The sequence below is a fragment of the Oncorhynchus keta genome, chromosome 5 (assembly GCF_023373465.1).
Source record: "Oncorhynchus keta strain PuntledgeMale-10-30-2019 chromosome 5, Oket_V2, whole genome shotgun sequence".
Taxonomy (NCBI): domain Eukaryota; kingdom Metazoa; phylum Chordata; class Actinopteri; order Salmoniformes; family Salmonidae; genus Oncorhynchus; species Oncorhynchus keta.
Genome location: NC_068425.1, coordinates 29,053,229 through 29,197,407, shown reverse-complemented (window position 1 = coordinate 29,197,407; position 144,179 = coordinate 29,053,229). Strand labels below are relative to the sequence as shown.

The following is a 144,179-nucleotide window of genomic DNA, read 5'->3' as shown; positions in this document are numbered from 1 at the left end:
CGTTTCCTTCCTGGGTTGTGACCGCGTTAACGCTGTGCGTAATTGGCCGACAGATGGAGCCAGTTGAAGGCGCTGTTTACTGAAGCTCCTGTGTTGGCACATCCGGACTCTTCGTTAGCATTCATAGTGGAGGTGGATGCGTCCGAGGCTGGTGTTGGAGCCGTGCTGTCACAGTGCCCGGGCACGCCACCGAAGCTCCGTCCCTGGCTTTCTTTTCTATGAAGCTGGGTCCGGCGGAGCGGAACTATGATGTGGGGGACCGGGAGTTACTAGCTATGGTAAAAGCCCTGAAGGTGTGGAGACACTGGCTTGAGGGGGCTAAACACCCTTTCCTCATCTGGACTGACCACCGCAATCTGGAGTATATCCGAGCGGCGAGGAGACTGAATCCGCGTCAGGCGAGGTGGGCCATGTTCTTTACACACTTTAGATTTACTATCTCTTATAGACCAGGTTCCCTTAACACGAAGGCTGACGCGCTGTCCTGTCTCTATGACACAGAGGACCGGTCCATCGATCCTACTCCCATCCTTCCAGCCTCTTGGCTGGTGGCCCCGGTGGTATGGGAGATGGACGCGGACATCGAGCAGGCGCCTTCACAGTGTCCGACCGGTCTTAGGTATGTGCCGCTTGGTGTCCGTGATCAATTGATTCGGTGGGCTCACACACTACCTTCTTCGGGTCATCCGGGGATTGCAGGACGGTGCGGGGTCTTAGGTATTCTTAACTAAGGACGTGAGGCTCTATGTCTCCTCCTGTTCGGTATGCGCTCAGAGTAAAGCTCCTAGGCACCTGCCTAGAGGGAGGTTACAACCCCTCCCGGTTCCACAACAGCCCTGGTCTCATCTATCGGTAGATTTTCTTACTGATCTTCCCCCATCTCAGGGGAACACTACCATTCTGGTCGTTGTGGATCGGTTCTCTAAGTCCTGCCGTCTCCTCCCATTGCCTGGTCTCCCTACGGCCCTACAGACTGAGGAGGCTCTATTCACCCACATCTTCATGCACTACAGGGTTCCGGAGGACATCGTATCTGATCGAGGTCCCCAGTTCACGTCCCGGGTTTGGAGGGCGTTTATGGAGCATCTGGGGGTTTCGGTAAGCCTTACCTCTGGTTATCACCCCGAGAGTAATGGGCAGGTGGAGAGAGTGAACCAGGAAGTGGGTAGGTTTCTAAGGTTGTATTGCCAGGACTGGCCAGGAGAATGGGCGAGGTACGTCCCGTGGGCAGAGTTGGCCCAGAACTCACTCCGTCACTCATCCACGAACATGTCGCCATTTGAATGCGTACTGGGCTACCAGCCGGTCCTGGCTCCATGGCATCAGAGTCAGAACGAAGCTCCTGCGGTGGAGGAGTGGGTACAGCGCTCTAGAGAGACCTGGTGGGCAGTCCAGGACTCTCTCAAGCAGGCCAGTGAACAGCAGAAGAAGAGCGCTGACCGCCAACGCAGTGAGGCCCCTGTGTTCACACCAGGTGACAGGGTCTGGCTCTCGACCCGAAACCTACCCCTCCGCCTGCCCTGCCGGAAGCTGGGGCCGCAGTGTGTGGGGCCATTTAAAGTCCTGAGGAGGATAAACGAGGTGTGTTATAGATTGCAACTTCCCTCTTACTATCGCATTAACCCCTCGTTTCATGTATCTCTCCTCAGGCCGGTGGTAGCTGGTCACCCACAAGAAGGTGGGGTACCGGAGGTCCCTCCGCCCCCTCTGGACATCGAGGGATCCCCGGTGTACACAGTACGAGCTATTCTGGACTCGAGATGCCAGGTGAGGAGCCTGCAGTACCTCGTGGACTGGGAGGGATACGGTCCGGAGGAGAGGTGCTGGGTACCGGGGGGGACATTTTAGATCCTTCCTTCCCTCCATCACCTCTACAATGTGATTTTATAGATTTTTTTCTCATTTTGTCTGTCATAGTTGAGGTGTACCTATGATGGAAATTACAGGCCTCTCTCATCTTTTGAAGTGGGAGAACTTGAACAATTGGTGGCTGACTAAATACTTTTTTGCCCCACTGTATATCTTAAATGTCCAATTCAGCCGTTTTGATCTAAATATATGATCATTCCTGTGTAACAATACTGCACCTTACTGTGATTGTTTTCAATTAAAATGCTTGAAAAGAAACAAAAAATGCTTCTTAGCAAAAAGCAATTTCTCAAGTAAGAATTTTGCTAGGACTGTCTGGGAGTGGTCTGAGTGGGGAGGGGGAGACAGAAAACTAGGTTTGGAACTATTTCTTATTGGAACTCAATTACCACCTGGTGATGTCACCAGACAGGCCAAAACTCCATCCCACCAAAACAGGCTGAAATTTCAGATGATATTTCACTTAAAAGGCATTATCATAATTTCATAGTATTATTCCAACCTCCTAGTGTGGAAATATACAAAACACAGAAAAATCCTGTTTTTGACTGCACTGGGCCTTTAAGTAACCACGTTTTCATGATTTGAATGATACATTAAAGACCTTAACCCAACACCTAGCAACCTTGTCAAGAGGTTCGGACTTCTTAGCGTAACGGTTAAGTTTTTTTCTTGACAGTCTTAGAACCCAGATTCGAGTTCTGGTCGGGTTAACCATGGTATTCACTACATTGGTGTCAGAAGTGGGATGGCACCCATGAGGCCATTGGACAGGCATTTACACATAAGGGACTTGGTATAAAGAAGTGTGGTGGGACACTCTCCCTAAAGAAGCGGGTAATGTAGCTACCTTAACCCAACACCCAGCGACCTTGTAAAGAGGTTTGGCTCTCTTGGTGTAACATTTTAAGGTGTTGGCTTAACAGTCGCTGTACCTGAGTTCGAGTCCTGGCGGGGTTACCCCCCAGACACCAACGTCACTTTCCCAGCGTATTATGTCACTTGTTTTATATTTTTTTTGTCTTTTAAGCTCTTGGTTTGTGTTAGAGCACATTGCAAATTAAATTGATGTATTAGAGCAGGATCTTGTTAAAGTATTCTGTAGGCAAAGAACATGAAATAAATATGCTTTTACTGTTGTATTAAGAAAATGTAATAAATATGCCTTTATTGTTGTATTGCTGTTATTACTATGATGTCTTTGACTAAATGACTAGCTCTAGGCTACAGTATTCACATAACATTAAGATATGACATTTAAGATATGATATCATCACTTGATTGTCTGGTCAACAACTAAGCTGTTGTGGGAAAATGAAACATGAGAATTAAGGGCTAAATAAAGTGAAACAGAAATATTTGAAAGTATTGGACAGTATGTATTTGACCCCAGGTCTGAGTCTAAGATACAGTCAGGGTTAGTTATTAGAGAGCCACACCTGTTTAGAGGATTTTTTAAACCTTTACTTAACTAGGCAAGTCAGTTAAGAACAAATTCTTATTTTCAATGACGGCCTAGGAACAGTAGGTTAACTGCCTGTTCAGGGGCAGAACGACAGATTTGTACCTTGTCAGCTCTGGAGGAAGGGTACCACATGCTAATCCACCGCTCTACCCACTAGGCTACCCTGCCGCCCCTATTAACACATCCCTGACATAAGTGAAAGATTACTTTAATTTCTCTATGAAGAAATGTAAAATCAAATTAAGAGACTAATCGGTTGGTAGTCTTCTTTTGTATATTTACATTATGCTGTCTATGTTACTGTCTCTGTTGAACTCAGTTTGATGTTTGATGTCGGGCACATCATAATAAACTCAGCAAAAAAAGAAACGTCCCTTTTTCAGGACCCTGTCTTTCAAAGATAATTTGTAAAAATCCAAATAACTTCACAGATCTTCATTGTAAAGGGTTTAAACACTGTTTCCAATGTTTCCGTTTCCCATGTTCAATGAACCATAAACAATAAATGAACATGCACCTGTGGAATGGTCGTTAACACATTAACAGCTTACAGATGGTAGGCAATTAAGGTCACAGTTATGAAAACTTAGGACACTGAAGAGGCCTTTCTATTGACTCTGAAAAACACAAGAAGAAAGATGCCCAGGGTCCCTGCTCATATGCGTGAATGTGCCTTTGGCATGCTGCAAGGAGGCATGAGGACTGCAGATGTGGCCAGGGCAATAAATTGCAATGTCCGTACTGTGAGACGCCTAAGACAGCTCTACAGGGAGACAGGACGGACAGCTGATCGTCCTCGCAGTGGCAGACCACTTGTAACAACATCTGCACAGGATCAGTGCATCCGAACATAACACCTGTGGGACAGGTACAGGATGGCAACAACAACTGCCCAAGTTACACCAGGAACGCACAATCCTTCCATCAGTGCTCAGACTGTCCGCAATAGGCTGAGAGTGGCTGGACAGAAGGTCTGTTGTATGGCTATTGTAAGGCAGATCCTCACCAAACATCACTGGCAGCAACGTCGCCTATGGGCACAAACCCACCGTTGCTGGACCAGACAGGACTGGCAAAAAGTGCTCTTCACTGACAAGTCACGGTTTTGTCTCACCAGGGGTGATGGTCGGATTTGCGTTTATCGTCGAAGGAATGAGCGTTACACCGAGGCCTGTACTCTGGAGCGGGATCGATTTGGAGGTGGAGAGTCCGTCATGGTCTGGGGTGGTTTGTCACAGTGTTATTGGACTGAGCTTGTTGTCATTGCAGGCAATCTCAACGCTGTGCGTTACGGGGAAGACATACTCCTCCCTCATGTGGTACCCTTCCTGCAGGCTCATTCTGACATGACCCTCCAGCTTGACAATTCCACCAGCCATACTGCTTGTTCTGAGCATGACGTCCTGCAAGACAGGAATGTATGTGTTGTGCCATGGCCAGCGAAGAGCCCGGATCTCAATCCCATTGAGCACGTCTGGAACCTGTTGGATCGGAGGGTGAGGGATGGGGCCATTCCCCCCCAGAAATGTCCGGGAACTTGCAGGTGCCTTGGTGGAAGAGTGGGGTAACATCTCACAGCAAGAACTGGAAATTCTGGTGCAGTCCACAAGGAGGAGATGCACTGCAGTACTTAATGCAGCTGGGAGCCACACCAGATACTGACTGTTACTTTTGATTTTGACCCCCCCTTTGTTCAGGGACACATTATTCAATTTCTGTTAGTCACATGTCTGTGGAACTTGTTCAATTTATGTCTCAGTTGTTGAATCTTATGTTCATACAAATATTTACACATGTTAAGTTTGCTGAAAATAAACGCAGTTGACAGTGAGAGGACATTTCTTTTTTTGCTGAGTTTACATATGTCTGTCCTCTGTAGCTTCGTTTATCTCTTTATAAAATGTTAATCATGTACAACCATCGACTGATTCCTCTGATCACGTAACATCTCAATATGCAATTGTGGGAAAAACACAACTTTGGAAGCTTTGCCCCCTTATTCAATAGCAACTATTTTACAACCAAGATATCTGATATGGCTTTGAGATATGAGGTGGCGCTCGTAGTGATGTGGACTGGTGTGGATCAAATGTTAGGGCCTAATTCTTGTCCCAGTCCGCCCCTAGTCACAGTAAAATGAAAGTGAAATCTAGAATTATGTCGAGCATATGCAGTTGAACAAAGACTGCAGGTATACATTTGCTCATTTGAGAATCCGGTTGACAAGGTACGTGGCAGTTTTTGGCAAGGTACATTTCAAAGCAATTTACAATTGATAAAGGTTGAAATTATATAATACTTATACAACTTAATTATATAATAGTAATAGACCAATGGTAATAAAACTGTGCTCTACATTTTCTTTGGAATATGCTGGTGGACAAGATGCTGTAAATGTACAGAGAACAGATCACAGAGACAATAGAAATATAGGTGTATATATAAGCTATGTATATCCTGATACAGCCATTTTTGGTGCTAGTGAAAATGAAAAATAAATGACGCCATGATAAATGCAGAATCATATATAAATATTTATATATATATATATATGGCTCTGTAAAAATGTAATTATGAAACTGGTTGTTTGTATCCTGGATGCTGATTGGACGCGTTCCAAGCTGTGCTGTTTTGGCCATCATAGGCGCCCAATGCCTGCAAACACTTCAATCTGAATTATCACTGCGCCTCCATAAGAAAATCATCATGTTCATGTTGCAGTCTGTGATCATCTCTTGTATTTATCTCAAATCGCACATCATTTCCCCTTGCTTTTAGCGTTTGGTTTGGTACAGCGGGGGTTAACATGCCTAGCTGTCTGCCTGTCCAACCTTGGAAGATTGGTTTCACTTTTGAAGGGCTGAACTCCGCTTTAGCCTACAAAAGAGAGTGAACGGGTGTCCAGACCAGACTACATTTTTTTCTGAGCCAGGCGAAATGACGCATGAACCTCATTATTATGGATTAAACAAAACAAACTAAAATGCAGAAACTGCAGTAGAGAAATAAATGGGGATGCCAAGCCAGAAGAAAATACACATTACAAACAGTGTTGTGATAACTGTGTTGTTTTCTCTACCACATAGCTCATAGTGATATAAGGCCTAGACAACAAGAACACAACAGCCGGTAACCATGTTTCCATCCACAGTTTTGTCCTACGATAATCACGACAGCTGTGATGGAAACAGATCATTCATCCGACATATCATTTGTTCATTCAACATGGTGGGATTTTGTTTGCACGATGTCATCATGCAAGGATTTTGATTCACACAAAACTGTGTGTTCTCTACTCCTACAAATAATCCCCAGATAAAAGGAGAAACCTTTAACTCATTTATATGTTTGTGTGCAAGTAGAAAAAACACATTAACACATTCTACTTGTAGAGGAACAGTCCTTGCTTTCCTGAATCCTTGGGATGACCCTTCCCCAATTGAAGTTAAACATTTCAAATGGTTAAGCTAAGAGTTAAGGTTAGGGTTAGCTAAGGGTTATGGTAAGGGTTGGGGTTAAGGTTAAGGGCAGGAGTTCTCAAACCTTTTTTGTACACAACCTCATTTGATATCTGAAAATTCTCTTGACCCCAACCATGTGAAAAAAAGTATGTAATTAACCAACCGCCTAGAGTCGATTGATGCACCGGTGTGTCATCTAAGTAACATTTAAAAAAAATCCCCATCAAAATCAATCAGTTTAAACTAGAGATATTAGGTTTTTTTGCTTTTCTTTTCAATCCCCTGCATCCCCCGATGTCGCACTTCCACATCTGTGTTGAAAGTTGGCAGAGCTACAACGCTGTGTACTACTCCCTTCACAGAACAGCGTAAACTGGCTCTAACCAGAATAGAAGGAGTGGGAGGCCCCGAAGCACAACTGAGCAAGAGGGCAAGTACATTAGTGTCTCGTTTGAGAAACAGATGCCTCACAAGTCCTCAACTGGCAGCTTCATTAAATAGTACCCGCAAAACACAAGTCTCAATGTCAACAGCTTCTAGCCCCGTCTGGATTGTCTGTTGAAACCTAGCACTATACAGCACACTTGTTAGCACCCACATGAGGGTGAAGCTAGAGTGGCTATCCGAATGAATGTGGATATTGGAATTCCCCTGTAAGGGCTCTTTCCCCTACTCTTCCCTTCCCGTCAGGCCTAAGAACAGCCCTTAGTTGCGAGTTATTCACACTGTATACACAACAATCTAGAATGGTCCAAACACACCAATACAGTCATGAAGAGGGCACAACAAAGCCTATTCCCCTCAGGAAACTAAATAGATTTGGCATGGGTCCTGAGATCCTCAAAAGGTTCTACAGCTGCAACATCAAGAGCATCCTGACCCGTTGCATCACTGCCTGGTATGGCAATTGCTTGGCCTCCGACCGCAAAGCACATCAGAGGGTAGTGCATATGGCCCAGTACATCACTGGGGCAAAGCTGCCTGCCATCCAGGACCTCTACACCAGGCGGTGTCAGAGGAAGGCCCTGAAAATTGTCAACGACCCCAGCCACCCCAGTCATAGACTGATCTCTCTACTACCACATGGCAAGTGGTACCAGAGTGCCAAGTCTAGGACAAAAAGGCTTCGCAACAGTTTTTACCCCCAAACCATAAGACTCCTGAACAGATAACCAAATGGTTGCCCGGACTATTTGCATTGTGTGCCCCCTAACCTCTCTTTACGCTGCTGCTACGCTCTGTTTATCATATATACATAGTCACTGCATAGTCACTTTAACTATATATGTACATACTACCTCATTAAGCCTGACTAACCGGTGTCTGTATATAGCCTTGCTACTCTTATTTTCAAATGTCTTTTTACTGTTGTTTTATTTATTTACTTACCTACACACACACATACCTTTTTTTCCCGCACTATTGGTTAGAGCCTGTAAGTAAGCAATTGACTGTAAGGTCTTCACCTGTTGTATTTGGAGCACTTGACAAATACACTTTGATTTGATTTGAATGAGTAATTCCTGGATTCTCATGCGGTATTGCTTAAATATAACTGAGTTGCTAAAATAGTGTAATGACAATACTCTGTTTTGAAGTTGTAAGTCACTCTGGATAAGAACGTCTGGTAAATTACCAAAATGTCAATTATATTTAATTAAGTACACTATTTACATTATATTTAGTAGTTGAACAGACCTGAAACACTGGACAAAGATATGGCGGGAAACGGCACTTCAAAACCAGCATCCCCAGCCCCAGCCCCAGCTCCACCTAAAGGTAAGATGTGCATGTGTTCAAATGCATGGGGTTAAATTGTGATTAAAAAAATGTATGTAAGGGATAATCAACAAGGAAAATAATGAATGACGTATAAGGTGTGAATGACGTGTAGAGCCCCGAGTTAATTATCCCTTTTATACCATGGCTATAATTTAACACATTTGCAACTAGAAATGTGTTCATTTGCTGATATAAACTTTCAAGTCTGTTTGGTTACCTTGGCAAATGCTTTAGCTATCTAGAAAACTTGCTAACTAATTCAGTGGATGTAGAACACATTTCTATCTAGCAAATGTTCTATATAGCTACAGTAGTTGTGGTAAACCAAACAAACAGATTTACTAGTTTAGCTAACCAAACCATCAGTACTAGCTTGCTGAAAACATTATTCAACAATACCAATACGCAGCTCAAACAAAATGTAAAAATTAACTATAGCCATTGAATTCTACCGTGCAAATTCTACTGTTTTTTTATAGTGAAATAATGCATGCTCTAGAATGCCCTTCAGGACAATCAGAAAAGAGCATTCAATCATGCCATGGTGTAATATTGTAACGACCCTGGGTTTATAAGCGCGGAAATCGACTCGTGCTGGAAGGTCGAGACTTGCTCACTGTTGTTTCATTACATTGGTGCCAAAAGTGGTATGATATTTCAAGTTGATGAAATTGAATCAATAACAACAATACAGAGAATATACAGGTATTTGAACGTGATACGCCGTGTGTAACGTCAATCTTTATAGTATATTCCACTTCTTGAGTCGTCCCTCTCCACACAGACCTAGCCCCACCCCGCCACTCAAGGAGCATATTTGTTGTTTGACCAGGAGACACTTTTGTTTTTTTAAGAACTTATTTTCAATGACAGCCAAGAAACAAAAACCCCAGAACTGCCTTGTTCAGGGGCAGAACGACAGATTTTTGACCTTGTCAGCTCGGGGATTCGATCTTGCAACCTTTCAGGTACTAGTCCAATGCTCTAACCACTAGGCTACCTGCCGCCGCTCATTCAGTCTGCATGGTCACTGCAGCACATGCAACAATGTTGATGACAACGATGTTGTTTCCAATCTGATCATGCATAAATCAGCATGTTGTTTGTGCAACAGTATCTTCTAAATCAAAGAGGAATAGGCGAAGCATGAATACGTTGGCTACATGAATAAGGATTTAATGTAGCCAAAGACTATAGGGTCCCCGAGGAAACACTGAACATCACATTTGGTTCCTACCCTGTCACAATAACTCATCCATGGCATTTTCATTTGTTGTCATGTCAAACACTGTTTTCAAAATGCCCACTATTATTTATATTCTAACTATAGAGTTATATTTCCATGATTCCAGAAGTTCACCTAAGTGTTTTGATCTAAATCGCAATTGCAACATTTGGTTATTAAAAATAGGGCCTCGTTTTTTTGCCCATATCGTGGCAGTGTGGAAATGATCTCAAATGAGTGCAGGAAATACAGAAATGGATGGAAATGCAGGAAATTATTTTAGGTGGAAGTTGAATTGAACAGTATAAAACAATCAGAATGGAGAAAGACCACATATATAATGGGTGCCACCCTAGGGTCACACACTACTCATAAAACACATTTTGAACTTTTATTAATCAAAAACATAAAATACTGTCATACTGTCAAAAATGTGGAAAGAAAACATGATATGATATTTTTCCCATGTCGCCCAGCCCTATATCAAAGTATGCACTCAATGTATTTTGCAGTTTTTGACAAACCATGGAGGAACACACCGTGGGGGTAAGTTTTGAATAATCAACTCCCTTTGTGATTTGGCGTTTCTGAGCTTTTAAGAACTTATATAAAGAGGAAGTTAGTGATTTAAGTTCTTAAAGGGGAATTCCACCACTTTTCAACCTCATGTTCTTATCTTTTTAACTACAGAACATAGAAATGAGCCATTTTCACAGACATTGGTATGGTGCTGGAGATAACGAATATGAGATTGAAAAGTAGTGGAATTGCCCTTTAAGTCACCAGCAGCATACCACCCTTTGTCCAGAGTGGCTCGCCATTTGAGTGCTAGCAAGCCAACAGCATTTTCGGTCACAGGAGGTAGGTGGCACCTTAATTGAGGAGAATAGGCTTGTGGTAATGGCTGGAAAGGAGTTAGTGGAATGGTATCAAATACATCAAACATTTTTATTTATTTAATTTAATTTTACCTTTATTTAACTAGGCAAGTCAGTTAAGGACAAATTCTTATTTTCAATGACGGCCTAGGAACAGTGGGTTCAGGGGCAGAACGACAGATTTGTACCTTGTCAGCTCGGGGATTTAAACTTGCAACCTTTCGGTTACTAGTCCAACACTCTAACCACTAGGCTACCCTGCCGCCCCATAGTTTCCATGTGTTTGATGCTATTCCATTTGCTTCATTCCAGCCATTATTATGAGCCGTACTCCCTCAGCAGCCTCTATTGAGCTATGTAGTGCTAGATATCAACAGCCAATCATCACCTGGCGTCGCCTCTAGTGGACATAGGTTACTTACTGCATAATGGACAAGGTTGTTGAGGTATTTTGACTTGAGATCCACACGTGCAACTTACTCAGACTTGTTACTCATGTTAATCAGTCATTGATGTCAATGGGAGACTTATGTGAAAAATGTTTCTCACAACAGAATACCGCCCATCATCATTATTGTAACCCAGTATATACATTTGAAAAAGTGAATAAGGGCATTTGTCAGAAAGGTATTTCCCATATACTGTAACATTACATTGCAATCAGGACACTGAACATGTTTTTCTCTGACAGTGGAAGAGATCAGTTGTTGGAGGACCTGAAGGCATATGTTCCACGTAACCCTGGCATAGAACATGTTAGGATTCTGCTAAGTGGACCAATCGGAGCGGGCAAATCAAGCTTCATCAACTCCATCAACAATGTCTTTCAGAATAAAATGACAATGAAAGCCCAGGTTGATTCTGCTATGGCTGATAAAAGCTTCACCACAACAGTAAGTCTGTGTCCAGCTTATTTGTAGCCTAGACCTACTGCTTACTAAAAGAATATACTATGTATTAACCATTATACATACTACTTTGTTCATTTCAGTACAGCCTGTCGTCCTTATCTTTTTATCAGCTGTTGTCAAAAACAATTGACTGAAAAGACAATTTGCTTCCTTATTAGTGCGCATCAAACTCATTCTAGAAGACGAAAAGCAGAAGTTAGTATGACATCCTGGCATTTAAAGTATACTCAATTTTGTAATTTCACATGCTAAAAACATTTCAATTATTACTGCATACCCCAAAAGCCTAAATTGAGTGAGCTAGGACAAGTATTTGGTCACGGCCTAAGTCATTTTGCACATATGGTAAAAGTTCAGGGTAGCAAACATGGACAAATACTTGCAACCAGGGTATTAAAGGGTAAATGAATTTATGTAAATACAAAAAATACATGGGACATTTGTCTCGCCTCTACTAAAACTACATCCTGTATACTAATTGTACTATATATTTAGAACATACCTTTTAGTAACAATGCATGCAGTAAGCAATAACATCTAGGCTCACCCATACTGAGAATGTATTTTAATTAGCAATTGCGTTGTTTTCCGCCATCCATTCCCTGATCTGATTAGCAGCTGTTGTCAAACACATGCAACTATTGCCTTCCTCAATAGCATGTAACGAATTCTACTAGATGGATAGCTGAAATGAGAATGACTTCCTGTTATTTAAAGCAAACCACACTTTCTAAATGTCACATATTATAAAACTTTCTATTGTCATATGCCCTGTTTATCAAAAGTGTTGGAAAAACTTGTCAATTATCAACTGACTGGCTTTCTTGATGTCTATAGTATTCTCTCTGGTATTCAATCTGGTTTCCGCTCATGTTATGGATGTGTCACTGCAACCTTCAAGGTCCTAAATGATGTCACCATTGCCCTTGATTCGAAGCAATGTTGTGCTACTATTTTTATTGACTTGGCCAAAGCTTTTGATACGGTAGAATATTTTATTCTTGTGGGTCGGCTAAGGAGTATTGGTGTCTCGGAGGGGTCTTTGGCCTGGTTTACTAACTACCTGTCTCAAAGAGTGCAGTGTGTAAAGTCAACTGGACAGTTTCATGTCCATCTCTACATTCAAAGACTCAATCATGGACATCTTACAGTCAATTTCGGCTTGATCCGAAAATGTGATCGGAGGCGCCATATGTGTGACGCATTTGCGGAGCCTCCGGAGTCATGCAGAGGCCAAATTAAGCTCTGTACCACATCGCCGTGCGCCTCTCAAATTTTGTAACAATGCAGAGGGCGCCACATAGACATGATTGGTTGACGGTAGGTGAGGGCGGGAGGTCCTGTATAAACACAAACTAATTTCCATGACAACTTCCTTCACAACAGCTCTGCGCTGCTCCGTGAATCGCAAGAAGTATGAATGTCCTGACTTCTGCAGAGGCCATATATTCACTTCTTAGGGATAGGTGTCCAGTTAACAGGGCAGTTGTAAATCATACAGCGTCTTGTGTCACCATCGCAGATTTTAGAGAAACAACAAATGTTGGTACATATACATTTACATTTACATTTAAGTCATTTAGCAGAAGTGTCTTATATCGGCTGAAAGCATAATTCTTGTTAATATAACTGCACTTTCGTTTTTTACAGTAGCTATTACTGTGAAAAAATGCCATGCTATTGTTTGAGGAGAGCTCCTAACAGAATACTTTTTTCACCGCGATAGGTTTGATATATTCACCTCTGAAGGTGAAATGTGTACTTACATTCTGCAATCTTGCTTTGATTTATCATCCAAAGGGTCCCAGAGATAACATGAAGTGTTTTTTTGTTAGATAAAATCCTTTTTCATATCCTAAAAATGTCCATATAGCATGCACGATCGATTTTGCATTTCCACTTGTTCAATTTGCAAAGAAAGAAATCTGAAAATCTAACCCTAAACGTTGTTTCAAGCAGTCAAATCACATTTGTATGTATTCCTCAGAGATCCTAGAACGTAAGCAGACTTCACTATATCATTAGAGGTGTAGTATATCCTATAGGACACCAAATTTGGTCAGAGAGCTACGCCTTCATGGCACACCGATGACACGGCTAGTCTTAATTTGATCAACTGTATCTTTGTCAAATGAGCACCAATCGGGTTCAAACAAAGCTAGCTAGATTGCCAATGAGATGGGCTTTATGGGAGTATCCGGAAACCCTGTATCTCTTGTAAAATGTAGCTTCTAACCTTTTGCGACAGCATGCCTTTTCCTTTTCGACAAAAATTATAAGAATATTCAGAGTAATGAAAACTGGTTGTTTTGCAAATGTTGAACTTACAATATGGCTCCTAATACCGGAAAAGCTAAATCAAAGACCAAGTATACATATTTGATGATATTCTTGCAGAAACATGAAATATGAATGCAAATGTCTCCTTCACGATTTGCCCAAATGTACCTGGGTGATTTCACACTAAATGTCATGTAGTTCTTTCATACTTCAAGTTATCCGTCTGACTGACTCAAAATGGCGCCGGAAGAAATGGCAGCAGTTTTACAGACGCCCAACCAATTGTGCTGCTGTGTTTTTTGTTTGGTGTTATTTGCAACTTATTTTGCACATAATGTTTCTGCAACCGTATCTTACGGCAAAAAAAGAGCTTCTGGATATGAGAACAGCGACCACTCACCTCGGATTAGACAAAGATTTGTGAGAATGCTATTCATTGACTACAGCTCAGCGTTCAACACCATAGTACCCTCAAAGCTCATCACTAAGCTAAGGATCCTGGGACTAAACACCTCCCTCTGCGGGATCCTGGAATTCCTGACGGGCCACCTTCAGGTGGTGAGGTTAGGTAGCAACACATCTGCCACGCTGATCCTCAACAATGGAGCCCCCCAGGGGTGCGTGCTCAGTCCCCTCCTGTACTCCCTATTCACCCACGACTGCATGGCTAGGCACGACTCCAACATGATCATTAAGATTGCAGATGACACAACAGTGGTAGGCCTGATCACCGACAATGACGAGACAGCCTATAGGGAGGAGGTCAGAGACCTGGCCGGGTGGTGCCAGAATAACAACCTATAACTCAACGCAACCAAGACTAAGAAGTTGATTGTGGACTACAGAAAAAGGAGGACCGAGCACGCCCCAATTCTCATCAACGGGGCGTACTGGAGCAGGTTGAGAGCTTCAAGTTCCTTGGCATCCACATCACCAACAAACTAGAATGGTCCAAACACACCAAGACAGTCGTGAAGAGGGCACGACAAAGCCCAAACCCCTCAGGAAACTAAAAAGATTTGGCATGGGTCCTCAGATCCTCAAAAGGTTCTACAGCTGCAACATCAAGAGCATCCTGACCCGTTGCATCACTGCCTGGTACGGCAATTGCTTGGCCTCCGACCGCAAGGCACTACAGAGGGTAGTGCGTACGCCCCAGTATATCAGTGGGGCTAAGCTGCCTGCCATCCATGACCTCTACACCAGGAGGTGTCAGAGGAAGGCCCTGAAAATTGTCAAAGATCCCAGCCACCCCAGTCATACACTGTTCTCTCTACTACCGCATGGCAAGCAGTACCGGAGTGCCAAGTCTAGGACAAAAAGGCTTCTCAACAGTTTTTACCCCCAAGCCATAAGACCCCTGAACAGATAATCAAATGGCTACACCATACTTTTTGCATTGTGTGCCCCCCCAACCCCTCTTTTAAGCTGCTGCTACTCTGTTTATCTTATATGCATAGTCACTTTAACTATACCTTCATGTACATACTGCCTCAATTGGCCCGACAAACCAGTGCCTCTGCACATTGGCTAACTGGGCTATCTGCATTGTGTCCCGCCACCCACCACCCGCCAATCACTCTTTTAAGCTACTGCTACTCTCTGTTCATCATATATGCATAGTCACTTTAACCATATCTACATGTACATACTACCTCAATCAGCCCGACTAACCGGTGTCTGTATGTAGCCTCGCTACTGTATATAGCCTCGCTACTGTTATAGCCTCGCTACTGTATATAGCCTCGCTACTGTTATAGCCTCACTACTGTATATAGCCTCGCTACTGCTATTTTTCACTGTCTTTTTACTGTTGTTTTTATTTCTTTACTTACCTATTGTTCACATAATACCTTTTTGCACTGTTGGTTAGAGCCTGTAAGTAAGCATTTCACTGTTTAAAAATGTTTTATTTCACCTTTATTTAGCCAGGTAGGCTAGTTGAGTACAAGTTCTCATTTGCAACTGCGTCCTGGCCAAGATAAAGCATAGCAATTCGACACATACAACAGAGTTACACATGGAATAAACAAAACATACAGTCAATGATACAGTAGAAAAAATAAAAAAGGCTACCGTAATTTCCGGACTATATGCCGCTACTTTATTCCCACGCTTTGAACCTCGCGGTTTATGCAATGACTAAATCGAGCTCGCTCAAACTTCCCATCATTCTGATTTACGGTAGTCATTTTGTCACCCTCATCATGGCAAAGACAGAGAAATGTATATGATGCAGCTTTCAAGTTGAAGGCGATCGATCTGGCTGTTGGAAAAGGAAATAGAGCTGCTGCACAGGAGCTTGGCCTTAATGAGTCGATGATAAGACGTTGGAAACAGCAGCGTGAGGAACTGACTCAGTGCAAAAAGACAACAAAAGCTTTCAGAGGGAAGAAAAGCAGATGGCCAAAAGTATTTGCAGCCACTCGACATCAGTGTAAATCGTGCATTTAAGGTGGCGCTCCGTGTTCAGTGGGAGGCTTGGATGACAAGTGGGGAGAAATCCTTCACTAAAACGGGCCGCATGCGAAGAGCAACTTATGGTAAAGTCTGCCAGTGGGTCCTGACAGCGTGGAGCATTGTCAAAAAATCCACTATCATCAACGGGTTTTGAAAGGCTGGACTGCTGCGTGTTGAAGAGGGCAGCATGAGCTCAGCGGGGAATTTGCCTCCGGATAAAGTGAGGAGAGCGACAATGATCGGATGAAGCAATTTTGAGGCTATTCAACTCCGACACCGAAGGAGATGACTTCAGTGGTTTCAGTGCACAGGAGGAGGAAGATAGTGACCAATGACTTTCTTGGTAGGCTACTGTTTACTGCTATTTATTTTTTATTTTTGTTACAAGCCGTGTTTCGTTAAAGCCTATTTATTTTTGTTACAAGCCGTGTTTCGTTAAAGCCTATTTATTTTTGTTACAAGCTGTATTTCGTTTAAAAGCCTATTTATTTTTGTTACAAGCCGTGTTTCGTTTAAAGGCTGTGTAAAGTTCATTTGTTTCAATGTACCGGTAGGCACCTGCGGCTTATAGACATGTGCGGCTTATTTATGTACAAAATACATATTTTAATAATTCAGTGGGTGTGGCTTATATTCAGGTGCGCTTAATAGTCCAGAAATTACGGTATATGTAGTGAGTGCAAATGAGGTAAGATAAGGGAGTTAAGACAATATATAGGCCATGGTGGCGGAGTAATTACAATATGGCAATTAAACACTGGAATGGTAGATGTGCAGAAGATGAATGTGTAAACACCTGTTGTATTCGGTGCACATGAAAAATAAACTTTGATTTGATTACAAGGTTTCAACTTGTTTCTTTTTCCACATCTCATAGCTTCCCTCAAAAACAGTTACAGTTAGGACTGAGTGTCTGTGTAACTGTCTGAGATTATTTGATTTGAAACTTTGCACATACACTGCTGCCATCTTGTGGACACCATCGGAATTACAGTCAGTGTGATGGCTCGAACTGGGACCTTTCTGTTGCATTTCAAACATGGTGGTAGAGAAAAAATGTTTTTTTTCTTCGTATTTTCTTCTAACAGATCTATTGTGTTATATTCTCCTACAGTCAATTCACATTTCCACAAACTTCAAAGTATTTCCTTTCAAATGGTATCAATAATATGCATATCCTTGCTTCAGGGCCTGACCTACAGGCAGTTAGATTTGGGTATGTCATTTTAGGCGAGAATTTAAAAAAGGGGGGGCTATCCCTTAAATTCTGCACTGCCAATGCAGACGTTGGATTGACCATGCAGCGCCTTTTGCTGACAGTTGTGGCTGCTTCGCGTGATGCACTGTCATCTTTACCTTTTTGCCCTTTGTGCTGTTGTCTGTGCCTAACAATGTTTGTATCATTTTTGTGTTGTTTCCTTGTTGTCGTGTGTTGCTACTGGGTTGTTGTCATGTGTTGCTGACATGCTGTAGCCTTATGTTATTACACAATTATTAATGGTTGTTGTTAGAATGCATAAGATTGACAGTAACAGTCAGTCAGATTAGGCTACAGGTAAAATCTTTAAAAACTATGGCTGTTGTTGACAAGCATATTCAGTTCATAGTTAATAATATTTGATTCAGTGATTGGAATTGCATGGGGTCGTAATTTCAACAGGCTATTGAGAAACACAATAACTTTTTACCTTGATATTGCCGAAATGAGATGCAAGCCTATCAGGGGTTATATGCTACCTTCACCTAGCTCAGCAAACAGATTCCAAGAACACAGGATGAGATGTTACTATCCTTTGTGCAAGCACTTCCAAGAGTTAATGAACAGGGAGCGTGGTGAAATTTGAGGAGCGCATCGTCAGTAGTGTACCTTTGGTTCCTAGGGTGTTTCGGCCTTTCACACTATACACCCTCCCCAAAGGCGGCCAGCGACAGGGTGATCAATCCTACGCTTGCGTCCCATTCCCAATTAGTCATAGGAGTTGCCTTGTTGTTGATAGCCAACATCCCATGGGACTATGCATGGCAGGGGCGTCCTCCTCCCTGAGTCAAGCATTGTTGACCGCATACCTCCTGGCCCTCTCACTTCGGGGCCCAGCTGGGGTCTTTCCTCTTCATCCAGAGCCACTGACTGCTGCCTTCTGCCGCCTCTGATACAGCTTTGATTGCCGAACGCTGGCTCTGGCCCTTAATTCCCAGGTCTCTAAGCAGTCTGGTTGTAGATGTTGCCACAAAACCTCTGCAGCCCACCTCCACTGGTCGGACTTCTGTGTTCCAGCCATGATGCCGTGCTTCGGCAGCTAGATCAGCATAGCGCAGATGTTTTCGCTCATAAGCCTCATCTACTGAGTTTTCCCAGGGTACTGTGAGCTCAATGAGGAAGACCTTATTGAGTGAATGGGACCAGAGAACCATGTCAGGTCTTAGGGTGGTGGTTGCGATCTCCGGAGGAAACACAAGTTGCCGGCCAATGTCAGCTAGCATTTTCCAGTCGCGGGCCAAGCGCAGCTGGTCTCGCTCTAATGGTGTAGAGCCGCTCTTCGGTGGTTTAGCCCCTTCGCCGACAAAGTTTGTCCGTAAGGAGTGTGATGCTGCTGTGGGTGGTAGGGAGTTGGTGGCAGCTCGCTTGTCCTCCAGGGCGGACGCAAGGTTTTTAAGGACTTGGTTGTGACCAACCATGGCGAAGTTGAATTACAATCATAAACATGGATTTTAATCAGTAGCCTATGCCTATTGAAATGACAATCTTACGAATAGGCCATTTATAATAGTTTGTTGTCTTGACATCTGGCACATAATAATGGCACAATTGCCAGAAAATAGCCTAACATTTGTTCATCCAAAAGATTTCAAGATTTTTCCTATCCAAGATAGTGTAAATTTGGTCCAATTGCACTTCCTAAGGCTTCCACTAGGTGTCAACAGTCTTTAGAACCTTGTCTCATGCTTCTATGATGAAGGGGGAGCTAATAAGAGCTGTTTGACTAAGAGGTCTGGCAGAATGCCATGAGCTAAATCATGCGCTCGGCCGTGAGAGCGAGCTGCGTTCATTTTCATTTCTAAAGACAAAGGAATTGTCTGGTTGAAACATTAATGAAGATTTATGTTAAAAACATCCTAAAGATTGATTCTATACATCGTTTGACATGTTTCTACGAACTGTAATATAACTTTTTTGACTTTTTGTCTGGACTAAGTGCCTGCGCCTCGTGAATTTGGATTAAATGCGTGAACAAAAAGGAGGTATTTGGACATAAATGATGGACTTTATCGAACAAAACAAACATTTATTGTGGAACTGGGATTACTGGGAGTGCATTCCGATGAAGATCATCAAAGGTAAGTGAATATTTATAATGCTATTTCTGACTTCTGTTGACTCCACAACATGGCGGGTATCTGTATGGCTTGTATTGGTGCCTGAGCGCTGTACTCATAATGTGCTTTTTCCGTAAAGATTTTTTGAAATCTGACACAGCGGTTGCATTAAGGAGAAGTATATATTTAATTCTATCTATAACACTTGTATTTTTAATCAACATTTATGATGAGTATTTCTGTAAATTGATGTGGCTCTCTGCAAAATCACCGGATGTTTTGGAAGCAAAACATTACTGAACGTAACACGCCAATGTAAACTGAGATTTTTTTATATCAATTTGAACTTTATTGAACAAAACATACATGTATTTTGTAACATGAAGTCCTATGAGTGTCATCTGATGACATTTTATCTCTATTTCTGCTTTTTGTGACTTCTCTTTGGCTGGAAAAATGGCTGTGTTTTTCTGTGACTAGGTGCTGACCTAACATCGCATGGTATGCTTTCGTCATAAAGCCCTTTTGAAATCGGACACCATGGTGGGATTAACAACAAGTTTTTCTTTAAAATGGTGTATAATACTTGTATGTTTGAGGAATTGTATTTATGAGATTTCTGTTGTTTGAATTTGGCGCCCTGCACTTTCACTGGCTGTTGTCAAATCGATCCCGTTAACTGGATTTCAGCCATAAGAAGTTAACACGCAGTAATTATTTTGATAGAAAACCTCAGTTGTTTCTTACGTTGATGTTCCTTCTTAATAATTTGCTCAAACGTTATGGAAAAAGGGTTTAGACCATTTCTATTGGATATAAGGTACGTGGCAGCTCCTCTCTTGCTTAACCCAAAAAATGTGGGCTAGTTTTTAGGCCTTGTGGGTAGGTTATGAGTGGTCACTGTGCTAGAAAGTTTGGCTACACCTGGCAACCCTGCATGTCATTGGAGGAGTGGGTGAGTGGCCGACTCCCCCCCATATCGTTTTTCTGTGGCTACAGCTAGAGATACAGGTGTCATTTGGTTAGCTATGTGAATCACTTTGCTGGCTGTTGAACTTTAATGACTGTTATCCACTGTTAGCATATCTCTTAGTTGTCAATCAAATGTATTTGGCATCAACCAAATGTGAAGGCAGGCAGGAAAGTTTCCATTCAGTTGTCAACATTTGGGTCGGGACAAGCATGCATTGGCAGGCAAACTGCAGAAGGGCGAGCAGGCTACTATTCCCCATTGTTTATCAGTGCAATTATGATGGCCAACTACAAGCCGAAAAAGTTTGAGAGGGTTTATCTACTCCCAAATGTAAGAGGACTCCAGTGGTATTTACAAATTTGCAGAAATCCATTCAGGTGTATTTTGTGGCATTTGGTGAATGTTGTCGAATGATCTAAAGTCACGCGAACACATGATAGCAAATGGCTTATGTGCATATAGGCCTACTGTTGCTCGGACTGGCTATGGTTCACCGGCCTGTGTAGAGGTCGGTCCTGGACAAGACAGATGTTTTATTTACTTCAGTGACTATTAATTGTCCAAACACACGGCCACTTTCCCACTCTATATTGCTATAGAATTTTCACAAATGCCTTACTCTACGTAATTCCCAAACATTCTATGAAAGTAGGTGAAAATAACCACATTTAAGTGCTCGCACGGAATTGACCACAACCCTGATTGGTTGATGACGAGTGGCAAAAATTAATGCACGTTTCTCTCTCATTTCAGTACATAACACACAAAATTGAGAATCGAAAAACTGGATCTTATTACCCATTTATCTTCAATGATGTCATGGGTTTTGAGAACCAGAATGGCAAAGGAGTGCATGAAGATGACCTTAAGAAAGCACTGACAGGACATGTGAAAGAGGGTCACAAGGTAAAATCTCTCTAGCACAACAGCACTGCATGCTCATTACTATGTGAAAGAGATTTTGTGATTTAATAATTCAATTCCTGCCATTGTTAATATGCTGGAACTCAATATGAAGTCTTGTTTTTGTACTTTGTCTCATTCTGTCTAGTTCAATCCGAGTCATTCATTGACCGAGGGCGATTTGGGCTACAATAAGTCCCCCAGTCCAAGTGACAGAGCCCACTGCCTGGTCAATCTGATTCCAGCAGATAAGATTGCTCTCATGGATGATGAGGTCATCAAGAAGATGAGGGCCATTAGATTAGTGGCCAGTGAATTGGGTAAGTGGAGAAAGTGGAGAAAGACATTATTGAGCACTATTACTGTAGTCACTGATATATAAGATAAAATATATACTGTAGCGACGCTGGTTTATAAGCTTGGTTATCAACTATGCCACCTGAGCATGTTTTTGTGGCACAGTCAATGGCACTCTGGCCTTCACGCCAGAAGGTTTAGGGTTCGAGTCGCACTCCTTGCTTGTTTCATTACAATACTTTATTGTCCTTTGTGCTCACAACCCAACCCACTGAGTCACACACACTCCCCAATGGTCTGGAAGCAATGGGTCAGTCACAGGCAAATACTTATTACACATAGGCAAATACTTATCAGAGTCTCTTTTTCAGGAATTCCCCAAGTGGTCATCCTCACCAGGGTTGATATAGCTTGTCCATTGGTGAAAGAAAACTTAAGAAATATGTATCTAAGCAAGTATATCAAGGAGATGGTGAGACATTTTCATTAACTTAATAGGGTCATAATATTCCAGTTCAGTATTTTACAACTTTTTCTAACAGGCAGCTGCATGCCCTTACCACTCCAATTAGCTAGTGGTGGTATGAGTTAACTGAAGCTTGTAGTGGCTATTTAAAGAAAACTAATGGATTACAGTTTATCCTTGCCCATAAATTACTAAAGTTGAGGAACCGTCTACCATTAAGTTGTAAAATACTGAACTTCCCATTTAAATCACAGTGTATAGTGAGCTCAAATGTATATGACTTCATTATTTAATCTCAAATTCAAATGACAATAGATTCCAGCAACAAAAACAATTACAACAAACACAGTCCAAATACTTTTGTAAGGCACGTGTGTATATATTAAACTCATTTGATGTTTTTGTTGAAGATGGAGAAATGCAGTATAAAGCTGGGCGTCCCAGTGAACTGCATCTTTCCTGTGAGGAACTACCATGAGGAAATCGAATTGGACGAAGACATGGATGTGCTGTTATTTAGAGCACTGAAGCAGATGGTCGACTTTGGAGACGATTTCCTAAAGGAGATGGAACAATCTTAAATAAGACTTGTGCCTAAGCTATCGACACCATCTGTGTGAAGCATGCCCGACATAGAATAACAGGGATTGTGGTCTCAGCCATATTTAAAAATGGCAAATACAGCTCCCCATTGATATAGTGAGATAGTTATTATTACGGCGCATTTCATTCTAATAATAATACAGCATCATCATCTAAATGTTGATAATACGATCTGAGTTCTCCATTGATGTCTGTTTATCTGAGTTTGATTGGTTATATACCTAGGAATTAATGTTGATATTAAAAGGCTAGGCGTCCCGCTAGCGGGACACCTGTCGACAACTTCCGGTGAAATTGGAGGGTGCGCAATTCAAATAAATAATCATAACAATTATGGATATTAAAAATATTGTAGGTACATACAAGTATCTTATATCGGTTAAAATATTAAATTATTTTTAATCTAATTGCATTGTCCGATTTACAATAGGCCTTACAGTGAAAGCATGCCATGCAATTATTTAAGGACGGCGCCCCACATCAAAATATTTTTCAACCAGCACATGCTTCATAAACTCACAAATAGCGATGAAATATTCACTTACTTTTTGAAAATCTTCCTCTGATTTGCAATCCAAAGGGTCCCAGCCTCCCAAAAGTCAGTTTAGTTGGTGCCATTGATTTGAGTAATCCACTCGTTCAACATGCAGAGAAAGGAATCCAAAAAGCTACCGCTGAACTTTAAAACAAGTCAAAATAAGTTTCTATTTAATCCTCAGGTACCCTAAAATGTAATTAAACTATAATATTTAATCCAGAAAGAAGTATGTTCAATAGAAAAATTAAAAAATTAACAGACTGATTTCCAACTCTGGGTTCCTGTATCAAAACTCAATTATTCCTCGTTTGGGAAGAAACAAGCCTGAAACCTTGAAAAAAAGACTGTTGACATCTAGGGGAAGCCATATAAATTGCAATCTGGGAGCTGGAATTGCATACCCCATAGCTTTCCATTGTAAGAGTATGGAATCTCAAAACGTATATATTTCTGGGTGGCTTTTCTTTGGATTTTCTCCTACCATATCAATTGTGTTATAGTCTCAAACATTATTTTAACATTTCTACAAACGTCAAAGTGTTTCCTATCCAATGGTACCAATTATATGCAAATATTGGCCTCTGGCCCTGAGTAACAGGCAGTTTACAGAAATTCATAAAAAATACCCTAGCCTGAGTAAGATATGTGTTGATGTCTGTTTTGAGCTGAGTTTGATTATACCTAGAAATTCCTAGAGGTGCATGCCATGTTTGTTTTGTGAAAAGACTTATTACAAGTGACTTGCAGCCAAAATCTACATCTCTGTGTGAGTTTTTTCTATATTTCCCCCTTTCGAGGAATAACATTTTGGAAGTTCTATTGAGATTAATGCGCCTAGGATCGTCGCCACAAGATACGAAGACCCCTCAACTGGCAACAGTGGAGGCTGCTGAGGGGAGGATGGCTCATGATAATGGTTGAAACAGAGCGAAAGGAATGCCATCAAACACATAGAACACGTGTGTTTGACACCATTCCACTCAAGTCATTACTCCGTCCTCCCCAATTAAGGTGCCACCAACCTCTTGTGACTGATATTAATCTTTAAAAAAGAACTCAGGCAGACGACAGACTGGACGATGGAGGTTAGACAGACACTGGAAAAGGAGTGCGTGCAAATGAAGGTCAGAGTGAACATCAGGGAGCAGCAAGGTCCATTCAGTAAGAGAGACCCTTAATTAACCATTGTGTGGTGTTCAGGTCTGTGGGACCCATTTTCAATGTTAACAAAAAGAAAAATGATCCAATGAATTATTTTTTCAACCTGAGACTCATTGGCCTTGGCTCATTTTATGTGAAGAACATGTCAAATAACACATTTTCATTGCGTGCACCCCCTTCACATTGATATTACATATGTGGTGTTCAGGCCCACTGGACCCGAGGGTAATACAAGTGTGGAAAAGAGTGTGTATAGGTGAAAACAAGTATAAAATGAAACAAACAGGTTTTCCTCCTCCCTTGGCCTGATGTTTCAACATAGTACCAAGATCCTGCCTGTCTGCCACTTTTCTCACAGTCTTTACTCTTTGTAGTATGTAAAACTACACAATGTCTTGCGGGAACCTGTACCACGTTATTCCAATACAATATTTCGATACATTGTTTTAAAAAAATACAGTATTTTCCCATACTCTACCCCAGCCTGGTGCAAATTGGGGGAAGAACACAACAAATAAACAGCTTTGCATGTGTGGCTCTTTACAACAAACAATCAGTATGGCAAAAATTATCACTGCTCAGAGGGCCATAGAAAACATTTTTTGTAGAGAGAGAAGCTGGTGTGGGAGGATCGTCTTCCACTTTGGAAGATTAAGAATTTTCTTAATATTATTATGAGGATCATGTCTCTGTCAATTCGGAGTCTGACAGTGAGTTGGAAGTTGAGGATGAGATCGACCCTAAGCCAGCCCATCAGCAGCCAGCCCCAGGACCAGCCGGTCAACAACCAGCTCATCAGCAGCCTGCAGGAGGAGAAATATGGATGTCAAAACATTTAGAAAATGAATGGCCTTCTTGCCCAAGGAATGAGCCACCCCTCATGGCTGCCAATGTGATAAGAATGGAATCAGGGTCAACGTGGATGGTGGTGACTCATGTTCAGGACATAAAGTCTTCTTTTGAACTGTTCATCCCAGACACCATCCAGAAAATCATTCTGGACTGCACTAATTTGGAGGGAAGGTGTGTTTTTGGAGAGAGATGGAAGGAGATGGACCAAGCTCATTTACATGCATACTTTGAGGTTCTTATCCTTTCTGGTGTTTTCAGATCCAATAGGGAATCCACAGAATCCCTGTGGGATGCAGAAACTGGCAGAGAACTTTCCTGTGCAAAAATGTCTCTGGAAAACTTCCACATGATTTCCAGGATTATCCTCTTCGATAACTGAGACACCAAACCAGCTTTGCGGCAGAGAGACAAGCTAGCTGCAATCAGGTCAGTGTAGAACAGGTGGGTGACCCACCTTCCCCTGTTTTACAACCCTGGGCCCAAAGTTACTGTTGATGAGAAGCTTATGCCATTTAGGGGCCGCAACCCCTTCAGGCAGTACATACCGTCTGAACCCACAACATATGGAATCAAGATCTGGGCTGCCTGTGATGCTGCTTCATCATATGTGTGGAACTTGCAAGTGTATACGGGGAAGTCAGATGGAGGAGCCCCTGAGAAGAACTAAGGGATTCGGGTTGTCCTGGACATGACACAGGAACGTGGTCACAACATCACATGCAATAACTTTTTTACTTCGCACAAGTTGGGACAGGAGCTCCTCAAGAGTGAGCTGACGATGGGAGGAACAGTATGAAAAAACAAGCCAGAGCTCCCACCTCAGCTGTTGAATACATGGAACAGGCCTATCAATTCCTCTAAGTTTGTGTTCAGGGCCGACACATCCCTAGAGTCCTACGTGCCAAAGAAAGATTGCTGTCTATATTGCTTTTAATTGATAACAGTCAACATCTAAGTATTAAGTAGTTTCACGTAAATTGTATTGGTTGTATTGTTTTAAAACCCCAATAATGTTGTGGGTTCATCAGACCCGCAAACATTGAGTGAATAATAAAAACATAAACACCACACAAGGGTTAACATCACTGTTGTCAACTTTTCTGCTATTAAAGAGAATCAGCATTAAAGGATATGTAAATGGGAATGGATGGAACATTGTATGGACTGACTCAAGATAATCCTATTGAAATAAGTGACTTTTTGAAAATATCAGGAACAAACCAAGAAAGAAAATGTAACTGGTAAAACACGCATGGCCCTTGTGTCACGTTATTAAATATCTTGAAAGGGATTAAGTAAAAGGGCTAGAGGATGATGGTATGTCTGAACCTTAAAGGCATGATAAATGAGATGCAGGAGGTTAGTGACGTTAGCTCCACAGCAAATTGAAATGAAGAGCAAGAAAACCTGCAATCAGAGCTAGAGCAATTAAGGCTTTCACTAAAACTAAAGGAAAGTGAGATGTTGGAGCTCGTTAACCAAAATGGAAATGACACAGACGCAAACCAGACCACGCAACACTCCTCAAAACACAGTGCCAATACAGGGACACGCCACAGAATGGCACAAAGAGTTCAAGACATCCAGTCAAATAGGTGAACCAGGCCAGAAAGACAGACGTTCTCCAGTCTAGCTCACCAAATTGAAAACGGACTGACAGGGTATCCAGAGATAGAAATTAGTGGTAAGAGCTAGTGGTAAGTGGTAAGATGCAGTGGTAAGAGCTATTGCACCAGGGCTGCAAATGTGGAGCTATCTGGAAGGAAAGTCAGAAATTACTCTCCACACACTGAGGAGAATAGAGTGCCACAGTATGAGTCATAATACCCATAAAACCTAGAAGTCAAACAGGGAAATGGTTCCAATCCTTTTTCCACCATTCATTTTAGAAACACATCAAATAAGGACTGTGTTTTGTGGAGGCTTAGCCTAGCGTGAAGTTTTGATAACCGTGTAAATCTCTCTGGAACAAGGTGACTTTTAACAATATATTTGCTTGTATTTACAAATATGAAATGCTAATTAGCTGCTAATGTGACTATCGTAAAAAAACTACAAATGCCATGATAATCTGGACGAGACTGCTAAATTGAGGGAAAGGATACAATCTCTGGATTAATGACCTAATGTTAGCTAAAGGCAGTATTGAAATGAATTGACAAAATGGCTAATTTTGTGAACTGCCTTGTGCAAGTTTTAAATTGACACAATACTTGTTAGCGAAGGTGTCAGCTAGAGATGACGTGCAGGAGCTTCCAGGGATTTGTCGTTTTGTATTATGTCTACTTTGATGCTAATCAACAATTTCAAATCTGAGTAGATAGAGCGGAATATATAGATAAGTCACCTTGCCCTAGACTTACAGAGATTTAAATTATTATTAAACCCTCATGGCAGGGTACGCCTACACGAAACACAGACCTTATTGTAACTGTGTATTGGAAAAATTTATGGTGGAAAAATTATTGGAACCATTTCCCTGTTTGACCACTAGGTTTTATGGGTATTATTACACCTCCACTGTGGGGCTCTAAACTGCAATCTCACTCTAAACTGCAACAGAACTGTATAGCCAACTCACATCAGAAGTCCAGAGCAGCAAAGAGGCCCCACAAAATGTTCTAATCCATTCCTTAGATATGAGACAGAAAATCCTATTTGCCTTACAGAAAGCAGTCTGTCCTCACGTATGTCCCAGCAGTGGTCCAGAGCATGTTCATGCATACTGTCCTGACTGGTCAACAAAATGACAACATAAGAACATACATGCAGCCATATCTCCTAGACACAAAAACTACAGATGCTGCTTCTAGAGAAACGGAACACTGCATGTGCTAATGAGACAGAGAAACAGAACAAAAGGAAAATGACTATGCCACAGCGGCTCGTCACCAGCAGAACACACCAAAACTCCCCACTGAGCTGGTATCAGAGCTAAAATGACTGAGGTCTGATATGATGGTGTTAAAGAACCTGGAAGTTGGATTCTCACAAATCTGAGAATCCATTTAACAACCTGTGTTCATACCGCAGCAATAAAAATAAAATAGTGCTTTTCTTGTAAGAAAACACTCTCTGTTAAAGAGAATATCAAAATGAACACTGCTGAACACAGAAAATACTGCACACAGAGACAGTACTCCGGCATGAAGAGGAATGTAACGAAGAAGAACTCTAAGTCAGTGCTCTCCAACCTTGTTACTGGAGAGCTACCCTCCTGTCGATTTTCAATCAAACCCCAGTTGTAACTAACCTGATTCAGCTTATCAACCAACCAATTATTAGAATCAGGTATGCTACATTACGGTTGGAGAAAAAACCTACCAGATAGTAGCTCTCCAGGAACAGGGTTGGAGACCACTGCACTAAGGTAAACCAGCCTTCTACTGTAACTGCCTTAATAGGAAAATAATATCTTGTTGCTATTTGCAGGATCAGAGAACTCAGGCCTTGTGGGACACTGGCTATCAGGTGTGTATCATTGATGAACTGTGGAAAACTTACCTGGTGTTAGGCTGAGAAAAGTTTCAGATATAATTGACTCACCTGACTCACTAAAGATAGTATCTGCCAATGGAATGAACATGCCTTATGTAGGTTGGATAGAAGTGACTTTCAAACTGGCCTCAAGAGGCAACTGACATTGATGAACTAGTCATCCCAGTGCTCGTGATGAAGGGCAGACATCTATCTCATTCCATTTTTGACTTTAATGTGATTGAGAAAATTGTCAACAACAGTGAACAGTCAGGATGCACATGCATAGAAGGTCAAAGGTGATGTTATCGGGATAATAACACGTTTTTAGGGGAGTGTGTGATAGAATGAAATGTGCCTTAATAATGCCGAAGTAGTACAGCATCATAATGTGTACGGGTAAGCGATATGCTGTTCATTTATTTGAATGTTGAAAATATGATCTGGGTGCTATGCTATATTGATGTCCATTTGATCTGAATATGATTGGTTATACCTGCGAATGAAATGTTGATATTACCGTCTATGTGCTCTATTCAGATTCAGAGATTTAGAGGGTTTAATAGTCACATGTACAGGGTTCAAATCTTATTTTATTTGTCACATGCGCCGAATACATCAGCTGAAGACCTTACCGTGAAATGCTTACTGCAAGCCCTTTACTAACAATGCAGTTTTAAGAAAAGTAACAATAACAAGGCTATATACAGGGCATACCAGTACCGAGTCAATGTGCGGTGGTACAGGTTAGTCGAGGTCATTTGTACATGTAGGTAGGGGTAAAGGTACTTTGCAGAAATAATAAACAGCGAGTAGCAGCAGCGTAAAAGAAAGGGGGGAGGGTCAAGGCAAATTGTCCGGGTTGCCGTTTGATTAGCTGTTCAGCAGTCTTATGGCTTGGGGGTAGAAGCTGTTTAAAAGTATTTTGGACCTTCACTTGGCACTCTGGTACCGCTTGCCGTGCGGTAGCAGAGAAAACAGTCTATAACTTGGGTGACTGGAGTCTCTGACAATTTTTAGGGCTTTTCTCTGAAAAGCCTATTATATAGGTCCTAGATGGCATACGTGTTGTTGCCTACTCTTACCACCTGGGGTCGGCAGTCAGGAAATCCAGGATCTAGTTGCAGAGTGAGGTGTTTAGTCCCAGAGTCCTTAACTTAGTGATGAGCTTCGTAGGCACTATGGTGTTGAACGCTGAGCTGTAGTCAATAAGCAGCATTCTCACATAGGTGTTCCTTTTGTCCAGGTGAGAAAGGGCAGTGTGGAGTGTGATTGAGATTGCGTCATCTGTGGATCTGTTGGGACGGTATGAGAATTGGAGTGGGTCTAGGGTGTCATGGATGATGTTGATATGAGCCATGACCAACCTTTCAAAACACTTCATGTCTACCGACGTGAGTGCCACGGGGCGGTAATCATTTAGGCAGGTTACCTTTGCTTCCTTGGGCATGGCGACTATAGTGGTCTGCTTGAAACATGTAGGTATTACAGACTCGGTCAGGGAGAGGTTGGAAATGTCAGTGAAGACAATTGACAGTTGGTCCGCGCCTGCTTTGAGTACACGTCCCGGTAATCCGTCTGGCCCAGCAGCTTTGTGAATGTTGACCTGTTTAAAGGTCTTGTTCACATCGGCTACCGAGAGCATTATCACACAGTCATTCAGAACAGCTGGTGCTCTCGTGCATGCTTCAGTGTTGCTTGCCTCGAAATTGCATGAATCCCGGAACATATCCCAGTCTGTGCTAGCAAAACAGTCCTGTAGTGTAGCATCCGCTTCATCTGACCACTTCCGAATTGAGCGAATCACTGTTTTTTCCTGCTTTAGTTTTTGCTTGTAATCCATTTGGTCAGATTTGCCAAATGGAGGGCGGAGGAGGGCTTTGTATGCATCTCTGTTTGTGGAGTAAAGGTGGTCTAGGATTATTTTATCCCATGGTTGCACATGTGACATGCTGGTAAAAATTTGGTAAAACTGATTTAAGTTTGCCTGCATTAAAGTCCCCAGCCACTAAGAGCACCGGTTCTGGGTGAGCAATTTCTTCTTTGCTTATGGCCTTAGAGCTGGTTGAAAGCGGTCTTAATTCCAGCTTCTTTCTGTGGTGGTAAACAGAAGGCTATGAATAATATAGATGAGAATTCTCTTGGTAGATAGTGTGGTCTACAGCTTATCATGAGGTGCTGTAGCAGGCTCAAGGGTGTGGGATTTCAACGTCACTAAATTCAATACCAAAACATGCACCAGTAGCACAAATATAATGCAAGTGGGGAGTTGTAGGGATTTCGGTACACAGGGAATGAAGAGGGAATTCACCAATCACCTAACAGTTCACAAGCCGTTCTCATTGTCCGGTCCATTTTCCTGGGGAAATCCTCACACTCGGGTCCTCAGGCAATCCAGGCTGGTACACAAGGGGGGTTGTCTGACAGTCCAGGTCACAACGTGTTATCACACAGATATTGTTCTCGCTTCTACCCCTCTTCATAATAATCTTGGTTCTCTCCTACTCTGCCCCTTTGTGCAGGCTGCTTCTTCCTTTATCCCCAAGCACTCCCTTGATTAACGAACAACAGCCTTGCCTCGTTGGGGCAGGAAGTTCAAATATGGCTATGGGGTGGAGCCAGCGGCCTGACAGATATCGCCCCTCAATCACCATTCCCCTCACCTCCCCCTGCCGTCTGCCACAGTACTCTACCTCAGGAGAGCAATACCTCAAGGCTTCTTTAATATTAGACATCACGCACCAGCTGTTATTGACAAATAGACACACACCCCACCCCTCGTTTTACCAAAGGTAACGTCTCTCTTCTGCCGGTGCATGGAAAATCCCGCTGGCTCTATATTATCTGTATCGTTGTTCAGCCACGTCTTGGTGAAACATAAGATGTTATAGTTTAGAATGTTCCGTTGGTATGATAATCATAATCGTAGGTCATCAACTTTTATCTTCCGATGATTGCATGTTAGCAAGAAGAATGGATGGCAGTGGGAGTTTACTCGCTTGCCTACGAATGCTCAGAAGGCTGCCCGTTTTTCCTGCGTTTTTTCTTCACGCAAAAGGCAGGGGTCTGTGCCTGTTCCCGTGAAAGCAGGATATCCTTCTCGTCAGACTCGTTAAAGGAAAACGTTTCTTCCAGTCCATGCTGAGTTATCGCTGTTCTGATGTCCATAAGATATTTTCTGTCACAAGAGATGGTAGCAGCAACATTATGTACACAATAAGTTTAAAAAAAAGAAGTTACACAAAACGCAAAAAACGAACAAAATAGCACAATTGGTTGGTAGAATGAAAAATGTCAGCCATGTTCTTCGGCGCCATCTTGTGTGTGTGTATGGATAGAGTTCCAAGAAAAGACAGGAGAAGATGGCAAAGGAGATAGTGATGAGAGTGAGAGCATACAGTATGAAATTAAATACCCCTTGGGATCTAAAATGAGTTTGGGGTGCCCTCTTGTGTCTCTCTTTTGTTCGTTTGAGGATACTACAGTCACCTCTAGTGGAGGTTCTTAGAACACTGCTATTCTTAGCAGAGGTTGACGAAAACATTCAAAGGTGGTGGTGTTATGTTGCGTGTTATCTTGAATACCAGGCAGATGTTTGAGTACAGAATTAAATGGTGTAAATTTAACAGGCTTAACTTGTTGAGTTCACTCTTTGAGGGGTTCCAACAGGGTTATTTTGCTGTCACCAAAAGAGAACCCTTTTTGGTTCCAGGTAGAACCCTCTGTGGAATGGAGCCCAAAAGGGTTCTACCTAGGCAAAGAAGGGTTTCTACCTGGAACCAAAAAGGGTTCTCCTATGGCGACAGTTGAAGAATCCTTCTAGGTTGTAGATAACACCTTTTTCCTGAGTGCAGGCCTATATTGCAGTGGTGGTCCCGTGGTTTTCTGTCAAAAGAAATGCAACAGGCCCTGTGCGTCTCTGGAGGATCTAGCAAGATAGCGAATCATTGCATCACCGACTCAGTATGACTATAATGTACATGTCTAACTTGCACCGTTGTGCAAATTATTAAGAGACGAGATAAAATAGCTAATCCTGGCGACCAATGTTCTAGCATTAATTAATTGAGGCAAGCAGATCAGAGATGTCAAGGTGGTACCCAAGCATATGCTACAGTATGTGTATAGTGTAAATAACGACTACCAATAGACCTTCTAAATGATAAACATTTAGTCAATCAAATAATTACTCTGTAAAATGAGGATTGCAGTTACACTATTTAATTAATCGGATGAAAGAAGAGATACAAATAATTAGTGTACATGAAATACATTATACATTTCAGAATAACACAGAGTACATATCACCTGTCTTCAGTTCAGAATAGTCTCTAAGAGAAAACACGATGTGTGTCTGATACACACAGGAGCTTGGTATAGCAAGTTCTCAAAGTATGAACAAATTCACTGTCCTTTTAAACAAATTCAAGCAGAAACTCAAGCCCAAGCTGAATTAACATTTCGTTGCACTTTGCTAGTTAAAACAAAAGACAGGAAAACACAGCCAGATTCTAATCTAATCAACTCAATGTTGTTTGATAGGAGCACATCGTGATTGAGTCATCATGGTGGGCCTCACATGCCTTTAAATCCATAGCACCTGCAGTGCAATAAAATATATCAAAATTCATAGCTCTTTACGAACTATTCTACAATTCATACATGACAATTTAAATCACACAGTAACATTAATTTAGTTGATTCACGTTTTCATCTGTCTTCACACCTCTCCTGGAGTCAGTGACCCCAGGAATTCCATGTGAACGCCAACCAGTCAGGAGTATTATCACCGTCTCATCCTTCCACTACAGTAGTCAAAGAAGGAGACCCCCTATGCCTATGTAGTCTGACATAAAGAAGAAGAAGACGAAGAAGGGTGTTTTTTTTATCTTTACCAAATATTTGTCTTTATATAACAAAATATTGTTAAATAGGAATAAATAATTGAAGCTGTTTTTGGATTGAAATGGCTAGCTACTGTCACGTTACTTATTTACTTACATCAGCCTGCCTCGTCAGCTAGTTAGCTAGCCAGACAGTTTTGTTTAGCTAACTGTTTTTCTAGCTTTCTGTTTGTATGTAGCTTACACTTAACCGCACTGCTAACCATAATGCCTAACCCTAACCTTAACCACACTGTTATCCATAATGCCTAACCTTAACCTTAACCACACGGCTAACCATAATGCCTAACCTTAACCTTAACCACACTACTAATCATAATGCCTAACCTTAACCTTAACCACACTGCTAACCATAATGCCTAACCCTAACCTTAACCACACTGCTAACTATAACGCCTAACCCTAACCTTAAATTACGACCAATATAGACAATTTTAACTTTGCAGATGGCCTATCTAAGGGGAAATCACTCAGTTCTGCCTCGAGGACAAGACTCATGACAATAAATGTCAACCTGCACAAAACACTTTAGATTACAGTGCCATGGTATGGACTTTAGACACAGTACTACCATTATAGAGACCAATCCAAGGATTTTCTAGCAGGGTTGAAAAGCTAATAGCAATTGGGTAGTAACAATTTTGTTTTGGTATATAGAAATAAGACGATATATTTGTCAGTGGATATATTCAATCAAATATGGATAAAAAAATATATGCAATACATTTTTTTGTTCTCATGAAAGTGACTGCGGTGTCATGAGAAAAGGTGTCTATACAAGTGTGTATGCTCAAGTAAATGGAACTCTTTTTTTAGAGTGAAAGCTTGTCAAACACTTCACATAGTGATCAAAAAAGTGATCAAATTCAACATCTACTCACAGACTCCAACCTTGACTTCCTCTGCCTCTCAGAGACGTGGTTCCATAAATACTCTTCACATGCTGCTTTGATTGTGCCTGGCTACAATGTCTTCAGGAGAGACAGGATTGAAGGAAGAGGAGGGGTTGTGATTATTTACATTAAAGAACATATCCAATGTAAACAAATTGAGTGGTCATGTGAATGAACTAGAATGTATTGGCCTGAACGTTACACAGTCTTTTACCCTTATTGTAATGTACAGGCCACCTTCCACCAAAAGTGTGTTTTTTGATCAGTTTAATAACATGCTTAGGGAATGTGACTTTGGGAAAGAGGTCATCTTAATGGGGGATTTTAACATTAGTTATGAAGACAAGTTTTATAGGAAAACCCTCAAACGGATCACTAATACCTTTGACATTACACAGCTAGTTAAAGGGCCAACCAGGGTGACTTGTTGCTCTAAAACACAGATAGATTTGGTGTTCAGTAATAAACCAGAGAGAGTGACTAACTCATTCAATATGGTTACTGGGCTATCTGATCATAATCTGACACTTATAGCCAGAAAGCTGTCATGAGATTCTCATCACAAAATTGTCTAAGTTCAACTTTCCCCTGATGCCTTGAGATGGATGAAATCATACCTTGAAGGCAGATCTCAGTGTTGCTGAGTGAGCAACTCTTAGCTATTATGTGGGCGTGCCCCAAGGGTCAATACTGGGGCCCCTCCTGTTCAGCCTGTACATTAATGATCTGCCTTCTGTCTGTACTGGGTCTCAAGTTCAAATGTATGCAGATGATAGAGTGATATATGTGCATGCAAAGAGCAAACAACAAGCTGCACAAGAACTCACTACTGTAATGGTCCAGGTTACAAAGTGGCTCAGTGACTCGTGTTTGCACCTCAATGTGAGAAAAACTGTTTGCATGTTCTTCACAAAGAGGGCAACAGATGCTACTGAGCCAGATGTCTATGTGTCAGGGGAGAAGCTCCAGGGGGTATCTGATTTTAAGTACCTTGGCATCATACTTGATTCCAACCTCTCTTTTAAAAAGCATGTGAAAAAGGTTATTCAAATAACCAAATTCAACCTAGCTAATTTCCGATTTATACGAAATTGTTTGACTACAGTGGTAGCAAAACTGTACTTCAAATCTATGATACTCCCCCACTTAACATACTGCTTGACTAGTTGGGCCCAAGCTTGCTGTACAACATTAAGAACTATTCAGTCTACAAACAGGCTCTCAAAGTGCTTGATAGGAAGCCCTATAGCCATCATCACTGTTACATCCTCAGAAAGCATGAGCTCCTGAGTTGGGAAAATCTTGTGCAATACACCGACACATCTTGTATTCAAGATCCTAAATGGCCTGGCTCCCCCTCCACTCAGTATTTTTGTTAAGGGCTTGTAAGTAGGCATTGCACTGTAATTTCTACACCTGTTGTATTCGGCGCATGTGACAAATCAACTGATTTGACTGGCCGTCCCAGTCAAATTCACATTTTCTCCAGAACAGGTTGTCCCTGCAAGGAATGGAGGAAGTCATGGTTGAGTATTGTGTCACCCTTACAGTGTTCTTAAGATTTTTCTACCCCGGGTGAAGGCTTCTTTGCCAAATCTAGCAGGTGGAGTTGAACACTGTTTGAACCCAGGTGATTTTGTTGTGGTGAAAGACTTCAGGAGAAAGAGTTGGAAGGACCCCCGTTGGAGAGACCCGTACCAAGTTCTTCTGACCACCCCCACTGGGGTCCACGTGTTGCACTGCAGACGAGTTCCTGATCCAGAAGATGATGGTCCCTTGCCAGTTCCAGTGGTGCCGTGTGGCCCTCCTCTGCAATAGCACAGGAGTGCTAATGAGAACAGTAGGTTGTCCCCTTTGGGAAACCTGACAGAGGGTAGAAGGAGCCCTGAGCGAAAGGGGCCATTGTAGGCCCGGATAAGAGACCCTGAGAAGTAGATGGTCAACTTCAAAAGAGAGCCCTGCTGGGCCCTCATGACAATGAAGACAATTTGTTCTTATCTACATCTTACATATGGACAAAACAAGTGTTGAGTGTGTGGTTTGGGGCCAGTTATGGTAGGAACAGGTTTACCACTTGTTGGAGTTCCCATAGGGGTAAATCTGACTATGCAAAGGGTCCTACCATTCTTAGTGGAGATGCCACGTAACCCTGACCCCTTGACATTCTCTGCATTACACAACCACACAGGCCCACTGTCACTTGCTAGACCAGATAGTACTTTACTCCCACCCATTTCAGTAGCAGGAGTGATGACAGCCCCTTGGTGTATTAGAGGAGAACGAGGTAATCATTTGGGTGAACTAGAATGTAATTGTACAATGTATTTACAATGGATCAAATACCTGTAAGTTAACTGTTAACAATGCACCCTTTTGGAGCTCACTTCAAACAGGTACTTACACATCTATGTTTGACTGTGACCTCTCCAACTGGCTGACAATAAAGAGTGATTAATTTAATATTGACTTTGAGTGTCCTGTGTAAGAATTTCCACCACAATAGCTTGTAGTGTGATTTCCTTTACGGCTGGTAAAAAGTTTGGCCACATCTACTCATTCAAGGGTTTGTCTTTATTTTTACTATTTTCTACATTGTAGAATAATAGTGAAGACATCAAAACTATGAAATAACACATGGAATCATGTAGTAACCAAAAAAAGTGTTCAACAAATCAAAATATATTTTATATTTGAGATTCTTCAAAGTAGCCACACTTTGCCTTGATGACAGCTTTGCACACTCTTAGCATTCTCTCAATCAGCTTTTCACACTTTTCCAACACAAAAACACACCCCAACTTCTATCACGATACATTCGCACATTCCCACATACTGTGCTTCTATGTCCTCTGTTTGCTGTGTTTCACCTCTCCCATGTTGATTGAGTACTTTTGTGTTCCAGTTCCTTATTTTAATATTTATTATTTTGCTAATTATCCTTTCTTCTAATGCTGTTCAATCAATTTATGAGATACTATAAATGGAAAGTCTAATACTGATTATTTTCCAACATTCCCTATCTAAAATGATGTAGTATAATTGTAGTTTATTTGTCATGTTGGGAGACAGGCGCAGGAATGCATAATTTGGGTTTTTAGTTCCCAAATTACAGCGTGCCGTGTAAAGGCACAGGGGCGAAGGCCAAACAAACACGTATACAAAACACAGGGTAGGAACCACCAAAAAAGTGCGAAGAGTACCTCGAATAAATACACAATCGCACAATGATTACCACAGGATGAGACCCGTAATCATCTGCTCAATATACGTGGCACGAAAGCCAAAACACACAGCACAGTACTCACACGAACCAACTGACATTGTAACAATAATCGACAGGTGAACAAAGGGCACACTTATACAATTACTAATCAATAGGAATAGGGGCCAGGTGTGCGTAGTGAAAGTTCCGGAGGGAACTGTGACATTATTCATTTAACAATTGTTGTATTTTATTGCTTTTCTATATACTTTTTCACTACAATCCCTACCACGGATAGTATTGGGTGTTCCATTATTCGACTCCTCTATGGGAACGTTGTAATATTTCAAATCAAATCCAATTTTATTTGTCACATACACATGGTTAGCAGAAGTTAATGCGAGTGTAGCGAAATGCTTCTAGTTCTGACAATGCAGTAATAACCAACGAGTAATCTAAACTAACAATTCCACAACTACTACCTTATACACACAAGTGTAAAGGGATAAAGAATATGTACATAAAAATATATGAATGAGTGATGGTACAGAACGGCATAGGCAAGATGCAGTAGATGGTATTGAGTGCAGTATATACATATGAGATGAGTAATGTAGGGTATGTAAACATAAAAGTGGCATTGTTTAAAGTTGCTAGTGATACATGTATTACATAAAGACGGCAAGATGCAGTAGATGATATAGAGTACAGTATATACATATACATATGAGATGAGTAATGTAGGGTATCTAAACATTTTATTAAGTGGCATTGTTTAAAGTGGCTAGTGATACATTTTTGACATACATTTACATTATTAAAGTGGCTGGAGTTGAGTCAGTATGTTGGCAGCAGCCACTCAATGTTAGTGGTGGCTGTTTAACAGTCTGATGGCCTTGAGATAGAAGCTGCTTTTCAGTCTCTCGGTCCCTGCTTTGATGCACCTGTACTGACCTCGCCTTCTGGATGATAGCGGGGTGAACAGGCAGTGGCTCGGGTGGTTGTTGTCCTTGATGATCTTTATGGCCTTCCTGTGACATCGGTTGATGTAGTTGTCCTGGAGGGCAGGTAGTTTGCCCCCGGTGATGCGTTGTGCAGACCTCACTACCCTCTGGAGAGCCTTACGGTTGTGGGCGGAGCAGTTGCCGTACCAGGCGGTGATACAGCCCGACAGAATTTTCTCGATTGTGCATCTGTAGAAGTTTGTGAGTGCTTTTGGTGACAAGCCAAATTTCTTCAGCCTCCTGAGGTTGAAGAGGCGCTGCTGCGCCTTCTTCACAACGCTGTCTGTGTGGGTGGACCAATTCAGTTTGTCCGTGATGTGTATGCCGAGGAACTTAATTACTTACTACCCTCTCCACTACTGTTCCATTGATGTGGATAGGGGGGTGCTCCCTCTGCTGTTTCCTGAAGTCCACGATCATCTCCTTTGTTTTGTTGACGTTGAGTGTTATTTTCCTGACACCACACTCCGAGGGCCCTCACCTCCTCCCTGTAGGCCGTCTCGTCGTTGTTGGTAATCAAGCCTACCACTGTAGTGTCATCCGCAAACTTGATGATTGAGTTGGAGGCGTGCATGGCCATGCAGTCGTGGGTGAACACGGAGTACAGGAGAGGGCTCAGAACGCACCCTTGTGGAGCCCCAGTGTTGAGGATCAGCGGGGTGTAGATGTTGTTACCTACAGAGTAGTCTTTGTGTCTCGGGAACATTTGGTTATCAATATACAGTTTATCGACTACAAGAGCTACACGTTTCCCTTTTAATCTATTCTCCTTGAAGATTGGGTACAGAACTTTGCGCCGTTCTGCAATTTCCTTTGGGAACTGACCATTCATGCCTATTTTCGTGCCAGCGCGTCTTTTACCCAGGCTTTGAACCATTATTTTATCAACGACTGGGCGCTCATGTCTCTGTCTGAAAGGGTGTACAGGTTCGAGTTGGATTTTGTCGACAGCTTTGCGTGGAATCTGAAGCGCTGTAAGAAGGAATTCCTTCACCCCACTTTCAGGAACTTCAGGAACAGATTTTCTCCCATAGATCTAGTCTGTATGTCAAGTAACGCTTCTCTCAGAAAGATGTTATTATTATTATTATATTATATGTTCTCCTTTTAAGTTCATTAATATCCATTTCAGTCCCTTTTAGCTTTTAGTTAGTTTCTTTCTCCATTGTCACATCTTTTTCGTCACTCACCTTGAGGTTCACCTTCAACTCCTCTATATCTTTACTGACTAATTCAAGTATGCCCAGTTTGTCATTTATCGATTTTAACAAGCATAAATCGTCTCTGTCTGTCGAGGAGTCGCGTTTTCTTTTGTAGATTGGATCTCCTTGTTTACTCTCCGTCATTGTCACGCCCTGGTCGAAGTATTTTGTGTTTTTCTTCATGTATTTGGTCAGGCCAGGGTGTGACATGGGTTTTTGTATGTGGTGTGTAGCTTAGTGGGGTTGTAGCTTAGTGGGGTGTTCTAGGAAAGTCTATGGCTGTCTGAAGTGGTTCTCAATCAGAGGCAGGTGGTTATCGTTGTCTCTGATTGGGAACCATATTTAGGCAGCCATATTCTTTGGTGGTATTGTGGGTGATTGTCCTGATGTCCTTGTTAGATGTTAGTTGACACATGTATAGGCTGTTTTGGTTTTAGTGTGTTTTACGTTTGTTTAAATAAACATGGATCGAAATCTACACCCTGCAGTTTGGTCCAACTCTCCTTCACCACATGAAAACCGTGACAGTCATGTTTGGGTGTTGCTTGTTTACGTAATATTTGCCGCTACATTTTTATAGTCTATATTTTGTTTTGTGTTATCCAGATTGAAGGTTATTACCCACCAGTATGTGAAGTGGTAATATGTATTCGAACTTACAGATATTGAATATTATGTTTTTATCTTGAGGCGATCTGAACCGCTGTGTTCAGCCCGCCATCTTACCCTCTCCCATCTCACAGTTGTGTTGGACCAGCGTTTCCTGACTTAAAGGGAACCAGCAGCACTTTGTTCTCCACCCCCTCCATAGCCCCCAATGCAATACTGTCCATGGGATACATTTAGGGTTGTGGAGGATAACTATTTTACCTGTCTTAGCTAAAGTGGGGTGGGAAATGCTCAGTAGGGTCTCTACTAACCATTGGGAGCTGTGTCGTACATATCGAGCAGCAGTTCGTTTTCCTAGCCCTCCATAGCCCTCCATAGCCCCCAATGCAATACAGTAAAAAGGTGGACGGAAAACTTGTTACTGACTACCCCTAATTGCACTGTGCTCTTATAGTAAATCACATGACTTCTTCAGAACTCACACTCCTTAGAAGGACATCTCTAACCTCAGACAGAAACGTCTAACCTGTTCTTCCTGGTCCCATGAACATGTGATCAAGCTAGTAACATATATTTTTTTAAAGATACATCCAGATTAAGGTCAATAGACTGAAATGTGGAATAAACAGATTAATAAAACCATAAATTATGCTATCAGAGCATACCTGATACAGTGTATTCTCTGAAATATATGTCTACGATGGCACTAGATTAACCAGTAAATGCTTGCCTAACAGTGACCTTGATACTGCTAGACTTCACTTATGTAAGAGGGGCCTCTAACTTTTACTTTCACTTATGTCATGCCTGAAGCTGGTAGAGAAAACTGATTAGTAAGAACAGGTTATGTCCTTTTTGAAAGTAGACTTGAACAAACAATACCAAACAATCAATCCCATTTTGGTGTTCCACATGAGCATGTTGTCTTAGTTTATTCACTTAGTGTTTTATTATTATTTGACAACACAATTTCTAGAGACACTATTTCAAACTGGTCTGTTTCTGTGTCCTCAGAGGTGTGTTGACGTTGCACAGTACCATATTTCCGATATAGTTAGTTGACACTTAATTTATGAAATACATATATAGGACACATACCACTTGAATGCTAATTTTCAATGATGTCAGGTTAGTGGCGAGCCAACAACCAGAAGGTTGCCAGTTCGAATCCCGGGTCCGATGGGGAAATTCTGTGGGGAAGTGAGCTGGCAACCGGAGAGTTGCTGGTATAAAATCCCAGATGCCATTGCCTGCTGTTGTGCCCTTGAGCAAGTCACTTAACCCCAACACAACAACAGGTCACAGGGCACCCAGTGTGGCAGCCCCCCGCACCTCTCCAAAACCTGTATGTGTATGTATGTATGTGTGTCTTTCGGAGGGGTTGGGTTAAAAGCTGAAGTAACATTTCTGGTGCAATTGACCAATAAACGGATCTTAATCTATAGTCTGTAAATGTACAGTAAATTATCCAGGACTGCAACAGCAACTTCAACAATTATGACACTCACTTTATAAAATATGAGCATAGACATAGCTACTCAGCCCTTTCATACAGTAACAAGTTCACTTTGAACCTTATGACAGGTAAAGGAGGACTGAAACTATGGTTTAATGAATGTCCTACCAGCACTAACAGACTTTGACAGACCATTCCCAGAGTAGAGGGACATAGATAAACAGATTGGGAAGCAGTTGATTATACAGTACAGGCAATTATAATTCAATCTCAAGATTTGAATGAAATTCAAAATGTATTTTCAGTTAGAAATCAGAAATGATGCCAACCCTTTTGTGGACGCACTGGACCATAGTTGGAGAGTAATCTGATCATGGTGATTGGATCACAGAAGTCAGGTGTAAATACCAGGTGTGAACAGGGCTTCTTTAGATGGAGGTATTATACAGTGACACGCTGTAGATCGAGAACTGTGCATCCATCAGTCAGCTTGTGATAGCTTGAAGCCCTCTGCAAAGTCCACCATCTGCCTCAGTGCTCTCAATAGCAGCACATCCATGTCATCATCCAAGTCGATTTCCTCGTGGTAGTTCTTCACAGGCAGGATGCAGTTCACTGGTACTCCCAGTTCATCACTACACTGCTCCATCTGCAAGAAAGAATATGGTTGCAATTCAATCAGATGAGTAGAATAACACTTGGACATGTATCTCACAGGAAGACGAAAAGGCATAAATTAAAGTGCTCCCTCAAACCATATTGTAGGCCAGGGCCTATGGTCCAGGAGTGCCTATCTTGGCAACCCGGAACCAGTCCGAGATACGAAACTCATGAAAACTGCGAAATCGTATAATTAATCCAAATAGCAAGTAACACAAAACCAGCGCACCAAAATAATCTCCCGACAGACATAACATGTAAATGTTTTCCTCATCAAGATAGATTATGGAGCTCCAAATCTGCAAATACTTGCATTTCTAGCAAAACTTTCAAAATATCATTCACTTACCTTCTTCTTTATATACTTGCTCCAATAGACCTTTTTCAGATCTTCCCTCACCAATGGACAGGCTAAATCCACTTTGGTGAGAATAAGCATTTGGGGAATCCCTGCCAAATACATGGAAACCAATTTAATCTTGTGTCTCTTCCATTTTATTACTACTAAAGGTCTAAAGTATCAGGTCAATTTGTGAATGTATTAAATCATTTGTTTATTTTACATGAAAATATACTGTATTATTAGTGAAAAATGCATATTTAAAACTGGGTTCAAGACCAGGGCAACATTCATATTCCAAACGTTGTTGAATGTTGCAGATAGAAATGTCATGACCAGAGAGGACATGAATCCTTGGTCTATAGGTTGGAGAGGCATGTTTGTTCTACACTAAATATTTCTATCTGAACGATCCAAAACGTTGCATACTGCTGAACGCGCCCCAGGGTTCAAACTCCGCTCTGATATGGGCTGATAAGCACCGACTAGTCAAATGTATGATGAGGCCCCGCCACAACATTATATATTATAAACAATGTTCCATAAAACCTTGTTACCCATGTAACTTGCAGCTAGTCTGATGGCTCTCATCTTCTTGAAGATATAATTTGTCTTGTCATTGTTGTTGGCATTCATCATAGGTAGTTTATCAGCTGGTATTGCACTAACTAGGCAGTGAACTGTGTCAGAATGAGTGGGGGCCTTGACATAGTACTCATTCTCCTCCTTTAAAGGTGATACAGGATTAAACTGGTGAAAAAAAGAGGGAAAAACAATGTTTATTATATACAGCAAACATATTTACAGACTGAGAAGTTTCTGTGTTCAGTTCTTACCGTGTAACCCTCTTTTACATGCCCTTTCAGGGCCTTGATAATGTCCGCCTCATCAACTCCTTTGTCAATACCATTCTCCAGCCCCATGACATCATAGAAGAGGAAGGGGTAGTAGGTTCCAGGTTTTTCTTTCACAATGTTGTGGGTTTCATACTGTAGAAATACATTGCAGAATTACTACTACGTACTGTGTAAAAACCATACGGCATTAATTCAATACTCATGTCAGTTGTCTACCTTCTAGACCAGGGGTCGACAACAGGCGGCCCGCGGTTCAAAACCGGCCTGCAAGTGATTTTTCTTTTAACAAATATTTTAAAATATTTGTTCCCAAGTACTCCCACAAATAAAAATAAAAGACGTGATCGTGTCTCAATGTAATCAATGTATGAAATTATAGTATTTGAAATCTCTTATTAACAATCTCTTTTGGGGCTTAGTTGCAGTCAATTTGCAATGTACACATTATTATAATTATGTTCTGGCCCCCCGATCATACACTCTGACAAAAATCATCCTGTGGCTGAATTTAGATGCCTATCCCTGTTCTAGGCCATACAGTTACAGTATGTTAGATATAGGTTAATATATATATATATATATATATATATATATATATATATATATATATATATATATATATATATATATATATATATTGTTGTGCTACTTTGAATGTGTCACATAATACCTAAGAATGTACCTTTTTTGTGAAGCTTACACCTGCAAAGGAATTATCAGCTAAGGCAATGTTCATACATTTGTCCTGAAAGATATTGTTGATGGAGTTGATGAAGCTGGACTTGCCAGCTCCAGCTGGTCCATGGAGGAGGATTCTGATAGTCTTCACCTGAGGGTTTCCAGGCACATAGTCTTTCAGTTTCTGCAGCATTTCCTCTTTCTAACTGTCAGATGGCAGTAGAAACCAGAAAGGGTTAAAGAAAGGGTTAGGCTAAATCCTGATTAAGTTCTGAAGCACTTAATTCAACAACACACCACCCCTACTTAAAAATATGTCTCTCTCTGGTTCATCATAAAATATAAGTAGGTGTAGTAGGGTAGATTACAACATAAACATCCACATTGGAGTTATAGTGACCTGAGAACAAACAAATTAGACTTGTGATCAATCTTACACTTCTCAGATTTGCATGTATTTTTGTGCATCTGAAAAGGTTTGTGTATGCTGAACTTACCCCCAAGGTGTGCGTCTCCATTCGTTGCTAAAAGCTGTTAAACAAGAGAGTCAGTACATATTCTGATAAAGAACTTCTCACTAAATATTTTTCATGAAAATATTGAAATCATCAATTTCAAATTACATGACCCTCCCTTGGACTAAATATTTAAATGAAAAACTCTCCTCAGAACTGAAATTCAAAAGGCATGATACTCCCCAAAATTACTCCATGTACCCGTTCCATAGATTCTGAAAGTTCCCTTAGCTATGTTACAAAACCATTTAGCCTCCTTGAGGCTCTGTAACGCATTACAATGTCCTCAAACTCAAAGTAAAACCTTTTTTACCTTAAGAAGTTTTTTGCCTATATACAGTATGAAACAATATCGTAGCTGATGTTTTTGGGGGCTCTTTCTGGGTCAGTTGAAAGCATCCCAGGTAAGGTAAGAAGTGTCAACCCTTTAATCACTGATTTGATTTTTAAAATGTATTTCAATGGAAGTTTTAATACATTTCTGGAAAAAAAAATTATGAGAAAGTAAACATTTTTGGGAACATCACCATCAAGTACAAAATGGTGATTAAACCCCTGCATACATATAAACATACTAATTACCTGGTGATGGAGGTGGAGTTGGAGCGCTAGGTTTGGATTTAAACAACCCCATGCCTTTCTCCTCAAATTATTCTTCAGTTTGTTTCAACTGAAATATAAAATAAATCCTCTACACACACACACACACACACACACACACACACACACACACACACACACACACACACACACACACACACACACACACACACACACACACACACACACACACACACACACACACACACACAATATAAAAATAATACATTTGATTTTCTTATTCACTAGGCTCGTTTATACCCAGTGCTTACATTCATCCTTTGTCTTCATCTTGTCCACATTATAATTGTTCCCACATTTTTTTACAGGGTAGACAATTAAAGACGCATTGTGATATGATTGTTATCTGATCTTCCAGACCACTTCCGGAGGTAATCAGGGACCAATTGCATCTGTATATCAACCAAGTGTAAACAGATCTGGATGGTCAAACAATTCAAATCATAATTATACCGGCTTCTAAAATAATTGACAGGTAGCACCACTGACTTATGGCATCAATAGTTGGTGTAAAATAAAAATATTATTTTGAAATAAATAATATCGTTCAACAAATTTGCATACAGGCTGGCACCAGGAAATCTGGTCCCAATGCAACATCGGGGATCGATAAGAGACATATTTTAAAACCATGTATAAAGACGACAAACCGTGATCATATGATCAAATCAATCAGATCACAAAACAAACATGTGAGCTCAAGGTGTAAACAAGGCAACTGTTGAACAAACAATAGCAAATAATAGCCCAAAATCCATAAATGTTTTGGTGTTCCACATGAGCATATTGTCTTAGTGTAAACATGTCTTATTTACAGTCTGTAAATGTACAGAAAATTATCCAGGACTACAAATAACAGCAATTTCAACAATTGTGTCACTTAAAATATCTATATAAACTGTATTTATATATATATTATATATATATTATTTATGCCTAATTTCTGAACATAACATCAACGGTAAAACAATAAACAAATGGACCAAAATTGTCTACAGCCTACCTCAAGTCTTCCAGTGATAAGATGTTAAGTCTTACACTTCTTATTATACCCCTCGAAGGATAGTTATCTTTGTTTGGTTTTTAGTTTCTGTTTTGGTTCATCTGCATAAAGAATGTCCCACTCAGTTCTATTCTGCCAGCAGCACAATTGATGACATCATCTTCATATGGTAACGAGGAAACCTTCAAAATACAATCCCACATTTCAACACATTGTAATATCATTAGCTGATAAGACATAATACATTTTAACCAAGGGCCACTTTTATTGTGCCAACAAGAAAAGGAAAAAAGTCATTATATGAAAACAAATACAAAATATGGTTTTAAAAACATATTTTAAGACCAACAATGACAAAAATAGATTGGCTTAGAGAAATAACTATTCTGTGTGTAAGGAAGGAATACTCAGTAGGGTTTGTAGAATAGATATATGGTGTCATTTCATGGTGCTCAGAATAATATGTATTGTTGCTGGCAGATATAGCAGCTCTGCTTCTAGCTCCGAAGCAACTTTGCAGTATTTTTTGGGATGTGTTATTTCTTACATTATTATCCCAGAATTGTTTTTGTGTGTAATGAATTTCCTCCTCTTCTTCCGAAGAGGAGAGGCGAAACGGATCAGAGGACCAATACGCGGCGAGGTAAGTGTCCATGGTTCTTTTTAATACGTTAAGGTACACATGAACAACTGACTACAAAAAAAAACAAGAAATGTGAAAACTCAAAACAGTCCTATCTGGTACAAAGACAGAGACAGGAACAATCACCCACAAACACACAGTGAAACCCAGGCTACCTAAGTATGATTCTCAATCAGAGACAACTAATGACACCTGCCTCTGATTGAGAACCATACTAGGCCGAAACATAGAAATACCCAAATCATAGAAAAACAAACATAGACTGCCCACCCAACTCACGCCCTGACCATACTAACTAAATACAAAACACAGGAAATAAAGGTCAGAACGTGACATTGTGCTATTACTTACAGCTGGAAATAACTTTTGCATATCAGAGCGGAAGTGAATCCCCAGCATTACGACCAGCAATACGAATTTCCCGAATTGTTCATACCCCCTATGGCAATTGAACTTTTCCCAGAGGCTGCTCCAAGACACCGCCGGTGGAGAAGAGGTATACAGAGTGGACTTCGAGTCCGACTAAGGAGACGTGCACACCATCCGCAGCTTCTGAGTATATTACTCACTAATGGTCAGTCTCTGGGCAATAAAGTAGACGAGCTCAGGTGAGGATCTCCTTCCAGAGAGACATCAGGGACTGTAACATACTCTGTTTCATGGAATCATGGCTCTCTCGAGATATACTGTCCCCGTCCATACAGCCAGTTGGGTTCTCAGTACATTGCACAGACATGAATAAAGAACTCTCTGGGAAGAAGAAGGGCGGTGGTGTATGTTTCATGATTAACTACTCATGGTGTGATTGCGATAACATACAGAAACTCAAGTCCTTTTGTTCACCCGACCTAGAATACCTCACAATTAAATGCCGACCGTATTACCTCCCAAGATAATTCTCTTCGGTTATAGTCACAGCCGTGTATATTCCTCCTCAAGCTGATACCACAACGGCCCTCAACGAACTACATTGGACGTTATGCAAACTGGAAACCACATATCCCGAGGCAACATTTATTAGCTGGGGATTTTAACAAAGCAAATTTTATGAAAATGCTACTGAAGTTCTATCAACCCACTGACTGTAGTACTCGCTCTTGTAAAACAATCGATCACTGCTACTCCCCCTTCTGGGATGTTTTAAAGGCCCTCCCCGCCCTGCCTTTGGCAAATTATATCACAACTTAATTTTGCACCTCCCTTCCTATAGGCAGAAACTCAAATAGGAAGTAACCGTGCTAAGGTCTATTCAACGCTGGTCCGACTAATCGGAATCCATGCTTCATGATTGTTTTGATCACACGGACTGGGATATGTTCTGGGTAGCCTCAGATAATAACATTGACGTATACACGGACATGGTGACTGAGTTCATCAGAAAGTGTATAGGGGATGTTGTTCCCACTGTGACTATTAAAACCTACCCAAACCAGTAACCATGGATAGATGACAGAATTCACGCAAGGTGACTGGGAATATGGTTGAATACAAACAGTGTTGTTATTCCCTCCGTAAGGCAATCAAACAGGCAAAACGTCAGTACAGAGACAAAGTGGAGTCGCAATTCAACTGCTCAGACACACGATGTACTGTATGTGGCAGGGTTTAAAGACAATCACGGATTACCGCCCCAATAGATCCACAGACAATGCAATCGCCATCGCACTGCACACTGCACTATCCCATCTGGACAAGAGGAATTCCTACAGTATGTAAGAATGCTGTTCATTGACTATAGCTCAGCATTCAACACCAAAGTACCCTCCAAGCTCATCATTAAGCTCAGGCCCTGGGTCTGAACCCCACCCTGTACAACTGGATTCTGGACTTTCTGACTTGCCGCCCCCAGGTGGTGAAGGTAGGAAACAGCACCTCCAATTCGCTGATCCTCAACACAGGGGCCCCACAAGCTTGCAGACAACACAACAGTCGTAGGCCTGATTACCAACAATGATGAGACAGCCTACAGGGAGGAGGTGAGGGCTCTGGCGAAGCGGTGCCAGGAAAATAACCTCTCCCTCAATGTCAACAAAAGAAAGGAGATGTTGACTTCAGGAAACTTCAGAGGGGTCCCACATCAACGGGACCGCAGTTGAGAAGGTGAAAAGCTTCAAGTTCCTCTCCATACACATCACTGACAATCTGAAATGGTGACAAGAGCGCCTCTTCAACCTCAGGAGGCTGAAGAAATTTGGTTTGGCCCCTAAGACCTTCACAAACTTTTACATATGCACAATTGAGAGCATCCTGTTGGGCTGTATCACCGCCTGGTACAGAAACTGCAGGGCTCTCCAGAGGGTAGTGCGGTCTGCCCAACGCATCACCGGGGGCACAAAGTGAACCCTCCTGGACAACTAAAGCACCCAATGTCACAGGAAGGCCAAAAGGATCCAGGACAACAACCACCCGAGCCACTGCCTGTTCATCCCTTTATCATCCAGAAGGCGAGGTCAGTACAGGTGCATCAAAGCTGGGGCCGAGAGACTGAAAAGCAGCTTCTATCTCAAGGCCATCAGACTGTTAAACAGTCAGTCATCACTAGCACATTAGAGGCTAATGTTTACATACTTTAGAGTCTAATGTTTACATGCTTTACTCATCTCATATGTATATACTGTATTCTATTGTATTATATTTTAGTCAACATTGCTCGTCCTAATATTTATATATTTCTTAATTCCATTCTTTTACTTTTAGATTAGTGTGTGTTGTTGTGAATTGTTAGATGCTACTGCACTGTTCGAGCTAGGAATACAAACATTTCGCTACACCCGCAAAAACATCTGCTAAATATGTGTATGTGACCAAAAACATCTGTTAATATGTGTATGTGACCAAAAACATCTGTTAATATGTGTACGTGACCAAAAACATCTGTTAATATGTGTACGTGACCAAAAACATCTGTTAATATGTGTACGTGACCAAAAACATCTGTTAATATGTGTACGTGACCAAAAACATCTGTTAATATGTGTATGTGACCAAAAACATCTGTTAATATGTGTATGTGACCAAAAACATCTGTTAATATGTGTATGTGACCAAAAACATCTGTTAATATGTGTACGTGACCAAAAACATCTGTTAATATGTGTACGTGACCAAAAACATCTGTTAATATGTGTACGTGACCAAAAACATCTGTTAATATGTGTACGTGACCAAAAACATCTGTTAATATGTGTACGTGACCAAAAACATCTGTTAATATGTGTACGTGACCAAAAACATCTGTTAATATGTGTACGTGACCAAAAACATCTGTTAATATGTGTACGTGACCAAAAACATCTGTTAATATGTGTATGTGACCAAAAACATCTGTTAATATGTGTACGTGACCAAAAACATCTGTTAATATGTGTATGTGACCAAAAACATCTGTTAATATGTGTACGTGACCAAAAACATCTGTTAATATGTGTATGTGACCAAAAACATCTGTTAATATGTGTACGTGACCAAAAACATCTGTTAATATGTGTATGTGACCAAAAACATCTGTTAATATGTGTATGTGACCAAAAACATCTGTTAATATGTGTACGTGACCAATAAAATGTGATTTGATTTGTCCTTTTACTCCACTCCTCCCATTCCATAGGCGGCCGAATCACATCAAGTGAGCTTACATCACTACAAAAAACCTGCTAACCAACCCACAGTGCAGGGCATGCGCACTGAATTACACTCAAAAATCGTTTCTTTGATTTTTTTCCACAGATCTCAAAAGCCCTACCAATGTGTTTTGCTGTGCATGACTGCACTTTAGAGCGTGTGTCATCCTGCAGCACAGCATTTTGTGGAAGTTGAAGTCAGGTCCAACACTGACTACGCACCCAAGAGGGAAAGAGGTTGATATATTGTTTTAGTGATTATATATTATATATCAAATTTAGCAGCCGCTTTTATCAAAAGTGACTTACAGCCATACGTGAATCAATTTAATATGATTTATAAGACCTTTTATTACGGTATCATATTTGACCTAGTGGGTAAATGACTTAAATGTAAATGTAAATGTCACATTTGACATTGGTGATTATGTCACACAGTTATTCCACATTTATGAACCCTTTATAAAGCATGATACACAATTATAGATGATTTGTAAAACATTTCTGTAGTGTTTATGAAGGTTTTATCAAGCATTTATAAGATGAACGTAATATAAAGTGGAACCAATCAGGGTCAATCCCGCTTTGTAACACAATACAACGTGAAGAAATCCAAGGGGTATGATTACTTTTGCAAGGCACGGTATATAAATCACTGTCTCAGATTATTGTTTTTTGTTTGGTTTTGGTTGGTTGTACTATGCTCTTCTAGTAAATTACATGACAAAATCATCCTTCTCAGTTAGAGACCACTAACCTCAGACACCTCTAATATGTGCTTCCTGTTCCCATAAACATGGAATCAAGTAACAGAAAGAAATGTTAGAAGATATACATCCTGATAAATGTCATTAGACTGGAAGGTGGATTAAATAGATAGGACTAATTGATTTAATTGTAAAAAAAAAGGCATCAATCTACTCAAAACACTAATGTCAAAGTGGAAGAAACCTTTTAAAAATAAATTCATTCAGGATTAACATTTGCCTTTACAAATCACATACAGTGCCCGCGGAAAGTTTACAGACCCCTTGACTTTTTCCACATTTTGTTATGTTACAGCATTATTCTAAAATTGATGAAATGGTTTTCCCCCCCTCATCAATCTACACACAATACCCCATAATGACAAAGCAAAAACAGGTCTATTGACATTTTTGATAATATATATATTCAAAAAACTGGAATATTAAATTTACATAAGTATTCAGACCTTTTACTCAGTAATTTGTTGAAGCACATTTGGCAGTGATTAAAGCCTCCCTTCTGTATTTGGGGAGTTTCTTCCATTTTTCTCTGCAGATCCTCTCAAGCTGTCAGGTTGGATGGGGAGCGTTGCTGCACAGCTATTTTCAGGTCTCTCCAGCGATGTTGGATCAGGTTTAAGTCCTGCCTCTGGCTAGGCCACACAAGAACATTCAGAGACTTGTCCCTAAGCCACTCCTGTGTTGTCTTGGCTGTGTGCTTAGGGTCGTTGTCCTGTTGGAAGGTGAACCTTTGCCCCAGTCTGAGGTCCTGGGAGCTCTGGAGCAGGTTTTTATCAAGGATCTCTCTGTACTTTGGTCTGTTCATCTTTGCCTTGATCCTGACTAGTCTCCCAGTCCCTGCCACTAAAAAACATCCCCTCAGCATGATTCTGCCACCACCATTCTTCTCTGTAGGGATAGTGCCAGGTTTCCTCCAGACGTGACGCTTGGAATTCAGGCCAAAGAGTTCAACCTTGGTTTCATCAGACCAGATAATCTTGTTTATGATGGTGCTTTTCGGAAAAATCCAAACTGGCTGTCATGTCCTTTTTACTGAGGAGTGGCTTCCATCTGCCACTCTACCATAAAGGCCTGATTGGTGGAGTGCTGCATAGATGGTTTATCTTCTGGAAGGTTCTCCCATCTCCACAGAGGAACTCTAGTGCTCTGCCAGAGTGACCATCACGTTCTTGGTCACCTCCCTAACCAAGGCCTTTCTCCCCTTTCTTAGTTTGGCTGGGCGGCCAGCTTTAGGAAGAGTCTTGGTGGTTCCAAACCTCTTCCATTTAATAATGATGGAGACCACTGTGTTCTTGGTGACCTTCAATGCTGCAGAAATGATTTGGTACTGTGGTGGAAATTCACACCAGGGACACCTGAAGCCAATATTAAAATGAATCACTCTTTATTATCAGCAAGCTGGAGAGGTTATAACAAACACTGCACACTGTACAGGTTTATTAGAAGTTTTGTTGGGGCAGTCCCAGCAGTTGTCTCGTATACGGCATAATTAATTCATCACTACTGGTGGCTCGCACATGTGACTGACCAATACCTCACAAGGCTCTCTCTCCAAGTTGAGACCTTGAAACTGACATACCTCGGTTGTTCCCATAGCAATATTCAGGATAAGTGATAGTGAGGATTCCTCCATACACGATCAGTGACCTGCATGAACCCATCTAATTAGTTATTAGAAAGTAGCATTGATTTGATACATAAACATAACATTTCCCTCACAGTCCCCTCAACTCAATCCTGTCTCAGAACTCTACAGACAATTCAATTGAATTTACCACAGGTGGACTCCAATCAAGTTGTAGATGATCAATGGAAACAGGATGCACCTGAGCTCAATTTCGAGTCTCATAGACATGGGTCTGAATTTCTGTTTTTTTTTAAATGATACATTTGCAAACATTCTAAAAACCTGTTTTCGCTCCGTCATTATGGGGTATTCTGTGTAGATTGCTGAGGATTTTTATTTATTTAATCCATTTTAGAAAAAGACTAACGCAACAAAATGTGGAAAAGTCAAGGGGTCTGAATACTGTCCCCTATACACACAAAATCTATAAGGTTCCTTAGTCAAATATTGAATTTCAAGCACAGATTCAACTAAATAAACCAGGGAGCTTTTCGAAATCCTCATAAAGAAGGGCAGTGATTGGTAGATGGGTAACAATAACAAATCAGACATTGAATATAAGCATGGCAAAGTTAATACTTATGCTGTGGATTATGTATTAAACCACCCAGACACCTCACCCAGACCTTTTGAACTGAGCTACAGGACAGGAATGAAACTGCTCAGGGATGTTCCCATGAGGCCATTGGTGATTTTAAAACGGTTATAGAGTTCAATGACTGTAATGTGGAAAAATGGATGGAGGATGGATCAACAACATTGTAGTGACTCCACATTGTAGTGACTCCACAATAATGACTTAAATGACAAAGTGAAGAGAAAAAAAATCTAAATATACAGAATAAATATATTCAAAACATGAATCTTGTATGCAAAAAGATTTTAAGAATGCACTTTTTAGCCTAATGCAAATTCTTATGTTTCAGACAAATCCAACACCACACCTCACTGAGTAATTGCCTCCTTATTTTCAAGCATATTGGTGGCTGCATCATGCTATGGCTATGCTTGACATCAGCAAATACTGGGGAGTTTTTAAGGATAAAAAGAAACGGGATGGGGCAACATCCTAGAGGAAAAAAATCTGGTTCAGTCTGCTTTACACCAGACACTGGGAGAGGAATCTACCTTTCAGCAGGACAATATATATATATATATATTTTTTAAATTTAACTAAGCAAGTCAATTAAGAGCAAATTCGTATTTACAATGACAGCCTACCAAGAGGCAAAAGGCTGGGACAGGGGCTGGGATTAAAAATAAAAATGGAGGATAAAACACACACCACGACAAGAGAAACATCACAACACTAAATAAAGAGAGACCTAAGAGAACACAGCATGGCAGCAACACATAACAACACAGCATGGTAGCAACACAGCATGACAACAACAAGGTAGCAACACAACATGGCAGAAGCAGAACATGGTAGCAGCACAAACATGGTGCAAACAATGTTAGGCACATGCAACAGCACAAAGGGCAACAGGTAGAGACAACAATACATCACGTATCAGCATCAGTAAGAGTCCATGATTGAGTTTTGAATGTAGAGATGGAGAGCCCTTTCCTGCAGTCAAATGACCTAGTGGACTAATGGCTGGGATGTTATTTAATATTTTTCATAATTTCTTTATTAAAAAAACATGTTTTTTTTTAAACTTCAGAAAATCTGGTGTTTCTATGTCAAACAGTTTTGTTATTTCAATCTTCTGTGATGTATATAAAGTGTAATACTAATGTGCAAACTCAAAAAATTTATCTAACCTCGTATAGGTCTTCCTTTATAAACCCATAACTAAACTCAGCAAAAAAAGAAACGTCCCTTTTTCAGGACCCTGTCTATCAAAGATAATTCGTAAAAATCCAAATAACTTCACAGATCTTCATTATAAAGGGTTTAAACACTGTTTCCCATGCTTGTTCAATGAACCATAAACAATTAATGAACATGCACCTGTGGAATGGTCATAAAGACAAACAGCTTACAGATGGTAGGCAATTAAGGTCACAGTTATGAAAACTTAGGACACTAAAGAGGCATTTCTACTGACTCTGAAAGACACCAAAAGAAAGATGCTCAGGGTCCCTGCTCATATGTGTGAACGTGCCTTGGCATGCTGCAAGGAGGAATGAGGACTGCAGATGTGGCCGGGGCAATACATTGCAATGTCCGTACTGTGAGACGCCTAAAACAGCGCTACAGGGAGACAGGACGGACAGCTGATTGTCCTCGCAGTGGCAGACCACGTGTAACAACACCTGCACAGGATCAGTACATCCGAACATCCCACCTGCGGGACAGGTACAGGATGGCAACAACAACTGCCAGAGTTACACCAGGAACACACAATCCTTCCATCAGTGCTCAAACTGTCCACAATAGGCTGAGAGGGGCTGGACTGAGGGCTTGTAGGCCTGTTGTAAGGCAGGTCCTCACCAGACAACACCGGCAACAACGTTGCCTAAGGGCACAAACTCACCATCGCAGGACCAGACAGGACTGGCAGGACTGGCTCTTCACTGACGAGTCGTGGTTTTGTCTCACCAGGGGTGATGGTCGGATTGGCGTTTATCTTCGAAGGAATGAGCGTTACACAGAGGCCTGTGCTCTGGAGCGGGATCGATTTTGAGGTGGAGGGTCCGTCATGGTCTGGGGCTGTGTGTCATACAAATATTTACACATGTTAAGTTTGCTGAAAATAAACGCAGTTGACAGTGAGAGGACGTTCCTTTTTTTGTTGAGTTTATGTGTGTGAGGTGTATACTTTTATTTCAAAATAGATTTGTTTAAGACTACCAAGAAACACTGTGTGACCCTGATTTTGTCACGTCTTGGTCATTGTATCTTGTGTTTTTGTTATATGTTTGGGTAGGCCAGGGTGTGACATGGGTTTATATGTTGTATTTCGTATTGGGGTTTGTATTAATTGGGAGTGTGTATTATTAGGGGTGTGTCTAGTTAGGCTTGGCTGCCTGAGGCGATTCCTAATTGGAGTCAGCTGATTCTCGTTGTCTCGGATTGGGAACCGTATTTAGGCAGCCTGAGTGCGCGTTGTATTTCGTGGGTGATTGTACCTGTCTTAGTGTTAGTCACCAGATAGGCTGTATGAGTTTCATTCGTTTGTTGTTTTCTTCTTCCGTTATTTCATGTACCGTATTAGCTTCATTAAAAGTCATGAGTAACCTACACGCTGCATTTCGGTCTGACTTACTTCAAACAACAGACGAATATCATTACAGAATCACCCACCACGATTCACAGACCGAGCAGCGTGTGAACTGGCAGGAGCTAAAGGAGGACGATATGGATGGCAGAAGCAGAGATTATACAACGTGGGAAGAAATCGACAGGTGGGCGTCCGACCCAGTGCGAGTGCAGGAGCCCGCCTGGGATTCCCTACAGCAATGCGAAGAGGGCTATACACGGATGGAATCGAAAAGGAGAGCACGGCTGTACAGAGCGAAAACCGTAGGTAACGGGGGAAAGCGCAGAGAGAGAGTGGCAGAGTCAGGAGTCAGACCTGAGCCTACTCTCCCTGTTAATTGTGAGGAGCAGCAATATGAGGACTGCTGGTCTTGGGAGATGATATTAGACGGAAAAGGACCCTGGGCGCAGCCGGGAGAATATCGCCATCCCAAGGAGGAAATAGAAGTAGCTAAAGCGGAGAGGCGTGAGTATGAGGAGGCAGCACAGCGACGCGGTTGGAAACCGGAAAGTCACCCCCCAAAAAATATTGGGGGCTAAAAGGGAGAATAGTTATGCCAGGTAGTAAACCTGCGCATACTCCCTGTGCTCACCGTTGGGCTAGAGAGACCGGGCAGGCACCGTGTTATGCTATGGAGCGCACGGTGTTTCCAGTGCGGGTGCAGAGCCAGCTGCGACACATACCAGCCCTTCCTATTGGCCGGGCTAGAGTGGGCATCGAGCCAGGTAAGCTTGGGCAGGCTCGGTGCTCAAGAGCTCCATTGCGCCTGCACGGTCCGGTCTATCCAGAGTCACCTCTACACACCAGTCCTCCGGTAGCAGCTCCCCGCACCAGGCTTCCTGTGCGTGTCCTCGCGCCAGTACCACCAGTTCCAGCACCACGCACCAGGCCTCCAGTGCGCCTCGCCTGTTCAGCGCAGCCAGTGCTTTTCTCCCCTCCTGCGCTGCCGGAGTCTCCCGCTTGTTTAGCGCAACCAGAGCTGTTCTCTTCTCCTGCGCTATCGGAGTCTCCCGCCTGCCCAGTGCCGCCAGTCAGCCCAGCGCCGCCAGTCTGCCCAGCACCGCCAGAGCTCCCAGTCTGCCCAGCACCGCCGGAGTCTCCTGTCTGCCCAGCGCCGCCAGTCGGCCCAGAGTCACCAGTCTGCCAGGATCCGCCAGAAGTGCCAGTCTGCCCAGCGCCGCCAGAGCTCCCAGTCTGCCCAGCGCCGCCAGAGCTCCCAGTCTGCCCAGCGCCGCCAGAGCTCCCAGTCTGCCCAGCGCCGCCAGAGCTCCCAGTCTGCCCAGCGCCGCCAGTGCTCCCAGTCTGCCCAGCGCCGCCAGTGCTCCCAGTCTGCCCAGCGCCGCCAGTGCTCCCAGTCTGCCCAGCGCCGCCAGTGCTCCCAGTCTGCCCAGCGCCGCCAGTGCTCCCAGTCTGCCCAGCGCGCCAGTGCTCCCAGTCTGCCCAGCGCCGCCAGTGCTCCCAGTCTGCCCAGCGCCGCCAGTACCGCCAGTCTGCCCAGCGCCGCCAGTGCCGCCAGTCCTCCCAGCGCCGCCAGACAACCAGTCTCTTCCAGATCTGCCAGACAACCAGTCTCTTCCAGATCTGCCAGACAACCAGTCTCTTCCAGATCTGCCAGACAACCAGTCTCTTCCAGATCTGCCAGACAACCAGTCTCTTCCAGATCTGCCAGACAACCAGTCTCTTCCAGATCTGCCCGACAACCAGTCTCTTCCAGATCTGCCCGACAACCAGTCTCTTCCAGATCTGCCCGACAACCAGTCTCTTCCAGATCTGCCCGACAACCAGTCTCTTCCAGATCTGCCCGACAACCAGTCTCTTCCAGATCTGCCCGACAACCAGTCTCTTCCAGATCTGCCCGACAACCAGTCTCTTCCAGATCTGCCCGACAACCAGTCTCTTCCAGATCTGCCCGACAACCAGTCTCTTCCAGATCTGCCCGACAACCAGTCTCTTCCAGATCTGCCCGACAACCAGTCTCTTCCAGATCTGCCCGACAACCAGTCTCTTCCAGATCTGCCCGACAACCAGTCTCTTCCACATCTGCCCGTCAACCTAGATCTTCTAGATCGGCCAGACAACCAGGATTTACCGGAGCCTACTACCTGCCTGAGCTTCCTCTCTGTACTGGGCTCCCTCTCTGTACCGGGCTTCCCCTCAGTACTGGGCTGCTTCGGTCCCGGGCTGCTCCTCTGTCCCGAGCTGCCCTCTGTCCCGAGCTGCCCCTCTGTCCCGAGCTGCCCCTCTGTCCCGAGCTGCCCCTCTGAGGCCCCTCTGTCCCGAGCTGCCCCTCTGTCCCGAGCTGCCCCTCTGTCCCGAGCTGCCCCTCGGTCCCGAGCTGCCCCTCGGTCCCGAGCTGCCCTCAGTTATGTGGGGATCAGGGTGAGGACTATTAGGCCATGGTCGGCGGAGAAGGTGGATTATCCTAGGACGCGAAGGGGAGGAACTAGGACATTTATGGAGTGGGGTCCACGCCCCGAGCCAGAACCGCCACCATGGACAGACGCCACCCGGACCCTCCCTATCTCTTGAGGTGCGGCCCCGGAGTCCGCACCTTAGGGGGGTTCTGTCACGTCTTGGTCATTGTATCTTGTGTTTTTGTTATATGTTTGGGTAGGCCAGGGTGTGACATGGGTTTATATGTTGTAAATTGGGGTTTGTATTAATTGGGAGTGTGTATTATTAGGGGTGTGTCTAGTTAGGCTTGGCTGCCTGAGGCGATTCCTAATTGGAGTCAGCTGATTCTCGTTGTCTCGGATTGGGAACCGTATTTAGGCAGCCTGAGTGCGCGTTGTATTTCGTGGGTGATTGTACCTGTCTTAGTGTTAGTCACCAGATAGGCTGTATGAGTTTCATTCAGTTTGTTGTTTTCTTCTTCCGTTATTTCATGTACCGTATTAGCTTCATTAAAAGTCATGAGTAACCTACACGCTGCATTTCGGTCTGACTTACTTCAAACAACAGACGAATATCATTACAGATTTAGCCCACTGCAGTAAAAGGTTAAGATAATGTGACTGGCAGAACAGGTGTTGTATGTGGAGGATGGGGGTTGCAGTAGGTATCTCAGATAGGGGGGAGTGAGGCCTAAGAGGGTTTTATAAACAAGCATAAACCAGTAGGTCTACCAGTAGGTATACAGTGATGGCCAGTTTCCAGAGTGCAGTGATAAATCGGTGGCAAATCCGATGGCTAAATGGTAAAGAACATCTAGCCGCTCGAGAGCACCCTTAACTGCCGATCTATAGATGGGTAGATGGTCATCTGAATCAGGGTTAGTTTGGCAGACGGGGTGAAAGAGGAAACCAAGTCTAAGTGTAACCTTACCCTGCAGCTTGGATATGTGCTGAGAGAAGGACAGGGTACAGTCTAACCATACTCCCAAGTACAGTACTTGTACGCTCTCACATTTTGCACACAAATTTGTTTACATCCCTGTTAGTCAGCATTTTTCCTTTGCCAAGATAATCCATCCGCCTGACAGGTATGGCATATCAAGAAGCTTGCACTGGGTACAATAAAAGACCACTCTAAAATGTGCAGTTTTGTCACACAACACAGTGCAACAGATGTTTCAACTTTTCAGGGAGCGTGCTATTGGCATGCTGACTGCATGAATTTCCAACAGAGCTGTTACCACATCATTTTATGTTCATTTCTCAACCAGTGGGCAAAGTTGCTTCCAACGTCGTTTTAGAGAATTAGGCACAACTGCAGACCATGTGCAACCACACCAGCACAGGACCTCCACATCCGTCTTGGACTGAGGAGAACGGGAGCTACGGGTAGTACCAGGGTGTTAGTAGGTGACACAAGCACCCAGATTAAATAAAATACATTTAATGAAACAAAACCCCTACTGTAGCTGCCTACCTAACATCAACAGGCAACACCAGTAGCGCAACAATTAAAAATAGACACTAAAAGTAAAGTTCCTGGCGATCATAGCGATCTGACTCCCCGATTCCGTCTGAACTTGGAATATTCCTGTTCACGAGCTTTGGCCACGGACCCTCATCCTGGTTGTTCTGTTCTGCGTTGTGTACTATTCTAATCATTTGAAGTTTGATGGAATAACCATTTTAACTACACTCGCTGTCTGCCATCTGCCCGGTACAGTTTAAACCGGGATTCATCAGTGAAGAGCACACTTCTCCAGCATGCCAGGGGCCAACGAAGGTGTGCATTTTCACACTGAAGTTGGTTACAATGCCGAACTTCAGTCAGGTCAAGACCCTGAAGACGGTTTCTGTCAGTTTGTGCATAAATTCCTTGGTTGTGCAAACCCACAGTTTCCTCAGCTTTTCGGGTGGCTGGTCTCAGAGGATCCTGCTGGTGAATAAGCCAGAGAAAACACAGAGAGAAAGGTATGTGTTGCAGATTACTCCTTTGTAGAAGTCCATAACGTGAAATAAATAAAACATCCCAAGGTTAATTCTGTAGATATTGTTATAAGGGAGTGTGAGACTATTGAAACATGTAACTTTCAGAGTTTTATTGTTGTTATTAATATAGTTTACAGAGTGCTAAAAGTGCTGCTGTTGCTAGCTAGCATGCCTTTCTGTGATGCAGACGGTTAGCTGAGCTGCCAACTGGTGCTGGCGATGCATTATGGGAGATGTAGTTTGGTCCTCTACGGTCCGAATGGAATAGAGGCGATTTCACGTTGTAACTTGTTTATGTTGTAGTGTTTTTGTACATGAGTTGTTTTATTTTGCTACTGTCAACACTGAAAGCACCTAGTAATGTATTGGGCATGTGAGACAGGATATGTGTTTTACCTTTCTTCATGCTCATGTGTAGAACAACTTGTCAGATGGTGCATTGGAGACTGATGTGTTCCTGTCCTGTCTTTTCACAATACTATTGCAGATCAACATAAAGCCTAAAAGACAGCCGTGGTGTCGCTCTTCATTTCTTGGTTCTCCTGTGGTACATAGGAAACCCGCTACACGAGCATGGCTTCGTTTGGGAGAGCGGTTTGCTGATGTCAACGTTGTGAACAGAGTGCCCCATGGTGGCAATGGGATGCTCTGGATCAACGTGCATGACAGCATGTTTCAGTTCCCGTCAAAATCCAGCAAGTTTGCACAGCCATTGAAGAAGAGTGGAACAACATTCCACAGGCCACAATAAACAGCCTGATCAACTCTATGCGAAGGAGATGTGTCGCGCTGCATGAGACAAATAGTGGTCATAACCGGATACTTACTGGTTTTCTGATCCAAGCTCCTACCTTTTTTTCAAGGTATGTGTGACCAACATATGAATATCTGTATTCCCAGTCATGTGAAATCCATAGATTAGGGCCTAATTAATTTGTATATGTTGACTCAGTAAAATATTTGAACTTGTTGCATGTTGCTTTTATATTTTTGTCAGTGTACATCATTGGTCAGAGAGGTATAAAAAGGAATGTCAGTCTTAACGTGACACTTCTTTAGGACCTCATCCAGAGTGGCGGGGTGGTCTAAGACACTGCATCTCTTTGCAAGAGGTATCACTGCAGCACCTAGTTCATATTCAGGCTGCATCACATCCGGCTGTGATTGGGAGTCCCATCGGGCGGTGCCCAATTGGCCCAGTGTTGTCCGGGGTAGGCTGTCATTGTAAAAATAATTTGTTCTTATCCTTGCCTAGTTAAATGAAGGTTAAAAACATTTAATTCTTTGGGCATTTTATCAGTGGGAGACTTGAGGTAGGCTGCAGACAATTTCTTTCCTTTAAAAAAAATGTATGTTACATTCAGACATTAGGCATACCATAATATAATTTAGTTACTTATTTTTTATACAGTTGGGTGTTTAACCACATATTTTTAAGGGTAATTTTAGTGTTGTTTTTATTAGTCTACTGTTGATATGCAGCAACAAATTGTGCATCAGCAGTAGTTTTCAAGATAGAGCACTTATAGTAAAAATCTAAAAGTGTGATTATAATACGTTTTGCATCATTTGAAGCATTTTGTACACCACACTCACATAGTCTGAGAAGACCTGGGTAACAAATCTCAGCTAAATAAAATGCACCAATATCATAAGTGAAAGTATAAGTAAGAGACTTGTCAGTGTGTGGGTGGGTAGTCTGTGTTATGTACAGTAATTACATTGGACTTTGTCTTTGAAGAGATGTATATCACCTGCACCACCTTTGCCTTGTATAGGTTAGTTGTGTAAGGTTCTGTTTTCTTAGTGAACCTTGTATTCTGTTTTGTTGTGTTCTTGAATGTATCCCTGTTTCTTTGTGTTCCTGAACGTAGCCCTGTCTTTAATTTTTGTTCATTGATTTCACCTGTGTTAGTTACTCACCTGGTCTCATCAGCTCCTTATTTAGTTCAGTTCATTCTGTTTGTGCCTTTGTGAGGCATTTTGACTCTACTAAGCCTTTTCCTGGCTTGTTTGTGAGAACCAGTTCTAGCGGTCAGTCCTAGTTTTGATTCACCTGCCTACTTGTGTATGACCATTGCCTACCTGTGACCACAATTACTGGAATAAACACCTGCCACACTCTGTGTATGAATCTATACCTTTTTCTCCCTGACTATTCATTACAAGTTGTAGTGTGTTTGTACCTACAGTATGTGATGGACTTGTTTTTGATAGATAACTAATCACTCTGGTGTCTCTACTGTTTCGGTTAAACTCAGTCTTATGTGTCGTGTGCATCATAGCAGCTCGGCACAGGATTTTATGCCCCCCTTATTAGCGCACACACAATACTTATTTGGAGCAGTATAAAAATAAGAAACTAACAAATAAACAGAAATTGTTTAATGACACATAAGGAAGAGCTATATGATCTAAGATCATAGTACTTAATCATAGTATGTTGATTGCATTTATTTCAACATACTCGACCGGTCAAAGGTTTTAGAACACCTACTCATTCAAGGGTTTCTCTTTATTTTTACTATGAAAGAACACTTGGAATCATGAAGTAACCCAAAAAGTGTTAAACAAATCAAATCAAAATATATTTTATATTTGATATTCTTCAAATAGCCACCCTTTGCCTTGATGACAGCTTTGCACACTCTTGGCATTCTCTCAACCAGCCTCATGAAGTAGTCACCTGGAATGCACCTCAATTAACAGGTGTGTATTCTTAAGTTCATTTGTGGAATTTCTTCCCTGAATGCTTTTGAGCCAATCAGTTGTGTTGTGATAAGGGGTGGGGGGGGGGGTGTTCTAAAACTTTTGACCAGTAGTGTGTTTGTTTAATAGCTTTTGATAAGGAATGGAGGATCACACCCTTGGGGTACGTTTGAAAATGAATGGGAGAAAAATATATTTAAAAATAATTTTCAGTTGAAAATGCTGTGTACAAGGACCACCTCCCGTGAAAATTATGCAATAAAGTAAATGGCATCATTCCAAGTCCATTGCTTTTTTATTCACTTAAAGGTGCACTCCGTGATGTGACAGCATCATGCAAAGTGGCGACAAACAAGTCAAAACAACAGATTACAAATCACCCAAATTATGTGGCAGTCTTGGAAGATTGGAATTTTGTTTTTGTTTTCTGTAAGCCTGCTGTGACATGATATTGTATCGCTGAGTCTACCTCTTTAAATCTGTCCTCTACTGCCCTCTGACAGTCAGGAAGTGGAAATGCTTAAGGAACTGAAAGACTATGTGCCTGGAAATCTTAAATGAAGACTATCAGAATCCTCCTCCACGGACCAGCTGGAGGAAAATACAGCTTCATCAACTCCATCAATTGTGTGTTTCAGGGTCACATTACGAGTATCACCTTGGCCAACTTCGTTGCTGCAGGTCAAAGCATTACCAGAAAAGTAAGTTAGTTAAGTAAGTTATAAGCAAGTGTTATATGAAACCCATTGAGTGAAACCATAACATATTAAAGCAAATGGATGTGAATGTCAACCATTTTATTTTAAATATCAGTGCATACTCATCAAATTGTATAATTCATTAGAAATGCACATCCTATTTTACAGTACGAAACCCACAAAATCTAAAAAAGAAAAACATGGAATCTATTTCCCATTGGTGTTCAATGATGTCATGGGTCTGGAAAAGTGTCAAAGGTGTGCGTAAGGCTGACATCATCAAGGCCCTAAAGAGCCATATAAAAGATGGCCACAAGGTAAAGTAAACAATGTGAAAAACTATCACCAACAATGAATCTCTGATACAGTCAGTTAGTCAATATTGATTAAAACACATTTTTTAATTTTCACTCTTGGCTAGTTTAATCCCATATCACCATTATCAGAAGAGGATACTGGCTACATAAATACCCACAGTTCGGAGGACAGAGTTCATTGTCTGGTCAGTGTCATACCAGCTGATAAAATGGCTGTCTTGATTGGTGTCATCCAGAAGATGAGGAACATTGGAGTAGGAGCCGCTGATATGGGTGAGATTGCAAATTTTAGTGTCAGACCTGTGTTCAAATAGTATTTAGGATATGTCAAAAGTCATTTGGAAGTCAGTATTTTGATATATTTTATTTGAAAGTAGTTGAATATTGCAATATATGTGGAAATACACTTGGAAAGTATTGGCATGTATTTGAAAAAATATAAATATACTTCGATACTACCATGCATTGGAACCAGGTCCGGTTGGTATTTGAAATAATCTATTTGGAAATAAGTATTTGAAAATGTTTTCAAATTATAAGGTACGGTATAAGGTAAGGTAAGTGTATGGGTAAAGGTTAGGTTTAGGTAAGGATGTCCCAAGGAATCCTGGATAGCACTGATGAAAATGGTGCATTGGGATGCTATCGAAAACTTTTATGTTTGAAACAAACATGGGAACAAGCATCAGTTGTTACACCTCTGTAATTACCACCAGTTACATGTTGTTATTACATTTTACATTACATTACATTTAAGTCATTTAGCAGACGCTCTTATCCAGAGCGACTTACAAATTGGTGCATTCACCTTATGACATCCAGTGGAACAGCCACTTTACAATAGTGCATCTAAATCTTTTAAGGGGGGTGAGAAGGATTACTTTATCCTATCCTAGGTATTCCTTAAAGAGGTGGGGTTTCAGGTTCTCCGGAAGGTGGTGATTGATGAGGGAACAGCCAGAGCAGAACAACAACTTCCTCAGTGGTTGATGAACGCAGTGCCCTCTGTAATTAGGTGCCGTTCCCCTCCAGCTCCGTAGGCAGTTACAGCTTCAACTGGAAGCCAGTGTTGTTATTACAGTGTACTCTGCGGATGTTGTAGAGCATGAACCTACAGGAACGGGCCACCGCCTTTTACAGTGTAACTATGAATTATCACAATTCATTACAATACTTGTAATATTACACTATAATAAGTCCTTATTACAGCAATCACACTGTCATTTGAAAAAACGTTCAAATACTTCCAATAGAAGTAGTTGATTTGGGCCACATTATTTGAAAATACTCAAATACACAGAAAATATTTATTTAAATAGAAAATGATAAAATACACATATATTTCAACCCAGGTCTGAAAATGACTGTACATTGCTATTATTTTGATGGCTACACAAACTAATAGTATTGTAGGTGTACTATGTATTTGAGTAGGAGCGTCATCGCATTGCCTGGAGAGAAAAAGGACTGCTGGATTAAATCAGTTTGCTCTGATGATGAGGAGCACTACAAAGTTTTAGGATATTTTTCAATGAAAGTAAAGGACAGTAATGTTAAGAGTAAAGTAGGAAGACCAGAAAATAATCCATAAGATATTAATGTGTCATGAAAGGAGTGTGGCTATTTGCACTGGCAAAGTGGTTTTATGGGATCTGATAATTATGAGTTTTTCACTCCCCTGGTAAAAATGTATCTGACACCAAGACAAGACCAAGACACTCCTAGGCCGGACTTGAGTAGGCTACTACAACACTGAAGATAACTGAGGGATGCATACATTATCCAGAGTCATTATCCTCCACTGAATCATAACACAAGTGGGTCTGTCATACAGCCACATAAAACCCCACTGAATAGTGAAGGCTACTTCTTCCTGTCATTCCTTTCACATTGTGTGCTTATAACTGATGATCCCTCTTGAGTAGGACAATTTTGCCACTTGTTTTTTCTGTTGGTTTGTTTTTGTCTGTTGTTTAGGTCTTTGGGTTTGTGAGATAGTGGGTTACAAATACAATGTACAATTTATTGAAGAAATATGTTATTTATTGCATATATTATTTGCATATATTATTATTATTTGTATATTTTATTTATTTATTATTTAGCTACTATATTGAGGAAAACTTTACTTACCATGACTGATAGCTATCTTAAGATCAATGCACTAACTGTAAACCGCTCTGGATAAGAGCATCTGCTAAATAACTCAAATGTAATCGTTATTAGAGCAGGATCTTAAAGTATTTTGAGGACAATGGAATTTAAATAAAGATGCCTTTATTAACAGTATACTTTCGTATTACTATGTTATTACTATAATGTGTTTGACTATATCATATGACTAGCCCTAGGCGTAACATTGTAGGCCACAAATATTCGGTAAAACTACATTGTCCACGTTAAAATATGACGTCACCACGTGATACTCAGCTGGGCTGCATTCAGTAAGTTTTTACGTTCTGGAACGTTCAATTGAACGGAAATGGTACTGAACGACCAGTTGAATAACTTGGAGGTTGTGGGTTGGGGAAAACTGATGTATAATAATAACGGTTGCGGGAACGCTGTCAGCATGGCCACTGCCCTTTAAATACGTCACTCGTTGCTTCATGTCACACCTCACCACACCTACCAAACGGGAGCAAACGTACCTCAGTCTGTCCAAGAACGTACGAAAACGTTTTTTTAACGTGTCGTTCAGTACAAACAGTTCTGCAACGTAGCAAACGTTCAAGTGAACTGAACGCACCTCTGTTGTGAGAGGACGGAACCGGAGGGAAAAAATTATCCACGTCTATCGAACTGAGGGACAATTACACGGATATTGCCATTTCAATTGAAGCTTTTAAAGGGAATACACATTCAATTTTCTTAAAGAAAATAACGGAATTCATAGTGGCGGGGTAAGTGTAAATCCTATTTACAGGACCTATTTGTTCAAGCAAGGGAAGAAAATGGAGTTGGAGGACGGAGTAGTGTACCAGGACGACCCGGGGACATCGGCTATGATGTCGGAGCGGGTATCGGGCCTGGCCAACTCCATCTATCGCGAGTTCGAGAAACTGATAGGAAAATACGACGAAGATGTGGTGAAAGAACTGATGCCGCTCGTCGTGGCTGTGCTGGAGAACCTGGATTCGGTGTTCGCGGAAAACCAGGAGCATGAAGTGGAGCTGGAACTGTTAAAGGAGGACAACGAACAGCTCATCACGCAGTATGAACGGGAGAAAGCGCTGAGGAAACACGCAGAGGAGGTGAGTCCGGGCAGCGAACGGCGGAGAGAGGGAGTGAGATGGAGGACATTGACAGCGGATTTTAAACGCAGCTTCTAGCTGCAAGGCCACCCAAGCCAGTGTTTTTCATCACCAAAGCATCCCTACCGATGTCTATGTGTAGTGTAGAACATGCACGTGGTGCAACGTTGTCAACAAGGGATACCCACGAGGCTAATAATCTTATATTGTGGAAGGAGAGCCACGTTCGTAATATCTGCTTCCCAGTTAGATGAGTAACTGTGTGATTAGTTTAGCATCATGCTAACAGTAGCCGACCCATCCATGGTGGATTGATTCACAGTAGCCTCAATTTCATCACGCACTAACACACAGAATGCCTGCGACAGATATGTTTTTCTCCTCTAAGTATATAGGTGAGCGTTTGATGTTGCCATGAGAGGACGTAGCCCCCAGTTAGTCAACCATCCATCCTTTTGTTTGTCAGACTGTTTGCCTGCTTGGCTACAGTAGCCTGCAAAAACAGCTCTCAGCCTCTTATCACTTTGCATGAAAATATCTTTAGTATATTGTTTTTTCTCCGAAGATAAACAGAGCCACTGGGAGAACTGTCTTCCTGTCATCAGAAACATCCCACCTGTGTTCTGCTCTCACACACCATTAGCTCCTGTCTAGACCAGTGATGTGTATTAACCCTGGATGACTGGCAGGGGGTGGTGTATTTAAACCACCTAGCAGTCTTCTTGGTACTTGTCACTTGTAAAAGAGACTACACATGTTACTGACCCCTACTTAATTCCATGTAATTTTGTTCTCGAAACATTTAATGTAAATACTGTAGAATTCCATTCATTCCTATGGAGGACTGCTCCTACTGGGGAGTGCCAGTGTGGCTTCAAAGCCTCTCAATTAAGTGATAATGCTTGAGAAGCCGGTGTTTGGAGAATATTTTGGAACGTTGTTACCGTGCCAATATATCCTCAAAACACTGTCTTCGAAGGCATTGAATCACTTTTATACAATGGGTTACCAACATAATAATAATGATTGACATATTATTATTCCGTTATTATTAGAGGCTTGTGTCTTTTTTAATATGAAGGGATATTTCACTTTCTCTGGTCATAGGAGTAACAACATGAATTGGTACAGAAATAATGCAGTGCAACTTAAGTTTCGCCATCAGCTGGATGACTGTCCTCTTTTTTCAGTGAAGGGAGGGAGAGAGGAGGGACGGTAAGTCAGGTGACAGGAAGCTTCCCTGCTGCTCCCTCCCTCCTCTCAGTGACCATCAGATGGAAGACTGTCCTCTTTTTTCAGTGAAGGGAGGGAGAGAGGAGGGACGGTAAGTCAGGTGAGAGGCAGCTTCCCTGCTGCTCCCTCCCTCCTCTCAGTGACCATCAGCTGGAAGACTGTCCTCTTTTTTCAGTGAAGGGAGGGAGAGAGGAGGGACGGTAAGTCAGGTGAGAGGCAGCTTCCCTGCTGCTCCCTCCCTCCTCTCAGTGACCATCAGCTGGAAGACTGTCCTCTTTTTTCAGTGAAGGGAGGGAGAGAGGAGGGACGGTAAGTCAGGTGAGAGGCAGCTTCCCTGCTGCTCCCTCCCTCCTCTCAGTGACCATCAGCTGGAAGACTGTCCTCTTTTTTCAGTGAAGGGAGGGAGAGAGGAGGGACGGTAAGTCAGGTGAGAGGCAGCTTCCCTGCTGCTCCCTCCCTCCTCTCAGTGACCATCAGCTGGATGACTGTCCTCTTTTTCAGTGAAGGGAGGGAGAGAGGAGGGACGGTAAGTCAGGTGAGAGGCAGCTTCCCTGCTGCTCCCTCCCTCCTCTCAGTGACCATCAGATGGAAGACTGTCCTCTTTTTTCAGTGAAGGGAGGGAGAGAGGAGGGACGGTAAGTCAGGTGAGAGGCAGCTTCCCTGCTGCTCCCTCCCTCCTCTCAGTGACCATCAGATGGAAGACTGTCCTCTTTTTTCAGTGAAGGGAGGGAGAGAGGAGGGACGGTAAGTCAGGTGAGAGGCAGCTTCCCTGCTGCTCCCTCCCTCCTCTCAGTGACCATCAGATGGAAGACTGTCCTCTTTTTTCAGTGAAGGGAGGGAGAGAGGAGGGACGGTAAGTCAGGTGAGAGGCAGCTTCCCTGCTGCTCCCTCCCTCCTCTCAGTGACCATCAGATGCAGACCATCAGTCCCAGTAAATAAAGGCTGTATATTATGCTCACTCAGCAGTGCCCCGCAAGTAATACAACAAATGTTCTATTACCTGTGTGATCATGGACCTAAAATGTTATATTACCCGTGTGATCATGGACCTAAAATGTTATATTACCCGTGTGATCATGGACCTAAAATGTTATATTACCCGTGTGATCATGGACCTAAAATGTTCTATTACCCGTGTGATCATGGACCTAAAATGTTCTATTACCTGTGTGATCATGGACCTAAAATGTTATATTACCCGTGTGATCATGGACCTAAAATGTTCTATTACCTGTGTGATCATGGACCTAACATGTTCTATTACCTGTGTGATCATGGACCTAAAATGTTCTATTACCTGTGTGATCATGGACCTAAAATGTTATATTACCCGTGTGATCATGGACCTAAAATGTTATATTACCTGTGTGATCATGGACCTAAAATGTTCTATTACCTGTGTGATCATGGACCTAAAATGTTCTATTACCCGTGATCATGGACCTAAAATGTTCTATTACCTGTGTGATCATGGACCTAAAATGTTCTATTACCCGTGTGATCATGGACCTAAAATGTTCTATTACCTGTGTGATCATGTACCTAAAATGTTCTATTACCCGTGATCATGGACCTAAAATGTTATATTACCCGTGTGGTCATGTACCTAAAATGTTCTATTACCCGTGATCATGGACCTAAAATGTTCTATTACCCGTGATCATGGACCTAAAATGTTCTATTACCCGTGATCATGGACCTAAAATGTTCTATTACCCGTGATCATGGACCTAAAATGTTCTATTACCCGTGATCATGGACCTAAAATGTTCTATTACCCGTGATCATGGACCTAAAATGTTCTATTACCCGTGATCATGGACCTAAAATGTTCTATTACCCGTGATCATGGACCTAAAATGTTCTATTACCCGTGTGATCATGGACCTAAAATGTTCTATTACCCGTGTGATCATGAACCTAAAATGTTATATTACCCGTGTGGTCATGGACCTAAAATGTTATATTACCCGTGTGATCATGGACCTAAAATGTTCTATTACCCGTGATCATGGACCTAAAATGTTTTAACATAATTTGAAAAGGTTCTGAGAAAAACAAGGGTAATCAAGAGTAAATCCGATTATGTCGGCACACCCCACGTTGTCACCATAATAAGAGTTCAAAATGCCCACTGTGTTCATACAGTATTTCAGGAGAACATATGAATTCTTTAGACATTCAGAATGGTGACAAATGCATGCTGAGGGCAAATAGAGAGCCACTCTACAAATGTCCACTAACTCAAACAGGTCTATAACAGATAAAAATATCAAATATGTTCCAACTTCCCCCAGTCACACCGTACTAATAGTGAGCGAGCAACTTTCAAACAATGATCCCCACTTTTCCCTACCAGCATATCAAGGAAATGATGAGGAGCACTACAAAGTTTTAGGATATTTTTCAATGAAAGTAAAGTGCAATAGGAAGACCAGAAAATAGTCGATAATAAATGATTATAATTATTATTTGTAAAAATAATTTTATTATTATATTTCCTTTAAAAACAGCGCATTTATATTTGTACAACATTTATACACATAAAAACAGCATTTGAATATTATATTTACATTTGTTAAAACTACATGTTGTTAAAAACAATAGAAACAACCATGAATAAAATTACTTTTTCTTGTAAAACATCCAATCTGTAAAAGCTATTTAAAATGTATACTAATGATTTAACAAAAGTAATGATGTGTCATGAAAGGAGTGTGGCTATTTGCGCTGGCAAAGCGGTTTTATGGGATCTGATATTTATGAGTTTTTCACTCCCCTGGTATTGGTTGGTCTCGGCAAGAAATGACGAGTAAAAATGTATCTGACACCAAGACAAGACCAAGACACTCCTAGGCCGGATTTGAGTAGGCTACTACAACACTGAAGATAACTGAGGGATGCTACACTGAATCATAATACAAGTGGGTCTGTCATACAGCCACATAAAACCCCACTGAATAGTGAAGGCTACTTCTTCCTGTCATTTCTTTCACATTGTTTGCTTATAACTGATGATCCCTCTTGAGTAGGACAAGTTTGCATAGTCAAGCATAGTCAACATGCAGTGATGATGTATTGGGTCTATAGGCCACCTCACAAACCTCATTGTTACAGAACTGTTTTTAATTGCTTAACATTAACAAAAAAATCTGAGCGGTAGATCTCGGATTGCATTTTGACTCAAAGTGATTTTGAATCCGTTGGTGACCACTGCTCTAAACTAAAGCATCATTAATCAGACAAGAGTATAGACAAATACAGTCAGGCTATTATACAGCGTCCATAAGTGGGCCGCAATTACCTATTGTAGTCTAGGAAAAGCCCTTGAAACTGTTTATGAATGAGTAGTTACACATTTACATTTATGAGAAGTGAATTAGGCCTCATATTATAGAGACAAACATTCCTAATCGGGCAAGGTACATTGGACACACACACACACACACACACACACACACACACACACACACACACACACACACACACACACACACACACATAGAGAAGATGCTGTATTCTGCCTCAGAAGCAGCAGGTTTAGTGACTCAGCAATTTATCAAGACTGCTCATCGGATGGAGAGAAGAGGAGAGGATGAGGTGAGAAAGGACAGAACAGAATTAAGAGGACAGGACAAGTGAGTGAAGAAGAGGAGAAGAGGGGAGATAAAACAGAACTGGGTTTTACTGGCACTTGCAGTATGAAGGGCTTTCATGCTATTTCTGTAGTTACACCTTTTCTCACTGTATCATCCTGAATGAGTTGTTACTTGAGTAATCATGACATTACTACTCAAATATGTAAAAAATAAATAATAATTTGGAGTGTATAATACTGTGAGAATAAAGTTCCATCCATCAGTCTGCATTGCTTCAACTGCTTTGGATATGCATCTTAAGCTCCTCTAGTAAAGGTAACATATTAAGCTCCTCCCTCTAGTAAAGGTAACATATTAAGCTCCTCCCTCTAGTAAAGGTAACATATTAAGCTCCTCCCTCTAGTAAATGTAACATATTAAGCTCCTCCCTCTAGTAAAGGTAACATATTAAGCTCTTCTAGTAAAGGTAACATATTAAGCTCCTCCCTCTAGTAAAGGTAAAGAAATAGGCATCAGGAATAGAAGAGGAACTTAGCATCTGTCCAGGCCCATACACAGAGTCATGACCCTACCTCAGTAGGGAGAACGATCACCATAGAACTAAAGGTTGCCTTGCCCCTACAGCAGACCTAGGATCAGCTCTGCCTACCACACTTTTTTTACCACAGCCATTTGGGGTCAAAATGACTGAACTGAGCTTTGATCAGTGGTTACAGACAACTTCAAGACTGCGGGGCTTCACTTGCAGCACTGCCCAGTCTGATTTGACCTCTTTCTGTGTGTGTTTTGGTTTGTGTCCATGTGTATGTTTGTTGAACCTCTTGCTGCCTGGCCCTGAGTCTTAGTGAGGGAGAGTTGGATGTGACTCGGACCGTTTGTCTTTCTGTAGTCCCATTGGAGCAAACTCAGCGTGTAGTGCTGTTTTAGGCTTCTCCGCTCTGTCCAGGCTGTGACACAGAAACAGTGAGACACACTCCTCCAGCCCGCCTTGGGTTTCTTCATCCCAGGAAGCCTTGTGTTCCCCAGAAAAGATGCAGATGAGGAGGAGGGGAGGGGGACCGAGGTTTTCGTATTGTTGGCTGTGTGGGTTATAATTTCCAGGTCATGTGATCCTTTGTGATGGCCAGGGCTCACTGAGAGGGAGAAACTTCCCTGTGCCTTGGCTTCTATTAGTACTCTTGGGCCTGGTGTTGCACCATAAACCTTCCCCATTTTACTCAATATTGACCTACTCTGTTTCCAAGGGAATGGTTTGTCAAACCCTCTTGGATTTTATCCAGGAGAAAATAAAGAGCAACATCTGTTCCCCTAATGTCTTATAGGGCCACTCTGAAATATACAAAGGAAAACGCCACATTGCTGCTCATGTTCCTAAGTGATGTTATTATCACAACGTTTCCACCCTTAGGTTTTCATCAGGCAACAGTACCTGGATGTGTTCTTCAGCTTTTATAGGCCCCTCTGCCACGCATTGAATCTGTTGTCGTTATTTAACAGATCGCTCAAATCGGAAACACAAACCTGGAAAAATAAAGAAGGGTGTTCAGCTGTGTGCATCTTCTCACCACTATGAGGAGTAAAGTCTCCATGATATAGTAGTTTATCACACAGTTCCCTTTGTACAAATCATACACTGTTTGACTGTTTATAGAAATGTGAGTGAGCGTAAGTATATTTCACTCCAGTTCGACATTCATCCCTAAGGTGTGGTTATAAACTGGCACTTTACAGACATGTGGCAGGTAATACCTCATCATTAACCAATGTTTTGAATCATGATGAATCTACATGGATGCAAACAATGGCCGCCCCCTCAGAGGTGGCACCATTGGTTCAAAAGTGGTGTGTCTTTTCTGGGGCATGGAGTTTTTCCTGATCATGACCTGGTCAGGTAAAACTCTGGGTCCTATTCGTAGGCTATGACAAAATATTCTTATTATACATAGCTTCCCTTTTCATCTGTGTTATGACTATAGACCTGTGCTTTTAATTGTCTGCTCATGTGAATTGAAAACCATCTTGACCTGAGGTGACTCAAACTATCACAAACCTTGTTGTTATTCATTCTGAATATAATATCAAAACAGCCAGAGACAACAACTTCAATGGACAACATACTGTGTAGTTTAGTGGACTACTATAGCAGGGCTGAGCGTTATGCAAAGAATGGTTACAATGCCTTTAAATATGAATTACACTCTACACACACACATACACACACAATGTTAAGCAGTGGACTTACAAAATAAATACAGACAGGTTTCAATGTAGAAAGTATATATTTTATGTCATCTGATTAATGATGCTCTTCTGCTATTAATTCTGTAAGCTTTATGTAAGGCAGGGTTACATTTAACACTATACACAGTAGACTTTGTAACAGTTTTTTATGTGTAACTTATAAAACCACTAACCTTCTGTTGTTGTCTGACAATGTTGTTATTATCATGGTTGTCCAGCCTAGTGAAGCAAAGACACAGCCAAGGCTGACTCATCTACAAATCAACATACACTGCTCAAAACAATAAAGGGAACACTAAAATAACACATCCTACATCTGAATGAATGAAATATTCTTATTAAATACTTTTTTCTTTACATAGTTGAATGTGCTGACAACAAAATCACACAAAAATTATCAATGGAAATTAAATGTATCAACCCATGGAGGTCTGGATTTGGAGTCACACTCAAAATTAAAGTGGAAAACCACACTACAGGCTGATCCAACTTTGATGTAATGTCCTTAAAACAACTCAAAATGGGGCTCAGTAGTGTGTGTGGCCTCCACATGCCTGTATGACCTCCCTACAACGCCTGGGCATGCTCCTGATGAGGTGGTGGATGGTCTCCTGAGGGATCTCCTCCCAAACCTAGACTAAAGCAGCCGCCAACTCCTGGACAGTCTGTGGTGCAATGTGGCATTGGTGGATGGAGCGAGACATGATGTCACAGATGTGCTCAGTTGGATTCAGGTCTTAGGGAACGGGCGGGCCAGTCCATAGTATCAATGCCTTCCTCTTGCAGGAAGGCTGCTGACACACTCCAGCCACATGAGGTCTAGCATTGTCTTGCATTAGGAGGAACCCAGGGCCAACCGCACCAGCATATGGTCTCACAAGGGGTCTGAGGATCTCATCTCGGTACCTAATGGCAGTCAGGCTACCTCTGGCGAGCACATGGAGGGCTGTGCGGCCCCCCAAAGAAATGCCTCCCCACACAATGACTGACCCACCGCCAAACCGGTCATGCTGGAAGATGTTGCAGACAGCAGAACGTTCTCCACGGCGTCTCCAGACTGTCACATCTGTCACATGTGCTCAGTGTGAACCTGCTTTCATCTGTGAAGAGCATAGGGCGCCCGTGGCGAATTTGCCAATCTTGGTGTTCTCTGGCAAATGCCAAACGTCCTGCACGGTGTTGGGCTGTAAGCACAACCCCAACCTGTGGACGCCGGGCCCTCATACCACCCTCATGGAGTCTGTTTCTGACCGTTTGAGCAGACACATGCACATTTGTGGCCTGCTGGAGGTCATTTTGCAGGGCTCTGGCAGTGCTCCTCCTGCTCCTCCTTGCACAAAGGCGGAGGTAGCGGTCCTGCTGCTGGGTTGTTGCCCTCCTACGGCCTTCTCCACGTCTCCTGATGTACTGGCCTGTCTCCTGGTAGCGCCTCCATGCTCTGGAGACTACGCTGACAGACACAGCAAACCTTCTTGCCACAGCTCGCATTGATGTGCCATCCTGGATGAGCTGCACTACCTGAGCCACTTGTGTGGGTTGTAGACTCCGTCTCAGGCTTACCACTAGAGTGAAAGCACCGCCAGCATTCAAAAGTGACCAAAACATCTGCCAGGAAGCATAGGAATTGAGAAGTGGTCTGTGGTCTCCACCTGCAGAACCACTCCTTTATTGGGGGTGTCTTGCTAAATGCCTATAATTTCCACCTGTTGTCTATTCCATTTGCACAACAGCATGTGACATTTATTGTCAATCAGTGTTGCTTCCTAAGTGGACAGTTTTATTTCACAGAACTGTGATTGACTTGGAGTTACATTGTGTTGTTTAAGTGTTCCCTTAATTTTTTTGAGCAGTGTATGTAACTAGGCCTACTCATTATTATTTGTAAATTAGTCAGTCACCATTTACCCACAATGCATCACATTGTGCAAAACCCAGCAAAAAAATAATCTTCCCTTTTTCAGGACCCTGTCTTTCAAAGATAATTCATAAAAATCTAAATAACTTCACAGATCTTAATTTTTAAGGGTTTAACACTGTTTCCCATACCTGGAACGGTCGTTAAGACACTAACAGCTTATGGACGGTAGGCAATTAAGGTCACAGTTAAGAAAACTTAGGACACTACAGATGCCTTTCTACTGACTCTGAAAAACACCAAAAGAAAGATGCCCAGGGTCCCTGCTCATCTGCGTGAACGTGCCTTAGGCATGCTGCAAGGAGGCATGAGGACTGCAGATGTGGCCAGGGCAATAAATTGCAATGTCCGTACTGTGAGACGCCTGAGACAGGATGGACAGCTGATTGTCCTCGCAGTGGCAGACCACGTGTAACAACACCTGCACAGGATCGGTACATCCGAACATCACACCTGCAGGACAGGTACAGGATGGCAACAACAACTGCCCGAGTTACACCAGGCACGCACAATCCCTCCATCAGTGCTCAGACTGTCCGCAATAGGCTGAGAGAGGCTGGACAGGTCTTGTAGTCCTGATGTAAGGCAGGTCCTCACCAGACATCACCGGCAACAGTGTCGACTATGGGCACAAACCCACCATCGCTGGACCAGACAGGACTGGCAAAAAGTGCTCTTCACTGACGAGTCGCGGTTTTGTCTCACCAGGGGTGATGGTTGGATTCGCATTCATCGTTGAAGGAATGAGCGTTACACCGAGGCCTGTACTCTGGAGCGGGATCGATTTGGAGGTGGAGGGTCCGTCATGGTCTGGGGCGGTGTGTCACAGCATCATCGGACTGAGCTTGTTGTCATTGCAGGCAATCTCAACGCTGTGCGTTACTGGAAAGACATCCTCCTCCCTCATGTGGTACCCTTCCTGCAGGCTCATCCTGACATGACCCTCCAGCATGACAATGCCACCAGCCATACTGCTCGTCCACTGTGCGTGATTTCCTGCAAGACAGGAATGTCAGTGTTCTGCCATGGCCAGTGAAGAGCCCAGATCTCAATCCTATTGAGCACGTCTGGGACCTGTTGGATCGGAGGGTGAGGGCTAGGGCCATTCTCCCCAGAAATGTCCGGGAACTTGCAGGTGCATTGGTGGAAGAGTGGGGTAACATCTCACAGCAAGAACTGGCAAATCTGGTGCAGTCCATGAGGAGGAGATGCACTGCAGTACTTAATGCATCTGGTGGCCACACCAGATACTGACTGTTACTTTTGATTTTGACCCCCCTTTGTTCAGGGACATGTTATTCAATTTCTGTTAGTCACATGTCTGTGGAACGTGTTCAGTTCATGTCTCAGTTGTTGAGTCTTGTTATGTTCATACAAATATTTACACATGTTAAGTTTGCTGAAAATAAACACAGTTGACAGTAAGAGGATGTTTCTTTTTTTTCCTGAGTTGAGATGTTCTTGACCATGGACAGTGAAAACATATTTCACCCTTCAAGACTCTGCTTTCCTAGACTCACTGCACTGCTTCCAACAACACATTGTTGGGACATGAGGCGGTCGATGAAACACCAACGTTTCAGATGACACAAACTGACACTGGTAGTACTCCAAAACATATTTTGCAATTTTAACCATCGGTTCAAGAAGTATCTCTGGGTAGGCCAAGGGGCCTCGTTCAGAAGAACAACATTAGATAACTAAAGTGCTGCAGTGGAGAGTGGAGATGATGACAGGGCAGGCCGTGTCCCAAATGGCACCCTATTCCCTATATAGTACACAAGTTTTGACCAGAGCCCTAAGGGCCCATTTGGTGCACTACATAGGGAATAGGTTGCCATTTGGGATGCAACGTAACTGTTGAACCGCATTAACCAGAGTCCCGATGAGGGGTGTTATGAATCATGGGGGTATGGAATGTTCAATGCTGTGATTCCTCAGATGTATCCTCTCCTCTCTCCTTTCCTCTTTATTGTGTCCATCCTTCGCAGCATAGGTTGGTTCCCTAGTGCTCACTGTAGGAACTGATTGCCAGTCAAATCCATATATTCAATTATTAAATCAACTACTTTTAATTGAAAATAATGTACCCCTTTTCATGAAGTAGATTTTATTGAATGTTACTCATTCTGTTGCACTCTATTCTAACCAAACCTGCATTACCAGGTGTCACTATGCACTAGCTCGTCGAAAAAGCTGGCTGCCTGTCTCTGTATTTGTGAAAGTTATGGTGGTGCTAGAATCCATAAATTCACTCTTTATGGTTGGACAAATGTGTGTTCATATTGTCTGGAGACTGCTCTGTGGCGGAATTTGTAGGTTTTTTACTTTTAAGACAGTGAAATTTGCAACACAAACCTTTGTGAATAATCACCAGCAGTGCAAATAAAATAATATGCCAATGAACATTACTGGACTAACAAACTTTCCAGGAACTTCTGTATCCATTGTCCTTGGGTAGCAGCAGCAGATTGTTTCATCTTCTTTATCCTGTGCCAAACACATTTATTCAGTGAGTCTAAATCATAATGTTAGCTGCTGGCTACATGATTGCATCAACCTAGCTAGCTAGCTATCTAGCAAGGCTACTCTAAAGCTAACATTAGTAGTTTTGTTAGCTAGCTAGCTATAGATTGGATCATTCTAGATAGTTTTAGATGACTAAACTGCTTTTATTAACTGCTTTTATTCACACATGCCTTGTTTTCCATGAAAATGCGTGTTCATTTGCAGGTTTAAAAATATATACTTGTGTATTGATTTTAAGAAAGGTGTTGATGTTTATGGTTAGGTACACATTGGTGCAACAACAGAGCTTTTTTCGCAAATGCGCTTGTTAAATCACCCGTTTGGCGAAGTAGGCTGTGATTCAATGATAAATTAACAGGCACCACATCGATTATATGCAACGCAGGACAAGCTAGATAAACTAGTAATATTATCAACTATGTGTAGTTAACTAGTGATTATGTTAAGATTGATTGTTTTTTATAAGATACGTTTAATGTTAGCTAGCACCTCACCTTGGCTCCTTGCTGCACTCGCATAACAGGTAGTCAGCCTGCCACACAGTCTCCTCGTGCAATGTAATCGGCCATGATCGGTGTCCAAAAAAGCGGATGATTGATTGTTATGAAAACTTGAAATCGGCCCTAATTAATCGGCCATTCCGATTAATCGGCCGAGCTCTAGTTTCCACTAGATAACACGACCACAAAGTCAGATTGCTCCAGGATTCCACACTGGAGAGGAGTGTGAGTGCAGAGTGCAGAGTCAAAACACGATATGCTGGTGCAACCAAACATAGTTGTTGAGAGGTGTGGTTAATTAGTCTCTGTAGGCTGTAGCTAGAAGACCACTGTGACTGACAAGTGAATCCACCTGTCACAGCGAGCATGGGGGTTACCACATGAAATCCCAGGGACAGGGTTTTATTCACTAAACATGCAAACAGGCTGAAATAGGGGGAGGTACTATGTCAACTTGCCCAATAAGAAATGCCTGCTTTCTTTTCTGTTGCAAAATGTTTTTCTATGACGTGAACTATTGAATTTGTCTGGTAAACGTGTTCAGTGCCGTTGCATTCACACCAGATTGAAGTACTGAGGCAAATGCCGCCTTGCCACACGTTTTCCAGCGGCTCTGTGCTCCCTGGTTTGTTCTTCTAGGGGAGAGGAGCACAGAAGGCCTGGGTAATACAGTATGGTGGCCAGATGATTAGCTGCAGCCTTTCTAGCTGTTTTGAACGTTACAGGTAGAAATGTATTCTATAGAATGTTATGGCTTTGTTTAATGATGAAAAAAGATCATTATCTGATGTACTGAAGGCAGCTCTAATTTCAATGCATCTATAAATGTGAAAACAGAAAAGAAGAAAGGAGAGGACTGAAGAGCAGGCCAGAGTAAAGTATTACAGCTGGCAGGATGTGAAAGCACACACTCACACACACACACACACACACACACACACACACACACACACACACACACACACACACACACACACACACACACTGGATTTCTGTCCAGGCCACACTTCTCTGACACACCAGGAGGATGTGGGAGTGGAGGGGACCTGCATTTCCGGGTGAACAGAAGACTTCCAGATCCTGGTCTGTCTATGTAACATAGTAGTAGACATCCCTGCTTCTTAGAGTGTAGTCTAGACTATGTTGTGGCAGGAGCTACACATGTACCCCTCTGTATAACGTACAGGGTGGTCCTGTATTTGATCAAATAATAATTCTGCTCTCTATATTCGCAGTGTCTCTTTTAAACTGTATTATGTAATGTGTGTGTGTGTGTGTGTGTGTGTGTGTGTGTGTGTGTGTGTGTGTGTGTGTGTGTGTGTGTGTGTGTGTGTGTGTGTGTGTGGTGTGAGAGAGTGGTGTGTGTGTGTACAGTTGTGGCCAATTATTTTTAGAATGACACAAATATGAATTTCCACGAAGTTTGCTGCTTCAGTGTCTAGATATTTTTGTCAGATGTTACTATGGAATACTGAAGTATAATTACAAGCATTTCATAAGTGTCAAAGGCTTTTATTGACAATTACATGAAGTTGATTCAAGGAGTCAATATTTGCAATGTTGACCCTTCTTTTTCAAGACCTCTGCAATCCGCCCTGGCATGCTGTCAATTAACTTCTGGGCCACATTCTGACTGATGGCAGCCCATTCTTGCGTAATCAATGCTTGGAGTTTGTCGGATTTTTTATTTTTTGAGGATTGACCACAAGTTCTCAATGGGATTAAGGTCTGGGGAGTTTCCTGGCCATGGATCCAAAATATTGATGTTTTGTTCCCCGAGCCACTTAGTTATCACTTTTGCCTTATGGCAAGGTGCTCCATCATGCTGGAAAAGGCATTGTTCGTCACCAAACTGTTCCTGGATGGTTGGGAGAAGTTGCTCTCGGAGGATGTGTTGGTACCATTCTTTATTCATGGCCGTGTTCTTAGGCAAAATTGTGAGTGAGCCCACTCCCTTGGCTGAGAAGCAACCCCACACATGAATGGTTTCAGGATACTTTACTGTTGGCATGACACAGGACTGATGGTAGCACTCACCTTGTCTTCTCCGGACAAGCTTTTTTTCGGATGCCCCAAACAATTGGAAAGTGGATTCATCAGAGAAAATTACTTTTCCCCAGTCCTCAGCAGTCCAATCCCTGTACCTTTTGCAGAATATCAGTCTTTCCCCAATGTTTTTCCTGGAGAGAAGTGGCTTCTTTGCTGCCCTTCTTGACACCAGGTCATCCTCCAAAAGTCTTTGCCTCACTGTGCGTGCAGATTCACTGACACCTGCCTGCTGCCATTCCTGAGCAAGCTCTGTACTGGTGGTGCCCCGATCCCACAGCTGAATCAACTTTTGGAGACGGTCCTGGCGCTTCCGATAAATGGTTGATTTAGTTGCAATCTTACTGGCAGCAATATCCTTGCCTGTGAAGCCCTTTTTGTGCAAAGCAATGATGACGCCACGTGTTTCCTTGCAGGTAACCATGGTTGACAGAGGAAGAACAATGATTCCAAGCACCACCCTCCTTTTGAAGCTTCAAGTCTGTTATTCGAACTCAATCAGCATGATCTCCAGCAATGAGCAGTGATCTCCAGCCTTGTCCTCGCCAACACTCACACCTGTATTAATGAGAGAATCACTGACATGATGTCAGCTGGTAATTTTGTGGCAGGACTGAAATGCAGTGGAAATGTTTTTGGGGATTCAGTTCCTTTGCATGGCAAAGAGGGACTTTGCAATTAATTGAAATTAATCTGATTACTCTTCATAACATTCTGGAGTATATGCAAATTGCCATCATACAAACTGAGGCAGCAGACTATGTGAAAATGAACATTTGTGTCATTCTCAAAACTTTTGGCCACGACTGTATATGTTACTGATGAGAGAGAGTTACTGAGGGTTCTCTCTGTGTGTCTCTGAGCAGAAGTTCATGGAGTTTGAGGACAGTCAGGAGCAGGAGAAGAAGGACCTTCAGAACCATGTGGGCAGAATGGAGTCCCACTCCCGCCAGCTTGAGCTCAAGATCAAGAACTATGCAGACCAAAGTCAGTTTACACACACACACACACACACACACACACACACACACACACACACACACACACACACACACACACACACACACTGTAACGGTTTTCTAGGTGTGGTGAAGGAGAGTCGGACCAAACTGCAGCGTGTAGATTGCGATCCATGTTTAATCAAAACAAACGTAACACGAATCAATACAAAAAACACTACAAAACAATAAACGTAATGAAAACCGAAAACAGCCTATACTTGTGTCAACTAACACAGCGACAGGAACAAAGACACTAAGGACAATCACCCACAAAACAACCAAAGAATATGGCTGCCTAAATATGGACAACGATAAACACCTGACTCTGATTGAGAACCACTCCAGACAGCCATAGACTCTGCTAGATCACCCCACTAGCTACAATCCCACTATATACCAAACCCCCAAGACAAAACACACCACAATACAAAAACCCCATGCCACACCCTGGCCTGACCCAATACATAAAGATAAACACAAAATACTTCGACCAGGGCGTGACACACAGGCTGAATCCCAAATCGACCTCTTACCCTCCACTTCGCGTTCATATGCACCTCCGCCATTTGCACTAGTGTCCCAAAGCTGAGTGAGTGAAAGCTATTGAGGGTGTGTAGGGGCTTATTAGCCCCTCCGGTAGGCACTTCCACTGAGTCTGCAACACTGCCTGATCCATAGCAATGTGCAATCCTGTAAACACTGCGTTATTTTTGAGTTCTCGCAATTTCACATAAAAGAATGGAGAGACGTGCCCAATGCATTTGTTTGTCTAATGTCGAAACTTGATACATGTAAAAGAAGAAATAACACCCAAATTAAATGTTTAACTGTTGCTGAGGTTCAGATTTTGTAAAACGACAGGGTGGATTTGTTCATTTGAATTTCATGCTTGTTTTATTATTTAAAAGGGTAACATGAACTGCATCATTCAAGTCAGGAGTGTGTCCTGGCGTTGATGGGCTTATTGATCCCCTCGCCGCTCTCTGGAAGTCACCCTCAGAGTTTCATGAGCAACACGTGACAACGGAGTGATTTAGTAGGGGCGAGGAGGTGGTTTTAGATTCACCATCTCACTCCTGTTTCTCCTCTCTCCCTCTCACACTGAATCCACACATACATTACCCACCCACCCACCCACACAGCCACATACATGCATTTCACATCATTGGTATGCCTACCATTTTGCACACAGCAGTCCATATATAGCATCTCCATGGAGCCCAGTGCAAATGTATTTCCATGATATTCTCTGCCTCTGCCTTTCTCGTCTCCCATTAATCCCTCGGACAATTAATTAGACACACACACACGCACACACACACACGCACGCACGCACGCATTCATTCACACTCTTTTTGGGTGACAGTAATGGGATTACAGGATTACTGTTACTCCCATCCTCTTTAAGTGGCAGCCAGGCACCACATCCCATTGGTGGATTTAGGAGGGGAGTCTGATGCGGTGCCTTTAGGGAACACATGCATCCACAGTGTGATGTGTTAGCTCAAACCTCTGTTAGCAATGACTTATTGAGGAGGAGAGAACCATAGCTTCATAAACTGACATACTGCTGTTGTTCTTCAGTCTTAGGAAAATCACAATCTGACTGCCAGTTCCTGCTTCAGCCATTTCCTTTATTGTTGTCATGCTAAACAATTGCTAAAGCAGAAACAGACTGGCAACCCAGGCCTGGGAAATGCAGATCGTAACGGCACACGCCCTGTGTGTATAAACAGTTACGAGTCCTATTCATGTAGTTAACCATCTGTAGAGCACGCTGTCCTGGCCGCTGCCACTCCCAGTCTGTGGTGAATAATTCATGGGTCATTATGCTGTTCCAGACAGACGTTCTCCAACCAGGGCAGAGTCCACAGTGTAGAGTTGCCCACAAGCTACTATGTGTGGATAGTCTTAGACTGCAGGCATCATCTCTTACTTGCCCTCTTACTTCAATTGGAAAGCTTGTATGAAGGAGAAGAGGAGTGGACTTCCAGATCCGTGGTTACTTTGCAGGACAGTGGTACACTAGAATGCTGTTTAGACATGGTGTGTATCTGCTGCAGGGTTGTGGTCAATTCCATTTAAATTCCAGTCAATTCTGGAAGTACACTGAAATTACAATTATCTTCAATGCTTTTCAGTTAGGAAAATTGGAATTTGGTTTACTTTCTGAATTGCCTGGAATTAAAATGGAATTGACCCCAACCCTGATCATCTGCAGACACAACTCTTGGTTTCTTTGACAATGCCGTTCATTGTCTTTTGTCAAAAAGAAACAGAATATTGCGTAGATGCAGTTCTTCCTCTCACCCAGTCCACCCAACAGAGTGAGCCAACGTTCTAAACACACTAACTCGGTCTACATCCTACCCACTCTCACCACTCCTCAGAGAAGGACCACATAGCTGTCCTGCGGATGCCTGTTGGGCAGGCAGAGAGAAAGGCCCCTCATAGCTGGCCACAGTCACTGTGGTTCGTATGAATGGCTGGGAAGTATTTCCACCACAATGTGCATGTTAATGTAATACACTGCACTGATGCTTAAAAACCGTGATGAATCAATCCATCCATATGTGGGAACAGTTAGACACCAGGCTAGACATGTACAGTATACATGGTATATGGGTGCAGTTGTATAGCACATGCAGTATATGGCTCTGGCTAATTAGCCCTAAGACAGGGAGACCTACCTACCTAACTAACTAACTAATCTGGAGTCAGAACAATCTGTCCTCCTCTATGTGATGTGGAGTAGTGGTCCCTCATTCAGGAGATGTGTAATGGCTTGATATAATATCAATAACACCACAGTGAGATGATGTTAATTAGGGAGATGGGGATGGGGCCCTTATCCTGTAATCTACAGTCAGATAGAATGAACTCATTGGTCCCTGCTATGCTGATCAACGGGAATTCATCCACCAAAGAGGAACTGATCATACTGTAATGAAGACCCATGAATAACGACACGCTGCACCCACTACTGGATTGCACTGCCGGTCCGATGACATCATCATAAATGGCCCACCACCACAGCCTTGTGTGACATGCGTTCCTAGTGCCAGTCGGCTACATCATGGAAATGGTACTGTTGACCTTGTTGTAGTGGTGCCATGTTCCCATATTATATCATTCTCCCAGTACGCAATTATCTGACTTTCTAGATTATTCTAGGGTTATCCCTGTACCAGAACATCACCATGAAAACCTCTAGCCTCTTCAACTCTGTTTCATCTAGACACAGAGTGGAGATGCTCTGTTTCATCTAGACACAGTGGAGATGCTCTGTTTCATCTAGACACAGTGGAGATGCTCTGTTTCATCTGAGAGTGGAGATGCTGTTTCATCTAGACACAGTGGAGATGCTCTGTTTCATCTAGACACAGTGTGGAGATGCTCTGTTTCATCTAGACACAGAGTGGAGATGTGTTTCATCTAGACAGAGTGGAGATGCTGTTTCTGTTTCACAGTTGAGATCTCCTGGAGATGCTCTGTTTCATCTAGACAGAGTGGAGATGCTCTGTTTCATCTAGACACACAGTGGAGATGCTCTGTTTCATCTAGACACAGAGTGGAGATGCTCTGTTTCATCTAGACACAGAGTGGAGATGCTCTGTTTCATCTAGACACAGAGTGGAGATGCTCTGTTTCATCTAGACACAGAGTGGAGATGCTCTGTTTCATCTAGACACAGTGAGATGCTCTGTTTCATCTAGACACAGTGGAGATGCTCTGTTTCATCTAGACACAGTGGAGATGCTCTGTTTCATCTAGACACAGTGGAGATGCTCTGTTTCATCTAGACACAGAGTGGAGATGCTCTGTTTCATCTAGACACAGTGGAGATGCTCTGTTTCATCTAGACACAGAGTGGAGATGCTCTGTTTCATCTAGACACAGTGGAGATGCTCTGTTTCATCTAGAGTGGAGATGCTCTGTTTCATCTAGACACAGAGTGGAGATGCTCTGTTTCATCTAGACACAGAGTGGAGATGCTCTGTTTCATCTAGACACACAGTTGAGATGCTCTGTTTGATCTAGACACAGAGTGGAGATGCTCTGTTTCATCTAGACACAGTGGAGATGCTCTGTTTCATTTAGACACAGAGTGGAGATGCTCTGTTTCATCTAGTTTTCATCAGAGTGGAGAGCTCTGTTTCACACAGAGTGGAGATGCTCTGTTTCATCTAGACACAGATGCTCTGTTTCATCTAGACACAGTGGAGATGCTCTGTTTCATCTCTGTGGAGATGCTCTTCATCTAGACACAGAGTGGAGATGCTCTGTTTCATCTAGACACAGTGGAGATGCTCTGTTTCATCTGGAGATGCTCTGTTTCATCTAGACACAGTGGAGATGCTCTGTTTCATCTAGACACAGAGTGGAGATGCTCTGTTTCATCTAGACACAGTGGAGATGCTCTGTTTCATCTAGACACAGAGTGGAGATGCTCTGTTTCATCTAGACACAGAGTGGAGATGCTCTGTTTCATCTAGACACAGAGTGGAGATGCTCTGTTTCATCTAGACACAGAGTGGAGATGCTCTGTTTCATCTAGACACAGTGGAGATGCTCTGTTTCATCTAGACACAGAGTGGAGATGCTCTGTTTCATCTGCTCTGTTTCATCTAGACACAGAGTGGAGATGCTCTGTTTCATCTAGACACAGTGGAGATGCTCTGTTTCATCTAGTGTTGGAGATGCTCTGTTTCATCTAGACACATGCTCTGTTTCATCTAGACACAGAGTGGAGATGCTCTGTTTCATCTAGACACAGTGGAGATGCTCTGTTTCATCTAGACACAGTGGAGATGCTCTGTTTCATCTAGACACAGAGTGGAGATGCTCTGTTTCATCTAGACACAGTGGAGATGCTCTGTTTCATCTAGACACAGAGTGGAGATGCTCTGTTTCATCTAGACACAGTGGAGATGCTCTGTTTCATCTAGACACAGTGGAGATGCTCTGTTTCATCTAGACACAGAGTGGAGATGCTCTGTTTCATCTAGACACAGTGGAGATGCTCTGTTTCATCTAGACACAGAGTGGAGATGCTCTGTTTCATCTAGACACAGTGGAGATGCTCTGTTTCATCTAGACACATTGGAGATGCTCTGTTTCATCTAGACACAGAGTGGAGATGCTCTGTTTCATCTAGACATCTGTTTCATCAGTGGAGATGCTCTGTTTCATCTAGACACACTTGGAGATGCTCTGTTTCATCTAGACACAGAGTGGAGATGCTCTGTTTCATCTAGTGGAGATGCTCTGTTTCATCTAGACACAGAGTGGAGATGCTCTGTTTCATCTAGACACAGAGTGGAGATGCTCTGTTTCATCTAGACTGAGATGCTCTGTTTCATCTAGACACAGTGGAGATGCTCTGTTTCATCTAGACACAGTGGAGATGCTCTGTTTCATCTAGACACAGTGGAGATGCTCTGTTTCATCTTGGAGATGTTTCATCTAGACACAGAGTGGAGATGCTCTGTTTCATCTAGACACTTGGAGATGCTCTGTTTCATCTAGACACAGAGTGGAGATGCTCTGTTTCATCTTTTGGTTTCATCTAGACACAGAGTGGAGATGCTCTGTTTCATCTAGACACAGAGTGGAGATGTCTGTTTCATCTAGAAACACAGTGGAGATGCTCTGTTTCATCTCTAGATGCTCTGTTTCATCTAGACACAGAGTGGAGATGCTCTGTTTCATCTAGACACAGAGTGGAGATGCTCTGTTTCATCTAGACACAGAGTGGAGATGCTCTGTTTCATCTAGACACTGTTTCATCTAGTGGAGATGCTCTGTTTCATCTAGACACAGAGTGGAGATGCTCTGTTTCATCTAGACACAGAGTGGAGATGCTCTGTTTCATCTAGACACAGAGTGGAGATGCTCTGTTTCATCTCTGGAGATGCTCTGTTTCATCACAGAGTGGAGATGCTCTGTTTCATCTAGACACAGAGTGGAGATGCTCTGTTTCATCTAGATGCTCTGTTTCACAGAGTGGAGATGCTCTGTTTCATCTAGACACAGAGTGGAGATGCTCTGTTTCATCTAGACACAGAGTGGAGATGCTCTGTTTCATCTAGACACAGAGTGGAGATGCTCTGTTTCATCTAGACACAGAGTGGAGATGCTCTGTTTCATCTAGACACAGAGTGGAGATGCTCTGTTTCATCTAGACACAGAGTGGAGATGCTCTGTTTCATCTAGACACAGAGTGGAGATGCTCTGTTTCATCTAGACACAGAGTGGAGATGCTCTGTTTCATCTAGACACAGAGTGGAGATGCTCTGTTTCATCTAGACACAGAGTGGAGATGCTCTGTTTCATCTAGACACAGAGTGGAGATGCTCTGTTTCATCTAGACACAGAGTGGAGATGCTCTGTTTCATCTAGACACAGAGTGGAGATGCTCTGTTTCATCTAGACACAGAGTGGAGATGCTCTGTTTCATCTAGACACAGAGTGGAGATGCTCTGTTTCATCTAGACACAGAGTGGAGATGCTCTGTTTCATCTAGACACAGAGTGGAGATGCTCTGTTTCATCTAGACACAGAGTGGAGATGCTCTGTTTCATCTAGACACAGAGTGGAGATGCTCTGTTTCATCTAGATGCTCTGTTTCATCAGAGTGGAGATGCTCTGTTTCATCTAGACACAGAGTGGAGATGCTCTGTTTCATCTAGACACAGAGTGGAGATGCTCTGTTTCATCTAGACACAGAGTGGAGATGCTCTGTTTCATCTAGACACAGAGTGGAGATGCTCTGTTTCATCTAGACACAGAGTGGAGATGCTCTGTTTCATCTAGACACAGAGTGGAGATGCTCTGTTTCATCTAGACACAGAGTGGAGATGCTCTGTTTCATCTAGACACAGAGTGGAGATGCTCTGTTTCATCTAGACACAGAGTGGAGATGCTCTGTTTCATCTAGACACAGAGTGGAGATGCTCTGTTTCATCTAGACACAGAGTGGAGATGCTCTGTTTCATCTAGACACAGAGTGGAGATGCTCTGTTTCATCTAGACACAGAGTGGAGATGCTCTGTTTCATCTAGACACAGAGTGGAGATGCTCTGTTTCATCTAGACACAGAGTGGAGATGCTCTGTTTCATCTAGACACAGAGTGGAGATGCTCTGTTTCATCTAGACACAGAGTGGAGATGCTCTGTTTCATCTAGACACAGAGTGGAGATGCTCTGTTTCATCTAGACACAGAGTGGAGATGCTCTGTTTCATCTAGACACAGAGTGGAGATGCTCTGTTTCATCTAGACACAGAGTGGAGATGCTCTGTTTCATCTAGACACAGAGTGGAGATGCTCTGTTTCATCTCTAGATGCTCTGTTTCACAGAGTGGAGATGCTCTGTTTCATCTAGACACAGAGTGGAGATGCTCTGTTTCATCTAGACACAGAGTGGAGATGCTCTGTTTCATCTAGACACAGAGTGGAGATGCTCTGTTTCATCTAGACACAGAGTGGAGATGCTCTGTTTCATCTAGACACAGAGTGGAGATGCTCTGTTTCATCTAGACACAGAGTGGAGATGCTCTGTTTCATCTAGACACAGAGTGGAGATGCTCTGTTTCATCTAGACACAGAGTGGAGATGCTCTGTTTCATCTAGACACAGAGTGGAGATGCTCTGTTTCATCTAGACACAGAGTGGAGATGCTCTGTTTCATCTAGACACAGAGTGGAGATGCTCTGTTTCATCTAGACACAGAGTGGAGATGCTCTGTTTCATCTAGACACAGAGTGGAGATGCTCTGTTTCATCTAGACACAGAGTGGAGATGCTCTGTTTCATCTAGACACAGAGTGGAGATGCTCTGTTTCATCTAGACACAGAGTGGAGATGCTCTGTTTCATCTAGACACAGAGTGGAGATGCTCTGTTTCATCTAGACACAGAGTGGAGATGCTCTGTTTCATCTAGACACAGAGTGGAGATGCTCTGTTTCATCTAGACACAGAGTGGAGATGCTCTGTTTCATCTAGACACAGAGTGGAGATGCTCTGTTTCATCTAGACACAGAGTGGAGATGCTCTGTTTCATCTAGACACAGAGTGGAGATGCTCTGTTTCATCTAGACACAGAGTGGAGATGCTCTGTTTCATCTAGACACAGAGTGGAGATGCTCTGTTTCATCTAGACACAGAGTGGAGATGCTCTGTTTCATCTAGACACAGAGTGGAGATGCTCTGTTTCATCTAGACACAGAGTGGAGATGCTCTGTTTCATCTAGACACAGAGTGGAGATGCTCTGTTTCATCTAGACACAGAGTGGAGATGCTCTGTTTCATCTAGACACAGAGTGGAGATGCTCTGTTTCATCTAGACACAGAGTGGAGATGCTCTGTTTCATCTAGACACAGAGTGGAGATGCTCTGTTTCATCTAGACACAGAGTGGAGATGCTCTGTTTCATCTAGACACAGAGTGGAGATGCTCTGTTTCATCTAGACACAGAGTGGAGATGCTCTGTTTCATCTAGACACAGAGTGGAGATGCTCTGTTTCATCTAGACACAGAGTGGAGATGCTCTGTTTCATCTAGACACAGAGTGGAGATGCTCTGTTTCATCTAGACACAGAGTGGAGATGCTCTGTTTCATCTAGACACAGAGTGGAGATGCTCTGTTTCATCTAGCTCTGTTTCATCTAGACACAGAGTGGAGATGCTCTGTTTCATCTAGACACAGAGTGGAGATGCTCTGTTTCATCTAGACACAGAGTGGAGATGCTCTGTTTCATCTAGACACAGAGTGGAGATGCAGAGTGGAGATGCTCTGTTTCATCTAGACACAGAGTGGAGATGCTCTGTTTCATCTAGACACAGAGTGGAGATGCTCTGTTTCATCTAGACACAGTGGAGATGCTCTGTTTCATCTAGACACAGAGTGGAGATGCTCTGTTTCATCTAGACACACAGTGGAGATGCTCTGTTTCATCTAGACACAGTGGAGATGCTCTGTTTCATCTAGACACAGTGGAGATGCTCTGTTTCATCTAGACACAGAGTGGAGATGCTCTGTTTCATCTAGACACAGAGTGGAGATGCTCTGTTTCATCTAGACACAGAGTGGAGATGCTCTGTTTCATCTAGACACAGAGTGGAGATGCTCTGTTTCATCTAGACACAGAGTGGAGATGCTCTGTTTCATCTAGACACACAGAGTGGAGATGCTCTGTTTCATCTAGACACAGAGTGGAGATGCTCTGTTTCATCTAGACACAGAGTGGAGATGCTCTGTTTCATCTAGACACAGTGGAGATGCTCTGAGATGGAGATGCTCTGTTTCATCTAGACACAGAGTGGAGATGCTCTGTTTCATCTAGACACAGAGTGGAGATGCTCTGTTTCATCTAGACACAGAGTGGAGATGCTCTGTTTCATCTAGACACAGAGTGGAGATGCTCTGTTTCATCTAGACACAGAGTGGAGATGCTCTGTTTCATCTAGACACAGAGTGGAGATGCTCTGTTTCATCTAGACACAGAGTGGAGATGCTCTGTTTCATCTAGACACAGAGTGGAGATGCTCTGTTTCATCTAGACACAGAGTGGAGATGCTCTGTTTCATCTAGACACAGAGTGGAGATGCTCTGTTTCATCTAGACACAGAGTGGAGATGCTCTGTTTCATCTAGACACAGAGTGGAGATGCTCTGTTTCATCTAGACACAGAGTGGAGATGCTCTGTTTCATCTAGACACAGAGTGGAGATGCTCTGTTTCATCTAGACACAGAGTGGAGATGCTCTGTTTCATCTAGACACAGAGTGGAGATGCTCTGTTTCATCTAGACACAGAGTGGAGATGCTCTGTTTCATCTAGACACAGAGTGGAGATGCTCTGTTTCATCTAGACACAGAGTGGAGATGCTCTGTTTCATCTAGACACAGAGTGGAGATGCTCTGTTTCATCTAGACACAGAGTGGAGATGCTCTGTTTCATCTAGACACAGAGTGGAGATGCTCTGTTTCATCTAGACACAGTGGAGATGCTCTGTTTCATCTAGACACAGAGTGGAGATGCTCTGTTTCATCTAGACACAGAGTGGAGATGCTCTGTTTCATCTAGACACAGAGTGGAGAGATCTAGACACTGGAGATGCTCTGTTTCATCTAGACACAGATGCTCTGTTTCATCTGGAGATGCTCTGTTTCATCTAGACACAGAGTGGAGATGCTCTGTTTCATCTAGACACAGAGTGGAGATGCTCTGTTTCATCTAGACACAGAGTGGAGATGCTCTGTTTCATCTAGACACAGAGTGGAGATGCTCTGTTTCATCTAGACACAGAGTGGAGATGCTCTGTTTCATCTAGACACAGAGTGGAGATGCTCTGTTTCATCTAGACACAGAGTGGAGATGCTCTGTTTCATCTAGACACAGAGTGGAGATGCTCTGTTTCATCTAGACACAGAGTGGAGATGCTCTGTTTTTAGACACAGAGTGGAGATCATCTAGACACAGAGTGGAGATGCTCTGTTTCATCTAGACACAGATGCTCTGTTTCATCTAGACACAGAGTGGAGATGCTCTGTTTCATCTAGACACAGAGTGGAGATGCTCTGTTTCATCTAGACACAGAGTGGAGATGCTCTGTTTCATCTAGACACAGAGTGGAGATGCTCTGTTTCATCTAGACACAGAGTGGAGATGCTCTGTTTCATCTAGACACAGAGTGGAGATGCTCTGTTTCATCTAGACACAGAGTGGAGATGCTCTGTTTCATCTAGACACAGAGTGGAGATGCTCTGTTTCATCTAGACACAGAGTGGAGATGCTCTGTTTCATCTAGACACAGAGTGGAGATGCTCTGTTTCATCTAGACACAGAGTGGAGATGCTCTGTTTCATCTAGACACAGAGACACAGAGATGGAGATGCTCTGTTTCATCTAGACACAGAGTGGAGATGCTCTGTTTCATCTAGACACAGAGTGGAGATGCTCTGTTTCATCTAGACACAGAGTGGAGATGCTCTGTTTCATCTGGAGATGCTCTGTTTCATCTAGACACAGAGTGGAGATGCTCTGTTTCATCTCACAGAGGAGATGCTCTGTTTATCTAGACACAGAGTGGACACTAGACACAGAGTGGAGATGCTCTGTTTCATCTAGTGGAGATGCTCTGTTCTCAGAGTGGAGATGCTCTGTCTAGACACAGAGTGGAGATGCTCTGTTTCATCTAGACACAGAGTGGAGATGCTCTGTTTCATCTAGACACAGAGTGGAGATGCTCTGTTTCATCTAGACACAGAGTGGAGATGCTCTGTTTCATCTAGACACAGTGGAGATGCTCTGTTTCATCTAGACACAGAGTGGAGATGCTCTGTTTCATCTAGACACAGAGTGGAGATGCTCTGTTTCATCTAGACACAGAGTGGAGATGCTCTGTTTCATCTAGACACAGAGTGGAGATGCTCTGTTTCATCTAGACACAGAGTGGAGATGCTCTGTTTCATCTAGACACAGAGTGGAGATGCTCTGTTTCATCTAGACACAGAGTGGAGATGCTCTGTTTGATCTAGACACAGAGTGGAGATGCTCTGTTTCATCTAGACACAGAGATGGAGACACAGAGTGGAGAGTGCTCTGTTTCATCTAGACACAGAGTGGAGATGCTCTGGAGATGCTCTGTTTCATCTAGACACAGAGTGGAGATGCTCTGTTTCATCTAGACACAGAGTGGAGATGCTCTGTTTCATCTAGACACAGTGGAGATGCTCTGTTTCATCTAGACACAGAGTGGAGATGCTCTGTTTCATCTAGACACAGAGTGGAGATGCTCTGTTTGATCAGTATACATCAACAGCACATATCAATTCATCACATGAAGTTATTATTTTCCTTTCACATCAGGAACAGACACAGATTCCCTCTAGAATAGTCATGGCATTTTCAATTCAAACTTTACCATAACCTCACAGCAGTATTTTCAATTCAAACATTATCCCAGTGTCCCAGCAGCGTTTGAAGAGTGTTAATGCCAGTGTAATTGATAGTATCCCTGTGCTGTTCTCCGGCTGTTGTGCTGCTCTACGCCAGGTTTAGGCTAAACCAGACAGACTAATGGGAGGATTAGGGGTTTTTGTCACCTCTTAAATCGGGCCTATTTAAAATCATTTGAGGGAGATCACTTCCTCTGTGCTGTGAGTTCCCCGCCCCATTGGCGTCACACAACAGTCTAGTGTCTGATATCTTATTACCGTTGAACCGAGGACACCTTGTGGCAGATCATTGTCATTACAGGGAGTAGAGTATAGCTTGTCCCACATCTTTCCTTGTTGTGCTGCTTTCAATAGATGTTGATAATGTGGGCAGGCTGTAGTGGCTATAACAGCGTTGATAACAGACACAGTCGTCTCTCTGGAAACACAAGAATATGAAAGTATTTTATCTCAGTTCAAAGCAGTTCCATTTGTGAGGTCATTGAAGCTTTACCTTTTGTCACAATATGGTGTTACTAATGACTCATTGGTTAGCCTCTGTGTCTGTGTGTTTCCTTATAAGAACAGCTACTCATTTAACAGCTGACTAGACTGGCGTTGGAAAAGACTAACTGACTGACTGTCCTGTCTGTCTGAAAAACGGATCATCTGACTGACTGTCTGTCTGACAAATTGATCATCTGACTGACTGACTGACTGTCTGACAAACTGATAATCTGACTGACTGACTGTTTTGTCTGTCTGACAAACTGATAATCTGACTGACTGACTGTCTGACAAACTGATCATCTGACTGACTGACTGTCTGACAAACTGATAATCTGACAGACTGTGTCTGACAAATTAATAATCTGACTGACTGACTGTCTGACAAACTGATAATCTGACTGACTGACTGTCTGTCTGACAAACTGATAATCTGACTGACTGACTGTCTGACTGATATTCTTTCTTCTCTTCTCCTTCAGTCGGCAGGATGGAAGAGCGAGAGTCTGAGCTGAAGAAGGAGTTCAACTCACTCCATCAAAGACACACAGAGGTAAAGAGAGAGAGAGAGAGAGAGAGAGAGAGAGAGAGAGAGAGAGAGAGAGAGAGAGAGAGAGAGAGAGAGAGAGAGAGAGAGAGAGAGAAAAGGGAGAAAATAGGGAACTCTTCCTATCTGTATTGTTTTCCTAAGAGTAAGATTTTAAGTACCAAAAGTAAAACTAACCTGTCTGTTCTGTCCATTACAGATGATCCATAACTACATGGAGCATGTAGAACTAACCTGTCTGTTCTGTCCATTACAGATGATCCATAACTACATGGAGCATGTAGAACTAACCTGTCTGTTCTGTCCATTACAGATGATCCATAACTACATGGAGCATGTAGAACTAACCTGTCTGTTCTGTCCATTACAGATGATCCATAACTACATGGAGCATGTAGAACTAACCTGTCTGTTCTGTCCATTACAGATGATCCATAACTACATGGAGCATGTAGAACTAACCTGTCTGTTCTGTCCATTACAGATGATCCATAACTACATGGAGCATGTAGAACTAACCTGTCTGTTCTGTCCATTACAGATGATCCATAACTACATGGAGCATGTAGAACTAACCTGTCTGTTCTGTCCATTACAGATGATCCATAACTACATGGAGCATGTAGAACTAACCTGTCTGTTCTGTCCATTACAGATGATCCATAACTACATGGAGCATGTAGAACTAACCTGTCTGTTCTGTCCATTACAGATGATCCATAACTACATGGAGCATGTAGAACTAACCTGTCTGTTCTGTCCATTACAGATGATCCATAACTACATGGAGCATGTAGAACTAACCTGTCTGTTCTGTCCATTACATATGATCCATAACTACATGGAGCATGTAGAACTAACCTGTCTGTTCTGTCCATTACAGATGATACATAACTACATGGAGCATGTAGAACTAACCTGTCTGTTCTGTCCATTACAGATGATCCATAACTACATGGAGCATGTAGAACTAACCTGTCTGTTCTGTCCATTACAGATGATCCATAACTACATGGAGCATGTAGAACTAACCTGTCTGTTCTGTCCATTACAGATGATCCATAACTACACGGAGCATGTAGAACTAACCTGTCTGTTCTGTCCATTACAGATGATACATAACTACACGGAGCATGTAGAACTAACCTGTCTGTTCTGTCCATTACAGATGATCCATAACTACACAGAGCATGTAGAACTAACCTGTCTGTTCTGTCCATTACAGATGATACATAACTACACGGAGTATGTATAACTAACCTGTCTGTTCTGTCCATTATAGATGATACATAACTACATGGAGCATGTAGAACTAACCTGTCTGTTCTGTCCATTACAGATTATCCATAACTACATGGAGCATGTAGAATTAACCTGTCTGTTCTGTCCATTACAGATGATCCATAACTACATAGAGCATGTAGAACTAACCTGTCTGTTCTGTCCATTACAGATGATCCATAACTACATGGAGCATGTAGAACTAACCTGTCTGTTCTGTCCATTACAGATGATACATAACTACATGGAGCATGTAGAACTAACCTGTCTGTTCTGTCCATTACAGATGATCCATAACAACACAGCATGTAGAACTAACCTGTCTGTTCTGTCCATTACAGATGATCCATAACTACACGGAGCATGTAGAACTAACCTGTCTGTTCTGTCCATTACAGATGATACATAACTACATGGAGCATGTAGAACTAACCTGTCTGTTCTGTCCATTACAGATGATACATAACTACATGGAGCATGTAGAACTAACCTGTCTGTTCTGTCCATTACAGATGATCCATAACTACACGGAGCATGTAGAACTAACCTGTCTGTTCTGTCCATTACAGATGATACATAACTACATGGAGCATGTAGAACTAACCTGTCTGTTCTGTCCATTACAGATGATACATAACTACATGGAGCATGTAGAACTAACCTGTCTGTTCTGTCCATTACAGATGATACATAACTACATGGAGCATGTAGAGAGGATCAAGCTCCACCATATGAGTGTAGTAGAGACTTCAGACTCTGGAACTGTGGGCAGAGTCAGGTAAGGCTTGGTGTTATACAGGTAACTGCCAAAATAATTGAAACACTTGATTAAATGAGGGTACAAAGTCTATTGAAAACAGGTACTTCCACACGGGTCTGTTTCCTGAGATAATTAAGGAATTAACATCCCATCATGCTAAATATTCTGGGCAGGCCATTATTTTGGCTACCATGGCTATGCCCCCATTGGATGACAATGTCCCCCATCCACAGGGGATGAGTGGTTTGATTATTTGACTTGTAACCTTTATTTAACTAGGCAAGTCAGTTAAGATCAAATTGTTATTTATAATGACGGCCTACCCCGGTCAACACTGGGCCAATTGTGCACTGCCGTATGGGACACCCAATCACGGCCTGATGTGATACAGCCTGGATTCAAACCAGGGACTGTAGTGATACCTATTACACTGAGATGCAGTTCCTTAGACTGCTGCGCAACTCGAGAGACAGAGTTGATGAGCATGAAAAAGTACTTAAGTAAAAATACAATAAAGTGCTACTTAAGTCATTTTTTGGTATCTGTGCTTTACTATTCATATTTTTTACAACTTTTCAAATAAAATAAAATTGTATTAGTCACATGCGCAGAATACAACAGGTGTAGTAGACCTTACAGTGAAATGCTTTCTTACAAGCCCTTAATCAACAATGAAGTTTTCAGAAAATACCCCCCCCCAAAAAAGTAAGAGCTAAGAGCAGCAGTAAATAACAATAGCAGGGCTATATACAGGGGGTACCAGTACAGAGTCAATGTGCGGGGGCACCAGTGTCGAGGTAATTGAGGTAATATGTACATGTAGGTAGAGTTATTAAAGTGACTATGCATAGATAATAACAGAGTAGCAGCAGAGTAGAAGGGGGGACAATGCAAAGAGTCTGGGTAGCCATTTGATTAGTTGTTCAGGAGTCTTATGGCTTGGGGGTAGAAGCTGTTTAGAAGCCTCTTGGTTCTAGACTTGGCGCTCCGGTACCGCTTGCCGTGTGGTAGCAGAGAGAACAGTCTATGACTAGGGTGGCTGGAGTCTTTGGTCATTTTTAGGGCCTTTCTCTGACACCTACTGGTATAGAGCTCCTGGACGGCAGGAAGCTTGTCCCCGGTGATGTACTTTTACTTCACTACATTCCTAAAGAATATTATGTTCTTTTTACTCCAAACATTTTCCCTGACACTCAAAGTACTCCTTACATTTTGAATGCTTAGTAGGACAGAAAATGGTCCAATTCGCACACTTATCAAGAGAACATCCCTGGTCATCCCTACTGCCTCTGATCTGGCGGACTCACTAAACACACATGCTTTGTTTGTAATGATGTCAGAGTGTTGGAGTGTGACCCTGGCTATCTGTGAATAAAAAAACAAGACAATTGTGCTGTTTGATTTGCTTAATATAAGGATTTTTAAAATTATTTGTACATTTACTTTTGACACTTAAGTATATTTTAGCAACTACATTTACTTTTGATACTTAAGTATATTTAAAACCAAATACTTTTAGTCTTTTACTCAAGTAATATTTTACTGGGTGACTTTCACTTGAGTGGTTTTCTATTAAAGTATCTTTACTTTTCCTCAAGTATGAGAATTGAGTACTTTTTCCACCACTGCTTATGGGAGATTCTGAAGCGGCGCCTGAGACAGCATTTCCTCCACCATCAACAAGACAACAAATGATGGAATTTCTTGTGGTAGAATGGTGTCACATCCTTCCAATATAGTTCCAGACACTTGTAGAATCTATGTCACGGCACAGTGAAGCTGTTCTCGTTGTGGCCCAACACCCTATTAAGACACTTTATGTTGGTGTTTCCTTTATTTTGTCAGTTACCTGTAGATCATTGTGATCATCTGTTAGCAGGTGTAATTTAATGACATGGAACATTCTAAAAGTATATATTTTTAAATGTTTTATTTAACCAGGGGAGCTCATTGAGACCAAACATTAACATTCCAATAAAACATTTATAAAAACTACAGATTACAATTTAAAAAAACTACAACTTCAACATCTGAGTAAATGTTGACATTTAATCAAGACAAATGCAATTCCTATTTCACAAATTCAACATTAGACTCCTAAACTGCCTTAGCGGAACGAGGGATTCAGGACACTGGGAGTTCTGCAGGTTATTCAAAAAATCGAAACTGAAGGCGGATTCACCTCATTTGTTTAGTAGAGCTTTGTAAACAGAAAGGGAATAGTGAAGTAATCTATGGGACTTTAATGAGGACCAGCCAACCTTTTGATACTGACTGACCCTCTTCCTCTTCTGTCTCTCTAGGAAAGAGCGTCCCATGTCTCTGGGTGTCTTCCCCATGTCAGGAGGGGGGGCAGTTCTGACCCCTGACCTCCAGGCCAGGTCTGAGACGCCGGGTGCAGAGGCCTGGAGGTTCAACGACCTGGAACATCCGCGCTCCAATGCCAGCCTCAAGGTGGGAAATGGGGATGGCTCGATAATAGACACACAGAGATGTGATTGACACAGCCTAGAAAAAAAGGGGGCGAATTAAACTGTCTATTTTAATGATCAGATACATTTGAATAAACCTGAGTCTGTTTATTTCTGCCTGGGTGAGGCTATAGGGCCCTGTTGAAATACATTTGAAATGCCTTTTTTCTGCAAGAAGGGGGGGTTTGGACTAATGCACAGTGTGAGAGAGCAAGGGTGCACCTCAATAGTCTAAAGTGGCTGCCTCCTATTGTTTCCTCCCCCTCATGTGCTTAGAGTACAGGGCTTTGGACTAGGCACGCTTAGCATGTCTATGAAGAGGCCTTTGGAAAGGGCTCTTAGAGGGGAGAGAGTCGGCACCCCTCTGTGATGTCTTCTAGAAGGATCTGGCAGGGGTTTCTGTGTATTCATACAACCGCCCTCCCCTCCTGCATGTTTCAGAGAGGGCCAACTTCATGAATATGCATAACTTAGCAGGATAGAATGCTCCTTATTTAGTCATTTGTCCTCATGCTGTTAGATGTCTGTCAGATGGTAACATAATGACATCATGGCTCTCTGGCGTTGGATGAGATTCTCAGTAGTATACCAAATGCCGTCACTCTCCCCCACAGACCCACAGTCACAAAGACTTACAGTGTGTTATTGTACCGTCCTGAACGGGGCTTTGCAGGTCCTTTACATAAGCGGTAGGAATAAGCATCACCACTTTGAATATTACTGCATGGAGTCTGTACACATATCTGTTTTTCTCTTCAGTGATGATGATACCCTAAGGGTGCCTGTGTTATTTCGGCTGCTACTCCGCTTCTTTCAGAAGTGGGGCATGGTCTCCGTGACGAGGGGTAGACGGTCTGTGCCGTGGTACATTCTGGGATAGAGGCTGCTGGCAGGCACCCAATCCCTGGGGGAGAGAGAGCGCAGGCCGGCACGTGATTGGATGTTTTGACTCTTTGTAAATGAGTAGTTGTATTGATTGTCAAAATGTTCTACTACACAACATTTTATGGCGTGGCCTACCTAGAAATAGCTTTTTCTTTTTGGAATCGTCTATTGTTGATCTGTAAGTGTAGTGACAGTGGTATCTCTTAGACTGTATTGGTTTTCTTTATATAGGCTAGAAATACTCAGTCCCAGCACTCAAAGCCGGTTGAAATTATGTCATAAGAACAAGTTGGGGGTTATGTGCAAACCCCATGTTGACATGACCATAGTTTTCTGACATGTATTCTCTTCAGATGAACTGCTCTGAGATCATTAACAAATGCCATCGGTCACTCACTACTATTGATTAAGCACTGCTCTCGTCCAGCTGTCAATTCAAACAGCAAACATATGTCTCGCAGCCATTAACCAAATGCTGTGTGCCATTTCAACCAGATTACCACTGCTTCTGATGCCTGGACTTTTAGAATGGTATCGGAATCATTCATTGCAATAACCCGTCTCTTACCCATACAGAATAACATAGAAAAGGGAGATTGCAGCCACCAATGAAGGATGTGAACATATGTATTTTCAGATTTAGTTTGTAATTCGAGTGTGTTCAGGGTTTTTGGGTTCTCCCATAAATAAGGGCGACCTCATAAGCGTTCAACCCAAAGAGTCACTATGTGAGTAACTCAAACCCTAAATTTCATTGACACAATAATACTCTGACTATGTAAGTAGAGTTCTTCTGTATGGTTCAGTGACTGGACTTCATAGGCTTCAGTCAGCTGTGGTGAGATGGTAGTCACTGGGCTAGTGGGTCGCCTCAAAACCTCCCACATGTTGAATCTAATAACCTTGACTTTCAGCCAGCCATCACCAGCTGTGAGCAATGTAGACCGATACTCACACACACTCACACACACACACACGCTTGGCAGTGTGTGTTGCCTCAGTGCTTCTGCAGAAATGCGCCTCTTCATTGTATCTCTCTTCCCAAGCAGTTGGATGCAGACGACCCCCCAGGGAAAAGGGATGGTTACAGTACGCTGCAGATCTCTTGGGGGAATTCTCTCCCAGACGACTGCAAGGTAGTTGTCTCTGTGGTGGTGGAGAAGAAAAGCGTCACTGCAACCCGCTTGTACATGCCATGGAGACCCCATGTTGTGTGTGTGTGTGTGGGCTTTAGTAGTTGTCTTCATTGTGCTGATTCATTTTTTCAGAGCAAGCAGCATCTCTTTGCGCATTATTCAAAATCCCTCACTTCACAGACCGCCTGAGCCCAATGCAACCATGTCAGGTTTCCCTTCAAATCCTAGATAGATCCTCCTCAGTGAGCTAAAGGAACAGTCCATGATCACCTCCATTTAGTTCCTCCCCTAAAATGAGCTGTTTTGATCAGTCAGTGGTCTGTAGAGTGGGGAAGGCGTGGTTCCATTCAGCTTCTATGTTGTCGTGTTTTGCCAAGCTGCATGGTACTAGCTGTACTTCTTACACAAGCTGTTGCTGTCCTAGCTCCATTTCATTGTTTTCACGTGAACTTGGAAGCAAATTGTCTCACAGTATGTTGTTATCTCACAGTTTTAGCATAACACTCTCCGTAGTTAAATAACAGTCTTCGTAGTTATAACACTCTTTGTAGTTTTACACAGTAGAACTCCACTCTGTACTTTTCTATCTTATTGTACTCTATGTAGACTTAACATTGGAGATTAGTTCACTTATTATTGTGTTGTCATTCATAGTGAATCTTGTGTTTGTTTCTGTTATGAGATGACCTTTGAGTTGTGTGTGTGTTCTGTGTTGTTGTCTCTCAGTGAAGGAATGGCACCCTCCACTGGGCCCATGATTGGTTTATGTTCTGTGTTGACCTCTGACCTCTTGTGAAGTCCATGTGAACCCTGTGATCTGATGTGAAGTGTGAATTAGTGTGTATTAGCTGTTGACTGTGTTCTACCCTTCCTTGTCCCAGTCAACATGTTCCTGGTCCTGAGCTCAAACTACACAAAATAGATCATCTACCATCAAATTCATATTTGATTATTGTACAGAATAATGGATACCAATTTCAGTTTTCAGAGCCCAATGAAAAAGCCATCACTTCAAATAAATACCTTTAAGAAATGTTATATATTAAAATGAAACATTTTTACTCCCGAGTCGCACAGTAGTCTAAGGCACTGCATCTCAGTGCAAGAGGCGTCACTACAGCTCCTGGTTTGAATCCAGGCTGAATTACATCCAGCTGTGATTGGGAGTCCCAATGGGCGGCACACAATTGGCCCAGCATTGTCCGGGTTTGGCCGGTGTAGGCCGTCATTGTAAATAAGAATTTGTTCTTAACTGACTCATAATAGAATACATTTTTAATGGAAGTTGATGGATCACGGGAGATGGGTTTCTGTCTGTACTACTTGTATCCTCAATGTCTGTAACTAGTGCTTGTTTAGTTTTGTCCCCAGCTCCAGTGTGATTGCTTTAAGCCAGGCTGAGCTGTGGTGTTGTGGTGTCTCCCCTGTCGGACCTGTTACCATGGTGACGTCCCTGTGTTCCTTAGTTCCTGTTCTGTCTCTACTTTACCTAGCACTAGAGGCAGGAGTTTTTCCTCCGCACATGACCGTACCATGAAAAACTCTGGGCCCTAGTTCAGGAAAATGGGTCAAGGTCAGGGTTAGGGTTAACCTTTGACTCTTGACCTCTCTATGACCTCTATGATGACCCTATCGGTTGTGGTTGCAGGACGAGCTGTCGGACCTTGGCCCAAAGTCGGTCACTCCCATGTCCACCACGGCCTCGGACGTCGCCATGGAGGGGGAGGGGCCAAACAGTAAGAGCATGGAGTTGCTGGCGGCACTGGGGAACAGGTCAATATCAGTGGGTATGAAATGTTACTCACGATACTACAACTAAATCCTCACGACAAGTATTTTAATGGTAGATGACAGAGAGACTTGTCTTTGTATCCATTCTTGATGATCTAATAGCACATAATGAAGGTCTCTTAGATTTGATTCTATTCCATATTATATGTGTCCTGTAGGTTTGCCAGAGAACGAGGATAGCTCAGAGGTGCATGACATCATTGAGTCCACCCCTGAACTGGACATGGACCTCAGTGGATACAAAGCATCCAGGTAACCCCTACAAAACCATGACCATATAGTCAACTTGGGATAAATCCTCTCTTTCATTGACAAATTGAGACGACAATTTAGACCTTGAAATACATTGGGTTTTACTCCTGTACAATGTGCTAAATGCTAACTGCTAATCCCTCCACTATGCAGCACCCCGACCAAAGGAGGCATTGGCATTGAGAACATGGCGTTTGACCGCAACACAGACTCTCTGTTTGCGGAGCTGTCGTCTGCAGGCATAGGGGACGTCATCGGAGACGTGGACGAGGGGGCCGACCTGCTGGGTAAGCGAGGGAAGGACCTCTTTCCTATAGCAGCAAAACACCTCCAAGGATGTGTAGTGTTTAGGATTGTAGTAACATTGTTATAACACTAGTGACTCTATGGTAATGAAATATAACACCTTTAACAATATGTGGCTATTTTAGTAATGTTGTAGTAACATTGTAGTAACGTTATGATAATGAATTACAACACAAGGATCTGTTTCTAAATAAGCTATTCTGTAAGAACTAAATTAAGCCTGACACCTTCAAGAAATAGTATTCATTTTCCCCCAGCATTACAGCAACTTTTGGGAAGATTTATCTATTTTAAAAAATGGACAAACAAACTGTGTGACACTGTCAACTACAAAGTTCAACAATTGGATTCATTTAAAAGTGTATCTTTAGAATATGTCTCTTGACAGATGAAGTGAAACTAGTTTTGGAATGTCTTTTGACAGATGGAGTTGAACTAGTTTTGGGATGACTTGTGTTAACCCCTTGTGAGTGTCTGAGTGTGTTGTTTACCCAGGTGACCTCCCTACGTGGTTCCTGCTTCTGTGTTCAATGCATGCTAACTCATGCATTACTATAGTAGCAGGCCACTGAGTTAGACAATAAACTGACACTATTTTACTACATTCAGCTCACTAATACACGCTGGCTGTTGCACTGAAGTGAAATAACCGTTGCTGTTAGGTAAAAACAAAGCTAAAGTGGATTTAGAAATTCTGCTTGTATAAGTTGAAAGTCATTCTCTGCTGTTAGCTCCATCAGTGTCTAACCCGCCTTTCTCTCTCCTCGTTGTGTCCTCTCCTCTGGCTCTTGTCCCTAACCCCAGTGGAGTACTCTGGTGTGTATTATGACCTCAAAACCTCTCCTTTGTTATTTCTCCTCTGATATCTCTCTCTATGCCCTCAGAGAAAAACTCTATTCCAGGGATGGGTATCTGCAGTTGTGGGTGCAGGATTTTGCTCCACCCTAACACACCTGACTTAATTAAAGCAAACATGGTCTATATTGGAAAACCATGGCTAGTTTTTCAGGAACAAAAGCCTGCCTGTATACACTGTGGCCCTTCAGGACCAGTTGCCCATCCCTGCTCTACATTTGGCCTGCTCTACATTCGGCCTCTCACCACCTCATATCTACAGCTCATTGCTCTACTACTACTGCCTTGACCTGCATTTGACCCCCGCTCCTCGCTAGCATTACAGTGGAAACAAAAGTTGATCACAAGATGAAACCAGACATATGAAAACTGTTAGAAGGGCTAAATGCATTTGGAAAATGTTTGTTCTTCATATAACTGCTTTGGTTATACTGATTTCTGTCTAACATGCACCATAAGCATGAAGAATAACTCATCGTACAGCTTTAATAACACATTTTTTACTATACAGCTGAAATAGTTTTAGTCTGTGTGTTTGTTTTTATAGCTTCTCTAGCTTTCCCAACTGTCTCTCTACCCTAGAACTGTAACTCATTCCTTTCCCCACTAGCCTGTTAGGAGTACCCCAGCTCTCATTCCTTTCCCCACTAGCCTGTTAGGAGTACCCTAGTTCTCATTCCTTTCCCCACTAGCCTGTTAGGAGTACCCTAGCTCTCATTCCTTTCCCCACTAGGCTGTTAGGAGTACCCTAGCTCTCATTCCTTTCCCCACTAGCCTGTTAGGAGTACCCTAGCTCTCATTCCTTTCCCCACTAGCCTGTTAGGAGTACCCTAGCTCTCATTCCTTTCCCCACTAGCATGTTAGGAGTACCCTAGCTCTCATTCCTTTCCCCACTAGCCTGTTAGGAGTACCCTAGCTCTCATTCCTTTCCCCACTAGCCTGTTAGGAGTACCCTAGCTCTCATTCCTTTCCCCACTAGCCTCTTAGGAGTACCCTAGTTCTCATTCCTTTCCCCACTAGCCTGTTAGGAGTACCCTAGCTCTCATTCCTTTCCCCACTAGCCTGTTAGGAGTACCCTAGCTCTCATTCCTTTCCCCACTAGCCTGTTAGGAGTACCCTAGTTCTCATTCCTTTCCCCTCTAGCATGTTAGGAGTACCCTAGCTCTCATTCCTTTCCCCACTAGCCTGTTAGGAGTACCCTAGCTCTCATTCCTTTCCCCACTAGCCTGTTAGGAGTACCCTAGCTCTCATTCCTTTCCCCACTAGCCTGTTAGGAGTACCCTAGCTCTCATTCCTTTCCCCACTAGCCTGTTAGGAGTACCCTAGCTCTCATTCCTTTCCCCACTAGCCTGTTAGGAGTACCCTAGCTCTCATTCCTTTCCCCACTAGCATGTTAGGAGTACCCTAGCTCTCATTCCTTTCCCCACTAGCCTGTTAGGAGGACCCTAGCTCTCATTCCTTTCCCCACTAGCCTGTTAGGAGTACCCTAGCTCTCATTCCTTTCCCCACTAGCCTCTTAGGAGTACCCTAGTTCTCATTCCTTTCCCCACTAGCCTGTTAGGAGTACCCTAGCTCTCATTCCTTTCCCCCACTAGCCTGTTAGGAGTACCCTAGCTCTCATTCCTTTCCCCACTAGCCTGTTAGGAGTACCCTAGTTCTCATTCCTTTCCCCTCTAGCATGTTAGGAGTACCCTAGCTCTCATTCCTTTCCCCACTAGCCTGTTAGGAGTACCCTAGCTCTCATTCCTTTCCCCACTAGCCTGTTAGGAGTACCCTAGCTCTCATTCCTTTCCCCACTAGCCTGTTAGGAGTACCCTAGCTCTCATTCCTTTCCCCACTAGCCTGTTAGGAGTACCCTAGCTCTCATTCCTTTCCCCACTAGCCTGTTAGGAGTACCTTAGCTCTCATTCCTTTCCCCACTAGCATGTTAGGAGTACCCTAGCTCTCATTCCTTTCCCCTCTAGCATGTTAGGAGTACCCTAGCTCTCATTCCTTTCCCCACTAGCCTCTTAGGAGAACCCTAGCTCTCATTCCTTTCCCCACTAGCCTCTTAGGAGTACCCTAGCTCTCATTCCTTTCCCCACTAGCATGTTAGGAGTACCCTAGCTCTCATTCCTTTCCCCACTAGCATGTTAGGAGTACCCTAGCTCTCATTCCTTTCCCCACTAGCATGTTAGGAGTACCCTAGCTCTCATTCCTTTCCCCACTAGCCTGTTAGGAGTACCCTAGCTCTCATTCCTTTCCCCACTAGCCTGTTAGGAGTACCCTAGCTCTCATTCCTTTCCCCACTAGCCTGTTAGGAGTACCCTAGCTCTCATTCCTTTCCCCACTAGCATGTTAGGAGTACCCTAGCTCTCATTCCTTTCCCCACTAGCATGTTAGGAGTACCCTAGCTCTCATTCCTTTCCCCACTAGCATGTTAGGAGTACCCTAGCTCTCATTCCTTTCCCCACTAGCATGTTAGGAGTACCCTAGCTCTCATTCCTTTCCCCACTAGCCTGTTAGGAGTACCCTAGCTCTCATTCCTTTCCCCACTAGCATGTTAGGAGTACCCTAGCTCTCATTCCTTTCCCCACTAGCATGTTAGGAGTACCCTAGCTCTCATTCCTTTCTCCACTAGCCTGTTAGGAGTACCCTAGCTCTCATTCCTTTCCCCACTAGCATGTTAGGAGTACCCTAGCTCTCATTCCTTTCCCCACTAGCATGTTAGGAGTACCCTAGCTCTCATTCCTTTCTCCACTAGCCTGTTAGGAGTACCCTAGCTCTCATTCCTTTCCCCACTAGCATGTTAGGAGTACCCTAGCTCTCATTCCTTTCTCCACTAGCCTGTTAGGAGTACCCTAGCTCTCATTCCTTTCCCCACTAGCATGTTAGGAGAACCCTAGCTCTCATTCCTTTCCCCACTAGCCTGTTAGGAGTACCCTAGCTCTCATTCCTTTCCCCACTAGCCTGTTAGGAGTACCTTAGCTCTCATTCCTCCGTTGTGTTTCTCATACATACCTCATGTCTCACTCTCTCCACCTCTCTCTCGTTTTCTTGCCTGACTTGGATTGCATGGTTTTCTCAGACCTTAGCTTGCTCGGTAAGACCTCACCCGCTCGCTCCATCCTACTCTGTTGCGACATGTAACATGTTCTGTGTGGTGGCTGTTGGGGTTGTCCCTGTTTTGTACTTCATAGAAATATCTCACTATGAGGTATTTAACACCCTGAATGGACTGATTCTTTATTATATCTATATGAATATTAAAGTCAGTCAATGTGACGATGTGTTCATCCATTGAAGTAAATGCACCTCCATAAATATTGATTTATTTTGGATGAAGATTTTAAAAACATAGTTGATTAAGAACTATTTGATACATAATAGAATCTATCCAGACCTTCTACACATGCTGTTCTGTAAACTCCAGTTGTATGAACACAAAGCAGAAAACGAGGTCATTTCTCCCCTGGCTGGTGTTGCTCCTTGTTTACAGGTATGGGTCGTGAGGTTGAGAACCTGATCACGGAGAACACACAACTAATGGAGACAAAGTAAGAAAAACACACTGAGATGGGTGTAGTTTTAGATTTATTTGACGTTTATACTCAACAAAAATATAAACGCAACATGCAACAATTTCAAGGATTTGATTTACAGTTCCATAAATTCATTAGGTCCTAATCTATGGATTTCACATGACTGGGAATACAGAAATGCATCCGTTGGTCACAGATACCTTAAAGAAAATGTAGGGGTGTAGATCAGAAAACCAGTCAGTATCTGGTGTGACCACCATTTGCCTCATGCAGCGTGACACATCTCCTTCACATAAAGCTGATCAGGCTGTTGATTGTGGCCTGGGGAATGTTGTCCCACTCTTCAATGGTTGTGCGAAGTTTCTGGATATTGGCGGGAACTGGAACATGCTGTCCTACACATCGATCTAGAGCATCCCAAACATGCTCAAGGGGTGACATGTCTGGTGAGTATGCAGGCCATAGAAGAACTGGGACGTTTTCAGCTTCCAGGAATTGTGTACAGATCCTTGAGACACGGGGCCGTGCATTATCATGCTGGAACGTGAGGTGATGGCGGCAGATGAATGGCACGACAATGGGCCTCAATATCTCATCATGTTATCTGCCCATACCATAACCCCACCGCCACCGTGGAGCACTCTGTTCACAACGTCGACATCAGCAAACCGCTCGCCCACGCGATGCCATACACATGGTCTGCGACTGTGTGGCTTATGGTAGAGAAATGAACAGGAAATTCTCTGGCAACAGCTCTGGTGGACATTCCTGTAGTCAGCGTGGCAATTGCACGTTCCCTCAATTTGAGACATCTATGGCATTGTGTTGTGTGACAAAAAATTACATTTTAGAGTGGCCTTTTATTGTCCCCACCACAAGGTGTGTAATCAGCTTATTGAAATGCCACACCTGTCAGGTGGATGGATAATCTTGGCAAAGGAGAAATGCTCACTAACAGGGATGTAAACAAATTTCAGCACAAACATTTTAGAGAAAGAAGCTTTTTGTTTCTGGGATCTTTTATTTCAGCTCATGAAACATGGGACTAACACTTTACATGTTGCATTTATATTTTTGTTCAATGTATACCCCCCAAAGTTATTAAAATGTTATTCATCTTTTAAACTGGTCTAAAGTCTATTCCATATTTAGATGTATTTAGCTTTGTAGATTCCACTATACCGGACTGTATACTGGAAGCACAACATAACACAAACAGCTTGCATGCAGTGTTGTAAGGTGTCACATTCATTCCTTTCCCCCCTTGTTTCCTGTAGGAACGCTCTGAATGTGGTGAAGAATGACCTGATAGCGCGGGTGGATGAGCTGTCGTGTGAGAAGGATGTGTTGCAGGGGGAACTAGACGCTGTGACACAGACCAGGAAACACCTGGAGGAGAAGAACAGAGAGCTGGAGGAGGAGCTCAAGAAGTGGGTGAACAACAACAACAACACACACTACACACTACTGATCATGTACGTTCTACACCTGTTGTATTCAGGGCATGTGACAAATCAGATTTGATTTGACAACAGCAACACACCATATTAATATGGCCACCCCAATTATAAGACTGTTTTTAGGGAAGTCACCAAGAGTAAACCGTCAACATGAACACATGGCATAGCATATTGTTGATGAACCTGATTGAACCAATTATTCTGTTTTTCCAGAGTGCGTGTGGAGATGGAGGAGGTGAAAGGGAAGCCAAACGAGGAAGAGGATGTGAGTGCCTCTTACCATATGTATAACATTGTCCTGTATAATGTGACTGTACCTCTTCATGTCCTATAATGGTGCCCTTTTCTATATTGTAATCACTGTTAAATGTACCTTCCTTAAAATTCAGCTTGTTACTGTGATTGGTGCGTTGTATGTCCGACCAATTAAAAACACCCTCTCTCTCTGGTGTTCCAGAGTGACGTTCCTACAGCCCAGAGGAAGAGGTTCACCAGGGTAGAGATGGCTAGAGTCCTCATGGAGAGGAACCAGTACAAGGAGAGACTGATGGAATTACAGGAGGCTGTTAGGTGGACAGAGATGATCAGGTGAGGAGGAGGAGAGGAGAGAGTAGGATTGAAGGGAATCGAATAGAGCCAGTATACAATGCAATCCCTCAGCTAATCATGTATTTTTAAACAATATGGCCAATTAAACAATTTGGTCAATTATATCTCCACATTTTAAGAGGACTTTCCTCTTAATCTGAATGCTAGACTTGAAACTAGGCCACTGCCATACACTTGAGTCAGTGGCGGTCGGTGCCATTTAAGATCAGGGAGGACAATTTTTAATGAGCATGGCCTTATTTCTATTACAGCATATTGGATAAATGTCATTCACATTCCCCATTTTTTCCCGCTTGCTTCCGTTTAAGATTTGTTTTTCAACAGAATCGGCAGAATGAATACACCCCTGATCACCTGCAAACACAGTTCGCTTTCATAGAAGCCACATACAAACAGCATAATCACTTTGCTTGTTGTATGATTCCTTCTCACATCCACGTTCTCTCCTCGTCTCACCTTTTCCCTTCGCTTGTGGACTTCATTGCACAACACAACAGCTGTCTGTGCCCAGGCGCAAATGATCGCTAACCACTACACCAAGCCTACATTGTTGTCACCATGTTAGCTAATGTCATAGTCAACATATCTACCAGAACTAATGTGTTAGTAAACCTGCTACAATCATGCATTACGGTGTACAGCCAGTAAGCAGTTTAGCAGTTACACTGGTGAGCCCCGTGGCAATACATTTATTAAAACAAAAGCTTACCTTGACATGAAAGAGTTCCAATGTTGGATAGCCATAGCCAGCCAGCTAACAAGAGAGAGAGGCTCAATATATATATATATATATATATTTTTTTCTAGAATCAGATACCTACATGAAGGAATAGGCAAAGGACTATGGATACAACATATTCATCTTTTCTCCAGTTGTTTCCATGGCCTCTGCTATAGTAATATGCAACAGTTGCTTTATAACTGGTTCCCAGAGTGACGTCAACGTTCATTGTTTCAGAACACCAAACTTCCAGAATGTTCAAAAGTAAATAAACATTTTTGGAGATCAAATGTTAATAAATAGAATGAAACATAATACTATGTTGCCTAGTGAAGGGTTTCGTTCTCCACAACCCCTTTCATATACACTCTTTAAGCTCCACTCTGAGACTCCACTCTGAGACTCCACTCTGAGACTCCACTCTGAAAGCATCCGTCTGCTCTATCCTTGCTCTACCAATTGAAATGAATGAGTTGAAGGGATAGTTCAGGGAAAGGACATAGTTATCTAAATATCTCTTTACTTAGAAGGCTTTTTATGGACAAGGAGTGACTGCAATCAACACTTTGGTTTGGTTAAACTAACCAATGTCGTAAGTAATTGTGCTGAACAGTCCCTTTAACATGATGCCATGTTGTGTTGTCTTACCAGAGCCTCCAGAGAAAACCCTTCCCTTACTGAGAAGAAGAAATCCAGCATCTGGCAATTGTAAGCAGTCTCCTTCAATGACTACCTGTACGAAATAACTCCTAGGAATTATATACATTTCTGATATGATGTATTCAACACTATCAACATGATATCTTATGCTAACATTCTGGAAATTCCATCCCTGTTTTCTTTCTTTTTGGATGTGCTATTAAATGTTCAGTCTTAGGTAAATGTTTTAAACATCATAGCCATCCCTCTCGTCCCCCTTGGTACACTAACTACAGTCTAGCCATGGGTTTAAATACTATTTCAAATCCTTTCAAATACTTTAGCTTTGCTTGATTGAGCTTGCCTATTGCAATGGAACCAATAGAAAATTCCCAACTGTGTATATCTCACCCACCTGGCAGTCCATGCAGGCTAAAGCAAACGTTCAAAGTATTTGAAGGATTTTAAATAGTATTTGAACCCAGGTCTGCTACAGTCCCCTGAACAATAGACATATCCTGGATGTGTACTACTCTTCATGTTTTCCATCCAATCCACAAACAAATCAGTCCAATGTGATTCTCTTGCCCCCCCCGCCTGCCCCTGTTGCCTTATGTTGTCCTGCTAGTCTGCTTAAAGACTGCTGAGAGGGAGAGGTCTATGTCAGCTGATTGTACCTCCTTCATGTCCTCTCAGAAGTTGTATTTCTTAACAGGAAAATGTATGGACAAGTGCTTCGTTCTGCAATAGGCCTATAACCTGTTGTAGTGCGGATATTTAAATATGTCCAACTCTTTATTAATGCGCATTCTTGTAAGATCTACTGTCCATTACAGTATGATGTGTAGACATATGAAGAAAATAATGAACAATATAATTGCAAGCTTCTTTTGATCAACTGACAGAGGTGTCCTCCTTCATCCCTGTGAGTTTTACTGTGATTAACTGTCTTAACATGGGGCTCTTTCCTCTTACTGTGCTGTGGAGCTCATTGTAATCACATGTTATGCAGACTATTGAAATCTATCTGCTTGATTACCATCTGTCCCACACTATCAGATTGCTATCTGCTATCGACATTCAGATAACATATGCCAAAACTTATTATTATATATATTATTATTATATTATATACAAACACAGAAATACACAGGTGTAGGTGTCCTAATATACAGTACTAGTGTACTGTATGTAAGCTTATAATACTATATATTAATATGTATAATATGTATGAGTTAAGGGGCCACGAATGGTATTGTGATGTGTGGGCCTTGGCTTTGTTAATCAACGTTCCCAAATCCCCAGCATGCTTCACTTCACTATACTTGAGGTGATGGTGGTGGTGGTGGGTGACTGTTTACTGTTGGTTGGTGGTTGACCCCCGGCCTTGCTCCTCCCTATACCAACCCCCCTTCGCATCCCTATTGTTTCTCTCTCCCCCGCAGTTTCAGCCGCCTCTTTAGCCCCTCCTCCAGCACGGCAGTGATGAAGAAGGCGGAGTCCCAGGGGAGGGAGGTGAAGTACACGCCCCCAGCAGGAGGGGGAATGAAGAAGAGGAGCAGCACCTTCTCCCAGTTCCCCACCGAGAAGTCCAAGGCCTTCGACTTCCTCAACGAGGAGTGAGTAGTGACACAGCACTCATTCTGTCATGTGTTAGTACTGTTGTAGCTCTCCTTATTCCTCTCTTGACCTCTGCCATGATGAGCTATGGTCATTCACTCCATGTATTACACAGCACTTATAATAGAATCATGGATATGTGGGTCAACTACTTATGATGGTTAGAACTGTTCATGACCTGTTCTATTTTAGAACTCTTCAAAACCTGTTCTATTTTAGAACTCTTCATAACCTGTTCTATTTTAGAACTGTTCATAACCTGTTCTATTTTAGAACTCTTCAAAACCTGTTCTATTTTAGAACTCTTCATAACCTGTTCTATTTTAGAACTGTTCATAACCTGTTCTATTTTAGAACTCTTCATAACCTGTTCTATTTTAGAACTGTTCATAACCTGTTCTATTTTAGAACTGTTCACAACCTGTTCTATTTTAGAACTCTTCATAACCTGTTCTATTTTAGAACTCTTCATAACCTGTTCTATTTTAGAACTGTTCACAACCTGTTCTATTTTAGAACTGTTCACAACCTGTTCTATTTTAGAACTCTTCATAACCTGTTCTATTTTAGAACTCTTCATAACCTGTTCTATTTTAGAACTCTTCATAACCATGCTACACAAACGTTCATATACTCCTAGGGCTTGTTTCTCATGACCCATATTGGGCATATTTCTGGACCTCAAAGCTTTTTCATTGGAGAATCTCATTTGACAGTGCTTTCTAGTCCAGGATTCAGCAAACCAGCCCATAATGTAATTTTTTGTAATGAAATTCCCTTTTTATCCTGTCTCCCTGTCAGAATGGACCCGTGCGCCTCTCCGTCCCGTAGGGAGCAAAAGAGGGCCCAGTACAGACAGGTCAAAGCCCACATGCAGAAGGAGGATGGACAGGTACAGGCCCACGGATGGAGTCTACCCAGCAAATCTAAGGTAGGAGAGGAGGGGATGGGAGGGAGAGAGAGAGGGAGAGAGTTCGCAATAATACCCATATCCAAGTTTTTATTTTTTATATGACATCTTGTGTGTCCTTTCAGGTAGTGAACGGGGGCCCAACAGAGAACAAAGAGAAGAATCTACCTGTGCCAGTCTACCTGAGGCCCCTGGACCAGAAAGATGCTTCTATGAAGGTGAGCACAGCACACACTGTGATTAAGTTAACTTCATTTTGATCTGTGAAAACATACATTACAATTGTGCACAATGCAACATTTGAATACCAAGTTGTGATACACAAGTATAATACATGTTTTGCAATGGAGGCTGCTGAGGGGAGGATGGCTCATAATAATGGCTGGAATGGAGCAAATGGAATGGCATCAAACACATGGAAACTTTGTGTTTGATGTTGTTGATACCTTTCCACTCATTCCGCTCCAGCCATTACCACGTTCCCGTCCTCCCTAATTAAGGTGCCACTAACCTCCTGTGGTGTATTGAGCTTTTTTAAATGAAATTTCTATAAATTGTACGTTGTTTGATTGATTGATATGTCTGCAGCTGTGGTGTGCTGCGGGTGTGAACATGTCAGGAGGGAAGATCAGAGAGGGAGGGTCCATGTTGGAAGGACAGAGCAGGAAGGGCTCTGTGAGCAGCCTGGACCATTTAGAAACAGAGAACAAGGTAAGGGCGAGGTGTTTTGAGCATGTTGGCCAAGGGGGGTGTACCCGTACCTTAAGCACCTTGACGTAAGGAGGGTGTCTTATCAGGATCACAGGACAGTATATGGAAACTTCTGACTGTTTTAGAGAGCTTGTATATCAGTCAACAAAAGTACTGTAAGCTGGAACTTTATACAATATAAGTGTGTTTAAAACAGTTTAATACTGTTTTTGAGAGCTTGTACTGTAAATGACTGGAGAAAGCAGACTGGATGGTAATACATACAGACACAAGTTAAAGCTCTCATATTTACGAGTACTGGCCTCAAGCCATCATGACAGGCCTCAGTCAAGTCAACATTGTTAGCCCTTATACATACTAGTCCTGGTATAATGGAGCTCATGATCAGTCTGTCCTGTCCTTGCTCATGATCAGTCTGTCCTGTCCTTGCTCATGACCAGCCTGTCCTGTCCTTTGCTTATGATCAGTCTGTCCTGTCCTTGCTCATGATCAGTCTGTCCTGTCCTTGCTCATGACCAGCCTGTCCTGTCCTTTGCTTATGATCAGTCTGTCCTGTCCTTGCTCATGATCAGCCTGTCCTGTCCTTGCTCATGATCAGCCTGTCCTGTCCTTGCTCATGATCAGTCTGTCCTGTCCTTACTCATGATCAGTCTGTCCTGTCCTTGCTCATGATCAGTCTGTCCTGTCCTTACTCATGATCAGTCTGTCCTGTCCTTGCTCATGATCAGCCTGTCCTGTCCTTGCTTCAGGAGCAGGAGAAAGGTGACCAGGAGAAGGAGAAGGAGCTGCGCCTGCAGGATGAGATGTCCTGCAGGGTGTGGATCTGTACCAGTACCCACTCCTCTACTAAAGTCATGGTGCTGGAGGCCAACCAGCCCTCTGACCTGCTGGACAGCTTCTACGCCTGCAACTCACACGTCCTCTGCATCGCCAGCATACCAGGTGTGTGTGTGATGTTTGTGTGTAGTTTGTGTGTGTATGTTTGTGTACAGTTTATGAGGAATTTATAGTATTAAAATTCCTCATAATGTCTCAAGATGGGTCTGTATATGTCAGTGTTGGCTGGTGTTACGTTCAATCAGATGAAGGGGTCATTGTAATGTCTGAATGGAATGAATAAAACGCTACTGTGTGTGTGTGTGCTCACTTCTGTGTGTTTTCACATGTCTGTTTCTTAGGTGTGTTGGAGACAGACTACCCTGCAGGGGAGGAGCTACCTGTACCCCAGGACCTGGAGTCCGGGCCAGTTGATGGCGTGTCATTGACAGGCAGCGTGGCCAGTCTGGGCTCCGCGGGCAGCGACGGCGCCTTGGCAACGGAAGGGACCACCGCCGTCCTCCAGATGGCCGGGGCAGGGCTCAATGACCTCCCGGCCCAGCACAGCTCAGGTAACACAGACACAGGAACTGGCCGCGGTTCAGGACATTATAGCAGTGGTCACCTCCATCACTAGTCCTGGAGAGATACAGGGTTTGAAGGCATGTGTTCCTGCCCAGAACTATACCATTTCATTCAACCAGGAGTAGTTGAATGAGGGGTTTTAGTGTTGGCATTTTCACACTTTCACACACATTAAAACGGGGTATGCCCTGGGTTCTACCCTGAATGATCCTTTTGTATCTAATGCATACTTACTGTAATATTTTCTCTCTACATATTCCCCCTACCTCCACCCAACAGTGGATCTGTCCAGAGAGCCCAGTCCTGCAGAGGATGGGGTCCCCACGGCGGAAGAGGCCACAGAGGCTACAGAGGAGGGGGAGGAGAACCAGGGGCTGGTCGTCAGTCAGCCAGGCATCTACACAGAACACGTGTTCACAGACCCTCTGGGAGCCGGCCACCATGAGTCCTCCACTGCAGACACACAGAGGTGAGACTGTCTGACCTAGTACTAGTTAGTAGTGAGCTGACCAGGGAGAACTCTGATCCCTTGTTTAAGGCACTGGGTTTTATACATGAGTGATTAATGTGTGTTTGATACACTAAAGCTCACCAGCCCTGTTCTTTCTCTCTGTCTCCCAGGGACCAGGAGGGGGTGGGTGAGGCGTCTCTTCCCGACGACATGCTCCCTGCTGGGGAGGATGTCCAGAGGATGAGCAGCGCCCTGCCCACCATGTGGCTGGGGGCCCAGAACGGATGGTGAGGACAAGGGAGTGGTCACCAGGGGCCACTAGGGCCACACAGAAATAAATGAGTATGGAATATATAGTAGAATTTGTAAGTCGCTCTGGATAAAAGCATCTGCTAAATGACTTAAATGTAAATGTAAATGTAGAATCTCTTTGGTCAAGAAAAGAAAAATGCATTATACATTTTTTGTAATTTCTCTGTTAATTTTTGTTTATGCACCCTGATCCATATAATTGTCTTTAGAAAATCATCACCATTTATTTGGGGATTGTGTTTTTTAATCTTTGTCTCCTCTCTTGTCTCCTCCCTCTCTAGTTTGTATGTGCACTCGTCTGTGGCTCGGTGGAGGAAGTGTCTCCACGCCATCAAGCTAAAGGACTCCATCCTCAACATAGTGTGAGTACTCTGAGGACTCTTTTCCAACAGTCTTGAAGGAGTTCCCACAAATGCTGAGCACTTGTTGGCTGCTTTTCCTTCACTGCAGTCCAACTCATCTGAAACCATCTCAATTGGGTTGAGGTCAGGTGATTGTGGATGCCAGGTCATCTGATGCAGCACTCCATCACTCTCCTTCTTGGTCAAGTAGCCCTTACACAGTCTGGAGGTGTGTTTAGGGTCATTGTCCTGTTGAAAAACAAATGATAGTCCCACTAAGAACAAACCAGATGGGATGGCGTATCGCTGCAGAATGCTGTGGTAGCCATGCTGGTTAAGTGTGGCTTGAATTCTTAAAAAATCACTGACTTTGTCACCAGCAAAGCACCCCCACACCATCACACCTCCTCCTCCTCCATGCTTCACAGTGGGAACTACACACGCGGTGATCATCCGTTCACCTATTCTGCGTCTCACAAAAACACAGCGGTTGGAACCAAAAATCAGATATTTGGACTCATCAGACCAAAGGACAGATTTCCACCGGTCTAATGTCCTTGGCACTTGTTTCTTGGCTCAAACAAGTCTCTTCTTATTATTGGTGTCTTTGAGTAGTGGTTTCTTTGCAGCAATTCGGCCAAAAACACACAGTCATTTTACGATAATGCATTTTACTATAATGAACTTATCCTCTGCAGCAGAGGTAACTCTGGGTCTTCCTTTCCTGTGGCGGTCCTCATAAGAGCCATTTCATCATAGTGCTTGGTGTTTGTTGCGACTGTTTAGTTAGTTTTGATGTCTTAACTATTATTCTACGTAGAAAATAGTAAAATTAAAGAATGAGTAGGTGTGTCCAAAATTTTTGACTGATACTGTACATGATTGATATGATTTATTGATTATTTCACACACAAAGGTTCCCAAAGAGAGACAGACAGTACTTGTAGTGAGTATTCAGGCCATGTCTATCTCACCAGACATGTCTTGTAGTGAGTATTCAGGCCATGTATATCTCACCAGACATGTCTTGTAGTGAGTATTCAGGCCATGTATATCTCACCAGACATGTCTTGTAGTGAGTATTCAGGCCATGTATATCTCACCAGACATGTCTTGTAGTGAGTATTCAGGCCATGTATATCTCACCAGACATGTCTTGTAGTGAGTATTCAGGCCAAGTATATCTCACCAGACATGTCTTGTAGTGAGTATTCAGGCCATGTATATCTCACCAGACATGTCTTGTAGTGAGTATTCAGGCCATGTATATCTCACCAGACATGTCTTGTAGTGAGTATTCAGGCCATGTATATCTCACCAGACATGTCTTGTAGTGAGTATTCAGGCCATGTATATCTCACCAGACAGGTCTTGTATATATTCAGGCCAGACATGTCTTGTAGTGAGTATTCAGGCCATGTATATCTCACCAGACATGTCTTGGAGTGAGTATTCAGGCCATGTATATCTCACCAGACATGTCTTGGAGTGAGTATTCAGGCCATGTATATCTCACCAGACATGTCTTGTATATCTCACCAGACATGTGAGTATTCAGGCCATGTATATCTCACCAGACATGTCTTGGAGTGAGTATTCAGGCCATGTATATCTCACCAGACATGTCATGTATATCTCACCAGACATGTCTTGTAGTGAGTATTCAGGCCATGTATATCTCACCAGACATGTCTTGTAGTGAGTATTCAGGCCATGTATATCTCACCAGACATGTCTTGTAGTGAGTATTCAGGCCATGTATATCTCACCAGACATGTCTTGGAGTGAGTATTCAGGCCATGTATATCTCACCAGACATGTCTTGTAGTGAGTATTCAGGCCATGTATATCTCACCAGACATGTCTTGTAGTGAGTATTCAGACATGTCTTGTAGTGAGTATTCAGGCCATGTATATCTCACCAGACATGTCTTGTGAGTATTCAGGCCATGTATATCTCACCAGACATGTCTTGTAGTGAGTATTCAGGCCATGTATATCTCACCAGACATGTCTTGGAGTGAGTATTCAGGCCATGTATATCTCACCAGACATGTCTTTGTGAGTATTCAGGCCATGTATATTCAGGCTTGGAGTGAGTATTCAGGCCATGTATATCTCACCAGACATGTCTTGTATATCTCACCAGACATGGAGTGAGTATTCAGGCCATGTATATCTCATGTCTTGGAGTGAGTATTCAGGCCATGTATATCTCACCAGACATGTCTTGGAGTGAGTATTCAGGCCATGTATATCTCAGACATGTCAGTACAGGTCTCATCCAGACATGTCTTGGAGTGAGTATTCAGGCCATGTATATTCAGGCCATGTATATCTCACCAGACATGTCTTGGAGTGAGTATTCAGGCCATGTATATCTCACCAGACATGTCTTGTATATCTCACCAGACAGTGAGTATTCAGGCCATGTATATCTCATGTCTTGGAGTGAGTATTCATGTCTCACCAGACATGTCTTGGAGTGAGTATTCAGGCCATGTATATCTCACCAGACATGTCTTGTAGTGAGTATTCAGGCCATGTATATCTCACCAGACATGTCTTGGAGTGAGTATTCAGGCCATGTATATCTCACCAGACATGTCTTGGAGTGAGTATTCAGGCCATGTATATCTCACCAGACATGTCTTGAGTGAGTATTCAGGCCATGTATATCTCACCAGACATGTCTTGGAGTGAGTATTGAGTATATTCAGGCCATGTATATCTCACCAGGCCATGTATATCTCACCAGACATGTCTTGGAGTGAGTATTCAGGCCATGTATGTATATCTCACCAGACATGTCTTTAGTGAGTATTCAGGATGTCTCACCAGACATTCAGGCCATGTATATCTCAGGCCATGTATATCTCACCAGACATGTCTTGGAGTGAGTATTCAGGCCATGTATATCTCACCAGACATGTCTTGGAGTGAGTATTCAGGCCATGTATATCTCACCAGACATGTCTTGTAGTGAGTATTCAGGCCATGTATATCTCACCAGACATGTCTTGTAGTGAGTATTCAGGCCATGTATATCTCACCAGACATGTCTTGGAGTGAGTATTCAGGCCATGTATATCTCACCAGACATGTCTTGGAGTGAGTATTCAGGCCATGTATATCTCACCAGACATGTCTATGTGTGCTCTCTGTCTGCAGGCATGTGAGAGGAAGAGTCCTGGTTGCCTTGGCTGATGGCACGTTGGCTATATTCCATAGAGGCCTGGGTAAGGATGCATTGATTCAAGCCATATTGTGTTGCAGGTTAGCGTTTTTGTAATGAATCTTCTAGCTGGCCCAGCCACAAAGTAATACAAAATTGATTTAACCTAACCATAACCGTAACCACACTGCTAACCCTAATGCCTAACCCTAACCTTAAATTAAGACCCAAAAGCAAATGTGTGTTTATATGAATTTTTACAATATAGACAATTGTGACTTTACAGCTGGCTTATCTAGCGGAAATCACACAGTTCTGCCTCCAGGACCAGACTCTAATAAATGTTAACCTACTATTGTGATGCTCCCTGGAGTAAAACGGCTTGGCAGCCATTTTGTGTCACAAGCATATCACTTGTGTGTGTTTCTCCCTCTGCAGAGGGACAGTGGGATCTGACCAACTACCACCTACTAGACCTGGGCCGGCCACACCACTCCATCCGCTGTATGACAGTGGTGCATGACAAGGTGTGGTGTGGCTACAGGAACAAGATCTACGTCATCCAACCCAAGGCCATGAGGATAGAGGTACATCATCTGACGTGGTTTATACTGGAAACCTTCTGATGGTAGAAGGGGGGACAGTGTAAAGCGATTTGTCTTTCAGAAAAGTGCGAGATAAATGGGAATCCTTATGACTTTCCCCACAGCTGTTAGAGGTCTTTTCCAAAACACCCAAAAGGAAGTTTCACAAAATGACACTAAAGTTATTGTATAATCTCCCTTTTGGTTTGAAGATGTTTTGTTGTTCTAATTGTCGTAGTTCTACTTTTAAGACTTTCATCCATGAAATTGATAAAGGCCCTTTGGTGACTTATTCCACATAGGTTAGAATAACTCCAGCCCACTTTGTCCTTTTTATTCCACATAGGTTAGAATAACTCCAGCCCACTTTGTCCTTTTTATTCCACATAGGTTAGAATAACTCCAGCCCACTTTGTCCTTTTTATTCCACATAGGTTAGAATAACTCCAGCCCACTTTGTCCTTTTTATTCCACATAGGTTAGAATAACTCCAGCCCACTTTGTCCTTTTTATTCCACATAGGTTAGAATAACTCCAGCCCACTTTGTCCTTTTTATTCCACATAGGTTAGAATAACTCCAGCCCACTTTGAATAATAACTCCAGCCCACTTTGTCCTTTTTATTCCACATAGGTTAGAATAACTCCAGCCCACTTTGTCCTTTTTATTCCACATAGGTTAGAATAACTCCAGCCCACTTTGTCCTTTTTATTCCACATAGGTTAGAATAACTCCAGCCCACTTTGTCCTTTTTATTCCACATAGGTTAGAATAACTCCAGCCCACTTTGTCCTTTTTATTCCACATAGGTTAGAATAACTCCAGCCCACTTTGTCCTTTTTATTCCACATAGGTTAGAATAACTCCAGCCCACTTTGTCCTTTTTATTCCACATAGGTTAGAATAACTCCAGCCCACTTTGTCCTTTTTATTCCACATAGGTTAGAATAACTCCAGCCCACTTTGTCCTTTGAGATCTCATTGTCTTGTGTTTCTTGTGATCTAACACTTGTGTATTCTCTCAACAGTACAACCACAATCAAATAGAATATACACTGTATATCGGCCCATGATGTCTGTGCAATATCTGATAGTGATATAGTGTGGATTAACATGGTTATAATGCTACCTTCTCTATTTCCTCCTGTGTAGAAGTTGTTTGACGCCCACCCCCGGAAGGAGAGTCAGGTGCGTCAGCTGGCCTGGGTGGGAGATGGGATCTGGGTATCCATCCGCCTGGACTCCACCCTCAGACTGTTCCACGCCCACACCTACCAGCACCTCCAGGACGTCGACATAGAGCCCTACGTCTCCAAGATGCTGGGTACTGTACATTGACTCACTGTTTAAATCAATACAACTTTATTGGCATGAAGTATTGACATTGACAAAGCAGAGGTGTTTTAGGATGATAGATGAAAAATGACTTTGTTTCAATAGAATGCATGGGGAATACGTGAATGATTGTGCTTAGGACTGTTGCGGTTACTGTATTACCACCACACCGTCGTCATGAGTCATGACCTCGGTCAAATTCCACATGACCGTTGATTCACAGTAATCTTCTCTCATGCACTCTTGGACATGCGTTGGTACAGTAGCACCCAACTCGCTAACGACCATCAGGTCGCTAATGGTCCGGTACTCAGGGCTCTATTGTCCCTCTAACCACTCTGACATCAATGCAAATGAAATCTAAAAACACATCAAACACATCATCAAAACAGTACCATGCTTATATATTTTGTCTTGCCCATTCACCCTCTGAATGGCACACAAACACAATCCCAAAATCCTTCCTTAAACTGTCTCTTCCACTTCGTCTACGCTGATTGAAGTGGATTTAACATGAATAATGGATCATAGATTTCACCTGGATTCACCTGGTCAGTCTGTCATGGGAAGTGTTTTGTACACTCAGTGTACATTGTTACCCAGTAACACTGTCAATTTAGCATGAGTTTAATCAGTGTTATGACCCTGTCCTCTCTTCTCTCCCCTTCTCTAGGTACGGGTAAACTGGGCTTCTCCTTCGTCAGGATCACAGCCCTCATGATATCCTGTAGCCGTCTGTGGGTCGGAACAGGAAATGGTGTCATCATCTCCATCCCGCTGTCAGAAGGTACGTCCATACCAGCTCCATCTCAGTCATCTAAGATGGCCTCCTCTCCTCACCTTCCCTCAGTCATTGTTCCTTGCCCCTTGAAAATGTTCACGTCCCTCATAAGACCATGTTTTATAACAACGTAACGATCAACAAATATTTTTCAAGCCACTGTATAAAGTTGTTGGATGGTGAAAAGGTTTATCTACTTTAACTTGGCCCATTCATTCATATAAAGTTGTTGGATGGTGAAAAGGTTTATCTTCGTTAACTTGGTCCATTCATTCGTATAAAGTTGTTGGATGGTGAAAAGGTTTATCTACTTTAACTTGGCCCATTCATTCGTATAAAGTTGTTGGATGGTGAAAAGGTTTATCTTTGTTAACTTGGCCCATTCATTCGTATAAAGTTGTTGGATGGTGAAAAGGTTTATCTACTTTAACTTGGCCCATTCATTCGTATAAAGTTGTTGGTTGGATGGCCCATTCATTCGTATAAAGTTGTTGGATGGTGAAAAGGTTTATCTACTTTAACTTGGCCCATTCATTCGTATAAAGTTGTTGGATGGTGAAAAGGTTTATCTACTTTAACTTGGCCCATTCATTCGTATAAAGTTGTTGGATAGCGAAAAGGTTTATCTACTTTAACTTGGCCCATTCATTCGTATAAAGTTGTTGGATGGTGAAAAGGTTTATCTACTTTAACTTGGCCCATTCATTCGTATAAAGTTGTTGGATGGTGAAAAGGTTTATCTACTTTAACTTGGCCCATTCATTCGTATAAAGTTGTTGGATGGTGAAAAGGTTTATCTACTTTAACTTGGCCCATTCATTCGTATAAAGTTGTTGGATGGCGAAAAGGTTTATCTACTTTAACTTTACATTACGTATAAAGTTGTTGGATAGTGAAAAGGTTTACAAATTGGCCCATTCATTCTTATGACATCCAGTTAGCCACTTTGGCCCATTCATTCGTATAAAGTTGTTGGATGGTGAAAAGGTTTATCTACTTTAACTTGGCCCATTCATTCGTATAAAGTTGTTGGATGGCGAAAAGGTTTATCTACTTTAACTTGGCCCATTCATTCGTATAAAGTTGTTGGATGGTGAAAAGGTTTATCTACTTTAACTTGGCCCATTCATTCGTATAAAGTTGTTGGATGGTGAAAAGGTTTATCTACTTTAACTTGGCCCATTCATTCGTATAAAGTTGTTGGATGGCGAAAAGGTTTATCTACTTTAACTTGGCCCATTCATTCATAAAGTTGTTGATGGCGTTTATTAATTTCCAGTTGGGCCAGCTGAAAAGGTTTATCTACTTTAATTGGCCCATTCATTGTATAAAGTTGTTGGATGGTGAAAGGTTTAGCTTTTTGGCCCATTCATTCGTATAAAGTTGTTAGGCATAAGGTTAGCACTTTGTGGCCCATTCAGTTAAAGTTGTTGGTTGAAAAGGTTTATCTGTGGCTGTTTATCCTTTAACTGGCCATTCATTACATAAAGTTGTTGGAATAAATACCAACCTGCTTAATTAACATTACAGTGAATGAAAAGTTGTTGGATGGTGAAAAGGTTTATCTACTTTAACTTGGCCCATTCATTCGTATAAAGTTGTTGGATGGCGAAAAGTTTATCTTTGTTTAACTTGGCCCATTCATTCGATAAAGATGGCGAAAAGGTTTATCTACTTTAACTTGGCCCATTGATTCCATATCATTAAATTCACCGTATAAAGTTTTCTTTACTACTTTGTTTCTCTCCCTCTGTTCTCTATATCTTTCCTTTCTTGGCCCATTCATTCTATAAAGTTGATTGAAAAGGTTTTCTACTAGTCCTAGTCCATTCATTCGTATAAAGTTGTTGGATGGTGAAAAGGTTTATCTAGTTAACTGGCCCATTCATTGTATAAAGTTGTTGGATGGTGAAAAGGTTTATCTACTTTCTTGGCCCATTCATTGTATAAAGTTGTTGGATGGTGAAAGGTTTATCTACTTTCTCTGGCCCATTCATTGTATAAAGTTGTTGGATGGTGAAAAGGTTTATCTCTTTAACTTGGCCCATTCATTGTTGTTTCTGGATCCTAGTAGTGGGTCTCTGGTCTCTGGCCCTTCCTGTTGTTTCTGATCCTAAAAGGTTTATCTCTTTCTTGGCCCATTCCTGTTGTTTCTGGATCCTAGTAAAGGTCTTGCCTGTTGTTTCATGATAAAGTAGTTGGGTCTCTTATCTCTCATTCATTCTACCTGTTGTTTCTGATGACATCCAGTGGAACAGCCACTTTACAATAGTGCATCTAAATCTGTTGGATGGTGAAAAGGTTTATCCTCGTTAACTTGGTCCATTCATTCGTATAAAGTTGTTGGATGGCGAAAAGGTTTATCTACTTTAACTTGGCCCATTCATTCGTATAAAGTTGTTGGATGGTGAAAAGGTTTATCCTCGTTAACTTGGCCCATTCATTCGTATAAAGTTGTTGGATGGCGAAAAGGTTTATCTACTTTAACTTGGCCCATTCATTCACGCAGGTTGACGTTTATTGAGCGATTTCCACTTGTTGGGCCAGCTGCAAAGTCAAAATTGGCTATATTGTACAAAGTCATTATCAGAAATGAGCTTTTTGGTCTTAATTGAAGGTTAGGCATAAGGTTAGCAGTGTGGTTACAGTTAGGGTTCAATGTCTGTGGCTGTACCAGCTAGTGGCTATCCTGCTGAGCTGCCTCAGTACATGAGTCATCCCAATAAATACCAACCTGCTTAATTAACACTCATACAGTGAATGAAACAGGTCCAATTAGCTGTCTGTAAAGTAGAGAGTGGGTATTCATAGACTCTCTACTCCTCCACTGCCCCATATATCCCTCCTCCTCTCCTCCCTCTTTCACTGAAGCTATAGGTCCTCCTCAGCATGGAGTCTTACTGAGGGGCCTCAGGGGTGAGTCTCCATCACACAGCAAAGCTTAACCAGACTTTCTTTACTACTCTGTTTCTCTCCCTCTGTCCCTCTATCCCTCTTTCCTGCTGTCTTGCCCTTTCTATCTCTAGTGCTTCTATTTCTATTCCTAGTCCTAGTCCTGGTTTGTGTTCTTTGGTCAGTTCTGGTCTCTCCCTCCCTGTTGTTTCTGATCCTAGTAGTGGGTCTCTGGTCTCTCCCTGCCTGTTGTTTCTGATCCTAGTAGTGGGTCTCTGGTCTCTCCCTGCCTGTTGTTTCTGATCCTAGTAGTGGGTCTCTGGTCTCTCCCTGCCTGTTGTTTCTGATCCTAGTAGTGGTCTCTGGTCTCTCCCTGCCTGTTGTTTCTGATCCTAGTAGTGGGTCTCTGGTCTCTCCCTGCCTGTTGTTTCTGATCCTAGTAGTGGGTCTCTGGTCTCTCCCTGCCTGTTGTTTCTGATCCTAGTAGTGGGTCTCTGGTCTCTCCCTTCCTGTTGTTTCTGATCCTAGTAGTGGGTCTCTGGTCTCTCCCTGCCTGTTGTTTCTGATCCTAGTAGTGGGTCTCTGGTCTCTCCCTGCCTGTTGTTTCTGATCCTAGTAGTGGGTCTCTGGTCTCTCCCTGCCTGTTGTTTCTGATCCTAGTAGTGGGTCTCTGGTCTCTCCCTGCCTGTTGTTTCTGATCCTAGTAGTGGGTCTCTGGTCTCTCCCTGCCTGTTGTTTCTGATCCTAGTAGTGGTCTCTGGTCTCTCCCTGCTTGTTGTTTCTGATCCTAGTAGTGGGTCTCTGGTCTCTCCCTGCTTGTTGTTTCTGATCCTAGTAGTGGGTCTCTGGTCTCTCCCTGCCTGTTGTTTCTGATCCTAGTAGTGGGTCTCTGGTCTCTCCCTGCTTGTTGTTTCTGATCCTAGTAGTGGGTCTCTGGTCTCTCCCTGCCTGTTGTTTCTGATCCTAGTAGTGGGTCTCTGGTCTCTCCCTGCTTGTTGTTTCTGATCCTAGTAGTGGGTCTCTGGTCTCTCCCTGCCTGTTGTTTCTGATCCTAGTAGTGGGTCTCTGGTCTCTCCCTGCTTGTTGTTTCTGATCCTAGTAGTAGTTCTCTGGTCTCTCCCTGCTTGTTGTTTCTGATCCTAGTAGTGGGTCTCTGGTCTCTCCCTGCCCGTTGTTTCTGATCCTAGTAGTGGGTCTCTGGTCTCTCCCTGCTTGTTGTTTCTGATCCTAGTAGTGGGTCTCTGGTCTCTCCCTGCCTGTTGTTTCTGATCCTAGTAGTGGGTCTCTGGTTTCTCCCTGCCTGTTGTTTCTGATCCTAGTAGTGGGTCTCTGGTCTCTCCCTTCCTGTTGTTTCTGATCCTAGTAGTGGGTCTCTGGTCTCTCCCTGCCTGTTGTTTCTGATCCTAGTAGTGGGTCTCTGGTCTCTCCCTGCCTGTTGTTCCTGATCCTAGTAGTGGGTCTCTGGTCTCTCCCTGCTTGTTGTTTCTGATCCTAGTAGTGGGTCTCTGGTCTCTCCCTGCCTGTTGTTTCTGATCCTAGTAGTGGGTCTCTGGTCTCTCCCTGCTTGTTGTTTCTGATCCTAGTAGTGGGTCTCTGGTCTCTCCCTGCCTGTTGTTTCTGATCCTAGTAGTGGGTCTCTGGTCTCTCCCTGCTTGTTGTTTCTGATCCTAGTAGTAGTTCTCTGGTCTCTCCCTGCTTGTTGTTTCTGATCCTAGTAGTGGGTCTCTGGTCTCTCCCTGCCTGTTGTTTCTGATCCTAGTAGTGGGTCTCTGGTCTCTCCCTGCCTGTTGTTTCTGATCCTAGTAGTGGGTCTCTGGTCTCTCCTTAAGTTAGTTTTCTGCTTTTCTCTATGCGGCTAGACAAACAAACAGACCCAACTGACTGCTTCATTGTCTGTGCAGGGCAGTCACAGTCATTGTCGCTCTGATGTCTTTTAGTTTGAACTTGTCTGTATTGTTTCTAAATGTTTCACTCCATTCATTCATTTCATAATGACTCCTTCCTTTCCATGTGTAGCATATTTACAGCGTGACCTTGGCTTTGGGTCTACTGTATGTGTTTTCAGGATGGCCTTGCTGTTCTTAGGCACAGCCCTTAGCCGTGGTACATTGGACTTATACCACAAACACCCAAGGTGCCTTTTTGCTATTATAAACTGGTTACCAACGTAATTAGAGCAGTACAAATATTTAAAAATGTCATACTCGTGGTATACGATCTGATATACCATGGCTGTCAGTCAATCAGCATTCAGGGATCGAACATCCAGTTTATAATGGAGGCTTTGCAGTGTGCCGCTTGCTATGGATGGATAACAAGCTAAATGGATTAACTTCGCAAAACATTACAGTTAAGAAATTCTTAATTTAAGGCCAGGAGTTTTTCCTGACATCATTACTCTATAGGTTTTGTTTTTAACTCTATAGTTGTCTTGTTGTTGTTGTGACGTTGTAGCCAACAAGACAGCGGGTGCAGTGCCAAATCGCCCTGGCGGTGCCGTGCGGGTGTTCAGTGAGGAGGGCACAGAGAGCACTTTGCCAGGCAGCTACGTGCCCTACTGTTCCATGGCACAGGCACAGCTGTGTTTCCACGGACACAGAGATGCAGTCAAGTTCTTTGCAGCCGTCCCAGGTAAGCAGCAAGGGGTAGTGTTCATTAGGGTGTGCAACGAGAAACATTTTGCAACAGAAAATTAAAATGATTCTGCGCAGGCAGTCCCTTCCTACCTGTTTCATTCAGTTTTCTTCCTGAACTTGACCGAGGAAGTACTCAATACTTAACTTCCTGTTCCAGGTCAGGTGATCCCGTCCCCCGGACCCGGAGGGGATTCTGGGTCGGATGACCCCACCTCTGAGTCGTCTGACATGGCGACCTCTGAACCTGCCAAAACCTTCCTGGTCATGAGTGGAGGAGAAGGCTACATCGACTTCAGAATGGGTGAGTGTGTGTGTGTGTGTGTGTGTGTGTGTGTGTGTGTGTGTGTGTGTGTGTGTGTGTGTGTGTGTGTGTGTGTGTGTGTGTGTGTGTGTGTGTGTGTGTGTGTGTGTGTATGACATTATATGACGTATCTCTCCTCAACAGGTGATGATGTAGGAGAGGTGGATGGCAGCCTATCGGAACCCACCATGAAGCAGGCCACCCCTGCCAAACCAGAACGCAGCCACATCATCGTCTGGCAAGTCACTTCCTGCCAGGAGTGAGCCAATCACAGACTGCCACATCACTACTCGGTCGCACAACCCCCCCGCATGCACCTCCCTTAGGTTTTAAGTTGTTATTATTGATATTATTATTACTACTGTGGATGACTACATTGTTGCTAAGGATTCTTTTAGTGTCTGTTTTAAATGTATCCATGAATTTGGGGCCTAATGTTTGCCAGGCAAGGTTAAAGTGAAACAGTGAAGTCAACTCCTAATAAGTGCACATGGGATAGATAAGTGCACTCATTTTAAGTGCAGTGCACTTCACCGGGCCCTTTTCAAACCGTTGTTTTCACTTGCTCCAGATATCTGCAGCACATTCTAGAAGTCGACTGCGGTATAAAGGCATCTCAGTGTTTTAAAGTAACTGTCCAGTGAAAATCTGACTGTTAGAAGTTTGTATTCTGTTAACTAACTCATACTCAAATAATATGGTTGACACTTTAAATCTCCTCCTCAAACTTGTATCTCAAACAGACTGTTTCAAAAATGAGCTGGCCAATCAGCGGTCTACTCACATAAATATTTTTAATGACCGGTATATGCCCACACCATTCTGTTGTTGGGGTAAGCCCACACCATTCTGTTGTTGGGGTAAGTCCACACCATTCTGTTGTTGGGGTAAGTCCACACCATTCTGTTGTTGGGGTAAGTCCACACCATTCTGTTGTTGGGGTAAGTCCACACCATTCTGTTGTTGGGGTAAGTCCACACCATTCTGTTGTTGGGGTAAGTCCACACCATTCTGTTGTTGGGGTAAGTCCACACCATTCTGTTGTTGGGGTAAGTCCACACCATTCTGTTGTTGGGGTAAGTCCACACCATTCTGTTGTTGGGGTAAGTCCACACCATTCTGTTGTTGGGGTAAGTCCACACCATTCTGTTGTTGGGGTAAGTCCACACCATTCTGTTGTTGGGGTAAGTCCACACCATTCTGTTGTTGGGGTAAGTCCACACCATTCTGTTGTTGGGGTAAGTCCACACCATTCTGTTGTTGGGGTAAGTCCACACCATTCTGTTGTTGGGGTAAGCCCACACCATTCTGTTTTTTTTACATACTAATTTTTAAAACTAGGAAAACTATTTCACTCATATTGTCATTAATTATAGGTCATATTTAATTGAAATGTGTAAACACTGGACAGTTACTCTAAAGGAACAGACTTATTATGCCAGGTTATTACATATGTACTGTACCATCATGTGTCGGTGCTACGTACTTCCTATAGTTCAATAAGAATCAAATAACGTCATTTTCCTGTGAGGCAAACGTCTTATATGATATTTACTGCACATACAACAATGGCACAGGATGAACAAATCATTCAAATAACAGTACAGTCAACAAAGATGAGGAAGTGCATTATATTGATTTAACATGACATTGAATAAGGGAACATCAGTATTGTATGTTTAGAAACAGAAGACAAAAGGGAATGGTTAAGGGGTTTTGCACTGAATTGATATCTGATGTTGTAAAGTTATGATATGGGACTGTATGTGTGTGGGTTCACTGTCGCCTTTACCGTGCCGAGCATTTTAGATCGTAACCTTTGAACAAAACAGATTTATTTTTGCTACCTTTGTGGTGTTAGTAATGTGAGCAATGTTTGGGCACCTCTGTGTGTAGAACGGATTGTGAGATGTAATGTAGGGCCCTGTTCCAATACTTTAAAAAGCCTTTCTTATTTCCTCACTTTCTTGAAGTAATCAGGGAGAAAATATCTATTTTGAAGTATTGTAACGGTGTGGAAGTTAGTATCAGCCTGCATGGGGAAGTCTTGTACTGTATCTCCGTCCAAAGGTCTGCTTGCTCTGCCATTTTGGGCCAAACTCTCTGTTCCGCCATTTTGGGGAAATGTGCTCCTGCTGCAATTTAGGGTCTTCCCTCATGCTAGATCTCCCTGGCACTTTTAAACATAATGTAGGCCGCTTGAAGTAGAACACTCGTCCGTGGTCACTTATACTAAAAATGTGCTAACTATTTTAGGGGAAAAGGGTGAGACGGACTATTTGGTTCTGTCAAGGTGTAACCAGTTACCAAAGGACAAAAAAATGAAGTATGAAAAGAATATTAAATGTCATTCGTATCTAACATTATCCATTTGCATCTTCTCTGGGGGTTTTAAGTAAAGTCATAATAGCAATGATTTGATGATGAATATATATTTTTTAAGGTTTCATCTCTGAAAAATGTTATATTTCACAGGGAATTTGTTAATGAACGTAAGTGTTTACGTTGCACCTTAAAAAGCATTGTCCACACAGAACTAAGTTTGCTTTGTGTTTCATTTGTTTTGTGTTTTTACAAATGCATTCAAATCACTTTTTTTACTTTTGATTTTGTGCTCTTTGTACTTGTTGTCTGTGAGACACTTCTATAAATGAATCTGTATTTTGATGGTGTCTGTTACCCGAAGCAGAAAAACCAATAGACAAGTGTTTCATTTTTATATATTTGAAGGAAAAAAACTGGGTTGGGATTGGTTAGGCCTCGGCCTATTTATTTTCCAATTCAGAAGAAATAACGTTCACATCGTGTTGTAGCCATTCCAGTATTTATTTTTCTTATTGAGCCTCGGTGGTTCAGAATGTAACTTTCTACATGAATAAACATAATAGGAGAATATTCAAAGTGATCAGTAATAATGGTGCCATAAAATGAAACCATGGTCAAATAGAAAATGGAAAATACACAATGATCAATGCTAAACAGTCCTGTAACGTCTGTGGACTGATCAGGACAACTACACATTCATGGTACCAAGCTATGCATGTTTTTTTTTAAAGAACACTGCTATGTATTGTTTGGTTCAAATCCTTGTTAACTGCCACCGTTTTGGGTGGGTAGATGTCTGCATGTGTGTGTGGCTTGCATTTGAGTGTGTGGGTGTGTGTGTGCGTGCGTGCGTGCCTGTGTGTGTGCATATGTGTATCTCCAGAGGATGGTCTGTAGTATGTACCAGGCCTTTCTCTGGGCCCCTAAAGCCGTATGGCCATAACTGTGGTTTCTCCTGGTAAATGTTTGCTAAAACAGCATCATAGCCTTATTTTTAACAATCTATTAAACTCAATTTCATGGGGAATTCATGACGGTTGATTTATTGATTCAGCTGATTGATTCATTGATTGATTGTTTGATTGACATTTATAAGTCAAGTTAACATAGCAGTTGTGTGTCAATGCCTTCCACAGGTGACAGCCAGGAAGCATAACATCACACAGAAATACTACATATCTGATTCAGAGGGGTTAAATGCAGAAGACACATTTCAGTTCAAGACATTCAGTTGTATAATTGACTAGGTATCCCCCTTTCCCTTAATATATTATGAATTATAATGTGACCTTAAACCTAGTGATAACCTATTTCAAATACAGAAGTTACATGTAAAAACAATACATTCTCACTTTTATCTCAATGAGACAAATGTGTTGTAAAAAGTGGAGTAAAAATGGATAGATGAGTGGCACAAATCCATTAGCAGCATTCAATGTAGCATTAACATTTTTAGAGCTTAGAGCCATGCATGTCCCATTCTCTGCCAGTAGGGGGCAACATTATTCTGCACACAGTCAAGGGCTACAGCACCTTAAAAAACGACTTCCATGAAATTGTATTGTGATGTAATTTGACCCCACCTCCTGCTCCACCCAACTCCTCTCATAAGCCATGCAGGGGCTGTACCCAGTCTATCCTACGGACATATGTACACGCATGCTGACGTGCTTGGGTGTCTGATGTCACGCATAACCAGAGGGGATTCTGAGTCTGTTATCTAGCCAAGCGAGCTACTGCTATTGTTGCCATTTGTTCAGCCTCAGAGGGATGATGGTACTCTATTAGAAAAACACCTATGACGTTCAATAGCCTGGTCTGCATCATTTTAATACTGTTTATGAAGAGAGAGACAGTTATGGTACACAGTCAGAACACCTCTGGCATGCCAGCTATAGCTAGTGTTTATGTAGATACATCTGTGTTTTTGTGTTCCACCCCCTCACCCCTTTCCCTCCCTCTCCTTCCTCTCCTTCTCCTGCCTGTAGGTCCAACTGCTCTCCAGGTGATGACTCCACAGCAGCAGCAGGGTAACGGTATACTTGGTTATCAGGTGGATCTCACGGATCGTCTCCCACACACGTCACACAGAGGGAGATGGGGGGAGGCGAGAGAGAAAAAGAGACTGTTCCGTTGGGACATGCAGAGATACAGAGATAGAGAAAGAGATCCTGTGTACTAGGTAATATGGTGCTCTGTGGTAGGCTGTCGTTACAGCACTCAAGGGGTAGACTAGCCCAGTCTATCCTACCATATCTCCCAGACTAGCCCAGTCTATCCTCCCCTATCTCCCAGACTAGCCAAGTCTATCCTCCCCTATCTCCCAGACTAGCCCAGTCTATCCTCCCCTATCTCCCAGACTAGCCAAGTCTATCCTCCCCTATCTCCCAGACTAGCCCAGTCTATCCTCCCCTATCTCCCAGACTAGCCCAGTCTATGCTCCCCTATCTCCCAGACTAGCCCAGTCTATCCTCCCCTATCTCCCAGACTAGCCCAGTCTATCCTCCCCTATCTCCCAGACTAGCCCAGTCTATCCTCCCCTATCTCCCAGACTAGCCCAGTCTATCCTCCCCTATCTCCCAGACTAGCACAGTCTATCCTCCCCTATCTCCCAGACTAGCACAGTCTATCCTCCCCTATCTCCCAGACTAGCCCAGTCTATCCTACCCTATCTCCCAGACTAGCACAGTCTATCCTACACTATCTCCCAGTACATGGAGTTAGACTCGGCTGCAGTATTACATTACCAGACCAGCTGTTCTCTCTGTGTTTTCCATTTATCTCTGTCTCTCTCTTCCTGTCTGTCTAGTGGTCTCAGACAGAGGGTGGGATAGGCTCTGGTGCCTGTGCCTTTCTCTAGTCCAACCATCCATCCCATCTGGCTGTCTAACCCTGCCTAGAAACCAGCATAACTCTATCTCTCACCCTAACTGAGCCCTAAGGATGAGGGAGTCAGATGAGGGTGGGAGGGGTGAAAAGTGAGAGACAAGGGAGAATAGAGAGGGTGATGATATGTAGTGACAGAAGAGGGACTTGGCCCTGCTGCCAGAGAGGGGAGTGTCACAGGGCAAATAGCCAGGTCAGAGAGAGAGAGAGATGGTGGGAGTGGGGGAGGAGAGAGGGTAGATGAGAAAATGAGAGGGGGGAGATGGAATAGGAGAATAGATTGGGTGAGGGGAAGATTTTAAAGGAGATAGGAAAGGGGAGAGGCTGGGCAGATGACAGGAAGGAGAAGAGGAGAGAGAGAGAACTTCCTGTATATGTACAGCAGCCTGTGTGTGCAAGCATGCCTACGTAATTCTGTGTGAGCACATGAACAAAATGTCTCCCACCTTTGTCTTCGCACAAACTGTTCAGCCACAGCTATTGTTGTTAATGTGTGTAAAGATGATCATGTGTCCTGCCAGACATTTAACACTGTGTCTACTCCACAGAGCCTGACCAGACACAAAACACACACGAACTCTGGCCCCATAGAGGAATTCATGGACACCCATGTCCAGTTCAGTCCAGCAGTGACTGATTCCCTCTCTTCAATTACTGACCCTCACTCTAAGTGTTTCTGTGTACAGGATGTTCAGGTGCAGGGAGGGGCTGACCATTAACGGGGACAGGAGGACAACAGGACCATAAAAATCACCCTCTCACCTATTCTGCAGTGGGGATGTGTGCATGCGTACGTGCTCGTGTGTGCACTCACGTGTTTATGTTGTGTTTGTGTGTGTGTGTGTACCTCCTCCAGTGCTGTGTGATTTAAAGCCCCTGAATGAGGAGTGTGTGCACTCACGTGTTTATGTTGTGTGTGTGTACCTCCTCCAGTGCTGTGTGATTTAAAGCCCCTGAATGAGGAGTGTGTGTACTCACATGTTTATGTTGTGTGTGTGTGTGTGTGTGTGTACCTCCTCCAGTGCTGTGTGATTTAAAGCCCCTGAATGTGTGTGTGTTTATGTTGTGTGTGTGTGTGTGTGTGTGTGTGTGTGTGTGTGTGTGTGTGTGTGTGTGTGTGTGTGTGTGTGTGTGTGTGTGTGTGTGTGTGTACCTCCTCCAGTGCTGTGTGATTTAAAGCCCCTGAATGAGGAGTGTGTGCCCTTGTCCGCCCGTGGAAGCGTGCAGTATTTCACAGTCACGGCTGCAGTAAGCATTTTCCTAGCCAGCGCAGCACAGTACAGCACATTACAGCACTGTCAGGAGGCACACAAATAAACAGAAAACACAGGACTGGGCGGGGCTTGGACATGATTGACAAGTCCATATCGATCAATAAAAGGTTACGAGAGCAGGTAAACAATGATTGACATCTCTGTTTCGACCAATGAGAAGTTGTGAGAGCATATAAACAATGCTAGGGGGTGTGGCTGTGTCTGGGGACCCTGTGTGAGTTATTTGTAGAGTGTGACAGAAGCGCTGAGGGGTTGAGAGGGGGATGGTATTCAGCGTAACACCATGTGCTCCGTGAGTGAGGGAGGTCATGTCCATATGGGTGCAGTGGAGAGAGACTGGTTCCTTCTATATTTATGCTGGGTTTAATGCACAGTCCTGTCAGTCCTATCTATCTGTCTAGGTGTATGCATTGGGGGTGTTGTTCTGTGGCCCACTTTTTCATGTTTTCTGAGCAAGAGAACATGGAACTGTGTTTCCCTCTCTCTCTCTCTCTCTCTTCGTCTCTCTCTTTCAATTTAAAGGCTTTATTAGCAAGGGAAACGTATGTTTACATTGCCAAACCAAGTGAAATAGATTATAAAACATTAACAGGAAACATTACACTTACAAAAGAATAAAGACATTTCAAATGTCATATTATGTATATATACAGTGTTGTAATGATGTGCAAATAGTTCAAGTGCGAAAGGGAAAATAAATCAACATAAATATAGGTTGTATCTTTCTCTCTCTCCATCTCTCTCTGTCTCTCTTTTTCTCTCACTCCTCTCTCCGTCTCTTTCACTCTCTCTTTCTCCGTCTCTCTCTCTCTCTTTCTGTCTCTCTCACCATCTCTCTCTTTCTCTCTCTCTCTCTTTCTCTCTCACTCCTCTCTCTCTTTCTCTCTCACTCCTCTCTATCTCTCTCACTCCACCCTCTATCTCTCTCCCTCTCTCCATCTCTCACTCTATCACTCTCTCTCCGTCTTTCCCTCTCTCTGTCGCTCTCTCTATAACTCTCTCTTACTCCCTCTCTCTGTCTCTCTCCCCAACTCTCTGTCTCAGACTATTCCCTCTATCTTTTTATCCTATCTCTAAGCAGTGTTTCTCATGTGCCCTAGGGAGTGTGATAGCTAGGAGAGTATGAGGAGGTGAGTGAAGCAGAAGACAGGACTAGGGGGTTATACACTAGAGAGTGGGTGAATGAAGACGTGAATAGGTGAGTTAGTGAGAGAGTGGTTTAGTGAGTATGTGAAGGAGGGAGTAAGTGTTATTGAATAGGTGATGAGCATCAGAGTGTAGGAGACCTGCGTGTGGGGGGGGGATAAAAGGGATGTGAGGGCGTTGGATTGTGAATATGTGAGAGTGAGTTGCCCACATGAAAAAATACTACAGTTTACTATAGAATACCACAGTACTTACTACAGAATTCTAAACTGTAGTATACTATAGGATACTATACTACACACTGTAGTATCCCTCAATCATGGGTAATACTTACTATAGCATGTTGTAGTATACTGGAGAATACTACAGTAAAAACTACAGTATTACAGTGCATTCGTAAAAGTATTCAGACCGCCTAAATTACAGCCTTATTATAAAATAGATTCAATTCAAAATGTTCCTCATCAATCTAAACACAATAACCCATGAAGTGAAAACAAGTTTTAAGATTTTTTTTTAGCTAAAAAAAAGTATTCAGACCCTTTGCTATGAGACTCGAAATTGAGCTCAGGTGCATCCTGTTTCCATTGATCATCCTTAAGATGTTTCTACACTTGATTGTAGTCAACCTGTGGTAAATTCAAATGATTGGACATGATTTGGAAAGGCACCTGTCTATCTACAGTGGCTTGAGAAAGTATTCACCCCCCTTGGCATTTTTCCTATTTTGTTGCGTTACAAACTGGAATTAAAATATATTTTGGGGGGGTTTGTATCATTTGATTTACACAACATGACTATGACTTTGAAGATTCAACATCTTTTTTTATTGTGAAATAAACATGAAATAAGACAAAAAAACGAAACTTGAGCGTGCATAACTATTCACCCCCTCCCCCCAAAAGTCTATAATTTGTAGTGCCAGTCTTTGCACCAATTACAGCTGCAAGTCTCTTGGGATATGTCTCTATAAGCTTGGCACATCTAGCCAATGGTATTTTTGCCCATTTTTCAAGGCAAAACTTCTCCAGCTCCTTCAAGTTGGATGGGTTCCGCTGGTGTACAGAAATCTTTAAGTCATTCCACAGATTGTCAACTGGATTGAGGTCTGGGCATTGACTAGGCCATTCCAAGACATTTAAATGTTTCCCCTTAAACCACCCGAGTGTTGCTTTAGCAGCATGCTTAGGGTCATTGTCCTGCTGGAAGGTGAACCTCTGTCCCAATCTCAAATCTCTTGATGACACAGGTTTCCCCCAAGAATTTCCCTGTATTTAGCTCCGTCCATCATTCCTTCAATTCTGACCAGTTTCCCAGTCCCTCCCGATGAAAAACATACCCACAGCATGATGCTGCCACCACGCTTCACTGTGGGGATGTGTTCTCCGGGTGATGAGAAGGAAACCTGTTTCAGTCTTCAAGACAATTGGATATGAAAGGGGGTACGTGTATTCCAATTTTTTTTGTCAATGGGTATAATGTGTATGTATATAATGTAGAACAGTAATATTTAAATTACCAAATCGGGTAATTTTGTATACATTTATTTAAAATTGCATCGGGGTGCTTCTGGGGTGATTCTGGTAAGATGCAAAAGAAAAGTTTGCTGAATTCCGGCAGATGGAAAAGGCCTGATGTACTTGGGCCGATTCTGGGCAGTCATTCATTTTGAGGACGTCCTCTAGGGTGTGGATGTTCTCCCCATCAAAGGCCATTCCGGGTCGATTCAATCAGTTCCAGCCCCCCGGAAGAGCTCCACTTCTGGGCCAATTCCTCATTGCTAGCTGGGGTGTGTGTGTGTGTACAGTATGTCAGTAAGTACATTCGTGCATGTGGGTCTGATTCTGGGTCCTTGTGTGTGTGTGCGTTCGTAACTATGTGCATGCATCCGTGTCTTAATGTGTGTGTGTCTGAGTGTTGGGACGTGAGTGAGTGACATCAGCACCTAGTGGAGCGTGGCGGTAGCTGGGGCCAGCAGGAGAACATGGGTAATATAACACGCCTTCTCTTCTTTATAGATCCCCCTTGGCCCCTTAGCCCCGGCTACTGTTACACAGATGACAAACACACACTGCCTGCTGTTCTCAATCTCTCGCTTAACTCTTTCCCTTCTCTGCTTAACTCTTTCCCTTAATACACATCAGTTACTATCTAACAGATTCAATGACTAGAGTGAAAATGTTCCATTTGACCCATTCTCATGCAGTTTCTGCCTGTTTGACGGGGACGGGTTAGATAACCGTTTTATGTTGTTAGACACATTGGCTTGTCACAGTGGATCAGTCTGGGCCTTTTACACAACGACCTTGTCTCTCATTAGAACCACAGCTACATGGGCAGAATTCAGCTCCAACAGCCAGTGACATTGAGGAGAGCTGTCTGTCTGCCTGCCTGTCTGTCTGTCTGTCTGTCTGTCTGTCTGTCTGTCTGTCTGTCTGTCTGTCTGTCTGTCTGTCTGTCTGTCTCTGTTTCTCTCTCTCTTCTTCTCCCCCTCGTCTCATTTGTTGTACCACACATTCCCTCTGCTCTGGTGTGCGTCACATGTCCAGTAAACACTCACCTAACGTCACCTGTCCCTCAGAGACCTGACCAACTGCTGGGCAGTGGGTGAGAGGAGACGAGGGGGGTGGACAGTTGTTGTCAACTTATCTCTCATTCCTTTTGCTCCCACCTTTCTCAATTCACCCTTTACCCTTTTCTCAGTTCTACCCTATGGTTCTTCTTCTCTACCCTGTTTTCCCCACAACCCTTCCTCTCTCTCCTCTCCTCTCCTCTCCCCAACCTTTCCTTTCTCCCTCTCTCCTGTCCCCAACCTGCCTACCTCTTTCCATCTCTGCCCTCCTCTGTCCCATCCCCATTCCCTCTCCCCCACCCCTCTCTCCCACTGGACCTAAAGCTCCCCTGACCTTTCCCCAGCTCCATGGCCTGCCCACCATCGCCCCCTCACTCTGATCCCACTGACGACCCTTGAAGCCTCAGCCAGGGGGAAATACTGAGTCTGTTACATCACGTTCTCCATTACTCTGCCAAGCTGTAGAGCATTATGTGTATCGTTGTGTATGTCTGTGTGTTGGTTCTTTGTGTGTTTCCTCTTGTGCATCTCACCCCCTTTGTTTTGTCTGTCATTACCCTTTAATGAGGAGGTGACATGAGAGCTTCCTCCTGTTCCTTTCAGCACCCTCTCAGACGTGTGTGAGTATATATAAACGGCACGACCGTTTACGGAGAGTTAAAAATTAAAAAAATGACACACTAAAACTGGCAAACGAGGCACAATGACCCACACTTTTAACTAATTTAGCAGAACCAGACACCAGATCTATATCACTACTGGCCCATGTTTTGCTTTACACTCAGATTGCAATTCTATAACAAACAATTGGCAAAAGACAACACACAATTCTCAATCTTTGGCACAACCTTCACAACTCCATTATTGAAAACCTTGCCATCTTCCATAACATCAGAGGGAGCTTATCAACCACAGCCTCCATCCTTAAGAAACACCATCTCCGGATGAAGCACATCTACAGAGTCCCATTTGAAAGGAATTCCCAGAGTGAAGGATAAACGGTGTGCAAGTAAGCAATGTAGTAGTACTAAACTCTTGAAACATTAGAGATGTTGCCAGTGAACTTTACTATACAGCAATTACAGTATTTACTGTCATTCCAGAGAATCATGGAGTTGGATGGAAGTCCCATCCCCCAGGAACTCGTATTCATGAGGATTCAATTTAGATGAGGAAGGAAGATCATTGGTCAACGCGCCATTATTGAGGTACTGTACCTGGCCAGCGCTCGGGAAATGTCACCATATGAGCCTCAATGGGGTTCTCCACTGCCATGCCACCCTTGGACCATACAACAATGCCCATCTCCTTCATTTCCTGAACACCTTTTCAGCCAGAGCAGAGTGGGCCAGGTGATCCTGAGCTGCAAATGTATGTTCTAATTTGGGACAAGGTTTCTATCTGGCTGCTCATATCTGCAACTGGTTCCATGACCATTCCAGGTTTACAGTTCTCTATCTCCCACCATATTCCCCAGTTCTAAACCCCACTGAGCAGTTGTTTTCAGCATGGCGGTGGAAGGAAGGTGTATGATCGCAAACCCCATGAACGTATGGCCTTTCTCCAGGCCATGGAGGAGGACTGTGGTGCCATTCCAGCAGAGTCCTGTCAGGGGTGTGTGTGTGTGTGTGTGTGTGTGTGTGTGTGTGTGTGTGTGTGTGTGTGTGTGTGTGTGTGTGTGTGTGTGTGTGTGTGTGTGTGTGTGTGTGTGTGTGTGTGTGTGTGTGTGTGTGTGTGTGTGTGTGAGTGAGTGGTGAGCTACTGATTAGTTCCAACCCCAACAAGATGTAACCCTCGTGGGTTAAAAATCTGTCAGCCTTGGGGGTAAGCTAACTCAAGCCCCATAACACCTTGAGTGTGAGCTATGGTGGGAAGTGGAGAAAGAGGGGCAGAGGGGGGTGTAGGGGAGAAGTGGATTGTGAAAACAGGCCTAAATTTGGAGAGGGGTCCCAGTCAGTGTGGGTGGTACAACCTGAGACCATGAAAGTGTTACTCACTAATATATACATAGACATTCTATAGATACAGAATACGTGCTGTATATATTAGTCTACACATTCTACCTATACATGGTTTATGGAGTGTCTTTCTATACAACTGATGAGACAATGCGGCTTATAATAGAGCCTAAGCACCGCATCTTTTACACAATCACCAGTTGTGAACGCCCACACGTGATTCTGATTAAATGGGCCACTGGAGAAATGTAATTTAATAGATGGTGTGGGTTCTTCCAAGAGATCTGTTTGATGATGCATGATGATGAGATGATTCATTAAAATGTAGATAACATATTTTACAGCTATGAGGATCTCTCTGTCCTTGACTGCTTCTACACCTGCATTGCTTGCTGTTTGGGGTTTTAGGCTGGGTTTCTGTACAGCACTTTGAGATATCAGCTGATGTACGAAGGGCTATATAAATACATTTGATTTGATTTTGATTTGATTTGACTGTGACTTCTAAACTGAGGCCGTCTATTATTTTGCTGTGTTCACAGAATTCATGTTCACAGAAATTGTGTTCACATAAATTGTGTTCACAGGAAAACATCTTGGCAGCATGTGGGCACGAGATAAGGCAAATCAAATAATCTCAGACAGTTACAGACACTCAGTCCTAACTGTAACTGTTTTTGAGGGAAGCTATGAGATGTGAAAAAAGGAACAAGTTGACACCTTGTAATCAAATCAAATCAAAGTTTATGTGTCACGTGTGCCGAATACAACAGGTGTAGGTAGACCTTACAGTGAAATGCTTACTTACAGGCTCTAACCAACAGTGCACTTTTAAAAAGTATTAGGTGAACAATAGATAAGTAAAGAAATAAAAACAACAGTAAAAAAAGACAGTGAAAAATAACAGGAGCAAGACTATATACAGTAGTGAGGCTATATACAGTAGTGAGGCTATAACAGTAGTGAGGCTATATACAGTAGTGAGGCTATATACAGTAGTGAGGCTATAACAGTAGTGAGGCTATAACAGTAGTGAGGCTATATACAGTAGCGAGGCTATATACAGTAGTGAGGCTATAACAGTAGTGAGGCTATAACAGTAGTGAGGCTATATACAGTAGTGAGGATATATACAGTAGTGAGGCTATATAGTACTATATACAGTAGTGAGGCTATATACAGTAGTGAGGCTATATACAGTAGTGAGGCTATATACAGTAGTGAGGCTATATACAGTAGCGAGGCTATATACAGTAGTGAGGCTATATACAGTAGCTGAGGCTATACAGTAGTGAGGATATATACAGTAGTGAGGCTATATACAGTAGTGAGGCTATATACAGTGAGTGAGGCTATATACAGTAGTGAGGCTATAACAGTAGTGAGGCTATATACAGTAGTGAGGCTATATACAGTAGTGAGACTATATACAGTAGTGAGGCTATAACAGTAGTGAGGCTATATACAGTAGTGAGCTATAACAGTAGTGAGGCTATAACAGTAGTGAGGCTATACAGTAGTGACAGTAGTGAGGCTATATACAGTAGTGAGGCTATAACAGTAGTGAGGCTATAGGCTATACAGTAGTGAGGCTATAACAGTAGTGAGGCTATATACAGTAGTGAGGCTATAACAGTAGTGAGCTATAACAGTAGTGAGGCTATATACAGTAGTAACAGTAGTGAGGCTATAACAGTAGTGAGGCTATATACAGTAGTGAGGCTATAACAGTAGTG

The 144,179-nt window shown here is 42.8% G+C and overlaps 3 protein-coding genes and 2 long non-coding RNA genes across 9 annotated transcripts; 3 read left to right on the top strand and 2 right to left on the bottom strand.

Moving 5' to 3' along the window:
• Positions 1-5,435: 5,435 nt before the first annotated feature.
• On the top strand, positions 5,436-24,179 carry LOC118373109 (interferon-induced protein 44-like). Of its 3 annotated transcripts, none has more exons than XM_052519382.1 (8): positions 5,436-5,561; positions 8,481-8,574; positions 10,315-10,348; positions 11,372-11,573; positions 21,373-21,525; positions 21,671-21,842; positions 22,191-22,291; positions 22,696-24,179. In XM_052519382.1, the coding sequence occupies exons 2-8, from the start codon at positions 8,514-8,516 to the stop codon at positions 22,864-22,866; spliced, it is 894 nt and encodes a 297-aa protein (XP_052375342.1). In that variant the 5' UTR covers positions 5,436-5,561; positions 8,481-8,513; the 3' UTR covers positions 22,867-24,179. The 3 variants fall into 3 exon arrangements, with proteins under 3 accessions (XP_052375342.1, XP_052375341.1, XP_052375344.1); XM_052519381.1 differs by having other exon boundaries at positions 5,500-5,583; XM_052519384.1 differs by having other exon boundaries at positions 5,530-5,561; positions 8,484-8,574.
• A 474-nt stretch (positions 24,180-24,653) lies between these two features.
• LOC118373108 (uncharacterized) lies at positions 24,654-31,411 on the bottom strand. The gene is made up of 2 exons (XR_004823361.2): positions 31,235-31,411; positions 24,654-25,390 (listed from the first exon to the last, which is right to left on the bottom strand). It is a non-coding gene; the product is annotated as an uncharacterized LOC118373108 (long non-coding RNA).
• An 11,057-nt stretch (positions 31,412-42,468) lies between these two features.
• On the bottom strand, positions 42,469-46,955 carry LOC118373111 (interferon-induced protein 44-like). Of its 2 annotated transcripts, XM_035759178.2 has the most exons (9): positions 46,861-46,955; positions 45,819-45,927; positions 45,219-45,252; positions 44,830-44,927; positions 44,726-44,745; positions 44,023-44,175; positions 43,744-43,936; positions 43,196-43,296; positions 42,469-42,835 (listed from the first exon to the last, which is right to left on the bottom strand). In XM_035759178.2, exons 4-9 carry the CDS (start codon positions 44,912-44,914, stop codon positions 42,668-42,670), a joined length of 720 nt encoding a protein of 239 aa, XP_035615071.2. In that variant the 5' UTR covers positions 44,915-44,927; positions 45,219-45,252; positions 45,819-45,927; positions 46,861-46,955; the 3' UTR covers positions 42,469-42,667. The 2 variants fall into 2 exon arrangements, with proteins under 2 accessions (XP_035615071.2, XP_035615069.2); XM_035759176.2 differs by having other exon boundaries at positions 44,726-44,927.
• Positions 46,956-67,505: 20,550 nt separating this feature from the next.
• spag9a (sperm associated antigen 9a) lies at positions 67,506-133,638 on the top strand. Its single transcript, XM_052520015.1, has 32 exons — positions 67,506-68,086; positions 83,016-83,136; positions 96,081-96,151; positions 98,110-98,204; positions 100,490-100,640; positions 102,592-102,678; positions 104,327-104,465; positions 104,628-104,721; positions 104,875-105,008; positions 105,832-105,843; positions 109,361-109,418; positions 110,681-110,833; positions 111,077-111,128; positions 111,321-111,451; positions 112,845-112,901; positions 114,278-114,451; positions 115,254-115,383; positions 115,488-115,580; positions 115,951-116,073; positions 116,823-117,015; positions 117,252-117,461; positions 117,754-117,943; positions 118,096-118,212; positions 118,519-118,599; positions 121,750-121,817; positions 122,192-122,340; positions 123,490-123,661; positions 124,346-124,586; positions 127,245-127,369; positions 129,800-129,976; positions 130,139-130,282; positions 130,427-133,638. The coding sequence occupies exons 1-32, from the start codon at positions 67,787-67,789 to the stop codon at positions 130,543-130,545; spliced, it is 4,161 nt and encodes a 1,386-aa protein (XP_052375975.1). The 5' UTR covers positions 67,506-67,786; the 3' UTR covers positions 130,546-133,638.
• On the top strand, positions 68,095-73,180 carry LOC127930110 (uncharacterized). 2 transcript variants are annotated; one of them, XR_008136814.1, is made up of 2 exons: positions 68,095-69,746; positions 69,964-73,180. It is a non-coding gene; the product is annotated as an uncharacterized LOC127930110 (long non-coding RNA). The 2 variants fall into 2 exon arrangements; XR_008136813.1 differs by having other exon boundaries at positions 69,855-73,180.
• Positions 133,639-144,179: the final 10,541 nt, after the last annotated feature.

Coding starts and splice junctions, on each gene's coding strand:
- LOC118373109 (XM_052519382.1), top strand. CDS start 8,514: ATGGCGGGAAACGGCACTTCAAAACCAGCATCCCCAGCCCCAGCCCCA. Junction 11,574..21,372: donor ATAAAAGCTTCACCACAACA/GTAAGTCTGTGT, acceptor CTCTCATTTCAG/TACATAACACACAAAATTGA. Junction 21,843..22,190: donor ATTAGTGGCCAGTGAATTGG/GTAAGTGGAGAA, acceptor TCTCTTTTTCAG/GAATTCCCCAAGTGGTCATC.
- LOC118373111 (XM_035759176.2), bottom strand. CDS start 44,914: ATGCTGCAGAAACTGAAAGACTATGTGCCTGGAAACCCTCAGGTGAAG. Junction 43,937..44,022: donor ATGTAAAAGAGGGTTACACG/GTAAGAACTGAA, acceptor TTTTTTCACCAG/TTTAATCCTGTATCACCTTT. Junction 42,836..43,195: donor GCAAGTATATAAAGAAGAAG/GTAAGTGAATGA, acceptor TCTTTCTTGCAG/ATGGAGCAGTGTAGTGATGA.
- spag9a (XM_052520015.1), top strand. CDS start 67,787: ATGGAGTTGGAGGACGGAGTAGTGTACCAGGACGACCCGGGGACATCG. Junction 112,902..114,277: donor AAATCCAGCATCTGGCAATT/GTAAGCAGTCTC, acceptor TCTCCCCCGCAG/TTTCAGCCGCCTCTTTAGCC. Junction 121,818..122,191: donor TATATTCCATAGAGGCCTGG/GTAAGGATGCAT, acceptor CTCCCTCTGCAG/AGGGACAGTGGGATCTGACC.